Source organism: Plecotus auritus (assembly GCF_963455305.1).
Source record: "Plecotus auritus genome assembly, chromosome: 5".
Classification (NCBI taxonomy): Eukaryota; Metazoa; Chordata; class Mammalia; order Chiroptera; family Vespertilionidae; genus Plecotus; species Plecotus auritus.
The window spans coordinates 1523031-1666903 of NC_137776.1; the positions used below are offsets into that span (position 1 = coordinate 1523031).

Sequence of the window (143873 nt, forward strand, 5' to 3'; positions counted from 1 at the left end):
CAGGGGAGGTCTCAGTAGAATACCCATCAGCTCCCAGGGGAGCCCTTTCCGTCGTGGTCTCCACGGATTGGCCGGCACCGGGGCAGGGGTCCCTGGTCAGTGCAGCTGGTCCTGAGGCAGCCACGGGTCACCCGTCTGGTTTTGCTGCCTTTCTGGGCCTGGAGCTGAAATGCAGCCTCCGTCTCGCCCCGATGTGATCTCCAGGGAGGAGAGGGCAGGGGTCCAACCCGCATGGCCCCCGCCATGTGCTCGGGGAGGACGGGCACCCTGGGCCGAGGTCCTGGCTGTCCCCGCTCTGCCCCTCCCGGCCTGGGGCTTCCGCCTGGTGACCGTCTGCACCTGCCCCTCATCCCTGCTCTGCTCCTGTCTGTCTCACCGCCTGTACCGCCAGGAAACACTTTTTGGTGCGTTTGAGTGCTTTTCTGTAGTTTGCCAATACAGGACAAACCAGTTTAACTCGTCTTCTACTCCTCCGACACACACCTTCAGTTCGCTGTGACTGGTCTTTGGAAATCGTTACAACGACGTCCATTTTAATGGATAAGCATTCCCTTTATCTATTAAAACCTTTCGGACACACCAGGCAGTGCCCCGGACACCGAGAGAATATCCATCAGCTCCCAGGGGAGCCCTTTCCGTCGTGGTCTCCACGGATTGGTCGGCGCCGGGGCAGGGGTCCCTGGTCAGTGCAGCTGGTCCTGAGGCAGCCAGGGGTCACCCGTCTGGTTTTGCTGCCTTTCTGGGCCTGGAGCTGAAATGCAGCCTCGGACTCGCCTCGATGTGATCTCCCGGGAGGAAAAGGTTGGGTGGGGGCCTCTAAACCGCATGACCAGGGACGTGCTCGGAGGAAAGGTCACCCTGGGGCGAGGGCCTCGCTTTCCCAGCTGTGCTCCTGCGGGGCCCCGGGCTCTCTGCCCCGGGACCGTCTGGCCCTGCCCCTGCCCCTTGTCCTTGCTCTGCTCACGGCTGTCTCACTGCCTATAACAGAAGGTTTGCTTTGGTTTTTTAACAAAAAACGATTTGAAGACTGTCTGACGTAGGCAATACCTTATGTTACCAGCCGTGGGCAAACTATGGCCCGCGGGCCGGATCCGGCCCGTTCAGCTGTTCTATCCGGCCCGCGGAGCCGAAAGAGCGGAGGGTTCTCTTGCTCTCCCCTCCGCTCCTTTACTTTGAATTTATATTAGTTCACACAAACACTCCATCCATGCTTTTGTTCCGGCCCTCCGGTCCAGTTTAAGAACCCATGGTGGCCCTCGAGTCAAAAAGTTTGCCCACCCACCCCTGATAACCTCTGTGGCCATCCCTGGTTGCAAAAGCGTTTCAGTACGTACCGCTATGTTTATGTTCCTGTTGATTCATTTACCCTCTAACCACGGGAGCACATGCGGAATGGCAAGTGAGTGGCCCTTGAACGTGGTGTTTGTAACGCTGTCGGGCGGTCCCCCCGCGTTTCCCCGTCCAGGGTCTGTGATCCGGTGAATGCTCCTCGTCAGGCTCGTCCGGCTGAGCGCTGGCCCCTCCGCTGTGCCCAGGAGTGACCGTGGGCCAGTGAGCGAAAGCTCCGAGCATGCAGCCCCTTCCTCTGCAGAATGGAGACGCACCCCGGGGAAAGGTGCTGGGAGGTTAAAGGAATACTCAGAACACGTAGCGTCCCGTCGGGCGCTAGGGTGTCACTAAGCAAGTGGGTTCGCTTCCCCTGATTCGCTTCCTCTCGGTGCAAACCCTCACTCACCATCTCGTGGGCCTCAGCCCTGTTGATGGTCTTCCATCGCCGTTCCTCTCCTACCCAGTCAGACGGGCGACCTGCGCAGGGCAAACCTGGGTGGCACAAAACACACCGTGTCCTGGTAGAACCTTCCAATGGGCGTTCACGGCCTCTCCGCTGTGACTGTTCTCACGCCTTCTGACCATCTGCTTTCCTTTAAACGTTCGCTCACTGCCCTTCTCTTGTGTGACTTCAGCTATCATCTCTCCACGCTGGGGCTTGACATTTTAGTCCTCCGAGTCTGCTTCTCTCACTGTTTTCATAATTAAAACCTTGCAAAACACCCCAGCTCTCCGGAGACAGTTTGAATTTAATTGGTTCCCTTCTATCTATCCTGGTAGGATAATTTCTGGGGGGAACTTTGCTTACATCATGCAGTGTTCTTGCAAGTAAATGCTCCTTGGTTTTCGGTGGAAATCCTGCCCCTCACTGTAGATTCTCTTACTCTCCAACCTCCAAGTTCATGGCTGAGGACCTCAGTCCTTAGATCCTTCCTTATCCACATGGCTGTTCTTTTTCTCTACCTCAGCACACACCCCATTTCTCCTTCAAATCCCGTTAAAAGTGGAATAATTTCTTTAAATTAATCTTTATTGTGGAGATTATTACAGAGGTCCCCCGCTTTCCTCCCATAGCTCCCCTCCACCTGGTTCCCACCCCACCGCTGGCCCTCGCCACCCTATTGGCTGTGTCCATAGGCAATGCATCCATGCATATAAAATCTTTGTCTAATCTCTCCCCACACCTTCACCCCCCATTTCCTCTGAGAATCGTCAGTCCGCTCCCTTTCCATGCCCCTGATTCTGTTCCATTCACCAGTTTATTCTGTTCATCAGATTTCTTATTCGTTTGATTTGTAGATTCAGTTGCTGATACACACGTATTTGTTGCCACTTTGTCGTTCATATTTTTTATCTGTACCTTTTTCGTCTTCTTCCTCTTCTTAAAGAACACCTTTCAGCAGGGGAATAATTCTTAAGTTCATTTAATTATTCATTTTGAATAGTAAGAATATAAATATTATTTTAATTTATATTATTGAATATTAATAATACTGTTTTAAAAACCGAGCCATATAAAACCCAACAATTTTTTTATTCCTTCCTATCTAGTAAATTCTAACGTGAGGCATAATCATTATAACATCATTTTACCGTGTCTTAGAAACTGTTATCAAGTTTAAATGTGCATAGACATACTTATAATCATGTAAGCGCCATTGTTTTTAAGCAAAAAGAGGCTGTTATTTTAATACACATGAAAAGCCGCATATACAGAAGGAAACATGTGTGTTTGCTTAATTTCCTGGGCAAACAGTGGCTGGGAAAGTATCAGATGATCCGTGACTCCTTTAAAAGCGGGAGTGATTCCAACGTGATGAAACAAGAAAGGGCGTGGGGAGTGGGCAGTGGGGAGTGGGCAGTGGGCAGTGGGCAGTGGGCAGTGGGGAGTGGGGAGTGGGGAGTGGAGAGTGGGCAGTGGGGAGTGGGGAGTGGGGAGTGGGGAGTGGGGAGTGGGGAGTGGGCAGGGGGCAGGGGGCAGGGGGCAGTGGGGAGTGGGCAGTGGGCAGTGGGCAGGGGGCAGGGGGCAGTGGGCAGTGGGGCGGGAAGGGCAGGTGTCAGAACCTTACTTGTGTGGCCTTCCTGTGTTCGCTCATCTTGGTGAAAGCTGCTGTGCCAGGTCCGTACCTGGGAGAGCTGGGCTGGCCGAACCAGCTGCTCCAGGAAAGCCGTTGGGATGTTGTCCTCCAGCCAACATCAGGAAGGGACTTAGTGCGGAGAGCGGACGCTGGTTGCTAAGGAAACGCTCAAGCCTGAGCAGGGAGGCGCGTGTGCTGGGTTCCAACTGCTCGCACAGGCGGTGTCTGTGGGTTCTCATTCCCTTTAACCCGACCAGCACGTTCTAATCCTGGTGAAAAGTTAGGTCTCGATGACATGGGTACATCTGAATTTTAATCTCAGGGTCTTTGTTTCTGAAACATTGTATTGATCGATGTATAATATCTAACAGCAAAGGAGATATATATATATAATTTTAAGTAATTTTCCCCGGTAGTAAACTTAGTGATGATATAGAATGCCAACTACAATTCCAGGCTTCCTTAAAGCAGGGCTCAGTGTCGAGTGCACACGGGCAAACTGAACCCAGTCTTGGTTGAGATGCTTTTGACAGCAGTGGCTCTACCAGCAGGTTCCCACAGGGAGCTAACGCTAGGGCAGCTGCATGATCCAGTGCTGATGCTTACTCCCTCCTTTATCTCTTCTAAGTACTAAGAAGGAATAGGCAGCACCATATTTGAAAGTTAGTTATTTTCAAAATATCCTATACTAGAGGCCAGGTGCATGAAATTCATGCATGGGGGGGTGTGTCCCTCAGCCCAGCCTGCACCCTCTCCAATCTGGGACCCCTTTCACAATCCAGGACTGCTGGCTCCCAATGCTCGCCTGCCTACCTTCCTGATTGCCCCTAACCGCTTCTGCCTGCCAGACTGATCACCCCCTAACCACTCCCCTGCCAGCCTGATTGATTCCTAACTGCTCCCCTGTCAGCCTGTTTGCCCCTAACTGCCCTCCCCTGCAGGCCTGGTCACCCCTAACTGCCCTTCCCTGCAGGCTTGATCACCCCCAGCTGCCCTCCTCTGTTGGCCTGGTCACCCCTAACTGCCCTCCCCTGCGGGCTTGATCGCCCCCAACTGCCCTCCCTTGCAGGCCTGGTCACCCCTAACTGCCCTCCCCTGCAGGCTTGATCGCCCCCAACTGCCCTCCCTTGCAGGCCTGGTCCCTCCCAACTGCCCTCCCCTGCTGGCCATCTTGTGGTGGCCATCTTGTGTCCACATGGGGGCAGGATCTTTGACCACATGGGGGCAGCCATCTTGTGTGTTGGAGTGATGGTCCATCTGCATATTACTCTTTGATTAGATAGGATAGAGGCCTGGTGCACGGGTGGGGGCCAGCTGGTTTGCCCTGAAGGGTGTCCTGGATCAGGGTGGGGGTTCCCTTGTGGTGTGGGGCGGCCTGGGTAAGGGGCCTGTGGTGGTTTGCAGGCTGCCCCAATCCCCTCAGCAACCCAAGCGGAGGCCCTGGTATCTGGGGTTTATTTATCTTCTACAATTGAAACTTTGTAGCCTTGAGCAGAGCCAAGCTTCCTGCTTGCTCCGTGGCCACCGCCATTTTTGTTGGGATTTATTTATCTTCTATAATTGAAACTTTGTAGCCTTGAGTGGAGGCCTGGGCCTGCCAGGGTGTGCAGAAAGCTTGGCTTCCTCCATTGCCGGGGAAACCCAAGCCTCCTGCTCGCTCTGTGGCTGCAGCCATCTTGGTTGGGTTAATTTGCATACTCGCTCCTGATTGGCTGGTGGGTGTGGCTTGTGGGTGTAGCGGAGTGACAGTTAATTGGCATACTGCTCTTTCATTAGATAGGATAGTGTGCTGGTTTCTCTTTTCATATAAACGTTAATGTGTGTATTGTAGGGATTCTCAGGATACGCTTTGGGAATTACAGTGCTTTGCAGGTCTCCGGCGAAGAGTGAGCCAGCAGTAGCAGACTGCGATGCCGCTCAGACAGGGCACTGACGGCGACGGAGAAGCCGATTGGATCGCAGCAGCTCCGGGAACGTCAGTGCTCCGAATGCAGCCCTGCCACCGGCCAGGAGCAGCGCAGACAGTGAGAACCCTGCAGCGTCTTTCCTGAAATGTCATCACCGAAGCTCTAGGTTTTATTCTCCAAGAGAGGCCCCGCCATGCTTCCTTAGGGGTACTTATGCTTTAAAACACAATTATAACATAACTTGCGGTTTTCAAGCCAAATCATATTTTAAAATCACACACGAATGGACTGTAACTGGTGGACTTCGCACGAGCAGGTGGCCTCCTTGCCGAGGAGCCAAAGAGACAGGTCAAAGTCGCTAAGTGACGGGGCTCGGGTAGAAGGGACAGGACCGGGGTTCGCACGCTCCCCTTTCTGACTCGGAGCCCCGAGCAGCTCAGCGTTCTGTTATGACCCAGCCCTTCTTCACAACGTCTCCTCACTGGTTCTCCCGCTCCCGGTCGTGCCTTTCCTTCCAGTTTTCATCGCCACACACGGTCATTCTTTCCTCTTGGGTTGTTTGCTCCCCAGTTCAGTTACCTGGGAGGCCTCCGCGTACCGGTTCACAAAGGGATCCCGTGCTGGAAAGCCCCTCTAGCCGATCCGTGACTGTAAAAAAGATATGTTTTTATTGACTTCAGAGAGGAAGGGAGAGGGAACGCGAGAGAGAAACATCCAGGATGGGAGAGAATCACGGATCGGCTGCCTCCTGCACGCCCCAACCTGGGGATCGAGCCCGCAACCTGGACATGTGCCCTGACCGGGAATCCAACCGTGACCTCCTGGTTCCTACGTCGATGCTCAACCACGGAGCCGCGTGGTATCGATGACTTTTCTTAAGATTTTATTCATCTAACACAGGGGTGGGCAAACTTTTTGACTCGAGGGCCACCATGGGTTCTTAAACTGGACCGGAGGGCCGGAACAAAAGCATGGATGGAGTGTTTGTGTGAACTAATATAAATTCAAAGTAAAGGAGCGGAGGGGAGAGCAAGAGAACCCTCCGCTCTTTCGGCTCCGCGGGCCGGATAGAACAGCCGAACGGGCCGGATCCGGCCCGCGGGCCGTAGTTTGCCCACGGCTGAACAGTTCAACTATTTTTCTGACAGACACGCTGAGTTCTCTCCTCACCGAAAGCAATCTCTCTAAATAATGGATCCCGTAGATTGGGAAACATGAAATGATAATCTGGCCCTGGGTTGTACTGTCAGTTTCAGAGCTTCCTTATCTGTTTCTTTTCACATGAAAGAGAACAGGATCCAAGCAATTCCATGACTGGCTGTTATCTTCACTACTTAGCTCACGCTCCCCTGCACTCCAGAAGATTCCAGAGATAACAGTCCTCACTGAGCTGCTGCTTCTTGGAAGGAGAATAAATCCTGGAATGTCTTGGAGATCTGGAACGCTAATGAAAGCCTTCATCTATTTTCACTTAAAAAAGGGAAACTAAGAAATCATTTTCTTCCATAGTTCAGCATCTGTGCTTGAATTCTCCTCCCTGTTGCTTTTATTTATCTGCCAGTAAAAAAAAAAATAATGTTTCACAGAGAAATGACCCGGCCTTCTCCTTGGAGAAATCTAAGTGGTGTCTTCCGTGGGATCCTCGGATCTAAGTGCCTGTGGTCAAGCCTGGCAGGGTGCCTTCAGCCTGACTTACTAACCCCGCTTGGTGGCCGATTTTCCCACGTATTTAGAGATGTGGCTCCTCGCTGAGCCGGCAGCTGCCTCCTTCCTGCGAATGTGTGCGTGGACACATCTCTTTTGGCCGAACGCACACCGTGCTGGTCTCCCATACTTTTCCTCCCCCTGACTCCCCGCGTGCGCAAACATCACCTCTTCTTTTAATACATAAGCTAAGTTTGAATGGAAGGGTTGTGTAGGCAAAGACCCTGTGTACACTGGGTCCAGGAGAAGGGGGCGGTGCTAGAATTCAGGCCTGGGCCTCCATTTCTAGAACAGTGTATAGAGAATACCGTGGGTACCGTCTTTTCTCTTTTTAAAATTCATCTTTATTGTTGAAAGTGTTACAGATGGCCCCCTTCCTTCTTCCCTCATTGACGCCCTCTACCCTTTTCCCGCTCCCACCCCAGGCCTTCACCCCGAAATTGTCTGTGTCCATGGGTGATGCATAGATGCACACAAGTTCTTTGGTTAATCCAGGGGTCCTCAAACTTTTTAAACAGGGGGCCAGTTCACTGTCCCTCAGACCGTGGGAGGGCCAGACTATAGCTTAAAAAAAAAAAACTATGAACAAATTTCTATGCGCACTGCGGGCCCGGGACGCGTCGGCTGCTAAGCAGGACAGGCAGCGGCCCCCGGCGGGCCGGATCCATGTCCTCGGCGGGCCGCATGTGGCCCGCGGGCCGTCGTTTGAGGACCCCTGGCCCCGCCCCTGCCTTCCCTCTGAGGTTCGACAGTCTGTCCGATGCTTCTATGTCTCTGGATCTATTTTGTTGTTTAGTTATTTTTGTTCATAAGATGCCACATATGAGCGAGATCACGGGATACGTGTCTTTCTCTGCCCGGCTTATTTCACTTAGCATGATGCTCTCCAGGCCCCTCCCTGCTGCCTCACATGGTGAGAGGTCCTTCTTTTTCACTGCTGCGTAGTTCCCCCTGGTGTAGATGTCCCGCAGCTTTTTATCCACTCGTCCGCCGATGGGCACCATCTCTTTTCCTTTCAACTCTGGCCTGTGCACCTGTCCCTGTCTGCTGGGAAGGGCTGCTAAGTGTATAACCGAATCCATTACCACGTACAGACAGACCTCAGGAGCGACTGTTAATGAAAAGCCCCCATTCGCAGGGAGAGGCTATGAAACACGAGCGTTTATCCCCGTACAGCCTTTTCGTGGTACTTTGGCCTGAGAAGAAGCAGACATGCTCCGAGAAGATGGAAGTCCCCAGAGACTGCGCGTCGGATGTGGAGCAAGACAGACGACCAATTTAAATGCAAAACCAGCCTTCAGCATTTAAATCAATTACAGACATACAGATGCCTTCCATGTTCATCAGTCCACATCAAATTTACATAATCAGATTACCATTTCTATCTTTCCCCGCTGGTGTGGCTCAGTAATTGAGCATCAACCTGTGAATGCGGAGGTCACAGTTGGATTCCTGGTCAGGGCACATGCCTGGATTTCGGGCTCCATCCCCAGTGTGGGGTGTGCAGGAGGCAGCCGGTCCATGATTCTCTCTCATCAGTGATGTTTCTATCTCTCTACCTCTCTCTTCCTCTCTGAGACCAATAATATATATATATATATATATATATATATATATATATATATATATATATATATATATATATTTTTTTTTTTTTTTAAATATATTTTATTGATTTTTTACAGAGAGGAAGGGAGAGGGATAGAGAATTAGAAACATCGATGAGAGAGAAACATCGATCAGCCACCTCCTGCACGCCTCCTACTGGGGATGTGCCCGCAACCCAGGTACATGCCCTTGACCGGAATCGAACCTGGGACCTTTCAGTCCACAGGCCGACGCTCTATCCACTGAGCCAAACCGGTTTCGGCAAAATATATATTTTTAAAAAATGTCTGTCTTGAATGGGTTTCTGAAAGTGACCTGGGTGGGAATAGGAGGGACAGAGCGAGTTCTCTGTCGTCACACTGGACATGCATCCCTCCGAAGCGAGACTCCCCATGCCTGGTAGCCTTAGGGACATGGTGAGTGTTGAGGGATGAAAATATTACAACTGGACTGTGTACTCTGGCGTGGTTCTGGAACAGCGTCCTGACTTTTTGCAGATTTCATCCCTTAGTCCAGGGAAGCAGGCGTTCCTCTTTGATAACGGGGCTGTGCTTCCTATTGATTTGTATTGTTATCGTTATGAGGGGAGACGAGTGGTTTGAGGTATAAATCTCCATCCAGTGGGTTTGCCACCTGAGCCTTTCTTTTCAGCGATAACGGTCTGAAGTCCCTCTGAAGGGTGACCTGCTAGCCTCCGTGCGGGATGCTGAGACAAGGCCAGGCGTTGAGCCACCCAGGCTTGCTGCAAGCTGTGCTACGGTCGTCCACAGCGTGTAGTCCCTGGACCAGTCGCCTCCGAACCACCTGGGAACTTTGTCCAAATGCCAGTTCTCTGGTTTCCCCCACCAGGCTGGCCGGGAGCCCTGGGGACGGGCCTGGGGTCAGGGTCTTCGCGGGCTGGCCCGGGGATGCGGGTGCGGATGGCTTTGAGAGCCTTCGCTCATCTCATCCACCTCGTTCCCCATCTCTGACCCCTGTGGCCGTGCGGTGAAGCCTGCGGATCTTCTGTGCGAACAACATTCTCAACATCCAAGATGAAATCCACAGATCGCCAAGGAAGCAGGCAGTATTTAATTTCCGTTATCCAAATATTAAACACACACACACACACACACACACACACTTGTGATGCAGTAACACAAGGGCTTCTTTATTAACCCACTTACCTAACGAGATCCAGGGGGGAGTCTACGAACCGTCACCGTTATAAAATGTTGGTGATCAAGGAAGTTCCCCCCAGATCTGCGCCACCAGCACAGCGCTCTGTGACTGCGACTGTGGTTCACGTCGGTGACAGGTTCCGGATGTTACTGACGCTGCTGTGGCTTATGCCTACGTTCCCCGTCCACGGAGACCTTGCATTTCCCCAGCAGCGAGAGACACTAAAACGATGAGTTTTCTTTGCGTCTGAATTCATGCCTCCCTTGGATTCTCCCCGCCGGCCCCTGGGGGGAAGGAAGCCTGACCAGACGGTGAAGTCGGCGCCCCCGAAAGATGCTTCTCTTGTCCTCGGATAAATGCGATGCACTGTGACAGGACCTCGGAGGCCGGGTAGGAGTCAGACGCATTCTGGAGCCACAGGATAACTCAGGGGTGGGCAAACTTATTGACTCGAGGGCCACCATGGGTTCTTAAACTGGACCGGAGGGCCGGAACAAAAGCATGGATGGAGTGTTTGTGTGAACTAATATAAATTCAAAGGAAAGGAGCGGAGGGGAGAGCAAGAGAACCGGATAGAACAGTCGGATCTGGCCCGCGGGCCGTAGTTTGCCCATGGCTGGGATAACTGGTTCTCCGCAGAGCACCGCGCCTCGCCCCAGGGACAGGGAGGGGGCCGACCTGGTCGTCTACTGGAAATGAGCAGCGGGCCTGGCGCTCCTGCTCCATCACCAGCCTTCGGAGCCACCACAGTGTGGGGTCCTCAAACTGTTTAAACAGGGGGCCAGGTCACTGTCCCTCAGACCGTGGGAGGGCCGGACTATAGTTAAAAAAAAAAAAAAACTATGAACAAATTCCTGTGCGCACTGCGGGCCCGGGACGCGTCGGCTGCTAAGCAGGACAGGCAGCGGCCCCCGGCGGGCCGGATCCATGTCCTCAGCGGGCCGCCTGTGGCCCGCGGGCCGCAGTTTGAGGACCCCTGCACCACACCGTGACCTTGGGTGAGCGTGCTTTGCAGAGCTGGCCGCCACTTGAGCCCGTCACTGACGCTCCGAACGCTCCAGATCCTCGGAGAAGCGAAGGTTTGTGAGGGTTCTCTCCCGTCATCGCGGCCAGCCCCCGGAGAAACGGCTCCGCAGGGATCAGGTGAACGAGTGGACGGCACGGAGCACAGCGCGGGGCCGTGACTCCAGGCACGTCCCGGTTCCTGGCCTGCGTCCTGCCGGGCTGCGGAGGCAGGGAACCCCGGGACCTGGCCTGGCCGCCACGGCGATGCCGAGTGGCGATCGGATTGAATGAAGAGAACAGTGCAGACAGGGAAAAGGGTGCTTTCCATTTCAGCCGCCGAGGGCGAAGGACTGGACGGGAAATGATCAGCGTGGGAAAGGATGGGTTTACCGTCGTCATCATGGGACAGGAGGGGCCGTGGATGGCCCCGAACGGGAGGCGTCCCTGTTGCGTGGATGGGACCCTGGGAACAGGAACCGTGGCCCACGCGTTGTTTGGAAACCGCGTCCCTGCCTTCCCGCGCCTCCTCTCTGACTTCCCGCCCCAAACTCTGCTGACCGCGGCCAGGCAAGGCCTCCCCGGGCTTTCTCCTCCGGTGTGTCCTCCGATCCGGTCTCGCTGCCAGGGACCGTTTGCTCCTGTTTCTGCCACCACCACTGGCCTCGATGTCCAGTCCTACCTTGTATCATTTGGGAAGTGTGACACGGACACCCGTTTCCAAAGGCTCCATTTTAGGGAACCGGGTGATGGTGCATCTGCCCTCCTGCTTCAAGTGCATGCACGTGCGCATGGATGAGGGGAGGGGACAGCTTTTTACCGAGCCACTCCAGGTGCCACGCGCGCGCTCCTCCCGCAGAGGAAGAAGGAGAGCCCAGACAGGGAGGTGACACCACCTGGGCAGGTGGGACTCAGGGCGACAGAGGCTGCAGGGACCAGGGAGGACCCGGGGGCAGCTCGGGGGGGGGGGGGGGGCGCGATCACCGCAGAAGGGGAGGAGCAGCAGGAAGCAACCAGCGGACTTGGGGGGCAGTGAGACCCCCGTAAGGAACTAGTTACGAACGACAGGGCAGGCGCACGGGCGCGGCCCACGTTGTAGGCTTTGCCTGCAGGTCCACTGGGGCCCCACCGCACTGCTGACAGGGCTCAGGGGAGCGGGACCCCGGAAACCCCGAAAGAGCCTGAGAAAGAGCAAGAGGCCGAGGTGAGAGAAAACGGTGAGGGACAGATCGAAGTGGCAGAGGCATTCAGGCAGCACTTACGGTTATACGGTGGGAATGTGCGGGTGGGAATGTGCGGGTTTTCGGGAGGCCAGGGAAGTGCCTTCTGCCTGGGGTCTGAGGAGCGGGTCGGTAGGGATTGGGAAGCAGAAGAGTCGTTTTATCACTTCCCTGCAAAGGGGAGCGAGGGTTCGCCTGGTGCTTAATGCAAGGAGGTTGTCGCGGGGCATGGCTGGGAATCCATGGATCTAGTAAGTCCTGAAACCACGTGCAAACCTCACACCAAGCGCGTCCCACGCACAGGCGGACACGGGCCAGATAACAAGGTTTAAGTTTACACGGGCCGCAAAAAAACACACACAAAAGCTTCAATTTTCACAGAAACGTGGGTTTATTTCGATAGAGACAGGTGGCTGCAAAGGGCTGAACTAAATGAGTCACCGTTAACGTAAACTAATAGAACCTTTTTACTAAAAATTAATATTTTTTTTTCTTGAACATTCACTTACCAGACGCTGAATAACTGCACAAATGAATGGGTGTAAGGCACATAAACCTATTTTCCTGGGTCTCCGGAAGCGAAATATTTCCCGTTGCACGCACCAAGCGAGTCAGTGCGGGACTAGCCATGTGGCCGTCGGCTGCTAGAATATTCGCTGCTGGTGTTCGCAGAGGGACATGTGCGCCTGTGCGTGAGGGACATGAAATGAATGCAACACGATTGTAGTCATCAGTCATTAGCGAGCATTGTAGTTCGTTATTAATTATGTGTAACAGGATGTTGTAAAAATCATCAGCCCTAGCCGGTGTGGCTCAGTGGATAGAGCGTTGGCCTGCGGACTGAAGGTCCCGGGTTCGATTCCGGTCAAGGGCATGTACCTTGGTTGTGGGCACATCCCCAGTGGGAGGTGTGCAGGAGGCAGCTGATCGATGTCTCTCTCTCATCGATGTCTCTAACTCTCTATCCCTCTCTCTTCCTCTCTGTAAAAAATCAATAAAACATATTTAAAAAAAAATCATGAAATTTTTATAAAAACGTCTCTTGCACACCGTTCTATTGGCTGGGCCGCAAAAAATATTCATTGTGGGCTACATGCGGCCCGCGGGCTACGCGTGTGACATGCGTGTCTTACATGCTTATAGTTGTAACTTGAAGAGACAAAGAAGTGGCATCTCCATTCCTCTCCCAGTAAAAATTAAGATCCCCCCCCCCCGCCCCAGACCTCTGTGCTCCACAGGGGGTAGCTTCCAGGCATTTCCCCGTGAAACACAGGGAGCGCACCGCCATGCCACCCACCGTGGCGCGCTAGGGGTCCACGTCCACACCCGGGGTTCCAGGAGGGGCGCGTTTTCAAAGAAGAGAAGGGGAGGCGGGAAAGAGTTCACGATGCTCTGGGGGATCATCTCCTTTCTCCCCGCTTCCTGCTACCATTTCCACTCGCTTTACAGCAAAACACGTCACAAGAGGGGTTGACCCCTCGCCCCCCTCCCCCAATGATGGGGGCCCTTCAGTGTCCGCCAGGGCGCATCCCCATGCTCCTCGCTCAGAGCCCGCGTGCTTACTGACTCCATTCCCCGTACGCGGGCGAGAACCTGCACCCCTGGCTTCACATGGTTAGCCTGTTGCTTTCTTTCTTTTTTTTTTTTTTAAATATATTTTATTGATTTATTACAGAGAGGAAGGGAGAGGGAGAGAGAGTCAGAAACATTGATGAGAGAGAAACATCGATCAGCTGCCTCCTGCACACTCCCCACCGGGGATGTGCCCGCAACCAAGGTCCATGCCCTTGACCGGAATCGAACCCGGGACCCTTGAGTCCGCAGGCCGACGCTCTACCCACTGAGCCACACCGGTCAGGGCCGCTCCTGTTGCTTTCACTTTCACATCCGTGTTGGAGAAACGGGTGTCTTTGTGGTGGCCCTCCTCTGTGAGGACAAGGTGTGTCTTCCGTGGTGTGTCCTGTGCTGTGGCTGCTGGCGCTTAAAGGCGTTGGCTGCCTTTCTCGCTGTGTTTGTTCCTGTGCATGGCACCTTCCCTGGGTGCCCCGGCGGTGTGCCCCGTCCCCACAGCCTCTGACGGGTGCTGGCGTGGGCCTTGCCCGTGGCTGTGCTTCCGAGGTCTCCTGTGTGCAGAGCAGCGCTCCAGGCGTGTCCGTCCTGCTCCGGGGGTCTGCTCCTCTCCCCTCCTCCCCGCACGGTGCGCCCCGCCGGTCTGGTTGGATGTAAACAGCAGTGGTGTGGGGAGCACGCACATCTTGGCCGGGAGTCTGGGGACAAGGCTTCCATCGTTTTCCTCCTGACATGCGCTGCCTTTGGGGCCGAGGTGTCTTGTATGATGTCTGTAAAGTGTCTGTGAAATCCTTCTGTATTTTTATTTTGGGGAAATTCAATACGTAGTTTAATTTTGTCAGATGCGTCCTCACTGGCGTTGGAGAGGACTATTGGATGTTTAAAATGAATGCATAGTCGACATACACATTTGCACTGGTTTCAGGTGTAGTGATTTGACATGTAAAGATCTCACAACGTGATCCTACGGTAAGTCTAGCCACCCCCTGCCGCTCTAAATGGTTATTCGACACTAACTACACCCCCTGTGCTGCACACGGCACTCCCGGGACTTATTTGTAACCGGAAGGTTTTACCACCGGTTCCTTTCCACCTTCTCACCCTCCCCTCACCCCCCTGCCTCTGGCAGCCATCACTTCTTTTTCCGTATCTATGTATTTTTTTCTCCATCATGCCATCAATATGATGTATGCAGTTAACAGATTTCCTAAATATCGATTTATTCTTGCATTCCTGAAACACATTGTCTTGGTTACAAAAATATCTTTTAATACGCATTGAATTCTGTTTGCTAGTATTTTACTATAGATTTTTTATCTAGCAACTAGAGGCCCGGTGCATGAATTCATGCACGGGTGGGAAGGGCCAGCCGGGGGGAGGGGCCACGGGCAGTTGGCGGGCCAGCCCCACCCCCTGGTGGAACTCCCGGTCGAACTCCCAGTCGAGGGGACAATTTGCATATTAGCCTTTTATTATATAGGATATTCCCAAGATATTAATTGTACTTTTTTAATGCAATATTTGATCGTGGACGTGACATTCTTACTTCATAACAATACGTTGCGGGGCTGGCTTTTCTAAAGACGTTGATTTACCTATTGCTTCTTTTCTGATGTTTTTGTTCCCCTGATACTTGTTGAGGAGGCGAAGGCGCTGCCACGTGTGTGTGTTGTCCAGCTGTCCTTGGGGCCCTCCAGCTCCTGCTGTTTGCTCAGAGCAGCTCGGACATTCACGCGGCCCTGCTGTCCTTGGGACTCGCACCCGTTAGCATGACGCGCCCTCTTTCTCCCCGGATACCTTCTCAGAAAGCCTACACTCCTCCTGCTGGCGTTCGCATCAGCGCCGTTGCCTTTCCAGTTGTTTCTCTGGACTTGCCTGGTATTTTCAGAGTCTCTGAATCACGTGTATGTATGTTTATGGTTGATAGTATTACAGATGTCTTCCATTTCCCCTCCCGCCCCTTCTCCCAGGCCCTCCCCCTCCCCCCCCCCAGGCCTTCACCACCCTATGGCCCGTGTCCCTGGGATACGCATATGAGTACATAAGAGCCTTGGTTCATCTCTTCTCGTGAATCATGTGTTTAGGTTTGTATTTTGCCGACCTCAAAAAGAGGGCTGTACTTGGCATCGAGTTTGAAAATCTGTTAATATGGAAGTGAAGTCCTCTGCTTATATGGACCAGATGTGTTACATTTAATTCTGCCAAGTCATTTTTTTTTTTTTTTTTACTGTTGTTCAAAAGAAGTATTTTACGGTCCTCCATTTCTCTGGAACCCTCTCGAGTCAGGATTTTGTTTCAGCAGCTCCGCGGCCACTGCCTCTGTTGATGTCACGAGTGACACCCATGTGGCCCAGAACGATGGCTGTCTCAGCTTCGTTTGGCTGCAGCCGCGGCAGCATGTGACAGGGGACGCCATCTGCTCGGAAACGTTTCTCTTCCACTGGCTCCTGAGATGACACTCGCGTCTTGGTCTCCTTCCACCACTGGACGTGCCGCCTCGCCCTCCTGCTCAGCTTCTCGGCCCCATCCCGCCAGAGCCGAGGCCCCGAGTCCTTCTCTCCCGGTCCCCTTTCTCTTCCTGGGCGGACCCCCCCAGTTCTGATGCTGCCGATGCTCTCAGTGGATTGACCATGCTCATGGCCACACCTGCCTCCTGGCCTTCAGGCCCGTGGACAGAGCGGTCCCTCCCACACCTCTGCGTGGATACCTGCTAGAATCCCAATCTTGCCTGGCCGGTGTGGCTCAGTAGTTGAACACTGACCTATGAACCAGGAGGTCATGGTTCAATTCCTGGTCAGGGCACAGCCCCCGATTGTGGGCTCGATCCCCAGTGGGGGTGTGTGTGTGTGTAGGAGGCAGCCAGTCAATGATTCCCTCTCATCATTGACGTTTCTCTCTCTCTCTCCCTCTCCCTTCCTCGCTGAAATCAATGAAAATATATTTAAAAAAAAGAATCCAAGTCTCCTGTGACTAACACTGATCTTTTGATTTCTCTACCTATTGTGTCCCGTCTCATTCCTTCCCGTTAATAAACAGTGAATGTGACTCCATTCTTCTCAGTGCGTGAGGAAACAGAACAGCAAAATAAAATAAAATTGAAACCATCCCCGACTCTTACATGTAGAGCCGATCAGAGAGCCCATCCTGTTGGCTCCGGCTCCATGCACATCCAGAACCCTTTGCCTTCCCACGACCTTGGCTAGCTGCTATTTTAAGCCACCGACATCATCTCTTGCTCAGACCATTGCCATGGCCACCGAAAAGTCCCCTGGTCCCACCCTGGTCACCCTGTTTCCACGCGGCAGAGCTTTGCCACCATAGAGTGGATTCTCCACGTCAGTCAGGGTGAACCTTTACAAACACTCGCCAGACGTCAGACCATCTCCTCCTCCTGCCCAAACCCTCCTGTCCCCCCAGAGGACACAGTGAAACCCCCGCCCTGTGGCTTTCCAGGCCCTGGGTGTGTGGTAACTGTGACTCTCTGGTCTCACCCCTTTCTGCCCCTCCTTGCCTGCACCCCACCACCTTCCTGAGGTTCCTCAAACAGTACTGCCTCGGAACCCGTGTCCTCACTGGCCGCGGTGCCTGAATGCCTCCCATCCCAAATAACCTCACCGTTTGCCAGGCTGGTGTGGCTTGGTGGTTGAGCATTGACCTGTGAACCAGGAGCTCACGGTTCGATTCATGGTCAGGGCACATGCTCGGGTGGCGGGCTCGATTCCCAGGGTGGAGCGTGCAGGAGGCAGCTGATCCATGATTCTCTCTCATCATGGATGTTTCTCTCTCTCTCTCTCTCCCTTCCTCTCTGAGATCCATAAAATTATATTTAAAAAAGTAGCTACAGGGAAGTCCCTGGGTAAAGCAGGGAGGACAGGAGAAAGAGAGCTGCTTTGCGTGTTGCGTGTTGCACGCAAATGCTATCATCACGCACATGTGGGAGAGAGAGATAATATTCATTTTACAGCATTTTAAAAACAGTTGTCCTAACACATTCTCTCCCTTTCCATCTACGTTCGGCCTTTACCTCTCCCCCACCCGTTTTTTCGTTCTCTCCACTTACATTCCATGAGTAAAATGGTGAACGACTTTAACATGGTTAAAGAGGTGGAAAGTGTCACTTCGCATGCAGCCCCAGGTGACCTTGGTTTTGCGCTCTTTGGGGAAATTCTACAGCCGTGTGAGCGATAGGAACAGGTCACGTCACGTGAACATTTCCTCCCACGAACAGGCAGGCCCCTTCCAGCCGGGAAACGAGCCGGTGCTCGCCCGTGGCCAGAGCTCGGTCCCTCCCGCTGCAGGCGTTCCAGAAGTTCTGTCTGCCGCAGCGTGCACGGCGTTTTCATTCTCCTCTGAGTGGTAGTGACGTATCACCGGTTCCCTCCTTCAGGGTGAATTAAGCAAAATATGGGATGTGTTTTCCTTTTATATTTGTGTGAGTCACAAATATGCCCTCTTTAAAAAAGCATTTTAACAATATTATTTTCCTTTCTGCTTTTCAATACGAAATGACACAATCGATATATATATAAAAGGCTAATATGCAAAGTGTCCCCCTTGGGAGTTCGACCGTGAGACCGTGAGTTCGATCACTCGCTATGAAGTGCGCTGACCACCAGGGGGTGGCGTGGAACAGGGCGGGTGACCAGTGGCAGCAATAGGGCGCTGAGGGAACGAGGGAAGGAGGAGGCAGGGAGCGGGGATGTGGGGGGAACCTGATCAGCCCTGATCACCGGCCAGGCCTAGGGTCCCTACCTATGCATGAATTTTGTGCCCTGGGCCTCTAGTATCCTATATAATAAAAGCCTAATATGCAAATCGACCTAACAGCAGAACGACCGGTCGGCAGGGGGCAGGGCCGGTGAGCGGGCAGCACCAGGCCAGCCAAGGCGGATGCCAGCAGGCAGAGGGAGGGGATGGTGATTGGGGGTGGCAGCGACTGGTGGTGGCAGAGGGGTGATGGGGGGGCGGACATCTCTCGAGGGCTGCTGGTCTGCAAGAGGGCGCAGGCCAGGCTGAGGCCCACCCCCCCCAAATGCGTGAATTTTCATGGACCAGGCCTCTAGTAATATAATGAAGAAATACAAATCCTTGCACATTTTCCTCTTTATGGGCATCCTTTTTTTTCTGTCTAGAAAGGAATTTGCATACATTGTAGTTTATTTGAAATTTTCTTACCAAAAAACCAAATTCATAACTTCTAAAAATAGAATTTGTGCAGTGATTTATAGGTTTAATGAAGACTTCAAAGAGGGTAATAGCGTTATAGTGAGGGATTTTAAGAAGTATTTCACTGATTGCTGTAAAGAATTATGTTTATAAGTTAGATTTTTCAGTACCACAGTAAACATGAGTGAAACTCATCTTTAACTCATAACTTTAATATTTTCATACAATCAAAATAGAGAGATATACATTAAGTAGGCATAACATGAGTTGTTTTAATTGATCAAATATCTTGGGTAAGTTTTACAGATCAAAGAAATGATGGTTTCTATTAGCAGACTAAAACCAAGAGAAAATTAAAATAAGTTCACATTTTAAAAAATTACTAAGCAATAAATACAGCACTACAGCTACCACTAAATTACAGAATGGATATTTTATGAATAAATGCACTAGAAAAGAGCTTTAGAAAAGAAATGACAGGCTAGACTTTTCAAAGAATTACAATGTGACTTTCACAAGCACTTGCAGAAAAATAGCAGTGTACATTTTAAAAGTTAGAGATTCCCAAAATTATTTTTTTTAGACACCAAAAAAAGTTTACTCTTAAAAATATCAATTATACCTTTTCTTTATGAGTAAGATACAAAGGTGATCTTAATTAGCCATTCAGCTTTAGAGAAGTCTAATATTTAAAAATATTATCCCTAAAAAAATACAGGTACAAAATTAACACGGATTAATTGAAAACTGTACAATAGATAAAGCCTGTACCTACAGGAAGTCCGATCTAAAATTAATAAGAGCACAACAAAAAATACCTGAAAATTGTAGAATAATTCAGTATAATACTAGCTGATAAGGTGACATTTTCTACTGTCATTTGTGGTTGAGACTGAACTGTTTGTCTAGAATGCTGACGTATGCAAACAGGGTCAGCGGAGGGTCTGGATCTGCCTTTGAATTTTAAGTAGCGAAAAGTGAGTTAATGCGGAGGGATTTCCGTGTAATTGAGGCAGCAGAGTGTCCAGCACAGCCCGAGTTCCTTTTCTAAGAGCTTGCTGTGAGGTCCACCAATCTGAACTAACTCAATACAATCTGAACATATACAGATGGGCACCTTATGAATGCGTCGGCCAGACCATTTAATATGTTCATTCTTACTACTTAGATAGTTATTCTGGAGCATTTCCAATGATTTCTGAGCTCACCATCTATTGACATAGAAAGCGTCACATGATCAGCTAGCATTACCTTAAACACCCTCGGAAGACGAAGTCACCAGTTTAATCCTTGTTCCGTGACTGACCCACTGTAGACATACACGAGGTAGTGATGTCTCCTCCCTCAAACTGACTTTCACTGATGGATGCTTTTTGTCTGTCGGCCGTTTCAGTAAAAAAGAGCATTAGAGAAACGGAATCGCACTTAAACGCCCCTTTAACTCATTAGCCACACTTCCCTCCATCTCAGTGTAACTATTCCTTAAACACCTGCCAGCAATTCCTCCTGATGCTGTATTCAAATCTTTCACCGACTTGTGTCATCTATTGTAGCTCTCTTAAAATATTAATATGTTGATATACATTGTATTCCTATATTTTTAAAATAGCTTGGATCAATTCAAAAGCCATACACCTTCACATAGGATAAGTCAGGGAATTAATATTTTAGTGGGCTTAAACCCACAAGAGTAGTGAACCGGCATGTATTACAGTAGGAGTTGCTTATATTTTCTGGATTAGAATGCAAGTTCATTGTCAACACAAAAAGAGAAATGTCAACCATACCTACTGTGGTATGAGACACCAAGTCAATATGTTCAAGAAAACAAGGGTCTTGAGTTTGTTTTTAATAAATATCTTCCATCTTATCAATATTTCTGCTGTCAAACTTCTGATGCTGGTATCTGGTTGTCTTTAATACATTCAGCAAATGTAAAATTCCAGACTCTATCTTATTACAAAATCAGCCCAGACACAGTATCAGATATGAAGATGCATACATCGCGACGTTACGGATTTGTGTTGAGGCTGTAACATAGAATAACCGAGTATTTACAAGCTCATCGTTCACAACATGTTTTTTTATAAACTTCCAAGGAGATAAGAAACCCTTCACTGATCTTCTTGATGTAAAACACTTGCTAATTTGTCTACACAGTAGAGACGGAAGGGGAAGTCTTTGTTTACAGATACAGGGAAACCGCCCCCCATCCTGTGGTTAGATAGGGAAGGAGCAGGGCAGCAACTTAGCTGATGAGCGTTTTGTGGTGTCACCCAAGACGTCTCCCTAATGACCCCAAGTAGGGCTGCATGTCACACCTACTATTTACTTAGCACGTCTCGAACACGGGATGACACGGGTGGGACGGGTGTAGCTGCACATGGGGACGCGGCAGGAATTCCGCTTTCTTGGGAAGAAGAAGGTCAGCCAACGGGAACAATAAGCTCTCCGTGTCCAATGGAAAGGGCAGACGCCAACAAGGGTAGAATTCTCTCCGGACAAGAAATCATCAGCGTCCCCCAGGAAGAGGGGAGTGCAGTGTTTACACAACCAGTGGAAGGCGGTTTCCCTCCAGGGCTGCGGCCTTACCCAGGTCTCTCTGGGCGGCAGAAGTAGACTGTGCCCACCGCGTAGATGCAGCTGCCGCTCCGTCCTCTGGGAGGGCAGGCAGGGTGCGGACTGGCCGGCTCCAGCCCCGGCTCTGGGAGCCATCTCTTCCCAACCCCACGGTCAGTGACGTCAGGCTGGCGGCTTGACATCAGCGCAGTGGGACTGTCACACCACAGACGCCGCAGACGCTCCAGATCAGGGCTCCCGCACCCCATAAAGCCAGCTGCTAAACACGGATCAACAAGTGACCGGAGCCTGGCCGGCGTGGCTCAGGGGTTGAGCACTAACCCATGGACCAGGAGGTCAGGGTTCAATTCCCGGTCAGGGCACAGGCCTGGGTTGTGGGCTCCATCCCCAGTGTGGGGCCTGCAGGAGGCAGCTGATCCAGGATTCTCTCTCATCACTGATGTTTCTGTCTCTCTCTCTCTGCCTTCCTAACTGAAATTAATTATATATACATTAAAAAACAAAACAAAGGCCAAATACTGAATTCATAGGAGGGTTCTTTGTGGCAATCGAGAAATTCACGTAATATCGAAGTCTTCTGGTTCTGAAGTCATGGATCTAAGTCCGTGAGCTGAGTGGCACCCTGTGGTTGAACAGTCCCGCCCCTATTGTAAAATATAGTCATTTAGCTTCTCCGGCTTTAAGACAACGCTCTCCATGTCCTGGATGCTCTTCCCATTTGAGTGCTCGCTGGAGAAGTCGTGACTGTACGCCGTCGCGTCACTGATGGTGGACACCGTGTAGGACGCGCTGCGGAGGGCGTCCGAGTGCGCAAAGCTGCTTCCAAACTGGATTTTATATTGATTCCAGTTTCTCCTGAGAATTGCTTGAACCTGTCAATCAAGAGGAAACAGAAAGAACAGGAGCAGTCCATTTTTTGAAATGAAGATATCGTGTAACATCATAAGTCATATAGAAAGGCTTTAAAAAAGGCATTAATATTAGTGAATAGTATTACCTTCTTCCTTTCTTTTTAAAAAATTACCTTTATTGTTGAAAGAATTACAGACGTTCCATCTTTGTTCCCCACTGACCCCCTCCGCCTCCCACCCGCCCTTCTCCCAGGCCCTCACTACCACACCACTGCCTGTGTCCATGCGTCATGCAGAGAGGCATACAAGTTATTGGATAATCTCTCTCCACCCACACACCCAGCCCCACTTTTTAAATCTAATTAAAAAAATTAAACGGAGTGAACCATCTTTGTGTTAGGGGATCATTACTCTTACTCTGTACTTGCCGTTTCCATTGATATTTTCCTTCCCATGCCTTAATTTTGAAGCTTCCCTAATGACTATGAACGCATTGTTGTAAAACAAATAGTCAATACAGATGCCATTACAGACTTGTGTGTGCAGCTTTGGAGTTTATAACAATGTCTTTAGAAACAGAATGAGATGACGAGTGAGAGTATAAATGAGGGACGAGAGATAAAAGAAAAAGAAATACGAGTACAGGGAATATAAATCATCATCATCATCATCATCATCATCATCTCCAGCAGCAGCACAACCTTGTACTGAGTGATTAGCGTACACCAGGGGTTGCACTACATTCTGGGGGTGGAAAGAGAGCAGGGCTTCTGTCCTCACGGAGCTCACTCCCTGGAGGGAAAAAGTCCCGAACAGATCATTACAGACGAGATGAGTGTTGAGAAGAACTAGACAGGCAATACCACGGTGACTGTGGTGTTAACTGAGCATACGACTGGTTGATTTCCTTCAGACTGGGTCCGAGGGCCCAGGACTCCCCTCCCACTGGACACCAGGTGTCTGAGGAGAGAGGAGACTGGCTTGGGGGCCATCTGTTTCTCGTTCTAAGTCTCTCAGCCACATTCCAGTGACCTGATCTGTGTCTTTTCAAAGCATGCACAGCTTTAAACAGTCTTCCTTGCCCAGCCTGGTGTGGCTCAGGGGTTGAGCATCGACCTACAAACCAGGAGGTCACGGCTTGATTCCCAGTCAGGGCACATGCCCGGGTTGCGGGCTCCATCCCCAGCGTGGGGTGTGCAGGAGGCAGACGATCCATGATTCTCTCTCATCACGGGTGTTTCCATCTCTCCCTCCCTCTCTTTTCCTCTCTGATATATATATTCTTCCTCAAGCTCCCCTACTCCTTGACCCCCTTTGAATACTTCCTCAAAGAGAGTCTGAGCATCTGATTCTCATGCTAATTCAAGCCCCCTCAGTGAGTTTGTTTCGAAGGGATGGACTGACTGGAGACGGTCACTGTACAGTTTCTGAGTGGAAGGAAGTAGAATGCAACTGAGTATGAACTATTCTACTAAATGTCACCGGGAAACGGGCAGGAAGTCACACCTTAGCTGAGAACGCAGTTCTTAGAGTCTTCAGAGGAAAGCTTACACTCCAAAAGCCGAAATGGTTTTTGAACTATCTGACTGTTTGCTCTCGAACTGCCTTGATTAAGATCAGCACCCTGGCTCCTGTCATCACACACACGCACACACACGCCCCGTGGACGTTAGCAATGAGCTTGATTAACCCTATAGGCCTTGAAGGCTTCTGTTTGTGCATATTATCCTCCATGAAGACGTGATGCTTTTCATTTGCTTCCTTTACTACAATTTCACACCCGTTCAACAGGACATTGAAGTGGCCACTTTTAATTAGAAAAATTTAATAGGGAAAGATAACAAGGAAAATTGCCACTGGATGGGGAGACAGCCTGATGTTATTAAAGATATTAAAACGTTTTCCATGGTTTCACGTGAGTGTTATATAAATGGCAAGGCCAACTGTTTAGAATATTCTATTACAACCCTGCATACCCCTTAGCAGCTGATAAGGAACCAAGGCTGTTACTCAACCCAAACCAATGAAAAGAAGTTTAATAGAGCTGCATAAAAAATCCTACCCAGTTCTCATTACAGAATTTGGGTCCTGTTGTTCTCAACACGATTTTGTTGACTTTGTAAAAATAACTACTCTCAAGTGTTGTAGCTGTTCACCGGCCGGGGCCCTGCTGTGACTGGAGTTCCTGGTTTATGCAAACGGTGTGCATTTTTGTCCGCGTGGACGGGAGATGGGATGAGAGGATGTGGCCCGAGCACTTGTCAGGCCTCCGTCATTTCACCAGTGAGAAATGCAAATAGACGTTTTGCCTGACACATGGGATCCATCGCATGTGGGAGTAAAACAAAAGCAGAGATGCTGAGCTAAAGCAAGCGATTCGACCTAACGTGGAACGCAAGAGGGAAACGGATGCTTTGAGGAAGATTGTAAGAAGCAGACATCGTTGGAGCCACGCACCACGGATCTGGCAGCTGCGTTTCCGTGTTGTGAGAGTGAGAAAGACGGAGAGAGGGACAATAAGGGCGGAGGATGGTATTTCTCAAGACGAGAATGAATCAGGCACAGCAGGGGTTACGTCTTCAGAGGCCAAGAGCCGGGGACAGCTGTTGCACATGGGGAGGAACTGAAAGATTTGGCAACGACTTGGCTCACGGGTTTTGTAAGATTGAAACTTCTCGCTGCCAAAGTGTTCTCAGGGTGAGGGCGTGGCGGCGGATGAAAGCCGCGTCCCGTTTGCTCACAGACAGAGTGTGACCCAGTGCTGGCCACGAGAGCAGACAGTCCCTGGGCACCTGTCCCTAAGTTAAAGGGCCCATTTGAGATTTCACTCCAATAGGGTTAATGTTTCCCTTTTTGAAAATATTTTTGAAAATGAGTGACTTGACAAACCTAAGAAGGAATCTAGCATGTACTGAGTACGCACCACGGTGCTAAAAGCTTACATCCCTCGCTTCCCTCAGTCCTCGTGAGACGGGTGTGAGGTGCTTGCTTTATTTCCTGTAGGGTTAGGGTATTGGCCAAGGCACCCATCCAGAGCCCAGTGGCATCTTGGGGTTTAAATGCATTGCCACCATCCGTGCTTTTATCCCATGCTGCCTCCTATCACCCAATATTTTACTAGTGACTATGTTTTGTACATTTTCAGTTTTCCCTTTACAAAAATCACACGTGTTTCTGCCGATGCAGAGGTATGTCTTCATACTTAACACGTTCTTTGCCTGTCGTCCGCATCCCTCTCACCTATGTTTAACGATGAAGTCCCACGTAGGCAGCAAACAGCATCGTCTAACTCAGCTTCTACAACATTACGTTTATCGTGGTACATACAATTGCTACTTGGAATTTTATTATAAAAAATGATTTATCGCCGAAACCGGTTTGGCTCAGTGGATAGAGCGTCGGCCTGCGGACTGAGGGGTCCCAGGTTCGATTCCGGTCAAGGGCATGTACCTTGGTTGTGGGCACATCCCCAGTGGGAGGTGTGCAGGAGGCAGCTGATCGATGTTTCTCTCTCATCGATGTTTCTAACTCTCTGTCCCTCTCCCTTCCTCTCTGTAAAATATCAATAAAATATATTTTAAAAAAATGATTTATCTATTTTCCTTGATTGCGTGTCCTGTCTCTACTTCTCACCGACTTTAGCAAACAGTCACCTGGCCCTCTAGAGAGAACCCTGGCAGTACCACTGAGCGATACTAACTGTAGTCTACTGTCGGACAGTTCTGCATCCCATCATGAGTAAGTCACTATAGGAAGCAAATACCTCTGTCCACAAATTAAAACATCTGTCCGCTTGAATTTAAAAAAAAACCAAACTTGAAGTTTCACTCTTTGCTAAGAGAAAAAAGAAGTAAAACAGGAAGCCAAAGAAAGCGATATCTAACTGTTTCTAAAGATGCACACGATGGCCAGCGTTGACTCGTCTGGAGGGACCGGTCCTCTAAGGTCATGCTAACTGCTTCCATGTGTCCTCCGCCCGAAGCTCCGCGATGAGCTCACCGTTACCGAGCGTCCCCGGCTCGCTCAGCGGCCGCCTGGAGTTCTGAACTTGGGAGAATGTGCCAGAAGCCTCCAGCAGGTTAAAATCCGTCCCGTGGATCAGGAACACACAGAGCCGAACCGGTGGCGCTCGAAGGACGGCGCACCCATGCGCGTGAGACACCGAGCACCGCCGGGGGCCAGAATGCGCCCCCCCCCCCGCCCCCCCCGCCAGGACGGCCCTGGGCGGACACACGGAAACGTCCAGGACGACGCTGCTGTGTTTCCAACCCGACGCTGGGCCCCCCCGGCCTGCCCCACGGCGGCTCCTCCCTATATACCCGCGGGTCTCCTGTTTGAAGATGCTCTTGTCGCTACCATAAAGCCGCTGCCAAACAACACGTGGTGGACCAGGCAATGAAAAACAAACAAACCAAAGCCAGGGAAAAGCGGAGAAGAACACGAGCCAGCTCCCCTTCCTGTGCGGGCTGTGCGGGCCTGCGGGGCTAGGGCGGGCCAGCGGCCGCAGTGCACAGGGTCACCCCAAAGGCGGGCCCCAGACCCGGGAAATAAGAGCCCCCGACCGAGTAGCTCAGCGTGAGGCTGACTGTGTCCCCGGCCTTGACCTCCCAAGCGACCCGAGCTCGGGAAAGGAGAGTTGCCGCCTGAGCAGAGACGCGACGGTCCTCTGTCCCCGGGAACAGTATGTGGAATAGCTGTTCCTGGGGGTCACCGTCCTGTCTCACGGGCTTTCCTTGGTTTGTTCTTTTTAGAGAAAAAAAACCAAAAATGCTGCTCCTATGAACCCACCAAAGGAATACCATCAACCACCATACCTCTCCGTTGAAGAAGCAGAAGATTGTCGAGACCAAAAGACCCTGTGGAAGGAAAACAGAATCATCTGATTCTGAGCGGAGCAGAGATGGCCCGTCGTGTAACCGCGCGCGGCCTGGGTGGGCGGAGGTGACACCTGTGCAGGGTCAGCACCGCGCCCTCCAGGTGCCCCCCGCCAGGGCGCGCCCCCTGGGAACCCGCTCACTGCTCAGATGGCCGCACCTCTGCGCCCCCCTCAACACCCCCTTATCCCCCGCTGCCCCCCACCCCCCATCCCCCCCCCCCCCGCCGCCCCCGCCGCCCGGCAGGTCACCCACCTGGTAGTGCATGAGGATGTTCATGACGTAGTCGTACACCTCCTCCACGGGCCTGCCCTCGGGGCGCCACGGGAGCAGCACGAACTGGATGCCCAGCAGCGGCACGAGGATGAGCGTGGCCCGCACGGCTTTCATGTAGAGGTGGGACTCGGCCTGGTGCGTGACCTTCAGCTTCGTGATGAGAACACGCACGATGTTCAGCAGGAAGAAGAGGTTCACCTGGGGGAGGAGGGGACGCGCGTGGCAGCCCCTCGCCTGGAGAGGGCCGCACGCAGCAGCAGCGCCCAGACTGACACGCCAGGACACACGTCCTCTGTGATTTCAAAACCGAACCCGAAGTTTTGTTTTCAGTCAATCTTTATTGTTGGAAGTATTACGTAATCCCCACTTCCCCCAAGCCCTCTCCAGTCCCGCCCCCCCCCAGGCCCTCACCACCTCCATCTCTGTCCGTGTCTCCGCACATGAGTCCTTTGGTTGATCTCTCCCCCCGACCACCACCCTCCCCTGCCGTCCCTCTGAGGCTGGACGGTCTGATCGGTGCTTCTCTGTCTCTGGGTCTATTTTTATTCATCGGTTTATGTTGTTCATTCGATTCCACAAATGAGTGAGATCACGCGATACTTATCTTTCTCCGACTGGCTTACTTCGCTTAGCACAATGGTCAGCAAACTGCAGCTCACAAGCCACATGCGGCTCTTTGGCCCCTGGAGTGTGGCCCTTCCACAAAATACCACGGCCTGGGCGCGTCTATGTTGAAGAAGTGGCGTTAGAAGAAGTTGACGTTTAAAACATGTGGCTCTCCGAAGACATTTCCATCGTTGTCCTGTTGGTATTTGGCTCTGTTGACCAATGAGTTTGCCGACCGCTGGCTTAGCATAATGCTCTCCAGGTCCCTCCATGCTGTTGCAAATGGTAGGCGTTCCTTCCTTTTTACCGCAGCGCAGTATTCCGTGGTGGAGATGTGCCACAGGTTTTTACTCCACTCATCTGCTGACGGGCACTTGGGCTGTTTCCAGATCTTAGCGATGGTGAATTGCGCCGCTATGCACATAGGGGTGCATATGTCCTTTTGGATGGGGGTTTCTGGATTCTTGGGATCTATTCCTAGAAGTGGGATCACCAAAATCCAACACCCTCTTTTTGACAACAACTCTCAGCCAAGTGGGAATCAAGGGCTCGCACTTGAAGTTTTGTCACGTGCTAGGGAAGGCGGTGAAGTTTGGTCACGTGCTAGGGAAGGCGGTGAAGTGTTGTCACGTGCTAAGGAAGGCGGTGAAGTTTGGTCACGTGCTAGGGAAGGCGGTGAAGTTTGGTCACGTGCTAGGGAAGGCGGTGAAGTTTGGTCACGTGCTAGGGAAGGCGGTGAACTACACCGTGAGCAGCGGAGAGCGTCTCCCATCGTTTCTGAGAGCACGTGGTCCCGATGTTGACGCTGGGCGGGAGAAGCGGATGAGGGCTCTTTGGCGTTGCACTGGCAGAGTACTTCCAGTGTCGAGGAACAGGACAAGCTTTGTATTTCCGGAAGGTTCATTTATTAATGTAACGGGTACGTCGGCTTTAAAGGACGTGGGTCTGAGAGCAGTAAAACGATGGCAGCGTCATCGCGGAGCACACTCCGCTGAGGGATAGCGGAGTGTTTTCTCAGCTCCTTTTCTTGGGCAATTCTTTTTTTCCAAGTTTTATTTTGGTTCAAAGACTGAAGCTTTTAAGTAGTCTCAGCTCAGACAATGGGAAGGTTTATTTTTAACAAGTTCTAATTTTCACGTGTCTCTCCTGTATCAGGGTCCGGGGGTCCCTATCAGGTACTTTGCAAATAGAATTGCACCTAATAACCATTTTCATCTTTTTGGTCGATCCTTTCTTTTTTTTTTAATTTTTATTTCTTTGTAATAATCCTCACACTCCTCCAAAATAGAACTGACATCCTTTTTATCCTTAGACTAGACTGAATCCCACATTTGAACTAGGTGACATTCCATCTACGTCATCCTAGAGATTTAAAAAAAATTGGCATCCACAGGGCCTTCTGTTATGTGAATCACTTTCTGTAATTACCTATGTACTGTGTGCTAATAATTTTCCCCAAGAGAAAACGTTTTCGTTGGAAGGGAGACGTCAAACTTGAAAAGTATCGTGTGGCTAACCACGTTTCCCAGAAAACAGACAGTTCGGCGGACATACGCCCCGCCCCCTGGATGTCACTTCCCCTCTCCTTTCCCAGCCAAGTCACAGCTCCCCTGTGGTCTGTGTTCTCTGCCCCCTCCCGCCTCCAGGGGCTGCGGCCCTGAACTCCAGGGAGCCGGACTCCGTGCATCTCCCGCAGCCTTCTCAGCGGGCCTCCGGGGTGCTGACCCCTCCACCCGCACCCGCTCAGCACTTGCACCCGCTCAGCACGAGGCATGTGACAGCGGAAGGCAGAAAGGAAACCTGTGGCAGCTGAAATCTTATTGATCAACAACCAGACACACACTCACACTCACACACACACACTCTCTCTTTCTCTCTCTCTCTCTCACACACACACACACACACTCACACCCCCTCATAGACACAGACCACACTTGGTCCTCAGCAGAGGGAAAGGGGGTTGGGGAGACAGAGGGGTGTAGGGGGTGTAGATGGCGATGGACAGACATGACTTGGGTGGCAAGCGTACCGGACGCTCTATAGACACGGATTACAGACCTGTGCTCTTGGAACCTATATGATTCTTTTAACCCCATGGTCGGCAAACTGCGGCTCGCGAGCCACATCGGCTCTTTGGCCCCTTGAGTGTGGCTCTTCCACAAAATACCACGGCCTGGGCGAGTCTATGTTGAAGAAGTGGCGTTAGAAGAAGTTTACGTTTAAAAAATGTGTCTCTCCAAAGAAATGTCAATCGTTGTCCTGTTGGTATTTGGCTCTGTGGACGAATGAGTTTGCCGACCGCTGGATTAACCAAAGCCACTCCAATGAATGCAGCTGTAAAAGGCTGTGTACAGACACGTGACCTCATCAACAATAGAGAGAGCCCCTCCCTGGACCTTGCACTTGACCTGCACGTGTGCGGGCGCTGGAGCCTGAATGAAAGCAGAGCGGCTGGTCCCGGAGAAAGACGGCTCCGCACTGGTCCCGGGCCCAGAAGAGCAGCGAGTTCTGTGCACAGGGCATGGCTTCCTCCCTTTTCACCGAGCTGCTCGGTTCCTGGCGGCGCCCTCCGCTCCTCCCTCTGCAGGGGCAGCGGCTCTCGGGGCGGGGTGCCCCCCTGCTCCCCAGCCTGGCCCTGAATCGCATATGACCTGGCCGCAGGCCGGTCCCGGCGCGGCCCCCCCCCCTTCCCCGCCCCCCGCGCTCCTCAGCACAGGTCAGAGCCTCAGGTAGACATCCAGCCCACGCCAGGGAACTTTCTGAGGCGTTCCTGTGAGGTTTTATGATGTTCCGGGGCGGTGCTCATGGCTTGTGGCAGCATCTCCTTTAGGGCGACCACAGCCGTGAGGATCTTGTTCTCCTCGGAGCACAGACATGCAGAGCCGCACACAGACATGCAGAGCCGCACACAGACATGCAGAGCCGCACACACAGACATGCAGAGCCGCACACACACAGACATGCAGAGCCGCACACACACACAGAGATGCAGAGCCGCACACACACAGACATGCAGAGCCGCACACACACAGAGATGCAGAGCCGCACACACACACAGACATGCAGAGCCGCACACACACAGACATGCAGAGCCGCACACACACACAGAGATGCAGAGCCGCACACACACAGACATGCAGAGCCGCACACACACACAGACATGCAGAGCCGCACACACACACAGAGATGCAGAGCCGCACACACACAGACATGCAGAGCCGCACACACACAGAGATGCAGAGCCGCACACACACACACACACAGAGATGCAGAGCCGCACACACACACAGAGATACAGAGCCGCACACACACACAGAGATACAGAGCCGCACACACACACACACACAGACATGCAGAGCCGCACACACACACACACACAGAGATGCAGAGCCGCACACACACAGACATGCAGAGCCGCACACACACAGACATGCAGAGCCGCACACACACAGAGATGCAGAGCCGCACACACACACACACACAGAGATGCAGAGCCGCACACACACACAGAGATACAGAGCCGCACACACACACACACACAGACATGCAGAGCCGCACACACACACACACACAGAGATGCAGAGCCGCACACACACACAGAGATACAGAGCCGCACACACACACACACACAGACATGCAGAGCCGCACACACACAGAGATGCAGAGCCGCACACACACAGACATGCAGAGCCGCACACACACAGAGATGCAGAGCCGCACACACACACAGAGATACAGAGCCGCACACACACACACACACAGACATGCAGAGCCGCACACACACACACACACAGAGATGCAGAGCCGCACACACACACAGAGATACAGAGCCGCACACACACACACACACAGACATGCAGAGCCGCACACACACAGAGATGCAGAGCCGCACACACACAGACATGCAGAGCCGCACACACACAGAGATGCAGAGCCGCACACACACACAGAGATACAGAGCCGCACACACACACACACACAGACATGCAGAGCCGCACACACACAGAGATGCAGAGCCGCACACACACAGAGATGCAGAGCCGCACACACACAGACATGCAGAGCCGCACACACACAGAGATGCAGAGCCGCACACACACAGAGATGCAGAGCCGCACACACACAGAGATGCAGAGCCGCACACACACAGAGATGCAGAGCCGCACACACACAGAGATGCAGAGCCGCACACACAGAGATGCAGAGCCGCACACACACACAGACATGCAGAGCCGCACACACACAGACATGCAGAGCCGCACACACACAGAGATGCAGAGCCGCACACACAGAGATGCAGAGCCGCACACACAGACATGCAGAGCCGCACACAGACATGCAGAGCCGCACCATCGGCCCTGCGAGGTCCCAGCGGCGGCAGCGCCAGGCTGTGACACGGGCTCTTTGAGTACAAAGAGCGCACGGCTAGGCCGTCTCAGGCTACAGCTCAACACGGCGTGTCATACGTGTCCCCCGTATGTGCACGGAGCAAGAAAAGGGAAAACTCCGGCCTCTGAGACGCTCACTGCAGATGAGAGTCTTCTCTTCACCGGGCCGTGTCCTCCTCCCCACACGGCCATGCGGGGTTCCTGTCTCCGTCCCCACCCAGCGCCCACCCTCTGTCCCTGTCTCCCCGTCCCCACCCAGCGCCCACCCTCTGTCCCTGTCTCCCCATCCCCACCCAGTGCCCATCCTCTGTCCCTGTCTCCCCATCCCCACCCAGCGCCCACCCTCTGTCCCTGTCTCCCCGTCCCCACCCAGCGCCCACCCTCTGTCCCTGTCTCCCCATCCCCACCCAGTGCCCATCCTCTGTCCCTGTCTCCCCATCCCCACCCAGCGCCCACCCTCTGTCCCTGTCTCCCCGTCCCCACCCAGCGCCCACCCTCTGTCCCTGTCTCCCCATCCCCACCCAGCGCCCACCCTCTGTCCCTGTCTCTCCATCCCCACCCAGTGCCCACCCTCTGTCCCTGTCTCCCCATCCCCACCCAGTGCCCACCCTCTGTCCCTGTCTCTCCATCCCCACCCAGCGCCCACCCTCTGTCCCTGTCTCTCTGTCCCCATCCATTGCCCAGCTCTGTCCCTGTCTGTGCGCTCTGAGCCCGGGGCTGGGCGACTCTTGAGGCCTGGCCATCCCCCCGCTTCTACCCTCTGCCATTTGCTGCACTGGCCAGCGGGAGGGACAGGAGATCAGAGCGGGGTGGGGGTGGGGGGGATATGTGAGCATCTCTCCCCTTTTCTTCCCCACCCCCACCGAGGCTGTGGCTGGCAGCACCGGCCCCTCTGCCTGTGGCCCAGCTCCTCCACTCCTCACACCCAGCACCTGTGGGCCCCCTGCTTCTTGCCGTGATAACGGCTTCCCACTGGGTCCCCAGGGCCTCCCCCCACCATGAATGAGCGCCTTCCCTGTCCTGCCACCGCTGACACAGCAGCACCCCTCCCCCCGGCTCGCATTGGCCCCGGCGGGGGGGGGGGGGGACCTGCAGGTGCCCTGGGCCGCTGGCCAGGAGGCTACAGCGCGGACAGCGTGAGACGGGGGCATCGGTACCCACCAGCAGGGCGGCGCAGATGGGGCCGTGGATGATGTAGAGCAGGTGCGTGTCGGAGCTGATCCAGCACCTGCGGGCGGACAGGGAGGGGGTTGAAGGTTTTGCTTCCCTCCGGCCCGTCCCGTCCCCGTCCCGTCCCGTCCCGAGAGGAACCAGGAAGGGCGCAGGCTTACTTGTCGTTGTAATACAGGCTTCTGCCCACGGCGTGCGTGCAGGCGGGGATCAGCGGGAACCCTGTCAGCGACAAAGGAAACAGACCTATGGGCGGCCTCTCAGAGGGACGCCCGCGTGTGTCAGGACATGCGGCTCCGGGGGGCGCCGGAGCACCATCACGGCCCCGCACGTTCGCGGGGTAAATGTGATCTGTGGCCAGGCAGGGAGCGGGGGGCCCTGCCAGCTACTTCGGGTTCTCAGCGTGGGGTGAGCTACTTCCCAGCACGGGCCATTGGGGTCCGTGGGCCCCGCGCCTAACGCAGAGAAGGCCGTCCCCGCGTCTCCGTGAGAAGGAGAGGCGGGCCGCGGGCAGGGCTTGCACGCGGGGCCGGTCGGACGGACGGACTAACTGCACAAGGAAAAGAGAAGGAGGAGAGAGACACCGCACCTGCCACAGGTGTGGCGCGGTGTGAGCCTCTGGAGCAGATCTTCCAAGAAACGTTTGAAAAGGTGACCTGAATGCGCCAAAGCCGCGTGTGCGCCTGCCAGGGGTGGGCAAACTTTCTGACTCGAGGGCCACCATGGGTTCTTAAACTGGACCGGAGGGCCGGAACAAAAGCATGGATGGAGTGTTTGTGTGAACGAATATAAATTCAAAGTAAAGGAGCGGAGGGGAGAGCAAGAGAACCAGATAGAACAGCCGGATCCGGCCCGCGGGCCATAGTTTGCCCACGGCTGGCCTACACAGTGGCGTCCATCTGTCTGTTGTCTGACTGGACACGCAGGGAGGGGAACAGACGAGTAGAGAGATTGGTAGGTAGGTAGGTAGGTAGGTAGGTGGGGAGAGAACGTGCGATTTCAGTTATGTTTCTGGAAACTAGTCCCGTGGAACGTATTGTCAGCCTTTCGTGTTTCGCATTATTCCTGTTATCCTTCTTAAACGCTGGAAATGTAGCATTGTCCGCTTTGTGAATGACACTGTGCCAGGGGATTGTGTGGGGAAAAAGAGATGTTTTGCATGCTCGTATTCAGTAACGGACCCCTATACTCTTAGGTAAAATGACAATATTGTTGTTTCTTACGTAAACATTTAAAAAATGGAAGGTCAAGCTGGCGAAGCGCAGCGTTCTTATTTTGCACACGGGGAGAAAGGAGAGTCGGAGAAGTACAAACACTCGGTCCCGATTCCTTATCCTAATTCTGTTGTTTTAGTCACCACGGAGTCAGCCAAGATCCACACGGCATGTTAACTAGGAAGAAAAGCAGGGCCTTCGCGATAGGCCCGGGCCTGCCGCAAACAGTGAGCCAGTGCTGTTTCTCTCAAATATCTAACCTCACAGCCTCAGCACAGGCTCATCACCTGGACCTACTTAAAACGGAGAATAGCAAGGATGTTCGGATTACAAAGGAGCTACACCAGCCGTGGGCAAACTACGGCCCGCGGGCCGGATCCGGCCCGTTCGGCCCGTTTGGCTGTTCTATCCGGCCCGCGGAGCCGAAAGAGTGGAGGATTCTCTTGCTCTCCCCTTCGCTCCTTTACTTTGAATTTATATTCGTTCACACAAACACTCCATCCATGCTTTTGTTCCGGCCCTCCGGTCCAGTTTAAGAACCCATGGTGGCCCTCGAGTCAAATAGTTTGCCCACCCCCGATACACCCTCGAACGCCAGCGTGTCAAACTCAAAGGCTCACACGGGCCAAATACACGAGGCCTGAGGCCCGCGGGCCGTGAGTTTGACACGCTGGCTCTAAAGGACGTGTGAGGAAGGCGAGCGGGCAGCCAGCTGTGTGCGGGGCCTTACCCCAGCCGAGGAAATGGTACCACAGGAGGCGCTGTTTCTCGGCGAACACGGCCACCACGATGAGCGTGTGCAGGTACACGCCTTCGCAGAGCATCCAGAAGTAGTTGCAGCCCATCAGGTAGAGGTGCAGGAACTGGGACACCTTGCAGCCCACCTGGGGGGGAACAGAGCGCCGGGGCGGGTTGGCTGTGAGCTCACGGGGCCCGTCCCGCTGAGCTCGGTCACTCAGGAAGGACCAGGGGACCCTCCCTTTCTCTACCCAAATCGCACACGTAGACCACCCAGGTCTGCAAAGCGCCTGCCTTCATTCTCACCTAACGGCACCTCTGGAGGGGTTTTAGCCGTGACCCCAACGAGGCGCAATGGTGAACTGGCACGGAAGGTGCGCGTTCCGAATCTCCTGCATTTAGTGGGCGTGTGTTTGGGCCTGAACGGGCAGTCGGACATCCTCTCACAATGCAGGACTGCTGGCTCCCAACCGCTCGCCTGCCTGCCTGCCTTCCTGATTGCCCCTAACCGCTTCTGCCTGCCAGCCTGATCACCCCCTAACCACTCCCCTGCCAGCCTGATTGCCCCTAACTGCCCTCCCCTGCCAGCCTGATTGATGCCTAACTGCTCCCCTGCTAGCCTGTTTGCCCCTAACTGCCCTCCCCTGCAGGCATGGTCACCCCTAACTGACCTCCCCTGTAGGCCTGGTCCCCTCAACTGCTCTCCCCTGCAGGCCTGGCCCCCCCCAACTGCCCTCCCCTGTAGGCCTGGTCCCCCCAACTGCTCTCCCCTGCAGGCCTGGGTCCCCCCCAACTGCCCTTCCCTACAGGCCTGGTCGCCCCCAACTGCCCTCTCCTGTAGGCCTGGTCCCCCCAACTGCTCTCCCCTGCAGGCCTGGGTCCCCCCCAACTGCCCTTCCCTACAGGCCTGGTTGCCCCCAACTGCCCTCCTCTGCTGGCCTGGTCACCCCTAACTGCTCTCCCCTGCTGGCCTGATCACCCACAACTGCCCTCCCTTGCAGGCCTGGTCCCTCCTAACTGCCCTCCCCTCCTGGCCTGATCGCCCACAACTGCCCTCCCTTGCAGGCCTGGTCCCTCCCAACTGCCCTCCCCTGCTGGCCATCTTGTGGTGGCCATCTTGTGTCCACATGGGGGCAGCAATCTTGTGTGTTGGAGTGATGGTCCACCTGCATATTACTCTTCTATTAGCTAGGATAGCTTCAAGCGTGCTTCAGAAACATATCTGAGCATTGGTGAAAATGAAAACGGGCAAAAGAACTTCCAAGAACACGCTCACACACGTCCATGCAGGTCGCAATCTGCGTGTGAAACACGAGTCCTGGCACCGGACGCCAGGCCCGAATCCCTTGCTCCGCAGCCGGAACGGGACTCCGAGCTCCGAGCTCCGAGAAACCCAGTCCGACCAGGCAGGCCGCGGGCTGGGAGTCACGTGCCCCGTGTCCGTCCTGTCTCCTCACCCCGGCTCTACAGTGGAACATACACAGAACTCAGTCCCGGGTGCACTGGGCAAGCGACGCAGGGGCCTGAGGATTTTGGAAATTACCCGGAAAACACACACGAGCAGTGTTTATGGACCCCTGAGTGAAAGTCTCCCCTCGCCCCCCATTTCAGTAACTAGATAACTTAATCTCTAAAAACCCCCACTTGCTAAATACAGATATGCACAGCCCTCCAAAACGCCACATCCAACTGTAGTAGAGATATTTGTAAACATGGTGAAAAATACGATTTTAAAAACGTGAATTTTTTTTATTTATGCAGATATTTTAACTTAAATATGGCTTACCTAGATATACAGCTTACAAAAAAAAACAACGTATATATCGGGCCGAAACCGGTTTGGCTCAGTGGATAGAGCGTTGGCCTGCGGACTGGAAGGTCCCGGGTTCGATTTCGGTCAAGGGCATGTACCTTGGTTGCGGGCACATCCCCAGTGGGAGGTGTGCAGGAGGCAGCTGATCGATGTTTCTCTCTCATCGATGTTTCTAACTCTCTATCCCTCTCCCTTCCTCTCTGTAAAATATCAATAAAATATATTAAAAAAAAACAAACACGTATATATCGGTATAAGTAAATTTCAGCGAACGTTTTAAAACCACGGCTTTATGTTCGACAGCCTCTGCTGCGGTTGTGTTCTCTCGGTACCCGCCCTACCAACGCTGCTTCCGAAGGAACTATGAGGAAACATCTCATAAACATCTCAGCAGTCCTGGCTGGCACGGGAGGACTTGGTAAGGCCCTTTAAAAGCTTTATGACGATGAAGTTTAACGTTGTATAGGGGATGTAGAATTTATTCTCCCCTGTTTTTGTTAACTTTTGAAGTCAGCTGGATACCAAAAATAGAATTTAAATGTTCCATTTTCAAGCACTGTTTTTTTTTTTTTCCAACGACACGGTGAGGTGACTGGTGTTTTAATTCTTTTGAGCAAAGGCTATATAGTCAGGACTCGAGCCATAAGTTGGGGAGAAGGTATGTGTAACATTGATACATAATTAAAGCAAAAAAAAAGGATTCTTCCTTTTAATATTGGATCCTTTTAACTTGAGGCATGTTGCGATACGGAGGGTGTCCCGAAAAGTGTATACACACACTTTGAATAATGAAAGGCAGAGTTTATTAAAACACATTTCATTTTCAAAATTGAACGATCGGCTGTTAAAGCATATACACGTTTTTTGGGCCCCCCTGCGCTTACCTTTCTATATGCTCTCTCTATGTCAGACCTGACAATACACGACACACACGTGCACTTAATTACATGCCCAGCAGTTGTATCAGGACCTCCCCCTGGCATTACCGCCCCCCCCCCCCCCGCCAACCTTTCGAAGCCGAGGACACCCTCGCTTTACTCACAGGGTCTGTGGCCACTAAGGCCTGGTTGTTGGCCACGGCCGTGAGGTGGATGATGGTGATGACAGAGTTACACACGAAGGAGAAGAACAGGTTTTTGTGCAACGTAACCCTCTGGCAGCTTAGGCTCCTAGAAGGCAAGAGAAAAGAGAGCATGACGGCATCACCAAGTGCTCCCACGTTGTTAATGCATCATCATTCAACGAAGACACGTTCGCCGTACGTAACCGAGACACATTCGCCGTACGTAACCGCTGCTCCAAGCACCCCCCCCCCACCAGGATTCACTCCTGATGAAATCTAACGAGGGGGCGGCTGGTAATGCCTTAAAACACAGAGACGGACGCATCGCTTCAGGAGCAGGAGACGGACAGAGGGGCCGGAAATGAGTCCATCCAGGCCATGGCATAAACTTTGGTTAACCTTGCAAGACGGTTCGTATTTTAATTCAGAAACCGAGGTTCTCAGGAACATCGATAAAAAGTGCAGCTAATTAGCCCGGCTGGCGTGGCTCCGTGGCTGAGCATCAACCCACGAACCAGGAGGTCAGGGTTCGATTCCCGGTCAGGGCACAGGCCTGGGCTGTGGGCTCCATCCCCAGTGTGGCGTGTGCAGGAGGCAGCCGATCCATGATTCTCTCTCATCACGGATGTTTCCATCTCTCTCCTTCCCCCTTCTCTCTGAAATCAATTAAAACAAGGGAAAAAAAAGTGCAGCTAATTAATTTTGAAAACTTAGGATTTGTGTGTCAGATTCCCGTACAGATCAGGGTCTTTTTATCTCCCCGCCCCCCCAAGAGGTTGTTCTGTCCCCCTCTGTGTGGTGCTGGGGGGGCGGTGAGTATGCAGGCCAAGCATGACAGCTAGCATTGTATTGAGAACAGTGAATGGACAAAAATAGAGACTTAGCAGCCGACGAGGTCTGTTCAGCTTTACCGAGTTTTCTCATTGGTCCAACCATAGTGAAGACATTAGGATCTTCCCACCTTTCCCTGGAGGGCCTCAGGTATAAAACACAGTCACAGGACTGGCTGTGGGGGATGCCTAGAGAAATGGGGTTCAGGAGAAGCTGTCCTGAAGGGCAGGTTGAGTTCACATCCACTCGCCCAGACGCCCAGACGTGACTGACCGCATACCTACGCGCAGGGCCAACGCCAGCCCCGCCTCCGAGCTGAACTCTTCTGGGGAGGCTTATTGTGGGTGAAGTTTTAAAATAAAGGAAAGGAATTTCTGAGACTAAAAACGTCCCATTAACACACACACACACACACACACACACACACACACGTAGGAAGACATGGGAATCGTGAAGGCTTATTGTGGGTAAAGTTTTAAAATAAAAGAATTTCTGAGACTAAGAACGTCCTATTAACACACACACACACACACACACACATGTAGGAAGACATGGGAATCGTGAAGGCTTATTGTGGGTCATGGGAATCGTGAAGGCTTATTGTGGGTAAAGTTTTAAACTAAAGGAAAGGAATTTCTGAGACTAAGAACGTCCTATTAACACACACACACACACACACACACACACACGTAGGAAGACATGGGAATCGTGAAGGCTTATTGTGGGTAAAGTTTTAAACTAAAGGAAAGGAATTTCTGAGACTAAAACCGTCCTATTAACACACACACACACACACACACACACACACACACACACACACGTAGGAAGACATGAAAATCCTGTCCTCGCAGGGACTCAAAAGCTGCATCTGTGTGTTTACAAACGTATGCAAATAGCACGTCCCCAGTGTTCCAGCTGGGAGGGGTGACAGGGTTACGAGCTTTGAAGGCGGCGGCGCCGGCTGTCTTGTCTGACATCCCTTCCAGCCGGCGGTCTGCGATGTCATACGTAGCTCCAGCGTTTTAAAGGGTCTGGCGTGAATCCGGCCCAATCCATCTGCAGGGCGTTTACTGCGGGCCTGGCCGAGGTGGGAGATCGGGGGGCTTCCGGGAGCCCCCGCGAGCCAGGTGGCCCTGGTGGACAGGTGCGTGTGAGGCTGTCACACACCCGCGCCACCAGGCCCGGTGGGACCAGGAACGCAGAAGCGGCCGAGCGCTGCGGGTGTTTTGGTCCGGGTGTCTCCCACGGGACCCACGGCAGGGCGTGAGGACAGAGGGGGCGGGCAGGGGAACGCCACAGAGGGGAGATGAGACTTCCTAGCCCAGGGGTGGGCAAACTTTTTGACTCAAGGGCCACCATGGGTTCTTAAACTGGACCGGAGGGCCGGAACAAAAGCATGGATGGAGTGTTTGTGTGAACGAATATAAATTCAAAGTAAAGGAGCGGAGGGGAGAGCAAGAGAACCGGATAGAACAGCCGGATCCGGCCCGCGGGCCGTAGTTTGCCTACGGCTGTCCTAGAGAGAAGAACCTCTCAGTTTTTGACCAAGAGCGGCAGAGTTCCCCAATCATTGCGGCAGGGCACCGGGCAAAGGCGGTTCTTCCATCAAAGCGCCACGACGCGGACACGCGAGCTCTGTGCTCCGAGGGAGGGGGTTAACGGGCGTGAGAAGAACCCCCTTCGCGTCGTTTCTATGACGTGTGGTTTGTTTCTTGTGACTTATCATTCTTCTGTGTGAGTATTATGAACGATAAAATATGTTTACTTGGTCTTGTTTTTAAATGCCTGCCCTGAGCTCACCCGAGGTCTGTGGAGTACCGACAACTGTTTAGGGGAAAACTGCTTAGCCATGACAATCTGTACTTGTTTAGTAACAGAATTGAAAGAACTCAGCTACTACCAGGGGAAAAACACTGGCATGTTTTCCTTAACTGGGCTGTTTTCCTCTTTTCTGCTGGAGATATATATATACTAGGGGCCCGGTGCACAAAATTCGTGCACTGGGGGGGTCCCTCAGCCCAGCCTGCCCGCTCTCACAGACTGGGAGCCCTCAGGGGAAGTCCTACTGACGGCTTAGGTCCCCTTCCCACGGGGAGCGGGCCTAAACCGCAGTCTGTCCTCCCTCTGCGGGAGGCGACCGGGCTGATCAGGGGAAGGCACCAGCCCCATCACCCCACTGCCACAGCCACTGCCAGTCGCCACAGCCACCAAGGTGTTTTTATCAAAACCGACTCCAGTCCCTTCACCATGAAAAAATGACAACTTTCTTTAGACGTTTTCAAGATGTGTCTTTCATAGGCTATGATCTTCTTTCTTTCTTTCTTTCTTTCTTTCTTTCTTTCTTTCTTTCTTTCCTCCTTCCTTCCTTCCTTCCTTCCTTCCCTCCCCCCTCCCTCCCTCCCTCCCTCCCTTTTCCTTCCTTCCTTCCTTCCTTCCTTCCTTCCTTCCTTCCCTCCCCCCTCCCTCCCTCCCTCCCTCCCTCCCTTTTCCTTCCTTCCTTCTTCCTTCCTTCCTTCCTTCCTTCCTTCCTTCCTTCCTTCCTTCCCTCCCCCCTCCCTCCCTCCCTCCCTTTTCCTTCCTTCCTTCCTTCCTTCCTTCCTTCCTTCCTTCCTTCCTTCCTTCCTTCCCCCGAGGATATGTTTCCATTGATTTTTACAGAGTGTGGAAGAGAGAGAGAGGGAGAGACAGAGAGAAACATCAGTGTGAGAGGGACACTTTGATTGGTTGCCTCCTGCATGAGCCCTGACCTGGGCCCCAGCCAGGGAGGAGCCTGCAACCTAGGTACATGCCCTTGATCAGAATCAAACCCAGACCCTGCGGTCCACAGGCCGAGGCTCTATCCACTGAGCCAAACCGGCTAGGGCAGGATATGACATTTCTTAGCCCTCCAGCAGCGGACCTTGGTTTTTTCCTCCAGGAGTGAGGTGGAAAAACCCTAGATCACCTTTTAGGATTCTTATTACCCAAGTTACCAACCCAGAACACTGCGAGTGGCAGCATACAGGAAGCTTAGCCAATGAGCGGTCAGAAAAGGTGTTTCCTCTGCAGCTCACGTGCAGAGGCAGGACTGCTGGCACGCCGAGGCTGCCCCCCCTCCCCCGGTCTCAGGCCTTGCTCAAGCCTCCGATGCAGCTTGGGCAGGGCCCCTGGCTCTGATCAAACCTCTGCCACAGCTTGGGCAGGGCCCCCCACTCCCCCGGCTCCGCTACAGCCCTGCTCAAGCCTCTGCTGTCCCACTCCCGGCCACTCGGCGCCAAGGCCCGTAGGCTAGGAGTGGCCAGGGGTATTCTGGGACCCAGGCAGCTCAGGGCCTAGGCACAGGCCTACAGGCTCAGAGCGGCCTGAGTCTCAAGGATGTTCCTAGGACCCAGGCCCCTGGGCGCCTTCCTATGCAAATTAACCCGCCATCTTTGTTGGGTTAATTTGCATACTCACTCCTGATTGCCTGGTGGGTGTCGTGGAGGTACGGTCAATTTGCATCTTTCTCTTTTATTAGTGTAGATATATAAATCCTGGTCCATTGGTTAAGACCTACATATATAAACAGCAAAATTTCATAGTTTTCACATTATGACAAAAGACTGAGAGGGTTTGCTCAGACAGCAAATCAGAACCACTTGGGACAGTGAGCCAGAAGGGAGGGGAACACACTTCAGGGCTTTCAGAGCCAGCGATCCGGGATAGAGGCCGAAAGGCGGGCCGGGGACACAGACGGAACGGCGTGTGTAGCGTAACCGCCAGTGTTTATAGCCCCCACTGGGAAGGCTGAGGGTAGGAGAGTGAGACCCTGCCTGTGGCCGGCTGGCTGGCTTACTTTCCTGGATGCACGGCCAGCTCTCTCTCGGAGAGTCTGTTTCTCGGCCTCCCAGGCCCCTTCTCTCCTGTGGCTCCGCTCCCGCCTCCGTGCAGCTCAGCAGGAAGGGCTTAGAAAGGGGCTGCTGCTGGGGGAGGGTCTGTGGCGGGGAGGAAAAGGGGACCGGGGAGAGGCCAATGGGGAAAAAGCAGACATAGGTAATATTTTCAACAATAAAGAATTTTTTTTTTAAATGAGCTGTGGCCGCCGCGCCTCCCCCAAAGCTGTGGTTACTGTGCGCACGGCCCCCAGGAGGGCTGTCACCCTCCTCGGTGACAAAGAGAGTTTCCCCACACAAGCAAGGCCACGTGACGGCAAAACCCGAACACGATGGACTAACAGCCTGTCTTCACGGGTCATTTAATACCAAAACCAAGCGAATACTGAAGAGCTCTCGGGAAATCAGTGTATTCTGTGTGGTGTTTTTTTTTTTTTAACACAGAATTATCCCAGTAATAGAGTCAACCTCAATAATGCGCCCTCTCTAAACTCCAGCCACGTATCGGCTTTCGGAACCCTGTGCTTGCAATGAGCTGTTTTTGTGATGAGCTGGACCACGGCCAAGCCATTCCCTTCGTGGCGGTGGTGTGCGAGGGCGCGCCCAGCCGCACGGGGGGCCTGTGGCTGGCTGTGGCCGTGGCCGTGGCCGTGACTGTGGCCGTGGCTTCTTCCCTCTCTCCCTCCGGGTTCTGTGTGACTCACATGCCCACAGACGCTCTCTGACGCGTGTTTCCCACCAATGTCTCGCGGTAAAACGCCTCCGATCTTCCCAGGAATGCATACTGTTTTCTTCTAAGCATATTCGTTACCACATGTAAGTACATTCGTACCAATAAAATCAACTTGTAAAGGCAAACCAAAGCACGCGTGTGGAAAACACACTGGCTTGTTTTAATGAAGCCCTAAAAACATTCCAGATTTTTCCACGTGTTAATAGACAACCAATTTCACCTACTCTGAATTTTTTAAATGTGCTTCTTCTACTCAAAATATTTCTTTAAAAAATTGTTTTATAGGCTTAGAGAATATTTTACAAAAAAAACCTCTCTCCTTTGTCTAAATCAGGGGTCCTCAAACTTTTTAAACAGGGGGCCAGTTCACTGTCCCTCAGACGGTTGGAGGGCCGGACTATAGTTTAAAAAAAAAACTATGAACAAATTCCTATGCGCACTGCGGGCCCGGGACGCGTCGGCTGCTAAGCAGGACAGGCAGCGGCCCCCGGCGGGCCGGATCGATGTCCTCGGCGGGCCGCCTGTGGCCCGCGGGCCGTCGTTTGAGGACGCCTCCTATAAATGTTACAATCTCCCTCTCTATCCTCGCGGAACCCACAGAATAAAAAAATGTAGTTTGTGGGTCTGTATTGTTCTCATTTCATGTTCTCTCCACATAATTATTTTAGAAATTATTTCAATATGCAAGTTTGACAGGCAGAGTTACAGAGGCAGTTGGTGTAAATGTGTCAACAAAGCCATTACACGCATGTGTGATGTCTGTAATTCCGTGCCAATGAGAAGCAGGTGCGTGAGTTGGTTCATGCGGCTCAGAAGGGCTTTGAAAGCTGACCTGAGCGTGAGCCTGGACTGTGCCACCAGGTATGACTTGCACAAGTTCCTCACAAACCCCAGTCCTCAGAGTCCCCCTCTGTCACAAGGCGGTCACATAGCACTCCCAGGACGGGCCGGAAGGTTGCGTGCGGTGAGTCGTGCATAGCGTCCTCTCCCACACGTGGTGAACACTCAGTCTTCTCTAACATAGCTACCACGTGGCTGCTTTCGATTAGCTTCTCTGGTCTTCTTTTCCCCACAAGCAATAAAAGAGCATCAAAGCTCACCTCAGTGATACAAAACCACCCGTTTCAGTCAGACCACGAAACCATGAATCGCCATCTATAATAATAAAAGCGTGAAATGCTAATTAGGCCGGACAGCCAAACGACCTTCCGGACATCATTCTGGACGTCCTTCCAGATGAAGCCACGGCAGCGGGGGCCGAGGCAGAAGTGGTTAGGGGCGATCAGGCAGGCAAGCAGAGTGGCTAGGGGCAATCAGACAGGCAGAGTGGTTAGGGGCGATGAGGCAGGCAGGCAGAGTGGTTAGAGGCAGGCAGACAGGCGAGTGGTTAGGAGCCAGCGGTTCCAGGTTGTGAGAGGGACGTCCAACTGATGGTTTAGGCCTGATCCGGGCCTAAACCGTCAGTCGGACATCCCCTGAGGGGTCCCGGATTGTGAGAAGGTGCAGGCCGGGCTGAGGGAACCGCCCCATGCACAAATTTGGTGCACCGGGCCTCTAGTTTAGTTATAAAACACTAGTGGAAAACCAGATTGCAAAATATATTACGACTTCAAGGAGAAAGAAGAAGTCGTATTATTTATGTTTTGTGTTTGAAATGACAAAGTTTTAATCCATTTATATGAGTTCTTAGTTTTTATACCAAACCATGGATCCTTAGGTATCTTAAATGATTTGTTGTTTTATTCCCAGGAAAATGTAGTTATGCTTAAGTAGCATTTATGTTTCAACTGCTCAAGCAAAATAGATAAAATATACTTAAGAAAAAAATATCAACAGAAATATATGATCTTTAGTAATGTTACAGCTTTTAATAAAAATTTACTGTTTAAAATGAGTCCAAATTTGTTAATTCCTTTGCTTTATATCTCCATTCCTGGGACTCTTCGCTATTAACCAATAATAGCAATTACATTATAGCAGAACTGGGTCTTGTTGGTGTAAATCCATTACTTCTTTGTTTTTTCAATAGATTTTTAGAGAGAGAGGAAGGGAGAGGGAAAGAGAAAGAGAAAGACCGACGTGAGAGGGGAAAAAGTATATCCGTCAGCTGCTTCCTGCCCGCAACCTGGGCATGTGCCCTGACCCGGAATCGAACCAGCAACCTGTGGGTGCCTGGGACGATGCCCAGCCAACGGAGCCGCACCGGCCGGAGCGACCCATGGCTTCGTGCACCGCTCTGCCATCGCGCGCGTCTGATATCTAATGTGGAAAGGCAGCGCTTTCCTTACGCGATCACCATGGGCCCATTTAAAAAGCTTTCCAACCGAGACTTGCGTAACGAGTAGGAATATTTCAGCCCTCCCCAGGCCCTGTTAGAAGGAGATGGATTTTTCAGCACATTGATTAACATTCATAAATTTGGAAAAAGACCTAATAAGTATAACCTGATAAAATAACACGTGGAAAAATATGGCTAATTAAGTAATATCCAAATGTTAAGCGGAGGAAACCCTGTAACAGAATAGGACCTCTCTTAGGACCGGCGCACAGCGCACTTCACGGAAGGAAAGGGACCCAGGGGCCTGGGCAGGCCTGGGAGTGTCGTTCAGGGACCACGGTGACCACCTCTGAACTCAGCCCATCCAACCTCAACGGCGCCAGTTTGCCAGATTAAAAAAAACCCACAAACTTGTGAAAGTTCTGATTTGCCAAAACAGGGCCATCACGGCGTAATCTATAGAGTAAGACTCTGTTCTCTAGGTTTCGATGCAGAATTTCTTTAAATAGTCAGCTTTGCTTAAAATGGATTTAGAGATTGAATCGTGAACCATTTTAGGAGAAAAAGCATGCCTTAAAGAAGAAAACTATAATTGATCTAATTCAAGAGATAAATGAAGGCACTGGAAGTGAGGACAAAGTGCACAATATTGACTGACTATATTCAGATAAGATCTAAGAAAAAAAGGGGAGAATTTGGGTCACTTGTCCTGAAAAAAATTAGATAAGCATTGAAGGGTTATTTTACTACGTTAAGAGAACTTGGGCCTCCTAATTGGATACAGGTTTGTTTTTTTTTTTTGTTTTTTTGCTAAGTTTCATTTAGGAACTCTTCTAGACCAGCTAGAAATGATATCATTGTCGATATCGTTGTAAATACGCAACTTGGCTTTTGAATTGTTTGGTATCCGAGCCTGAATGTCAGCAAAAGGAAGATGGTGAATAACAGAACGGCTCTCCTCACACGGCTCGGATGTTGCACACGCCCTCCCATGTGCAAGGAGACGGAGCCCTTGCCTGGGCTGAAAGAAAGAGCAAGACGGGCTATGCCAGGGGTGGGCAAACTTTTTGACTCGAGGGCCACAGTGGGTTCTTAAACTGGACCGGAGGGCCGGAACAAAAGCATGGATGGAGTGTTTGTGTGAACTAATATAAATTCAAAGTAAAGGAGCGGAGGGGAGAGCAAGAGAACCCTCCGCTCTTTCGGCTCCGCGGGCCGGATAGAACAGCCGAACGGGCCGGATCTGGCCCGTGGTTTGTAGTTTGCCCACGGCTGGGCTATGCTCTCAGATTTTAAGCAGCGATTAAAGTGTAATTTATAACTAATTCCGGTAAAGTTTATTGGTTCTCTCTCTCTCTCTCTCTCTCTCTCTCTCTTTTTTTTTTTTTAACCAAAGAGTTCTGTTTTGCTCTTCCAAGGATCATTATGAGCTGGAGTCACTGTCTCTCAGGACTTGGCAAGCCCCGAAGTTCTGTCTTTCTGGTCCCCTCCCTTTCGTTTCATCTCCGTCCGCCTCTCCCTGTAATTGGCTGTAATCGAAAACTGAAGTGTATCTGGTAACGAGGGCTTCATGTTCTTCTGTTTCTAATTTAAAGCGTGGATGAGGAGTACGCGTTCCTTCCTCTAAAGGAAACAAGCCGTACCCTACACCAACTCGGTGTGTGGCTCCTGGTTTTTATGAGGATGGGTCCATGACCCCTCCACTAACACATGGGGGGGGGGGAGGGTTACCTGTACCAAAGGCTAGGCCAGCACGACGCAGCACGAGGAATTGGGTTCGGAGCAGAAAGGAGCTCGTGACGGATTCTCTTTCTAATACACAGTGATGTTATGTAAGCCACCAGTTCCTCTAGGAACCAGTTGGAAGAAAACGAAGATCTTCATTGCTCTTGACATAGGAACACGCTTCAGGAACCACCCGCGTTAGCCCTTCCCTCGGTGGCCCAGGTCTTCCTTTAACCTCGCTGCGGCCTCTCACACTGTGCCACACAGATGCTTCCGCGGGTTAGAATTTTAAGGAGTCCCAGGGATGATGGAGACAGACAGACCGGACAAACGCGAGGGACTTGCCCAAGGTCGCGAGAAGTCATGGGAAAGTCAGTCGTACAAATAAGCTTCCCAGTCCATTCATGCCTTCATTTCTCAAATTAAGATTTATGAAAATACTTATTAAAAACTCATTAAAATTCATTGCCTGCTATGTGCAAAGCCCTGCGCTCAGCCATAGGGTGCACAAAGAAGCTAAGCCGAGGTCACTCGTGCTCCTACAACGTGAACGTTGGGACATTCTTTGCATTGCTTCCCATTTTAGTGGGTGGCTGTTTGTAGTCGATAGTGGCTTTGGCTGTTTGAGTGGACAGTTCTGGGAAGTATACATTAGAAGTGTCTTAAAATCAAAGACTATGAATTCTTTTAACATGATTCAAGGACTGAATAAGCTGTATGGAATCTTGTGGGCATAAAAATAGTTTTATTATTTTTGACTAGCTTACTTTCTGATATAAATATACCACTAAATTGGTTTATAACATTTTTTGTTCATTATTTAATCACCAGAGGCCCAGCGCATGAAATCGTGCGCGGGTAGGGTCCCTAGGCCTAGCCTGAGATCAAGGCCATCTTCCGCCCATTCGCCAGTCCCCAGTCCCGCCCCGCCGCTGCCACCGATTGATTGGAGCCTGTGGACCGGGGGGAGGGACCAAGAGGTCTGCCTTCTGCCCGCTCACCAGTCCCCAGTCCCACCCCGCCACCACCCACGGGGTTCCCCATGGCTCCCTGTTTGCCATACTGTGATTGGAGCCTACAGGCCGGGGGGAGGGACCAAGAGGTCTGCCTTCCGCCTGCTCACCAGTCCCCAGTCCCGCCCCACCACTGCCACCGATTGATTGGAGCCTGTGGGCCGGGGGGAGGGACCAAGAGGTCTGCCTTCCGCCTGCTCACCCAGTCCCACCCCACCACCACCCACGGGGTTCCCCATAGTTCCCTGTTTGCCATACTGTGATTGGAGCCTGCGGGCCGTGGGACGGGGGGAGGGAAAGGAGGAGGGACTGAGAGGTGGTCAATGCACCTTATAGCGACTGGTCGAGCAGTCATTCTGGTCATTCTGGTCACTGGGCTTTTATTACGTACGATTTTTACACATGAACAGTGTAACAACTTCTTTATCAATGTGGCTCCTCTGGAACTAGCAATGTGTTCTTCGTTTTTAAAGAGCCTCTTGGCATGCTATGCCTATCAGGGCTAAATATTTCTACAGAAACCTTCTAAGGAACTGACAAGAAGGAGCGATAACTATGCCAGTCATAGACAGTGTTTTCCAAACTGGACCCTTTGCTTCACGCTGCATGTGTATCTCAGTCCTTCTCCACATCTACGAATCGTGTCTGCATTGAAAGGTGTGAACACGAGGCTGAAGAAACGACAGGATGGTTGCACGCTGGGCAGCAGGTGACGGGTGAGAGAGGTGTTTCTGTCTGGCTGTGTTCTTAACCTCCCTCCTGTAACGAAGCGTGTCCAGACACATAAAAATGTACCTAATGCTTGGCTGGGGTCTTCCCCGAAGTGGGTTTCTCGTGTTTCACCTAAAGCCCAAGAATGTGCGATAGGAAAGAAACATTCATTGGTAGCTTTGCTTCTTTTCGTTCAAATTCTCCATTTTTAAAAGACAGTGAAAGTCCAATCAAACGATGAAGCCACACGGAGAGGGTGGGGATCGGGAGGAACCCACAGAGCTCAGGGAACCACTGAGAACCCGCGTAAAACCAGGCATCCGAGTCCAGAACCTCCTCCTCTCTCACGGTCTGCACCCCGCAGCGTCTGCCTGTGGGACGTCTCCCCCTCCTTCAACACTTGCTTCCGTGAGATCCTCACCTCTGGGGTCTTCTGATTCTGGGGATCAGCGTGAGTTCTCTCCCCACTCCACTCCCCATCCCCGTTTTCCCAGAGCTCTCTGGAACTCGGCAGTAACTTTTTTTAACCTTGTATAACTATCACATAGGAGCGATGTTAGGTGACGACACAGTGTAATCTGTGTGCCCACTTGATGGCTATCGTCGAGTGATAAACTCATGGTCCAGTTTGTCCTACCGGGCATTGACAGATTCCTATATGCCAGCTACCATCTGAGTGGTCTTTGCTCCGTATTTTAAACAGTATTATGACCATTTGTGAAGAGACTGACGCTCCCTAAAAATCGGCACCAGGATGAGCCCACGCTATCAGCTAAATGGTGAAGGCAAGACTAGAGTGTATTCCACATTGGATATCACTGCACCGCATATCCATTAAAATGGGGTGGCGCCTGAAATGGAGTCCACTCCTGTTATGCTAACTCGCCATTATAGGGTTGTTGTTGTTGTTGTTTTTTTTAGTTCACTATAGTGAATGAACAGTTAGTTGCCCATTCGGGATGAACTTTAAGTATAAGCAATGCAAGCACTTGAACACTTTAATTTTAATTTTATACATCGGCAAGACACTCCTTTGCTTTAATTCAGTTCTGCCTCTGTAGCATGCTAGCCATCTTTTTTATTTTTAAGCATGGAATTTAGCACAGATACAGCTACTTACTGCATAGAGCACTCCTCATTTTTTTTTTTTTTAGAAACTGCTCTTTGAAAAAATAGGCCTATTAACATGTGAAACATGAGAAAACTATTTGGGGGAGAGATGGAATTTCTAGCCTCCCTTTTAAAATGAGATATGAATCTGCAGGTTGTATCATAACGATGGCAGCGAGGAAAATGCAGTGACATAAGCTCCTCACTCTTCACATAGAATTCTGTAATTATTGGTGGTGACCAAAATGATGAAAACCATGTTACTGCATATATATATATATACACACACATATATATATATATATATATATATATACACACACACACATATATATATACATACATATATATATACACACACATATATATGTATATATATACACACACACGTGTACACACACACACACATATATATATATATGTTTGGGAATTTACTTTCCTATTAATAAAAAAAAAATCACTTGTTGTATCAAGGAACTGGAGCTGAGTCTCCCTCCCCCCAAAATAACTGTTATTTCAAGTAAAATTCAATGTATAATTTAATCATTTCAATAATGATCCCCTACATAAAAAAATAAACCACAGTACATTGATATAGTTATTTTTAATCATATATACTAAGTGCTATTGCTATCATTCACACAAAACATCAGTTCCCATCATGTACCACGTACCCTGACATTGAAATTGACCAATAAGCTGAGAATTCAACTAAGACGGCCTTTAATACATGGCAGTCTCCAAGGCAGCTGGGAACCGTCACATGTGGCTTCCTTCTTACATTGCTGCTAATTTTGTAGAGTTGGGATTTAAGATAAAGTCGGTATATTATATCCCAAGTTATTTCAAGCATCCAATGTGAAACATTATGAATCATCTACATTTCACCTATTTTACCAGCACATAACATATCAGCTACAGGGCACAGCATTCCCCAAAGACAACTGGTAAGTTTAACCCCATGTCACATGGACTTACTTGAAATAAAAGAATATGCCAAGTGAGATGAGCAGCGAAGCAATGGACAGTCCATGTCCGATTATGGCCAGGTAGAACAGGTTCAGCGCCGTCTGTAATTTACAATAAAAAAAAAAAGTAAGGCTTGTGTAATTTATAATAAAAAAAAGGTAAGGCTTATGTCCGTACCACAGCCCTACATGTGCAGAAGATCCAATTCAACGGAACGCACTATATGTTCACTAACATGTGATCTTACGGCCTTCTCATGTAGCCTGCAAACCAATACATGCCTGAACACATCTGGAATGAGGGATATTGATGCAATTTATCCAGTGACATCAACACTTATCACTAGTATGCCCTTCTTCGGTAAGAATTAGACGTCCCATATTAAGTATACGCAGGAATACTGTCATTGGTCTTGGTCACAGGGGTCCTCAAACTTTTTAAACAGGGGGCCAGGTCACGGTCCCTCAGACCGTGGGAGGGCCGGACTATAGTTTAAAAAAAAAAACTATGAACAAATTCCTATGCGCACTGTGGGCCCGGGACGCGTCGGCTGCTGAGCAGGACAGGCAGCGGCACCCAGCGGGCCGGATAAATGTCCTCAGCGGGCCGCCTGTGGCCCGCGGGCCGTAGTTTGAGGACGCCTGGTAGGTCGTGTGCCAGGTGAAGCCAGCATGTTCCGTCTTGGCGGACAGGGACAGGGTCCGCCCTCTCTCCTAGCGCCTGAAACCAGCTGCCGTTCGGTGCTTTCCGTTTTGTTCTCCGCGTGGAGGCGTGCTTGCCCCCCTGGGCTCTGCTTCTCGGACAAGCCCGAGGCGGAGACGGATCTCCGTAACGTAGGGTCTGCACACTCCCCTTCTCACTTCCTCCGGGTTTGGACATTTTCTCTTTGGTGATTTGTCCGTAGGCCATGTATGTGTAACGCACCGTTTTGTTGTGCATTTTTAAAAGTTTCTTCCAACTCTTCTCTGCATCGGCAGGGAAGAGATGGTTCATGATTAGCAAGCCAGCTGCGGGCCCCGAGGGCTGTCCTACACGTCGGTTCTCTCCTGGGGTCTCCCTTGGGGTAAGATCGTCCTTGGGAAGGCCTGGAGGTGGGCTCACGGTCCCCCCGCTTGTTCCACGGAGGCAGACAGAGGTCAGGGCTCGCTGAAGGCCACCCAGCCGGTAGGTGCCGAGACGGAAGGCGACGAGCAGGACTCGGTGTCCATCCCTGGGACAAACTGCCCTCCCCCACCCCCCAGGCACACACCTGCAGACGAGGCGCCACCGAGGCTCGATGCTCAGGCCGAGGCGCGGCGGGCACCCCAGCCGCCCGCAGACGGCTCCCTCCCTCGGAGCCCCGGCAGCTCGGCGGGCGTTACCCCTGCAGGCTCCCTCCCACCGCCCCCCGCCCCGCGCCCGCCGACCCCCCGGGGCCCCGGCCACGTACCTGCACGCGCTCGTGCGTGTTGGTGTTGCACCGGGTGTAGTTGGTCCACGTTCGGTTGCTTGCTGGGTGCCTGAACCAGTGTCCGTCCCGGTCACAGATCTTTGTGACCTTTTCTTTAAAACGAAAAAGGAGAAAAGTGGAGCGATCCAGGACCCCAGGGCTTAGGGACGGGGTGTCCAGGGGAGGCCATGCCCGGGGGCCGCCGTTACCTGAGGGGTCGAAGTCTTGGAAGTAATCCGGGCAGTGCTGCACCGACTCGGTGCCCGCCGCTACGTAGTTCCAGCACAGCCACCCGTCCCACGTCCTGTTGCAGTGCGTGCCTGTGGGCGGGGGGAAGGCGGGAGGGACCGACTCCAGCAGCTGTCCCTGCGGACAGCCTTTTAAAAACAGACATGCAGCCCAAACCGGTGTGGCTCAGTGGCTAGAGCGTCGGCCTGCGGACTGAAGGGTCCCGGGTTCGATTCCGGTCAAGGGCATGGACCTTGGTTGCGGGCACATCCCCAGTGAGGGGTGTGCAGGAGGCAGCTGATCGATGTCTCTCTCTCATCGATGTTTCTAGCTCTCTATCCCTCCCTTTGCCTCTCTGTAAAAAATCAATAAGATATATTTAAAAAAAAGAAAAAAAACTATGTGGACTTTCATCCTTGAAAACATTGTTTAAAAAAAATAAAATAAAAATAGACATGCATTTATGGATGTCAGAGAGGAAGGGCGAAGGAGAGAGAGAGACACATCCATGATGAGAGAGAATCGTGGATCGGCTGCCTCCTGCATGTCCCCCCACTGGGGATCGAGCTGGCAACCTGGGCATGAGCCCTTGACCGTGAATCAAACCTTGGACCCATCAGTCCACAGGCCGACGCTCTATCCACTGAGCCACAATGGCCAGGGCCATCCATAGTCTTGATGGTGGGTCCCCACGGACGGGGGATACAGGCTGTCTACTGATGGAGACTCCCGTACCCCCTGAGCCACGCACGGCCTGAGCGAGGCCTCGTTGGGTGACTTTGTAATTGTGCCCCAGCACAGAGTGTGCTCACACAAACCCAGGGGCCCAGGCCGGCTGCACCCCGAGGCCACATGGTGCCCCTGGCACACCTGCCAGTCATCGCTGACCGGGATGTCCTCGTGGGTGCATGAGCGTGCAGGGATCACTGCATCGTCATGATGAGAATAACTGGTTTCCAAAGTAAAATGAAACGTGTCTGAATTTGGATAACAGTTTAATGCCTGATCATTCAACCCCTGGTGACCTAATATCAGATCAGTTGTCATTGTCTGACTTACTTTAAAGATATTTTTAACTGAATAAATATCTTCTGATAAGAATGTTCAAGCAGCCCTGACTGGTGTGGCTCAGTGGCTAGAGCGTCGGCCTGTAGAGCGTCGGCCTGCAGACTCAAGGGTCCCAGGTTCGATTCCGGTCAAGGGCATGTACCTTGGTTGCGGGCACATCCCCAGTAGGGAGTGTGCAGGAGGCAGCTGATCGATGTTTCTCTCTCATCGATGTTTCTAACTCTCTATCCCTCTCCCTTCCTCTCTGTAAAAAATCAATAAAATATATTAAAAAAAAGAATGTTCAAGCAGATGTACCCAAGTTCTTCTCCAAAGATAAACAAATTACGTTGTTCAGTTATATATTAAAATTTTAAAAGTTGACCAATGTGAAAAAAACACACATTTTTCTCTTTCTCACATGCAAGTACATCTTGACAGTTACAAATATTAATAACAACTTACTTTTAACACTTTATTTACATAAATATATAAATATAAATAATATATAAATATATCAAATATTTCAAAACATTTTAAGATCTTTGTTTCCATTGATAGTTTAAAAATCTAGGAATAGCTAAAGTCTTTGTCTTTTGCTTTGCTGTATTGTGAGTTTTGCATTTTATATTTGAAGAAAACCATGTCGTTAAGGCTGCCAGATAAAATACAGGTACTATTTTCTATTATTATTATTATTATTATTATTATTATTATTATTATTATTATTTTGCTAAGTCTGGCCACTCTACTGGTGTTCCTCATCTTTACATCTTCAGAATTGGGGCCAATAAAGGCATTTAGGAGACTCTCAATAAAGCCTCAGACATATCTGAGGACTACGAATGGGAGCAAAAGCGCTTCTACTTCATTAACCTTGCTACCAAATGTACTGTTCAACGTATAAGTCATGGAAAAAAAATTGTTCGTCATTTTATTATGCAAACTCCTATCAAGCAGCTCGTTAAAAACACCATTACATACACTGAAGATCAACGGTCACTTATTTAATTCAAAACACATACTTAATTTGATACTTCAAATATCTTTATACCATAAAAATTGTTACTAACAATATCCCTGTTGCACATATTCTTATTAAGAATTTTGTAGGAGAGAGAAATTATGCCATAAAGCGTTCTTCCTAAATAAATAATAATGAAAACTGTTCATATGCCAGAAAAATTAGCAACTAACCTATTTTTTTCTTTTTCTTTTTTTAAAAACATATTTTATTGATTTTTTACAGAGAGGAAGGGAGAAAGATAAGAGAGATGGAAACATCGATGAGAGAGAAGCATCGATCAGCTGCCTCCTGCACACCTCCCACTGGGGATGTGCCCGCAACCAAGGTACATGCCCTTGACTGGAATCGAACCCGGGACCCTTCAGTCCCCAGGCCGACGCTCTATCCACTGAGCAACACAGGCTAGGGCACAACTAACCCGTTTTTAATTAGGGACCTAAGACAGCCATGTGATGGGACGGGGTGGTTTTCTCTTAGAAACACATACATCCGTGCATTCCAAGGGAAACGGTCCTGTTTACCTTCGGCGTGCTGAATGGGGTCTTGCATAATCTTCTGGTAGCATTCGTACTGAGCCGTCATGATTTTATTTCTGGTCACACTGAGCTTCCTTTGCTGGTCATAGCTCCGTTCTGGTTCTGCTACGACAGGAACCTAAGGGATGAAGAAGAAAACGTCAGGATGGTGCAAATGTCTACCGCAGGCCGTGGGTTCCCGCGGGAAACAGCCAGGGCAGAGCTTGGTCAACTGACTAGGCGGGTGAGTCCCTGCGAGGTCGCACTTGCCAGTCTCCACAGCGACCATCTCCCGTGTCCGGTCCTAGTTCAAGTGACGAACACGGTGTGCCGAGGGCAGAGTGGTCTCCGCCTGGCCGTCCAGTCCTGCGCGCTTGACCCCGGGACGCGCTGTGGGGTGCAGACGGGGCCGCACGCACAGCCTGGCCCTGCTCACCTGCTCTGAGCGCAGGCAGAGAGTCCGCCCCAGCCGAGCCTCTGCTTTCTTCCTGTATTTTTATTTTTATTTTTATTTTTTTATTTTTTATTTTTTTTTACGGAGACCACCTGGCACCCAGACCACGGAGGGGCACCTACAGCCCCGGCAATACTCGGGATTGCCGTCGATTTTCTCATTCTGTTTTGATCATCGAAATCACGACAAGCTCATTTGTGATGTTGGTTAAATAGGGCTTTTATTCTGTGCACATCAAGGAAGGTTTTATTTTATTTTTTTTAAAATATATATTATTGATTTTTTACAGAGAGGAAGGAAGAGGGATAGAGAGTTAGAAACATCGATGAGAGAGAAACATCGATCAGCTGCCTCCTGCACACCCCCCTCTGGAAATGTGCCTGCAACCAAGGTACATGCCCTTGACTGGAATCGAACCCGGGACCCTTCAGTCCGCAGGCTGACGCTCCATCCACTGAGCCAAACCGGTTTTGGCAAAGGAAGGTTTTAGAGAGGGTCTGTATTTAGGTTCTTCCAGTGCAGTGGGGCCATGTCAAGCCTCACTTCCATTGTAATGTTTACATGACTTTTCCTCCCTGTGTTGTCATGTAAAATCGGTAGAAACCTCTCTTCAACCTTATTTCTTTTTTCTAAAATACGGATTTTTAAATTTTTATGGTTGATAGTATTACAGATGTCTCCAGACCCCCCACCCCCTTTCTCCCCCTCCGCCCAGCCCCTAGGACCCCCCCCCCCCCCCGCCCAGGTCTGCACCCCCCTACGGCCCCTGTCCATGAGCCCTGCATATCTTACCTAATAAAAGAGAAACATGCAAATTAACCATCACTCTGTTACGCCCGCAGCCAATCAGCGTGAGCATGCAAATTAACCCAACAAAGATGGAGGTTAATTTGCATATGCAGGGGTGGAGCGGAGTGAAGCCTGCTATGAGGGGAAGGGGGTGCGGAGGGAGCTACTGGAGGGGTGCTCCAGACAGAAGCGAGGAGGTGCCGGCTCCCGGAGAGCCCAGGAGCGAGGAGGTGCCGGCTCCCGGGCAGCCCAGGAGCGGAGACTTGCCGGCTCTGGGTGGTCCAGGAGCGGGGAGGTGCCGGCTCCCGGGCGGCTGGGAATGAAGCCAGGGGAAGGAAGGCCTATTCTTGCACGAATATCGTGCACCGGGCCTCCAGGAAGTATATAAATTCTTTGGTTTATCCCTCCTCGTCCCCCCACCCCCACATCGAGGCATGTCCGCTGTTCCACGCCTCCCGGCCTCGGGTCCCGTTTCGTCAGCCAGTTTGTTTTGTGCATCGGATTCCACACGGAAGGGACCTCGTGCGATGTTGTCTCTCTCAGACGGGCCGCCTGAATCTCCGCTTTTGCGCTCTTGCGTGGACCGCGTTCCATAACCGGTTGTTCTTCTCCTCTTCTGTCCCCTGGTTGTTGCTGTTTCTGTTTTCTCGCAGGAAGCTGAGTTCGGGGAGGGCTGAACCGTCACCCTCCCTGGGTGGGGCGCCACCCGCCTCTCCGCCGATGGCCCCCACGGAACAGGCATGCTCCGGCCTCCGACGCGTCCCGATTTCCTAGTCAACACGCAGGCGGCCGGCCTGCTGCGCGAGTACAAGTGGAAACACACTACAACATCGAGAAAAGGCGTGGTTTTCCTCCCGCTCCCGGGACGTTTACAGAGTGGCATAGAGTCAGCATCATTTTTATCCTTACTTAGAAGCTCCGTCCTATCTGCTCTGGCTCAGGGGATGGAGAGCTGGCCTGCGGACTCCAGGGTCCTGGGTTCGATTCCGGTCCAGGGCCCATGTCTGGGTTGCAGGCTCGATCCCCAGTAGGGGGCGCGCAGGAGGCAGCCGATCCACGATTCTCTTTCCTCACGGATGTCTCTCTCTCTCTCTCTCCCTCTCCCTTCCTCTCCGAAATGAATAACAATATATTAAAAAAATAAATAAAAGCTCAGGCTTGCACACACTGTCTGAGAAACGGTCACAGTTCCTTAACTCACGATGATCCGGTTGGTAATCCGTGACGGACGTCTCTGCCAGACCAGCGCCGGCGTGGGCAGCTCAGGGCCACGCTCGGGGGGGTGAGGGGGGGCGGGCAGCTGGGCTGACGGGTCCCGGCTCCTGAGTCCTGGCCCGTTTCCCGCGCGGGCCTCGAGCAGGGCAGGGACCCGCGGCGTTCCCAGCGCTCACGCCGACAGGAATGCAGCCTCGCTCTCCTTCAGGTTCGCTTTCTGTGTTTTTCTGGAGTTTCTTTGTTTGCCTCTTGGTGGGGTTTGTTTGGACACCCACAGGCCAAGTATTTGCTGGCACAGAACCGGAGGAGATCATGTCCCGCAGCTCCTCATCCGGAGAATGAGCCCGGGGCCCCGTCACGGTTTGAACGGGGGACACGCCGGGCCAGGCCGGGGTGGGACCTGCCACTGGCCACGGGCATGTCTGCCTCCACCGGGATCTTTGCAGGGAAATCTGATGACTACGGCCAGGGTCAATGTGCGACAGAGAGGAACAAGCGAAACATTGCTGTAAAGAAGCAGGACATTTGCCCTGGCCGGTGTGGCTCAGTGGATAGGGCACTGGCCTGCAGAACTGAAGGTTCCTGGGTTCGATCAGGGCACAGGCCCGGGTTGTGGGCTCGATCTCCAGTGGGGGCCGTGCAGGAGGCAGCCGGTCCATGATTCTCTCTCATCATGGATGTTTCTATCTCTCTCCCACTCCCTTCCTCTCTGACATCATTAAAAATACTAGAGGCCCGGTGCACGAAATTCGTGCACGGGGGTATGTGTCCCTCAGCCCAGCCTGCACCCTCTCAAATCTGAAAATGGGCAGTCGGACATCCCTCTCACAATCCAGGACGGCTGGCTCCCAACTGCTCACCTGCCTGCCTTCCTGATTGCCCCTAACTGCTTCTGCCTGCCAGCCTGATCACCCCCTAACCACTCCCCTGCCAGCCTGATTGCCCCTAACTGGTCCCCTGCCAGCCTGTTTGCCCCTAACTGCCTTCCCCTGCAGGCCTGGTCACCCCTAACTGCCCTCCCCTGCTGGCCTGGTGACCCCTAACTGCCCTCCCCTGCAGACCTGAGTCCCCCCCAACTGCTCTCCCCTGCAGGCCTGAGTCCACCCCAACTGCCCTTCCCTACAGACCCAGTCACCCCCAACTTCCCTCCTCTGCCGGCTGGGTCACCCCAACTGCCCTCCCCTGCAGGCTTGATTGTCCACAACTGCCCTCCCTTGCTGGCCGTCTTGTGGTGGCCATCTTGTGTCCACATGGGGGCAGGATCTTTGACCACATGGGGGCAGCCATCTTGTGTGTTGGAGTGATGGTCAATCTGCATATTACTCTTTTATTAGATAGGATAGAGGCCTGGTGCACGGTGGGGGCCAGCTGGTTTGCCCTGAAGGGTGTCCCGGATCAGGGTGGGGGTTCCCTTGGGGCGTGGGGCAGCCTGGGCGAGGGGCCTGTGGTGGTTTGTAGGCCGGCCACGCCCCCTGGCGACCCAAGCGGAGGCCCTGGTATCTGGGGTTTATTTATCTTCTACAATTGAAACTTTGTAGCCTGGAGCAGAGCCAAGCCTTCTGCTTGCTCCGAGGTGGCAGCCATTTTTGGGGGGATTTATGTATTTTCTATCATTGAAACTTTGTAGCCTTGAGTGGAGGCCTGGGCCGGCAAGGGCAGGCGGAAAGCTTGGCTTCCTCCATTGCCAGGGAAACCCAAGCCTCCCTCCTGCTCTCTGTGGCCGTAGCCATCTTGGTTGGGTTTATTTGCATACTCGCTCCTGATTGGCTGGTGGGCGTGGCTTGTGGGTGTAGCAGAGTGATGGTTAATTTGCATATTACTCTTTTATTAGATAGGATATTTTTTGAAAAAGAAACATAACATGAACTGTGTGGGGCCTGTGACGGTCCAGGGAGCAGCTGCTTTTTCGTCCTCCCTGGCCCACCCTCCGGTCCCAGCCCAGCATCCCCTGCGGAGATGGCAGGGGCGACGTGCACACACTCGTGGACACTCGTGGCCTGCCCCACGCCGGGCAGCCGGGCCTGCCCCGACATGGCACGATGCTGATCTGAATGACAGGATGAGGAAATGCATTCGAAATCCAGCCCACGATTCCGAATGGGGTTTTAATCGATGTCAGCCAATCAGGTGGCAGAACGGGAGAACGGCCAGCAGGTTCGGATCTGCTGGCCTCCGACTCCTCAGACCCGGCTGAAACAGTGACCTACTAGGCACTGCTGTGCCGTGAGCCATCCTGCTTTTGTTTTCAAACGGATCGGTACTTCCCTCCGGGGTCTCGTGTAGCTGTGTCCACGTAATTGTCTCACTGACATTCCCCCACCCAACGGCGCCGCCACCCCGTCGTCCCCGCTCTGGGACAAAAAGCCTCAAAGCTCACACGGACAGGAAGTGCATCTTTGCTGTGCTGACCGGGTATAAACACGTGCTTGGTTTGTGCATCAAATAACAGCATGTCATGTTGTGGAGATTCATCTTTATCAGCTGTAGATGTATCGGAAGTTAGAAAAGCAATCGTCATAGGTAGGCAGAGGAATCAGAAAAAAGTATGCTTACCATGAGCAAAGGCAGGAGATACAGGACATACAGCACACGCCTCTTCTCCATCATGAAGGCCCAAATAAAATATGTATACAATACAAATCAAACTGCAACAGAAAATGAAAAAAATAGAATTCATCAATATTTATGAAATCAATAGACGTGGTTCTCAACAGAGAATTTCTTTCAAATGACACAGTAACTTTGCTTTCAGGATTTGAGTAATAGTCTTAGGTATTACACAGTTAAGAACATTATGGCTTAAAATACTGATGAGCTTAATTAAATACATTTCAATTTAACTTAATTAGTATTACAAACAGGAGAGCTTCTTGCATATACATTTTTAGTAATTAGAAAACACTTTTTTTTTCTTTTCCTTTACCGAAATTGGGATAAAATAATTAAAGTATCAAAGTAAAGAGTTTTACAAAACATAAAAGCACCACTTTTGATGGCATATTTACTATAAAACTTACCTTTATTTCCTATAAGTGTTAATCTCTTTTTTAATTTTCTGAGTTTTCCATACATTAAAGGGACAAATTGCTCTTGGGCCAATTTCTTGAGAATCAATGTTCATATTTCATTAAAATGGCCGTATACTTTTATAGAAATGGCCTTATACTTTTATAGAAATTATTCTTCACTGAAGGACTCAGTTATGTGTGTTTTTTTATTTTATTTTATTTTATTTTATTTTATTTTATTTTATTTTATTAAGGTATTATATGTGTACATATCTTACCATTGCCCCCCCACCCCATTCCCTATGTGTGTTTTTTTTAAACCAGGGAATAAACTATTCCCTAAGCCATCTACATTATTAAGATTCGGTTGCAGAGGATAGACAATACCAAGCAAAAGCATTTCTGTTTAGTGTTTCTAACCGTGGATAGAATCCTGAACAAATGAACCACGGCCCCTGAACCACCACCCTGAGCGAACAGCATGCTGGGAAAGTGTGTGACCCTCACTCCGTGTAAGGCGCCGAGAATCCCCCCCTGACAGTTTCCTCTGGGGTGCAAACTACCCTGGTGTCACCATAACATACGGCGACACACGTGTGCAACGTGTTTCTCAAAGGAGATAAAACATCTCCAGTTGATAGATGTCTTCCAGGGAAGGACAGCCTGAGATTTCGCTTTGTTAGGGAAGCTGTCACGCTTTGTATGATGGGGGGAGGGTGAGAATGCGAACTCTGGCAACCTGGCCCACGTGTCCTGTGTATCGTTTTCTTTTTTTTCCTTTTTTAATATATTTTATTGATTTTTTACAGGGAGGAAGGGAGAGGGACAGAGAGTTAGAAACATCGATGAGAGAGAAACATCCATCAGCTGCCTCCTGCACACCTTCCACTGGGGATGTGCCCGCCACCAAGGTACATGCCCCTGACCGGAATCGAACCTGGGACCCTTCAGTCTGCAGGCCGACGCTCTATCCACTGAGCCACACCGGTCAGGGCCTGTGTATCGTTTCCATCATCGGGCGCCATGAACGAGCAAACAGAATCTGTGCCCGGCTCCCGTCCCCAAGGACTCACCTGGAAGCCGTTTATTCGGGAAACTGTAGCTCTCCTGTCGCTGAACTGGGGCTGTATGATCAGCTGACCTTGAGAAAAACATGGCCAAAACAATAAGAAACGGTGTATTCATTTTAGACCTTAAAAACCATGCATGTTGTAACAGAAGGAAAATATTAATCACGTTTTTACAATTCAGTAACGAATGAGCTGATATCTTAGTTTTGATGCCATTTTCATGAGAAAAATCTAATTTTCTAATACGTACATGCACAGTTTGTCTCCAGACTCAAATCACATTTTCTCTTGGATCGTGTTCAACATTGTCTTGAAGAACTTCTTAAATGCTGGGGTCATGACCTAGAATATTGAGTGATATAGTAATTAATATCGTTTTAATGGACCAAAATTATTCCCATGATAAATTGAAATTTTCAAAACAAAGACCACTATGAAAATGATATTTTTATTAAACTATTCCAATTTTTAAAAGTCCCTTTTGCTTACATTATATCGGTGATTTGTCACACATATATGTTATTTTTCCATCAGACAGAGAAACATCAATTTTCATTTATCCAGGATACCTGAGATACTGAAAAAGCTAACTGAATGTTTTATCCAAGTTAACTTCAAAGAACTCGAATAGATAAAAAGATTTTAAAATTAAACCCGAGTTTAATGTTCCTTTGAATAACTTTCTTTGTCTAATCTTCTTTTGGGATGTGGTGTTAGCTTTGTGTATCTCTCTTTCCCTTGCTGGTATGGTTTCTCAGAGCCAGAAGCCATTTCTTTAAAAAAAAAAATAGTTTTATTGATTTCAGAGAGGAAGGGAGAGAGAAAGAAATAGAAACATCCATGATGAGAGAGAAACATTGAGTGGCTGCCTCTTCACGCTCCACATTGGGGATCGAGCCCACAACCCAGGCAGGTGCCCTGACTAGGAATCGAACCGTGACCTCCTGGTTCATAGGTGGACGCTCAACCCCTGAGCCACGCCGGCTGGCCGCCAGAAGCCATTTCTGATGGACCTTCATATACTTTGTGACTGGCAGGTGCCTCACATTTGTAGTATAAACGAGTGAAAAAATGAACTGTGAAAGCACTTTAGGGTTTTAAACGTAGAAACAAGAACACTAATCATAACCGCTGACGGTCATTTATTTCGCTCGCGCTTTGAGGAAGGCCTTACAGAAGGCTTTACCTGGTGTTGGAGTCTGAACTGACAATAAAAAGGAGGGGGGGCGGGGTTCTTACATCGGCATGTTTAGTGTCTTACACAACAAAGTCCCCAAACTACTCAGATTTCCAGCTCTGTGGTTGGTTGGATATTGAACAAACTGCAGTTTACTATACCAACTTGAAACCCTAACCATGAAGCCAAAATTAAAACCGTATCTCATAGTGTTCTGTAGCGAACGCATATAATACCAAGATATACAAATACAAATGAAATGGATATCATTCTATTTGGAAATCAGATGGGGTTTTATGAACAACTAGAGGCCCGGTGCATGAAATTTGTGCATGGGGGGGGGGGGTGTCCCTCAGCCCAGCCTGCACCCTCTCCAATCTGGGACCCCTCGAGGGATGTCTGACTGCCCGTTTAAGCCCGATCCCCTAAATGGGCAGTCGGACATCCCTCTCACAATCCAGGACTGCTGGCTCCCAACTGCTCACCTGCCTGCCTTCCTGATTGCCCCTAACTGCTTCTGCCTGCCAGCCTGATCACCCCCTAACCCAGGGGTGGGCAAACTTTTTGACTCGAGGGCCACAATGGGTTCTTAAACTGGACCGGAGGGCCGGAAAAAAAGCATGGATGCAGTGTTTGTGTGAACTAATATAAATTCAAAGTAAAGGAGCGGAGGGGAGAGCAAGAGAACCCTCCACTCTTTCGGCTCCACGGGCTGGACAGAACAGCCGGACGGGCCGGATCCGGCCCGCGGGCCGTAGTTTGCCCACGGCTGCCCTAACCACTCCCCTGCTAGCCTGGTTGATGCCTAACTGCCCTCCCTTGCAGGCCTGGTCCCCCCCAACTGCCCTCCCCTGCTGGCCTGATCGCCCACAACTGCCCTCCCCTGCAGGCCTGGTCCCTCCCAACTGCCCTCCCCTGCTGGCCATCTTGTGGTGACCATCTTGTGTCCACATGGGGGCAGGATCTTTGACCACATGGGGCAGCCATCTTGTGTGTTGGAGTGATGGTCAATCTGCATATTACTCTTTTATTAGATAGCATTCTTTGATGACTTACACATGAAGTGTTAAATTACCTTTAATAATTGAAGGGAAAAGTGCTTCAAAAACCTGTGTGGAGTTTTTCCTGAACCCAACATGTCTGAGAGATATTTCACCAACACCTGCAGGTACTTGGTTGCTTATCTAGTGGGCTTCGCGACCCAAGTCCCCAAAGGCACCCCAGTGAGATGTCCTTTGGTGTGACTACATCATTCCGGCACCGATATTTTAAGAGGACTTCATTCAACTCTCAAAATATTTATCCTTGCAAGTAACTTCACTTTCATAGCTGTCCTTCCCCAGTCCCGGCGAGCTGGGACGTGGGCCACGGAAAACAAGGGTGTGCTCTGCACTGAGTCAACGTGTAGCACCCCCCATCAAGGGCAGGTCTGTGGGCCCCGGGTTTCTCAAGGGGCAGCAGCACGTGTGGGGGGCAGTCTTCCAGGCACATGGCGAGCACCTGCCCATTGTACCTGGGGGACCCATTCACTTGAATCGTCTGCTCTACTGAGGGCCAATCCAATTTCCTCTCCAGTGGATGCTTGGCGGTGAGACGTGGTTATGGTGGAACTAAACTAATTCCCTTTCACCAGGAGTTCTCTAGATCAACAACAGATGCATCGTGCAGGTGACGCCACGCAGACACATCTGAAGGTCCGTTTACACGGAGTCCCGCATGGTCGATGTAATGGCATGGTTGCTATCAGGAGATGTATGCTTAATTGTATTCCTAGCTCTCGGTTCTTTGCATACTGTCTCTAACATGTTCATTCAGCAAGCGGTTCTTTTTATTTTTATTATTATTTTTAAAATATAATTTTATTGATTTCTGAGAGGAAGGGAGAGGGAGAGAGAGATAGACACATCCATGATGAGAGAGAATCATGGATCGTCTGCCTCCCGCACACCCCACCCTGGAGATGGAGCCCACAACCCGGGCATGTGCCCCGACCGGGAATCGAACAGTGACCCCCTGGTTCCCAGGTGGACGCTCCGCCACCAGCTAGGCCAGCACGTGGTCCTTCCTCCAGTATCTACCTTATCCTAAAGTTACCCTTCCTGCAATGCATCGGGTAGTAACTGTCCAAAGCTGTTAAGCGAATCACTGTGAACCTCTTTCAGGCCTTGTGAACTTGGTTGCTGACCACTCGGTGGCATACTGCCTGGTGAGATGCCGTGGCTCTTACTCAGTGCCGAGGAGACACGGAGGATTGAGCTGGAGGCGGTCAAGCTAACGACTAGCCCTCCGTGGGTTTCTTTTCGAGCGCTTAGGTTTGCTGGGGGGGAAGAGCCCCTGGTCAGAGCTGAGCACACGCATTTGAAACCCTTCAGCGGCTTTGTCGTCCCAGCGGCCCGAGCAGCAGTGACGGGCGCTTTCTCTTTCTGACCGCCAGCGTCGTGCTTCCCATCAGCACTATTTCATGTTCACGTCGCAGAATCAAGCCAGCGGGGAGATTCGGGGCTACTATGAGAAACAAAGTACTGTCTTCCCTGTACGCATGGAATGAAACATAGCTCATTTCTGAACAGACTGATCCTCTTTCCCAAAGAACCGCCAGTAGAAAGTAAAAATGATTTATTTCATCACAGGAAGAAGCTGGAGAAATAAAGACTGCCTTAAGATCTCAGATAACATCCGAGTCCTCTCGGGTCTTTATGGGATGTTAATCTGGTTTCATTTTTTTTTTTTTTTTAAATCGCGATAGAGCTCACCGTAAGACACGTTTCACAGATCTCACTGCTGAGATCATAAATTCTAACCCATCTTCTTGACTTATTCCCATGTGAAAGAGTGTTTTATTCTACATAAAAATTATAAATAGAAGTGACCATCCTGATTTGTCAAACACCGATATATAAACCCTATAAATGCATACGTGCCTTGCCAGCCTGCTTCTTCTTCCCCCCAATTTTGATTATTCTTGTGTATACCATTCATTTTCTCTTCTTTGTAATAAGTCTTATTTTCAGTTGAACTGCCTAACCCTAATACTAAAAGTGCATGTTCAATCCAAGATTAAGGGGGCAAAAAAATACAACTTTCATCTTCCACGCCTCCATTTCCAAAATATCTTCGATTTTTGTAGGCCTGAAGCCATGTCATGTTCTCCATTTACTTATCCAGTCTCTAGAAAGCTGGCTAACAAGCATTCCCCATGGATGACTAATTTGCCATCGAGCATCCTGACCCGGCGTGGGAGCAGAGCCAGGCCATTTGCGATCTAGCGCGCGCCTTCGCGGACGGTATGTGACACACCAGCCCTTCTCCTGAACCCAAAGCAGGACTCGGCCCTGGTCTCCCCCGTCACTCCCCACCTGCCCGCCAAACGGACCCTCCTCTGCCGCGTGGCAGAGACTGGGCCGCTGCGAACCACGCCAAGTGAGCCATCCTCAGGGCCTCCTCCCCTCTCCTCGCTGCTGCTTGCTTTTTGCTTTTTTGGCAAGATCGAAGTCTTAGTTGACGACAGCTGACAGGTGTGAGATGGTATCGCATTGTCGTTTTGATTTGCATCTCTCGGATAATTAGTGACTTTGAGCATGTTTTCATGTGTCTCTGGGCCTTCGAGAAAAAGGAACCCTCGTGCACTGCTGGTGGGAATGCAGACTGGGGCAGCCACTGTGGAGACCAGTATGGAGTTTCCTCAAAAAAACTGAAAATGGAACTCTCATTTGACCCAGTGATCCCACTCCTTGGAATATATCCTAAGAAACTAGAAACACCAATCAGAAAGGACATATGCACCCCTATGTTCATAGCAGCACAATTCACCATAGCTAAGATTTGGAAACAGCCTAGGTGCCCGCCAGCAGATGACTGGATCAGAAAACTATGGTACATCTACACAATGGAATACTATGCTGCCATAAAAAAGAAGGAATTATTACCATTTGTAGGCACCTGGATGGAATTGGAGAACATTATGCTGAGTGAAATAAGCCAGTCAATGAAAGAAAAATACCACATGATCTCACTCATTTGGGGATAATGAAAAACATTATAAACTGATGAACAAAAAGATAGTTACAGAGGCAGTAAAGCATCAAACAGACTGTCAAATCACAGCGGTAAGGTTAGGGAGAGGTGGGGGAAATAAGAGATCAACGGAAGGACTTGTATGCATGCATAGAAGAGTAACCAATGGATGCAAAACATTGGGGGGTGAGGGCATGTATGGGAGTGGGGTGGGGGGCAATGGTAAGATATGTACACATATAATACCTTAATAAAAATTAAAAAAAGAACTACAGTAAGAAAAAAAAAAAAAGATCGAAGTCTTAGGATTATTCTTGCAAAGTCTGTCTTTCCTCCCAGCAGAACCCGCTTAGAAAGAGATGCCCGTGTCGATGTTCGTTTCCCGCCCCCCGCACGGCCCGGTGTCCCTCACCCTTTCAGGGGGTGACGCGGTGGGAAACGCAATGGAAGAGGCTTCCTTTGCCGAAGGCTCTGCTGCTGTGAGGCCTCAGGCTCCGCATCCCGGGGACACTGTCGCTTGGAGCATGGGTTACGTGTTAGGCTCCGGAGTGAACAGGTGCCCAGCCGCTGATGTAGCCGAAACCAGTGTCCCTCAGAGTGGGAGTCCCTGCTCCCCTCGCTCAGCGTCAGCACCAGCACGTCCTGAGCAAGTGGGGCGCCACCCCGGACCCCGATCCCTGAGCCAAAACCTCTGGGAGAAGAGCGGGAACGCCAGGGAAGCTCTAGGCCAGCCGTGGGCAAACTACGGCCCGCGGGCCGGATCCGGCTGTTCTATCCGGTTCTCTTGCTCTCCCCTCCGCTCCTTTACTTTGAATTTATATGAGTTCACACAAACACTCCATCCATGCTTTTGTTCCGGCCCTCCGGTCCAGTTTAAGAACCCATGGTGGCCCTCGAGTCAAAAAGTTTGCCCACCCCTGGTCTAGGCCCACGTGTGACCTCTGGGAAATGCAGTGCAAAGACGTCACCTTCCCCGGCCGCCCTGACCCGGGCCCACGTCCGCGGTCCCCAGGGTCTGGCCAATGGAACAGAACTCTGCAGCGCATCAAGGAGAGCGCTGGGCAACCTTCCAGGCCAGTGGGTGCCCAAGAAGTGCCAGGCGACGGATTGGCCCGTGGTGGAGCGGGCGATGCAGGAGCAGGACACGCACCCCCCCTGCCCCCCGCGTGGCCCCTGCCCGCAGAGAGGGCGCACAGCAGGGCCTGTGGAGCAACTTGCTTACAGAATGGACTCAGCCAAGCGGGAGGAAGCTCGTGGCCTGGATGCCGCCCCCAGGAATTCAGATTCCGCTCCCCTGGACGGCCCGGGGGGAGGCCCAGGAGATGAAGGCGGCCTCACGCTGGCAGCCGCGGGGAGTGGGGATCCCACTCTCCAGCCACGGGGAGCTGAGTTCTGCCAGCGCCCCGAGTGAGCCCGGCAGCGGCTCCCCTCCCAGGACCTCCAGAGAGCGCCAGCTGGCCGGCACCGCAGGGGTGGCCGTGGCCTTGAACGCAAGACCAGCTCCCGGACTCTGAGCCATGGAGCCGGGAGGGGGCGTCGTGTGCTGTGAGCGATGACATTCGTGGGGATTGGTTACAGCTGGCCTGGAACACGGACACGAATCCTTACCCACGAGGAACCACGTTCCCATCAAACCTAAGTGCTCCGTTCTGCTTCCACCTGGGCAGCCACTCCCTGCAGCACACGCTCCCCAGCACACGCTCCCCCAGCACATGCTCCCCCAGCACACGCCCCCCCCCAGCACACGCTCCCCCAGCACACGCCCCCCCCCAGCACACGCTCCCCCAGCACACGCTCCCCCAGCACATGCTCCCCCAGCACACGCCCCCCCCCAGCACACGCTCCCCCAGCACACGCTCCCCCAGCACACGCTCCCCCAGCACACGCTCCTGCAGCACACGCTCCTGCACAACATGCTCCCCGCAGCACACGCTCCCCCAGCACACGCTCCCCCAGCACACGCTCCCGCAGCACACGCTCCCCCAGCACACGTAAGCACACCCGCTGGCAGGATTTCCTTCCCGCCTCCCCAACCTGCTGTGTGATTTTGGCAAAATGAACACAACTCTTCGCTGCTTGGTTGACCCAACTAGGGAACAAGTAGAGAACTTGACCTTTTTCATTTTATTTTTTAAATTTATCTCTATTGTTGAATGTATTATAGATGCCCCCTTTGTTTTTTTGTTTGTTTGTTTGTTTGTTTTTCCCCATTGACCCCCTCCAACCGCACCCACCCCTCCCAGGCCTTCGCCACGCTATTGTCTGTGTCCATGGCTGTGCATATATGCACATATGTCCCCAGTGAATCTGTCCCCACCGCCCCTTGCCTCTGAGATTCATGGGTCTGAACGTGATCTTTAACCCGTTTCCTCTGCACGCCTGTGAGAAGACGGATGCCGGAGTCAGACACAGAGCGTCACACTCCAGCTGTGGCAACACCTGAACTCATTAAACCTGTACCCTGGCCTGAAAGGGGGCGAGCGGCTCAATCAATATTGCCTAGAATTTGTATCACTCACCTTGGCAGATTGTTCTGCATTAAATTACCTGAGAGATGTAAGAAGCTCATTTCATCACTAGAGGCCCGTGCGCGTGAAATCGTGCACAAGTAGCTCGCTTCCGCCTGCTTCGGCTGGCCGCCCTGCCCACTGCTGCTAGCAGCTCGCGCCCTGCCCCGCCCCGCCCGCCGCGAGAGCCGCTGCTTGTTTGGTCGTGACGGCGTTACAGCGGTAGGGCCACTGGCTTTTTATAGATATAGGCAGATACCTGGAAATCATTAGCTACTGCTATGGTCTTTATTCATCCAGGATTCTAGGATTCACAGCAACGATACGCTCAACAGAATGAACCAAGGAAGTCCAACATACGTGGCCAAGGTCATACAAGATGCTTAGGGCTGACCCCAAGCTAAGAACTCAGGTTCTCTGACCCTGAATCTGGGGCGCTTTGCCGCTATACCATATTGACTCAGAGGACTGAGTCATTTATTTAGATAATGAAGGCTTGAAAAGTAGTACAGAATAGATTTCTATGGTGCTTATTCACTTATTTTGACTAACCATCCTATTTTCACATTTCATTTGTCTTTCATGTAACAAACGTATTTATATATTTTCCTCACACAGCTTCCTCTATTAATTCCTGCTCTTAGTAATGTTCAATTTGATGTATATATGTATGTGTGTATGTATGTATGTATGTATCTGTCTTCCATTAGTAAATGGCTTGGCAACTCAAACTTGCCATTCTGGTAAGGTACCCGAAAAGTCAATATGTACACTCTCATGTTCGAGCGCTTCACAATGAATTCTAACTTAAGAAACACACCCAGAAATTCAATTAGTCTTGAGCATCTACTTCTACCGAGTTATGTAGGGAGCTAGAAGAGACTCTGTGTGAAGGTTCCTTACTCAACAAGAACAGTTGTTACGTTGGAGGGGATGCTGTGTTTAGGGGCTTCGTTCACCATTTTAAACACAGCCCACAGGAGCCATTCATGAGATTCTAGGGAGGTGGTGTCCCCAACATCAGAGACGAGAAGTTAGTCCTGGGCCTGTCACCGCTCTGCCCAGGAGTCTGAACACATTGCCTTCCCTGGTGTCTCTTTTGTAAAACAAGGCGGGAGGAGAACTCTAAGCCTCGGGTAGAGGTTCTAAACTTATACAAAAAGGAAGAAATGGTGCGTAGAGGGACGGTTTTGTTCAGAGATTCCCAAACCCGAAAGAGCCCTGGAGCCAGCCCGTTCCTGATGCTGTTTGTTCTGGCTCCAGGAGGCCTTCCCAGCGTGCCCCCTCTGGGCTTCGGGGGGGAAAAAGGCATCCAGGCCAGAAAAACCCGTATCTGGATCCCACCTCTTCCTCTCCCGCCTCTTCTTAGAGCTATTCTCACTTCGGAAAGGCCCTCTGGGGGAAGTCTCTCTCTCTCTCTCTCTCCTCCACGGCGGAACCTGCCGTTAGGGAAGTAAGCACGCGTCTTCACCTGCCCGTGCAGGCGTCTGGGAATGGAATCCGATCCGTTCCTCCGGGCCAAGCCAGCTCATCACCATCGTCACCCAGAGGACCCTGGTGCGCCTGGTTTGGGAAGCTCACCATTGGGATTTGGGCCATGCTGGCTTTTCATCTCTTTTGCATGTAACAATTTAAAAATTATAGAGTCCCAGAGATTACAGGACATGTTCAAAAATGATTCAACAAACACCTAAACCCAGTGAGGTAATCAATAAAATAGGTTATTCCATTTCATTCATCAAAATTCTACGAATGACCCAGTATATAAAAGTACATGTGATAGTCAATTTTAAAAGGTCAATTTAAAACTCTCATTAATACTTGCACAAAGTGTTTTATTTTTGAAGAGACACCTGAATTCAACGATCACTATTAAATCGCAGATGCTAAGAAAATACATCATCACTACTGACTAATGGTACAGTTTTCCTTTTTTCCAGAGATATAGTGAAATAAATAAATGGCACCCAACTGACATTTAATAGCATAACCGAGGGACAATGTGTGATATCAATTCCAAGCAGGGGCAGTGTTTGTACTGGTTACACATAGGAGTTAGACTTCCTGGTTTTTAAAAGCAGCTCAGCCTCCTACTTACAAGTTAATCTCTGTAAAAAAAATAGTTTTGTCCATTGCAAAGCAGTGTCTAAGCCAGAAGGCTAGATGAAGTCATGTACATGCGCTTCTTGACCTCAGTAAATGTTAGCTATTATTATTATATCACCTTAAAATATTTAGAACTATAGACAAGCTTACGCATGTTTTAAGTTATTTGCCTCATTTTCAATAGCATTGTAAGTAAAATTAACCTTACATTTCAAGGTAGAGGTCATACACATCTTGAGTTTTTTTTTATTCTGCAGAAATAATAATTGTTTTTATTGTCATTTAAGTTAGTTATGAAAATGTCAAGCAAAGCAAATGATAACAAGTGTCTTTCCAAATATGATGTCAATCGAGTTAGTATCACAGTGTCTTAGGGCTGAGCTAATATAAACAAAAGCTCTAGCACATTGCTTGCATAAATTATAACCCAACAGTCACCAACAACAATCACACGCTAATCCAATTAAAATCAAGGTATGAAACCTTTCAAACTTGACTTTAATTCTGGGTTGACTTTTAGCCTTCCTAACAATGGGCGGGAAACAACAAAAAGAATATATGGACTCTGTGCTTGCTGGCTTATCTAATGAACATTCCAGGTTGAATAGCTGAATAACCATTAAAGAGAGATAATATTGTGATTAAATTTGGGACTTGACTTTACACTCTGAAGTACTTACGGAAATAATTTCCCCATTGTGGGCATAATTAACCATTTTCCGGTAATTTTGGTCGCCCTCTTTATATGTGAGAGGGGCACGTGGCCAAATCTCAGCCCAATTAGCAAAAGGTGGGAGGGAGCCTGAGGGGGGAGGAGAGAAAAAAAAAAGCTTTGTAGCTAATGGAGATCTAATGTGGAAAGTGTCGCTTGCTCAGAGCACAGAAACAAAAGGTCATCTTTCCAGCTCTTTGGACTCGGAGCTCGACGCCTATTTCCTCTCCATCAAGTCAGGAGTCAAGTTCTCTGTGCAAATACGTTTTCTCCCTCAGACAACAAGGTCAGAAAAGACACCATTCTGCTGGAACTTTGAAATACATAACGTGGTGGTGGTCCATCATCCAAGTGATGGTATTTTCATGATTTAGAGCTTTCAATCTTTCTCAAAAATTTTATACAGCCCCCCCCCCCCCCCCCCCCCCGGCAAAGCTCGCATTCGGGAAGCACGGGAACGCGCAATACCGCCGATCCAACGCAACCCATCTCTCCCACCAAATGGACCGCCCTTTCCAAGAGGCAGTCTGTTCTCTCTGGTTCAAGGGAGGCTGCCCTGGGTACTGAGGTCGGAGGTGACTGGCACCCGGTCAGACAAGCAGGGTCCTCCCGTCTGGGTTGGCGTTGGCATGGACACGTGGTCCAGGCGACGGCCTCAGAATACTCCCTGGGGCATTTCTGTCCGGGTATCAGCGGAAATTTTCTGCCGAAACTGGTTTGGCTCAGTGGATAGAGCATCGACCTGCGGACTGAAGGGTCCCGGGTTCGATTCCGGTCAAGGGCATGTACCTTGGTTGCGGGCACATCCCCAGTGGGAGGTGTGCAGGAGGCAGCTGATCGATGTTTCTCTTTCATCGATGTTTCTAACTCTCTATCCCTCTCCCTTCCTCTCTGTAAAATATCAATAAAATATATATAAAAAAAAAAAGAAATTTTCTGAGGACTGGGCCACCCCTGTATCCTTTCTGCCACATGGAGGACACCTAGTCTTTTAAAAATATATATTTTTATTGATTACAGAGAGGAAGGGAGAGGGAGAGAGAGAGAAACATCCACGAGGAGAGGGGATCATGGATCGGCGGCCTCCTGCACGCCCCACCCTGGGGATCCAGCCCGCCCCCCGGGCCTGTGCCCTGGCCGGGAATCAAACCGTGACCTCCTGGTTCCTAGGTGGACGCTCAACCCCTGAGCCTCACCATCCGGGCAGGAGGGCACTTATTTTTTAAAGAAATGAAGCCAAGCAGAGGCCACCAGCTCAGAGCTGGGAATGCATATCTAAGGGGAGATTTTTTTCTGAGTAGAACACCCCGTTTTTTCTCTCTCTCCTGTGTCAAAAGGCGACTAGCGTTCACGTTGAAAAGCGAAACAGGTGGACCCAACACTTGCTGGCTTAGAGCATCCACGGATGGGAACGCGGCCTGCGTCCACGATTGGATGGATCAGCTCCTACCCAGGAACAACAAAGGGCACAGGAATTCCTCTTCAGTAAAGTTTACACATCCGGGGCAGGCTTGATTCGTAAGGAAAAGCACGTTTTCACTGACATTTCATTTCGCAGCCCACTTTTTAATTCAGACTGAAAAATATTACTTTTCCTTTGAGAAGTAAATGTTAGTGTATAAAAAAAAAAATAACCATTATGGATAGTTGAGGCAAAAGATATGGTGATACAGAAAATTTCCCTCGGGCTTAAATAGGGTCTCTTTCCTTTCCGGACAGGGATTTTTTTTTTTTTCTTCATTTTTACAGTCTTTCATTTTATTTTATTTTTTTATAGAAGTGGAAAATTGACAATTTATATACAAAAAGTAAATATTTTTATTCTACTTGTGACTTATTTTGGTTGTGTTATTATAAACAATAACAACAAAAAACAACAGGGGAATATTATCAAGAAAGTGAAGTCACTGAACTTTAGTTTATTCCTGAAAATGTACCAGGGTTAAAAATCTTACATCCCAACTCCTTCCCTTGTGTGGGGTTACTACTCGATAAAGGGAAACGAAGGAGGGACGGAGAGGAGAAAGTGACGAAGGCGGGAAGGAAGGAGGGAGGGAGGGAAGAAGGAAGAAAAGAAAATCCGACGGGTGTGTCTCAGGTTTTAAATGCCACACTTCATATAAAATGAGCTCTATTTTCCACTATTTTTTAAAAGAAGCAAGCAGAATATCGATGGTACTGAAATTTGTTTCTTTACAGGGGGCTTCTATGTTTACAGCCTTAAACAGGATTCCATCTTAGTATTTCATTAGATTTACTATTGACTCACTGAAGCATATTATTTAAAACCAAGTACATCCCAAGAGCTGGACCCAGAAAGGCCAGCTTCCTGCTGTCAGAGAGGCGAGCCCCGGGGGAGCGGGGGGGGGGGGGGGGGCGGGGGGGGCTGGAACAGGAACGGGACCGCGTTCTGGGTGGTCAGGCCACGCGCACAGTGTCCCATCGTCCAGGTACAGGGGTGGGCAAACTTTCTGACTCGAGGGCCACCATGGGTTCTTAACCTGGACCGGAGGGCCGGAACAAAAGCATGGATGGAGTGTTTGTGTGAACTAATATAAATTCAAAGTAAAGGAGCGGAGGGGAGAGCAAGAGAACCGGATAGAACAGCCGGATCCGGCCCGCGGGCCGTCGTTTGCCCACGGCTGGTCCAGGTAGGACGGTGAGCCTTCAAGCTGCTCTCCTCCCGTCCCCTCCAAACGTGGCTCCTGTCCCCTTCTTTCCTGCTGGGACCTGTCGGGATTGGGGCTGAGGAGTAGACTTTGCCGAGCCCCCGGGCCTGGGCGCTGGGACCCGCGGCCACAGGGCCACCCGCCCCGGGGAGGCGGCCGCCGGGCCAGCAGAGCTATTATCAACGCGATGTATGTTTTTTCCTGTTTCACAAACATGTTCCCCAAAGGCTTCTAAAATAGCTTTCTTTCCTGCTAAAGCGTGGGCCAAGCACTTTTGCTGCCCCAGCCCCCACGGGCCGGGAAGTGATGGAGGCGAAGGCGAGGCAGAGGCCGCCCCCGCCCCCCCCCCCCGCTCCCCCGGGGGACCAGCAGCCCCGCAGGGTCCCCCCAAACCGCCGGTCCTCAGCGCTCCGGAAGAAATCCTTACGTTGTAAAGCTGCGCGTGTTTTGATGGAGCTCTTGCTATTTTATAAAAATCGTTTGTGGGAAAGTGTGCTTTAAAAACGTGGGAACGCGTTCTATAAAGGGTGAGGATGCACGGAACATTCAGTTAACATTTTTCTGGTAAATAATTTATGAAGGAAAGCTTAGGAAGATTCTGCCCCTGCGTGCTAGGCGGTGCCAGTTGGTAAGAAAAGAAAAGAAAAGAAAAGAAAGAAAAAGGAAGAAAAGGGAGAAAAAAGAAGAGGGGGACCTGATGTTGCTTGTTCACACCTTTGGTCTTTTGCACCAAGGTCTGCTTGTCATACTGTGGTTGGTACTTAGACCAAGAGACCAGGAGGTGTGTGGACAAAGGTGGGATTTGGTCCCCTTTTGCAGCGTGTGTGTGTGTGTACATGCATGTACATGTGTGCACATGGGCTTATAGGTGTGAGAGAGACAAATGGAAGACAGAAGGCAGGTTTTCCTGACTGATTTCCTATTCAGGGGAGGAGAATTGGAGTCAACATTAAACGTCAGACGGAAGAAGAGCAGAATCTGGGGAAAAGAGACGGTGCTGTCCGCTCGTGCTGACCGTGCTTCCCCAGGGGCCCGGCTGCTGTCTCTTCAGGACTCCCCTGGGGTCCGAGCATCCTCAGGGGACCTGCTCCGAGCTCTGAGGCCCGAGTCCTCCCTGGACGCTAGGCCTGCAGCCCAGACAGGCCGAGTCCCTGGACGTGCTGGATCTCTGCTCTGCCTTCTGCACTGGGTGTGGGTGCCCTGGGGCCTCACTCATCTCTCGGTGTCCGGGGCACTCCTGGTGTGTCCGAAAGGTTTTAATAGATAAAGGGAATGATTATCCATTAAAATGGACGTCGTTGTAATGCTTTCCAAAGACCAGTCACAGCGAAATGAAGGTGTGTGTCGGAGGAGTAGAAGACGAGTTAAAGTGGTTTGTCCTGTATTGGTAAACTACACAAAAGCACTTAAACGCACCAAAAAGTGTTTCCTGGCGGTACAGGCGGTGAGACAGACAGGAGCAGAGCAGGGACGAGGGGCAGGTGCAGACGGTCACCAGGTGGAAGCCCCAGGCCGGGAGGGGCCGAGCGGGGACAGCCAGGACCTCACCCCAGGGTGCCCTTCCTCCCCGAGCACATGGCGGGGGTCATGCGGGTGGGACCCCTGCCCTCTCCTCCCTGGAGATCACATCGGGGCGAGACGGAGGCTGCATTTCAGCTCCAGGCCCAGAAAGGCAGCAAAACCAGACGGGTGACCCGTGGCTGCCTCAGGACCAGCTGCACTGACCAGGGACCCCTGCCCTGGCTCCGACCAATCCGTGGAGACCACGACGGAAAGGGGACCCCTGGGAGCTGATGGGTATTCTACTGAGACCTCCCCTGAGAGCGCCCCCAGGACTCCCCCCTGCAAGAGAGAGAGGAATCCGCTCAGCATGAGGCCTTAACCGGTGTGGCTCAGTGGATAGAGCGTCAGCCTGCGGACTGAAGGGTCCCGGGTTCGATTCCAGTCAAGGGCATGTACCTTGGTTGCGGGCACATCCCTGGTAGGGGGTGTGCAGGAGGCAGCTGATCGATGTTTCTCTCTCACCGATGTTTCTAACTCTCTCCCTCTCCCTTCCTCTCTGTAAAAAAAATCAATAAAATATATTAAAAAAAAAAAATTCGCTCGGCATGAAGGACCAGTGAGCGCCCCCCAGGACAGCACACCCGCACCATCCCCCCTTCCCTGAGGGGCCCCAGGAGACCTGCAACCAGGGGAGCAGTGGGCAGTGACAGCTCGTCCAGGCTCCCCCCGACCTGCCTCCGGGGCCCCCTTTGCCCCGACCCCCCGTGAGCCAGAGCAGCCAGCCCGCTCTCCGGCTGCCTCTATGTCCTTGTTTCGCTGTCCTGAGCGTGTTTGCTGCAGCCAACGCCTTCTCGCTACTTCCCTACACTTCATCTCTTGACTGAGATCTTTCCTTCCGGAAGATAAGATCTGAGGTTTCGTCGTCTCCCCGGTAACACTAATACTTTTGCAGAAAACTTAAGAGATGGGTGGGTGATGCTATGGCAACTGAAATGGGAAAGTTGTGAACATTTTCAAATAGGCTGTTTTTTTTTTTTAATTCTTCTAGAGTCCACAGTCAGCATTTTATTGTTGCCCGCTCATGTTAGATATCTGTGCTGACGTTGACTTCTACGTTCTAAGAGAAAGAAAAAAAAGTCCAAATTTAAAAATAAAATACGGAGGAGTCTTTGGGCATCCAGTGAGGACCGAGGCCCACGAAGACAGAGGTGAGAACTGTTGGACATGAAAGCTTTCTTTAGCCATCGGCGTGTACGTAGCTAAAATGCTGCATATTTTAAAAATGCCAGTGTCCTGAGGTTGAAGATGAATAACCCCAGGCTTTTAATGGGACTGAACCTGGGACCAGAGGACCCTCCCGCCGGACCCGCGTGCACCCTCTGCGTCTTTCCGGACCGTCCCGCCCTACGCTGCCCTCACTCAGTGCGTTTCACGGAATCCGAGCACATCCGAGCAAAACCACTGAACATCGTGGTCTCCGTTTTTCGTCTTATCCCCTCTTCCGCCAGGCTCTACCCAGTGTGTAATGCACACTTTTCCCGGGAATGCAGAATTGGCTTTTTCCCAAAATGAAGTGGCGATTACACGGTCACGAGAGCACCAGCGAGGCAGCTCAGAGCGCCTGACGTGTCCGCGGTCACTTGGGAGACATGCCCGCGTCTTATTTTTCTGCCCTTGCTCGGCCCCCAGCTTTCTCCCAGGCCTGGGCGCGGCTGGAGGTCTCTGTAGAGGGGTGTGTTCCGTGGGGGTGCCTTTAATGGAGCGTTCTCCTCCGAACAGTGATGGATAACAGCTCTGAAGGCCTGGGAAGGGACTGCTGGCACAGCACAGCCTTCGCCCTCCAGTAGCTTTTCAAACTCCTTTGGATTTAAGGAGGCAGCCCCCGGGGAGTGGGAGGGGGTTGGGAGTTCCTCTGCACCAACGAGGGGACTGTCCTGTGATCTAAGCAAATGTGGGGGGCGGGGCGGGGGGGGAGGGAAAGGGGAGGGAGAGGCAGATGGGGCAGAAGAGGGGGAGAGAGATGGAGAGAAAGAGAGCTGCGGGGGGTAGAGAGAGAGAGAGAGAGAGAGAGAGAGAGGATATTCCATAGTCCATATAGGGGCGGCAACATGAGAAAAACAAGCATGACCATCAATGGGCATCATATTTACATCTCAGAATTGCACATTTCAAAGAGACTGACGCGTGTATTGTCTCCCTTGCCATCAGAGGTTATTGCAAGTGACTGTCGCTAGCTGCCACGCGGGGGATCGCGACCTCGGCCTCACGGCCTCCCCGCCTCTAAATGATCCATCACACGTTTTACAGGCGGTGACACTGCGTCTGCCCCTCCCGCGTGAGGAGAGCGAGAGGCCGTCATGGGACCAGCATGTCATGTGCGACGCGTACTCATATTCCAGAGGGACAGGAGGAGGTTCCGGGCAGACCGAGGGTCCAGCAAAGAAAGCGACTGCCCTCAGCCGCACGGCAGACGCTCCTCGGCGCGGCGGTCCTCGGTCTGCCCTGGCGATGTCATTCCTAGTCATCCTGTGACTGGCGTGCTGACAGCACCAGGACCGATGTAAAAACCGGGATTTATGGCTCAGCAAACCTTTAAAAAGCCAGAGGGCAACCTGGCGGAGCTGTGTGCACGTCTGTATCTTGGGAGAACTGAGCAGTGTTCTTCTTCCTGGGGTTCGTCCCTGGTTGAGGCTGACTTAGACTGATACCACCTATACATCTATGTAATGTAGGCAGTTACTGTATCCCTCTTACCTGGATACCCATATAAAGTGGGAATAACCCTATATAATGAAAGGGTAATACGCAAATCGACCAATCGGCGGAACAACTGGTGGCTATGATGTGCACTGACCGCCCGTGCAGTCCCCTATCGCTCGATGGTGAATGGGGAACTGGGGGTGGGTGGCGGTGGGGGGTGGGGCCGGCTGCGGGCAGCCGGGGAAGATGGCCCTGATCGCAGGCCAGGCCCAGGGACCGTACCCGTGCACGAATTTTGTGCGCCGGGCCTCTAGTTACATCGTATTTAGGGCTGATGTAGTACACGGTAAATTAGTAGGTCCCATTAGCAAGCGCTCATATGGGCCAGGTATGAGATGATGCGAGTTTCTTATGGAGACGAATATCACTGATTGTCACCCGGCCGGAGGAATGGGAAGCACTGTACGTGGGGGCCTCAGCACAGCAAATAGTTTGTATATGTGACAATTTTACTTGTGGAGGAGAGGCCTCTTTTTTTTTTTTTTTTACCAAGTTTGATTAGGGTGTGACCATGGGAAAGCCGTCCAACTAGTTTCCCAAAAGAGTCAGTTAGCATTTTTGTGCAAGGAAGGCTCTGAATTCTTCAATGCTTGTCGACAATGACTCGTCCTTGAACAGAAAAGTGACTGTGAAGAATGACGTCCCAAACGGAGAACCACATTCTAACCCACCGCTCACCGGGTCCCGGGGCAGCGGCCGTCGCCATGGGCTCAATTACAACCCACTTTGTGTGAAGAGAGACCACGATGATCAGGGGCTAACCCAGCCGTGGGCAAACTACGGCCCGCGGGCCGGATCCGGCTGTTCTATCCGGTTCTCTTGCTCTCTCCTCCGCTCCTTGACTTTGAATGTATATTAGTTCACACAAACACTCCATCCATGCTTTTGTTCCAGCCCTCCGGTCCAGTTGAAGAACCCATGGTGGCCCTCGAGTCAAAAAGTTTGCCCACCCCTGGGCTAACCCCATGGAGACTGAGCACACAGCCTTTCGTTTATCGGAACAGAGTAAATCACGCCTAAACTCAGCGTACGGTGTGGATCTTGGCTCACGAGGGCATCCGACTGGCAGCCTGTGCAGTCCGTGCCTTCTGCTGCCTGTGTGCCCACGGCCCGTGGGATGCCCGGGTGAAGGCAGACCCCTGGAAACACCGGCGTTTGAGACAGGTTTTCCCGGGACCGTGGGGAGGTACCCGCTCATGTCGAGCTGGACTCAGAAAGCGGTGCCCACCCAGCACACAGGGAGTCCACACACTTTTATGAATAGACTAGAGGCCCGGTGCATGAAGATTCGTGCAAGAATGGGCCTTCTCTACCCTGGCTGCCGGCACTGCCTTCGCTCCGGCCGGAGCCGCCTTTTTGCTCTGGCCCGGAGCCACCTTTCTGCCTTCCCACTCTACCCAGAGGCCCAGAGTGGCCGGGGTGGTGTGGAACGCCTGCGTCATCGCCCCGCCTCCAGCTGCTTAGTGCCTGCATATGCAAATTAACCCGCCATCTTGGTTGGGTTAATTTGCATACCCACTCCTGATTGGCTGGTGGGCGTCGCGAAGGCACGGTCAGTTTGCATCTTACTCTTTCATTAGTGTAGATGCAAAACTCAAATGTGTGAAGTCGCTTAATGGTCCAACAAATAATTTGTGTGGAATGTAGTCATGGTAATGAAAAATCCCAAGGTTCAACTGAAAACAAACAAACGAACCCTAGAATCCAAACTAAGTTTGTTATTAAATTTAGGAGCTACAACCATTTACCTAAGTTTCAAACCAGTGCTGGAAATGATGACCCACTTTGTGAAAAGTGTCCATCAGTTTTGGGGGAAAACTTTGTATCTTGAGCTTCAATTCTAGTTGGATTGAGATTTAAATGGGAAAATGGGCCTATTAAATTATTAGAAAGCTACAAGTTAATATTTTTTACTATCTTGGCGTCAGAAAGACTACCCAGTAAGGTTGTCAAACTTCAGTGATACCTTGAAATCCTTCTGGCTGTCAAAATTCAGTTTAGCCAGAAATATTGTCCTTATTTCCTTTCCCCGCCTCTGACCCCTTTGCCAGGCCCCAGAGCCGGTGGGGTGATTGCACAAACACAGCAAGGCGAAAAACTCCAAGCTGGAGGAACCGAGGGATTGCGAACCTCTCTGCCTGTTACCAGGGCCTTCGGTGAGGTTTCATCCCTGCCTCCCATCCTCACGGAGGGCAGGGGTGGTCCCAGGTGCAGAACCCGAGAGCTTGGAGGGGCCTGGGGAGCCTTAGTCTCGGCTGCTCATCTTGCAGACCTAGAGGGCAGCCTCGGGAGCGGGCGGTGACTCCCCCGCACCCCACACGCGCCTTGAGGGTAGAGGAGCTGAGACGGGGGGCCCCCTTCCCTGGGCCTCATTCCTGTGCCCCGTTCAGACGGCGAAGGCAGCCCTGCCTGGCAGGTCTTGGTCCCCCAGAACCTTTCAGCCTTCTTGCTGGGGTTGGTCGCACACAGGTCCGCCTTAAAGCTGCATCTCAGAAACGCAGTTTTTAAATCTCTAAATGGGCAACTGGCTTCTCACCAAAAATGGGCATGTTATTAATTTTACATATTTTAAGAGCTACCTATTAATTTTTCACATTTTAAGAAGTACATCTTACCAACAGCCTGAACGTCAAAGATCAATCTACAACAATCAAGCAGTTTAAAGCTGCATCTCTTCTTTGTAAGCCACGTCCCATGTTTCTCTTTCAAACTGGTCATATACATCGGAATCTGTCAGCTGGAAAGACCCTTTGAAAGTACCGTGTGACCCTCCGAATGTCCGCACGCGAAGGCCGGGCCCTGGCGCTGTCCTCCTTCAGGAGAGGGAGCCCCACATCCCGGCCGGGCTGGCGGGGTGCAGCGGAGAGCCCGGCTGTCAGAGGGGAGCGCTGGAGGGTCCCCTCGCCCTGAGCCGGAGTCACAGCGGCTGAGATGGGCAGAGGCAGCTGCCACGGGAGAGGGCGGGACCAGGATGCGGCCCCCAGGGCTCGAGGGCGGGGAATTGGCACGCAATGATTCGGGGATTTACAAATCAGAAGTGACGTCCCTCGGCCCTGCACGTACGATGCTCTGGTTGAGCAGCCCGTGACGCTCAGGACCGCGATGCAACTGCTAACACTCAGGGGCCTGAGAACAGCAGGCCAGGGGCGCGCTCGGCTTCTGCGGGAAAGGGAGCCGTGGGGCATGCTCCCGATGGCACAGACAATGTCTCCGCAGGCCTGGCCACAGCACCAGCGAGACAGAAACAGGAGGCGCCTCTCCCGGCACCCTCAGCTTTTTGGAGGCACCGATGTCCCTGAGGCTTGTGGTGAATGCCCAGGATGAAATGAAGCTGCTTGGCCAGGGAGTTCTGAAACTATCCCTCAGCGACTGCAGTCTTCCGAAGCCCTCACCCCTACCTCCCTGCTCCCTCATTGTGACACCCTCTAATGTCAATGAAGGGAACGTTCGCAGCCAGTAATGGAACTACAGCAGCGACGGTGCGGATCAGAAAACCAAGAACTCTTCGGAAGAAAGGAACTTAGCCTTGTGAGCTTGTGAAGGAAACACAATTCGGTTCCTATAGATGGACAGAAGCATGCACACACGGTTACAGTTATACCGTTAGCCACAGGCGTTACATGTGTGCGTACAGACATATCTCTGCGTGTGATACTGATGGCTGATATTGCCACGTTACTAACATGACTGAAGCTGATGGGACCTGTTGAAGGTAACGTAACCCTCCTGGGCCAACGGAGCAAGCACAGGAGGTCTTAACCCCGGCCCAGGGTCCCAAGGAGATGGCAGGAAGATGGAGAGAGGTCTGTGCGGCCTTCCTTAGGGGTATTTTGTCCGGTGGACGTTCAGAGTTTTCCTTTCGTCAGAAGCTACTGGAAGCGGTTGTATGGAATTCTGTGAACTCCTCCTCACCATGGTTCACGTGTCCCTGTTGTCCCTGACTCCACCGGGAGCCCAACACGTCACGTGCATCGGGCCATGAATATTTTCTGTGACGCACGCGCTACCCGAGCGCGGGGCCCTCCAAGGACTTGACGGGGGGCAGCACGCGTGGTGGGCGTGTCATCGCCGGGCCCCGGAGGAACACGCCCGTGGACCTGGCGAGCACGGTGCCAGTGAGGAGCGGGCGTTACAGGACTCACGGTTACCTATCTGTGACAATCCTGGGCAGGTGTGTCTTCACGGCTGCGTTTCCGTGGGGCGCTGGGAGGAGGGGTCAGGCACTTTTAGGGTGCCACCTTGCTAGCCTGGAGCCAGCAAGACTTGGTTCTTGGAACCTTATTCCCTAAGAGCGAGGATGGCGCGGGGCTGGGCCGTGGAAGAGGATCCCCGTCGCCCCAGGGCTCAGCGCGAGGAGGGGGCGGGTGCCAGGAGGAAGGCTGTCCGGGGAGGAAGCCTGACGTGGTCCATGACCCGAAGGAGGAAATGACCTGATGGGGGGGTCCGTGGGGTGGAAGGTGAAGACCCGATCAAAGAGGCCACACCGTGTCAGCGCTGAGACACTTTCCTTAAACCCAGAGGGTCGCAGAGCCTTCGGGACTGCAGGCGTGTTTCATGTATGTCTTTTCGGACTCGAATGAATGGGGAGAAGGTGCCGCAGGGGTGATGTAGTTCCCCTCGCTGTGTATTTGCACAGGGTTTGGGCCTGCAGAGCTTCAACCATGTCAAACCGGCATCTGCGAAGCTTTGACCTTCGCCAGCGTGTGCTGGGATGTGAGATGCTGTCATTGAACGGCCCTCTCACCACCTGCTGCTGCTTCTAACAATCTCCGTGCTATTGCCAAGCTTTTCTAGGAGGTCAGCAGAGATCTTTAAGTGGAAACCAATCGCATCAAGAAAGCTGGCATGAAAAGCAATCTCCGCAATCAAATATTTTTAATATAAATTAAAAATATTTTAATTATACATTTTCACACAACTTCTCGCATTTTAGTAATTTCTTATATATCATTACCAACTGTCTAGTGCAGGGGTGGGCAAACTTTTTGACTCGAGGGCCACCATGGGTTCTTAAACTGGACCGGAGGGCCGGAACAAAAGCATGGATGGAGTGTTTGTGTGAACTAATATAAATTCAAAGTAAAGGAGCGGAGGGGAGAGCAAGAAAACCGGATAGAACAGCCGGATCCGGCCCGCGGGCCATAGTTTGCCCACGGCTGGTCTAGTGTATGCTACAAGTGGGATCAGAATCTGGTCACATGAGAGAGATGTGCATTTTTACATCAACAAACACTCTGCGCTATACTTAGCATCTGGATTTTCTGCAAGCTATTTTGAAAAATAAAAATAAAGTCCCTTGTCAGTCTCGGGCTTTAGGTTCAAAGTCGGAATTTGCTCTGTGTGTTTTCCCAACTTGCTGGGAAATGCCGCTAGGAGCAGAAATAACATGATGTGTCACTGGCTTGTTTTTTCTGCATAGTTCTGGAGATTTCATGAGCCACTGCAGCTGAAAACGCGACCAAATGATCGTTCGACCCTTTTGGTGATTGGGAGTAACGAGGGGAACGGATGCCACTGGTTGCTCCTGGCTACCTGACAATGTGCTGGCGAGCTCGTTGTGGGTCCCTGAAATGTGTGGCCCATGTTAATGAGAGACTGGATGTGTCTCATGGCCCGGCTCCCACTCTCCCCAGAAAAAGAGCCGTCTCCATGGCACCAGAAACAGGCTACCCCCAGAAGAGAGGGCGCAAACACTGCCAAGGGTTGCAGGGGTGGGCAAACTTTTTGACTCGAGGGCCACCGTGGGTTCTTAAACTGGACCGGAGGGCCGGAACAAAAGCATGGATGGAGTGTTTGTGTGAACGAATATAAATTCAAAGTAAAGGAGCGGAGGGGAGAGCAAGAGAACCCTCCGCTCTTTCGGCTCCGCGGGCCGGATAGAACAGCCGAACGGGCTGGATCCGGCCCGCAGGCCGTAGTTTGCCCACGGCTGGGTTAGGGAGACTGAGAGAGGCACAGAGAACAAGCTACAAAACAGACTCATTCTGTTTAAGGAGCCCCGCTGGCCGAAGCGATCTCACAATGAAATCGAAATCAAGCGAAACGTGAAAACGCAGAAAGGAAATACGGCAAATTAGGGGCACAGCCGAGCCTCCTCGCGGCTGCCAGGGCGAAGCACAGCCCTTGGGCTCAACTGCAAAGCGTAGGTGCAGGCTAAGCAGAAGGAGAGACCAGAACCGGGAGCGAACGCGTCCCTTAAACGGGGCGAGTGGGTGTAAGGACGGCCCAGCCAGCCGTGGGCAAACGACGGCCCGCGGGCCGGATTCGGCTGTTCTATCCGGTTCTCTTGCTCTCCCCTCCGCTCCTTTACTTTGAATTTATATTAGTTCACACAAACACTCCATCCATGCTTTTGTTCCGGCCCTCCGGTCCAGTTTAAGAACCCATGGTGGCCCTCGAGTCAAAAAGTTTGCCCACCCCTGGCTAGGTTCATGCGTCCTAACAGTGTAATCTTTGTTCCTTGTCTTCAATTTTGCTGTGAAACTAACAGTTCTATTATTTATGTATTTATTTATCAACCCTCACCCAAGGATATTTTTCCATTGATTTTTGGGGAGAGTGGAAGAGAGAGGGAAAGGCAGAGAGAAACATCGATGTGAGAGAAACACATAGATGGGTTGCCTCCTGTCCAGGCTGGGAAGGAAGCCTGCAGCCGAGGTAGGTGCCCTTGACAGGAATCGAACCTGGGACCCTTTGGTCTGAAGACCGAGGCTCTATCCTCTGAGCCAAACCTGCTAGGGCTGTACTTCACTGTTCTAAAAAGTAGTCTATACAAAAAGCGAAAGGAATTATTCATTTTCGTCCTCTGAGTTTCTGAAGGGGATTTTGATGTGTGTTCGGTGGGTTTTTTGAATAAGGGGAAATGGAAAGTTAGGGATATGATTCCAGGCGTTTTTACTCTGTGTCACTGTTCATGATGAGAAATGCTATTCGGGCCTTCCCCGTTCTAAAAGCAACAAAACGTAGTCTCTCCATTCCCTGGATCACCTCACCAAAGGGACATAGTTCTTCTCCCAAACAGTTATAAGCAAAAAAAAAAAAAAAAGTGGCTTACCCGTAATTATACAAACTCAAGTCACTGCTACCCAATGAGAAACAAACGTTTCAGAGCAAGGTTTTAATTCATTTTACATACGAATGTGCTGTGACTCATAATCAGGGCAATGCGAATTCAAACCGCAGTGAGCTACAACATACACCCACCAGCCCGGAAAACATTTTAAAAGTTTAACCATAATTCAAGATATCGGAGAGGACGTTGTGCAGTGGAAACCTCACACACTGTGGCTGGGAGTACAAACTGGCCTGAGAACGTGGACTGTCTCGGACCCTGAAATCCCACAGGCAAGTATATTCCCGACAGACACCCAGACCCTGGAGGTACGGTACATATCGTTCCGCTGGGTAAAAGCAGCCTGGAGGGAGCAATCCGAGCGGTGGCTCAGCGTCTCTCAGTGGGAGAAGGAATACACACCCTGGGCCACATCCTGCCATGAGACTCCGTGATCCCACGTCTAGAAATAGATCCGAGAACCCAGAAACCCCCATCAGAAAGGACATATGCACCCCTATGTGCACAGCGGCACAATTCACCATCGCTAAGATCTGGAAACAGCCTAAGTGCCCATCAGCAGATGAGTGGATTAGAAAACTGTGGTACATCTACACCATGGAATACTGCGCTGCGGTAAAAAGGAAGGAACGCCTACCATTTGCAACAACATGGATGGACCTGGAGAGCATTATGCTAAGCGAAATAAGCCAGTCGGAGAAAGATAAATATCACACGATCTCACTCATTTGTGGATTATAATGAACAACATAAACTGATGAACAAAAATAGACCCAGAGACATGGAGACATCGATCAGACCATCCAACCTCAGAGGGAAGGCAGGGGAGGGTGGAGGGGGGGAGAGATCAACCAAAGGACTCAGGTGCGTATGTGAGGAGCCCATGGACAGAGATGGAGGTGGTGAGGGCTTGGGTGGGGGGAGTGGGATTGGAGAGGCTTATGTGATACTTTCAACAATAAAGATTTATTTAAAACAACAACAACCATGGTGCAAACAAAGAACCACAGCCCCGCACGTTAACAGGGGGCCCTCCCAGCGGAGGGCGGAAGGAGGGAAGCAAGTCTCTGAAGACCTTTCAGAATGATCCCACTGCCTCCGCCGTAAACAGAAACACAGCAAAACCCAATTGCTTGGCGCTCACCTACGTGCGGCGAAGCTTAGAGGAAAGCAGGGCCGCTTCGCGCAAGTTTAGGACGAGACTTCATCCCTGGGACGTCCCTGTGCGACCAGGAAGGGGCCTGGGGGAGCCGCTGGGGACCCGGGACAAGGCATTCGTGTGCGGAAGTTGTATATTCATGTGCAACCTCTCTGTCTGAGATTTAAAACCTTCTACAGCTTTTGTAGAGCCGATGACGAGTAGGATTCCTTACTCTGGAATGATCTATTGGTTGCGGGTTGATGGATCAAAGTATCAAAATGCAACGTCCTTGGGGTGGGTCAGCGTGGTTGGGTGGGGGACGGAGCTGCCTGACTTGGGGTGGGTCAGCGTGGTGGGGTGGGGGACAGAGCTGCCTGACTTGGGGTGGGTCAGCGTGGTTGGGTGGGGGACGGAGCTGCCTGACTTGGGGTGGGTCAGCGTGATTGGGTGGGGGACGGAGCTGCCTGACTTGGGGTGGGTCAGCGTGGTTGGGTGGGGGTCGGAGCTGCCTGACTTGGGGTGGGTGAGCGTGGTTGGGTGGGGGACGGAGCTGCCTGACTTGGGGTGGGTCAGCGTGGTTGGGTGGGGGACGGAGCTGCCTGACTTGGGGTGGGTCAGCGTGGTTGGGTGGGGGACGGAGCTGCCTGACTTGGGGTGGGTCAGCGTGGTTGGGTGGGGGACGGAGCTGCCTGACTTGGGGTGGGTCAGCGTGGTTGGGTGGGGGACGGAGCTGCCTGACTTGGGGTGGGTGAGCGTGGTTGGGTGGGGGACGGAGCTGCCTGACTTGGGGTGGGTCAGCGTGGTTGGGTGGGGGACGGAGCTGCCTGACTTGGGGTGGGTGAGCGTGGTTGGGTGGGGGACGGAGCTGCCTGACTTGGGGTGGGTCAGCGTGGTTGGGTGGGGGACGGAGCTGCCTGACTTGGGGTGGGTCAGCGTGGTTGGGTGGGGGACGGAGCTGCCTGACTTGGGGTGGGTCAGCGTGGTTGGGTGGGGGACGGAGCTGCCTGACTTGGGGTGGGTCAGCGTGGTTGGGTGGGGGATGGAGCTGCCTGACTCAGCACCAATCCAGGTTGAATGTTTCCTTCCTTTTGTCAGAATGTTGCCAACATCAGACCTCTCTTAAGGTCTCACAGTGAGGCCGGCCGGTGTGGCTCAGTGGTGGAGCATCGACCTATAGGCCAGGAGGTCATAGTTTGATTCCCGGTCAGGGCACAGGCCCGGATTGCGGGCTCCATCCCCAGCGTGGGGCGTGCAGGAGGCAGCTGATCCATGATTCTCTCTCCTCATGGATGTTTCTACCTCTCTCTCTCTCTCCCCCTTTCCCTTCTCTCTGAAATCAATAAAAATATATTTTAAAAACAATTTCACAGTTAAATCGCAGTCATGGGCACAATACAAACCCTACGTTTTGCCAGTCTGATTCAGGTGTGTGAATCCTATTGGGCTTTAGGCTGCTTTGCTGTTTACACAGAGGAAATTGTGGACACTAACGGTGAACACCCAGGAACAAGGTGTGTGTGTGTGTGTGTGTGTGTGTGTCCCCGCGAACGAGCAAAGAGCTGGTCGAGCCGTGCTCCGTATTTTGAGGAAGGTCCTAAGACGTAAGTCAGGGTGATCCCGACATGGAACGTGTGCTCCCAGATCATAAAAGTAAGGATTGTCAAAGCGAGCGTTGGAGGAGGAGGTGATACAGGTCTTGCTACGTATGGGCCGTTCGGGGTGGCGGTGTGCGTATTATTTCAGTATTTAAGCATGTGCCTTGTTCACTCTTTTATTTTGTTATAAATTTGAACCTCATCGTGTTATTATGTGTTATTCTGACAATATCCAGAGTTTAGTAAAGAGATAGCTATTCAGGGCCCTGGCCCGTTTGGCTCCGTGGATAGAGCAGCCGTGGGCAAACTAGGGCCCGCGGGCCGGATCCGGCCCGTTCGGCTGTTCTATCCGGCCCAAGGGGCCGAAAGAGCGGGGGGGTTCTCTTGCTCTCCCCTCCGCTCCTTTACTTTGAATTTATATTAGTTCACACAAACACTCCATCCATGCTTTTGTTCCGGCCCTCCGGTCCAGTTTAAGAACCCATGGTGGCCCTCGAGTCAAAACGTTTGCCCACCCCTGGGATAGAGCATGGGCCTGGGGACTGAAGGGTCCTGGGTTCGATTCCGGTCAAGGACACACCCCAGTTGCAGGCTCCTCCCCCACCCAGGCCCTGGTCGGGGCACCTGCCGGAGGCAGCCAACCGATGAGTTTCTCTCACATCGATGTTTCTCTCTGTCTCTCCCTCTCTCTCTAAAAACCAATGATTGGAGAAGATCCTTGGGTGAGGATTAAAAAAGGAAAAAGAAAAAGAGAGCGAGCTTTAGGGACCCCACAGGGATCGTGCAGGCATCCCCTCCCTCTGCGTGCGGGGCTCCCCGATGGTCCCGGGGGTCTGCCATGAGCACAGGGGTTGCATTCTACAAACGGCCCTGCCCCTCTGAGTGCGGGTGACCACGCAGCCCCCTCCGGCTGTCCCTGAGACACGGTCCTAGACGCAGGCCTGCCCGCACACCCAGACCCGGGAACCCTCCCTCTGGAGTCCCCATCCTGACGGCGGGGTCCCAGCCTCAGAGCGAGGCCCACCCGGGGCGGGGGTCGCTTCCCGCCACTCCCCACACGCCTCACCTCTCCTGGGAAGGAAGGAGTCAGCCCAGGCTTAGCACTCAGCCCCTTCCCCAAACACAAGGGCAGATCGAGCCTGTCCTGCCCTGGAGGGGGGGGGGGGGGGGCAGGCTCTCCACGGCGCAACGGAGGCCGGTCAGCCAGCGTTTCCTTTCCCAGCCTCCGGGCCCATCCCGTCTGTCTTGTTGGGCCCACTTATCCCATCACCCGCTCTCTCCTCTCCTCTTTATTCCGCTCCCACCCGCCTCCCTACTTTTTCTCTGGTTTCTTTTCCGTTCACATCCCGCGCCCCCCTTGGGTGTGAGTGCCGCGCGCTGGGTGAGCAGTAATTGCCGAGCGGAGCGACTGCATCCTCAGGGTCCACGTCTGTATTCTCCACGGGAGCGTTCTCCTGACTCTTCTCCGTTTTCCTAACTGGTCCTTCACTCCCTAGTCGTGTGCCATTCGTTTCTCATTTCATCAGCTTCTGGGTGGGTCTCCAGGCCCCGCACCTGGACGTTTACCAAGACGCCGCCACCAGCCCTGTGCTAAGATGAGGCACCCCGGCTTTACCCCGCGGGGGCAGGGGTTAGCAGGGGTGGGCAAACTTTTTGACTCGAGGGCCACCATGGGTTCTTAAACTGGACCGGAGGGCCGGAACAAAAGCATGGATGGAGTGTGTTGTGTGAACTGATATAAATTCAAAGTAAAGGAGCGGAGGGGAGAGCAAGAGAACCGGATAGAACAGCCGGATCAGGCCCGCGGGCTGTAGTTTGCCCACGGCTGGGTTAGGGCGTGCACCGTTTTTAAGTTGTATGTTTAAAACTCAGCAACGGAAAGCTGCGATGCATGTAAATATGGAGAGCACATGAGCTCCTTTCAACACAAACGAGGTCGGGGCCCAGGGAGCAAGAGGAACTGGTTACACCGGACGAGTCCGGGTTGTGTGTGGGCTTCTGGTCAGATTTCAGGCCGTAGGTTAGCTAGGAGTGTCTCCAATGTCCCTACCAACGTCCAGGAATAGTGACAGTTGGCACCATCAGGGTGATCCAGAATATACAGGAGCTGAGGAACTACGAAAATGAATATGAATTTGCCCGCCCACGTGGCTCGGTGGTTGAGCATCGACCTATCAACCAGGAGGTCACGGTTCAGTTCCCAGTGGGTGGGGGGCACAGGCCCAGGTTGCAGGCTCCATCCCTAGTCGGGGGCGTGCAGGAGGCAGACGATCCATGATTCTCTCTCACCATTGATGTTTCTCTCTCTCTCCCCCCCTCTCCCTTCCTCTCTGAAATCAATAAAAATACATTTAGAAAATATATCAAACAGATGTATAAATTGTTGGCGATTAAACAGGATGTGTATTCCACCGTATTGCTTTTGTATCGGGTTTGTTTTCTCCCTCTCAGTGTCACTGCTCCGTTTCCCCCCCTTTTCTACGGACGCTTCAGTGCCCTCGTCCAGGAGGCAGTGAGGGGTGGAGTGGGGTGAGCTGGGAGGTGGCAGCTGGCAGGCCTGCCAGTGTCAACACAGCACGCTGCCGGCTCCCGCCACCGGTCGGCCCTCCGGGGAAACGCCCCAGCGTTCTGTGTGCACACACCGCCCCGCCTGCTCATGCGCCCGCCCTGGGAAGGTCGCCCCTGGAATTCGCTGAAACCTGGACACGAGTACATTCATTACCCAGGCACCCTCGCTCATCTGTTGTCCTTCACAAAGGACCGGGGAGGGCTACCTCGTCGGCTGACCCAGAGGAATGAGATGGGAACAGGTTTCGGAGTGCTCTCTCTCTCCGGCCAAGTCGGTGATGCTCGCAGCTCCAGACTCCCAGCCCCAGTGTCCAGCCTCGAAAACCCCACGGCGTCGCCCGCAGGTTTCCGTGGAGACGCGTGTAACAGAACACATCCATTCACGGCATCATTTTTGAAACTTGCATCGAATGTACTGGGGTGGCGTTGGTTGGTTAAATGACACAGGTTTCAGGTGGACGACTCTGATGCATCGTCTGTGTGTGGCGTTGCGCGTTCACCACCCGAATCGAGTCTCCTTCCGTCACTATTTACCCCCCTTCCCCCTCCTGTCCCCCCTCCCCCTTTCCCACTGGTAGTCCCCACACTTGTCTGTGCTGTGAGTTTTGGGTGTGTGTTTGCTTACGCCCCCCACGCTTTTTTCACCTAGACCCCCACCCCCTCTCCGCTAACAGCTGTCGGTCTGTGTTCCGTATCGGTGAGTCTGTTTCCATTTTGTCTGTTTTGCTCATCGGGCTCCCCACATGGGTGGGAGCACAGGCCGCTGGTCTTCCTCTGAGTGGCTTAGCAGAGCACCCTCTGGGTGCCCCCGCTGTCCCAAAGGGTGCGACGTCCTTCTTTTCACAGCGGTGGAGGGGTCCACGGTGGGAGTGGGCCACGGCCTTCTTCTCATCCACTCACCCACGGACAGGCACTCGGGCTGCTTCCAGACCTTAGCCCAGGGGTGGGCAAACGTTTTGACTCGCGGGCCACCATGGGTTCTTAAACTGGACCGGAGGGCCGGAACAAAAGCATGGATGGAGTGTTTGTGTGAACTCATATAAATTCAAAGTAAAGGAGTGGAGGGGAGAGCAAGAGAACCCTCCACTCTCTCGGCTCCGCGGGCCGGATTGAACAGCCGAACGGGCCGGATCCGGCCCGCGGGCCGTAGTTTGCCCACGGCTGGTCTAGGCGCTTAGACAGAGGCTGGCACTTGTGGAGCTCACAGGTGCGTAGTATGACCAGAAAAGGGACAGTCACACAGAAAACATGTCCATTGTCGGAGGAGGTGGGTTGCAAGGTGGATGGATCATGAACAAAAGCTGGGACCGAATAACAGAGCGGAGCGTGAGCACGCCGACCGGGAAGGCCGGCAGGGCTTGGGCAGGGACTGGGACGAGCCCTCGACTGATTCTAACCCTCGCCCGGGTGCTGGGCCGCCTTCCTGCAGATGCGTGCCGCGGGCACCAGAAGTCCTAGCGGCAAAGAAACTTGTCTGGAGGGGAGGACTCAGCGAAAGCAGGGATGCTGGCATCTGGGGTTCAGGAACTCTGGGCCCCAAGTAAAAGGGGGGCCAGTTTTCTCGTCCAGAGGCTAGAAGGCTGGCCGTGGAGTGAGCAGTGGGGACAGGAAGGCATGATAAACTCAGAAAGCCCTTCCGTTAACTTATCCAAATAAACATCCCCGCGTCGTACATCAGTAACGTGAGACGATGCTGGTGATCGATGCTGATGACGGTTTAATTCCACAGAATCAGTCACGTGGGAGTGGATGCACTGCGATCGCTCTCCGGATGGAAAAGCGTAGCCCTTGTATTCACAGAGTTCTCCCTGCAGGACTGCGGCGTGCTGGCCAGCAGGCCTGGGAGGAAAGCGGACACGGGATGTAGGACAGTCCCAGAAGCCTAAACAATCGCGAGGCATTAGGGGCCGAGTGTCGTCCGAGTGTAACAATCTGACTCACGTTAAGCACCGGCTCCTCCAGACCTACCTCAGGGTGAGACTTAGGGAGCCCTCTGAGCACCCTGGGACTGGGGCCCCCGTCTCTGAGTCAAGAGCATACTAGACGTAGTGAGCCCATTCGGGGGGGGGGGGGGGGTTCGCTTCAGGGACTGCGCTGTTACACGTGGTGAACACGCTGGGCGTTCGTGGTGCGTGTGGCCCAGAACAGAGGCCGCTGAGCCTTTAGGCCTGGACGCGCAGACCTGCGTACATTGCGGCGGCGACAGGCGAGGGCTCAGGGAACACGGCCTCAGAGTTCATCTGAAAGGCTGCACCATTAGTGGGTTTTTGGGGGATGTTTGCATGATACAAAAAATCAGATATGGCCCTAACCGGTTTGGCTCAGTGGATAGAGCATCAGCCTGCGGACTGAAGGGCCCCAGGTTCGATTCTGGTCAAGGGCATGTACCTTGGTTGCGGGCACATCCCCAGTGGGGGGCGTGCAGGAGGCAGCTGATCAATGTCTCTCTCTCATCGATGTTTCTAACTTTCTATCCCTCTCTCTTCCTCTCTGTAAAAAGTCAATAAAATATATTTAAAAAAAAAACTCAGAGATGAACTCTGCTAAGTTGTATATGTTTATTTTCTTCTTTTAAAAATATATTTTATTGATATTTTACAGAGAGGAAGGGAGAGGGAGAGAGAGTTAGAAACATCGATGAGAGAGAAACATTGATCAGCTGCCTCCTGCACACCTCCCACTGGGGATGTGCCCGCAACCAAGGTACATGCCCTTGACCGGAATCGAACCCGGGACCCTTCAGTCTGCAGACCGACACTCTATCCACGGAGCCACACCGGTTAGGGCTATATGTTTATTTTCAAGAAAGTAGTCTGGAACCTGGTTCATTAAATAGGCACATATATTAATTTTACGATCGAAAGACTGGGTAAGTCTTGTTAAAGGATTTTTGAGCTGACAGCATGGAACACGGAACAGGAAATCCTTGGGGAAACGTCTAATTGAGGAAGCTCACTATCGCAAAGAATTCGGCCGATGAAAATGTGCATGAGGCGTGGGATCATCACCTGATGGCTCTCAGGCCTGTCGGCTTGTTTTAGATGGTCTTCAGGCTTCCTCACGCCTCATCTGAAGGCCTTTCTGTTCAAAGGAATGAAACCAAACATCCTTCAACGCCTTATTCGTAAGAATATCACTTCACTAACCACCTATTTTGTCCTAAAATTGAACGACTTCTGATACACAGCATGGCATGAACCTCTGATTTAGGTACAAGGAAATCTTTCTGTTAAGTTATGGGAGGTCAAAGTTATATTAGAAACCATTAAAAGAAGGCATTTCAGAGTGTTTTGACCAAAGCAAATACAATTGTGAGCTCAGTGAATCTATCAGATTGTTCTTTTTTTTTTTTTAATATATTTTATTGATTTTTCACAGAGAGGAAGGGAGAGGGATAGAGAGCTAGAAACATCGATGAGAGAGAAATATCGATCAGCTGCCTCCTGCACACCTCCCACTGGGGACGTGCCCGCAACCAAGGTACATGCCCTTGTCCGGAATCGAACCCGGGACCCTTCAGTCCGCAGGCCGACGCTCTATCCACTGAGCCACACCGGTTTTGGCATAAGGCGCTGTCTTGATGGAGGTGGAGCTGATGCATCTCACCCACCCCTGACGCCCGGCCCGGCCTGTGCTCCACGCGCGCTCGCTACGCTGAGGGTCACGCTGTTCCAGCCGGCGCCCCCCTCAAGCATCACGGTGTAGTCATGCGCGCAAAAACACAACCGCTGCCTCACAGGACTAAGTCCCGGTGCGAACAGGGCAGTGCCCACATACTGCGACCAGAGCACATTTCAATGTGGTGAAAGGAAGAGGCGTGCCGAAAGGTCTCACGTTTGTCACGCACGAGAAGACGTGCCACTCTGGAGCCCCTGAGACCAGAAGCAGCTCGTGCTATGGCTGGGGGAAGGTGAGGGCTGGCAGGTGTGGGGGAGGGGACTGCGTAGGAGGGGGTGCAGAAAGGGAGATGGCAAAGTACCCCCTGCAGAGTCTCTCCGTGGGCAGGGAGGCCTAGAGCTCTGCAGGGTCGCCTGTGGGTTGATGACAGTCATGCTACGGCCATGTCTGTTTTTTTGACAAGTATCCGCGGGGCTGAACCTACATACAGACAGTTGACCTCACCCTAAAAGAATACAGTCATGGGGATTAGTGAGCACAGTGTATTATAAAAGTGAGTCTGAGAACTCCTAATGGACCCACCGAAAGGGAAGAGCCCGTGAAAGTCATGAGATTATATGCAGAAGGCGAGTCCCTCTGAATGCGAAATAGTTCTCATTTTTCTGGAGAGTTTATAGTTTTCTTTAAAAAAATTTTTTTTAATTGATGTCAGAGAGGAAGGGAGAGAGAGAGAGAGAGAGAGAGGAAGAAACACCCATGATGAGAGAGAATCATGGATCGGCTGCCTCCTGCACGCCCCCCACTGGGGACCCAGCCTGCAACCTGGGCGTGTGCCCTTGACCGGGAATGGAACCTGGGACCTTTCAGTCCACAGGCCGATGCTCAACCACGGAGCCACCCCGGCTCGGGCTGGCTTTCCATTTCACGTGCGTCCTCTGACAGCCTGAGTGAGTCCAGGAAAAAGAGGCGCTGCAAACGCGAGACTGGCCTTGACCCCCATGGCAACGGCGCAGCTCCTGCTTGTGGGTTAGCAGCGTCTCTGAACCCCGCGCAGAGAAAGATGGGGAACGAAGCCAGAGACCTCCAACACCATCCTTTCAAGACATTCGCCACAGTCATTCTCTTTCCAAAACCCGTTAGCTCTGCAAGCTGCGTTCGAAGGCTCCGGGTATGAAATAAGGTTTGCTTAGGGAACCCACATCTTGATCATTTAAGAATTATTTTGCTCATTTTTCTACACAGTTCCAAGACAACCCTTCCAAATGAAGCTGCTGTCGAACGTTAACCACGTGGGTGACGACGGAAGGGAGTTACTGTTATAATGGTTCCAGACTGTCTGTTAGAAATACAGGACACTGTAGCCCTAACTGGTTTGGCTCAGTGGATAGAGCGTCCGCCTGCGGACTGAAGGGTCCCAGGTTCGATTCCGGTCAAGGGCATGTACCTTGGTTGCGGGCACGTCCCCAGTGGGGAGTGTGCAGGAGGCAGCTGATCGATGTTTCTCTCTCATCGATGTTTCTAGCTTTCTATCCCTCTCTCTTCCTCTCTGTAAAAAAATCAATAAAATATATAAAAAAAAAAAGAAATACAGGACACTGGGGCTGCCTGGGGTCTCATGCATTTTTACGTGTTACCAAAGGGTTTTTCCACATTAACATTTTTGTCTTAATATTACTTTGAATTTCTTACTGACATTTCTGTTATGCATGAAAAAATAATGGTCAAAGCACTCGAAGGAGAATGTAAAGGGTCTCATAAACCGGCTGGGTGTTGACTCCCTCTGAACCTCACTGTGTTCTGGGCGTCACCAGTGAGACAAACACATGTAGGTCGGTCATTCTTGAACATGAGTTTAAAGCGACAGACCCACTTTTAATTTCTTTTATTTCACTGTTTTTTGTTTTTTTTTTTCCAAAATGAGTGGCTTTGACATATTGTAAACATTTACCTATTTTAACTAATATAAGTAACATGTTTGCATGTGCTAGGTGTACTTTTAAAAAAGTATATCTTTGCAATAACCAACGTATGTTTCTTGAAGATAACTGGATGTTACAGGCTAGAAAAATACCTATATTTTTTTTTTTATCTAGAAAAATAAGTTAATTTTTTTTGGTTGAAAGCATACACTGATGCTCCGATATTCTCTTATCATTAAAAAAAAAAAAAAGCAAACACTAGAATAGAATAACGTGAATTTTTATTTCTAACTTTCAAACGTTTGAAATGTTTATTTCTAACATTATTTTCTCAAAATAGTTCGTCCTTGCCTTAGGACTCTCAATATTCATTGCCTAGTGTTTTACAACAGTATTTTTTTTTTAAAAAATAAAGATGATAAAATCCATGCTATTAATACCATTACAAAAATTTAATTAAATTATGCAGGGAAATTATGGGGTTTGGGTTAGCAATTTAAAAAATATTAGAGAAGTTGGGGAGTTCTGAACTTGATATGAACATAATACCTCTTTCTAAGATAATAATCTAAATAAAAATAATGCTATTTTAACTTTGTTACTCAGCCATGGCACTGGGTTAGGCATTTAATATGTTTTTCCATTTCCTCTCCTAATTATCAAATGGCTATTTACAAGGTCACAGTCCAAAAACACTTTTTTCCATCCTACCCCTGTGTCAGGGAACTCAGCACAATTAATAATAGAAAGCAGGCAGGAAGCCAGCCACAATGCTTTTAAAGAGTCACCAGCGTAAGGCTACCTTGAAGTTGACATTATTCAGAGAAATTCGGGGGGGAAGTAGGTGTAAAATTACCAGGGAGACACTCAGTCTGAGAAACCATCCACTGAGCTGTAGGCCGCCGGCCCTGGGCCGGTTCTGAGAGAGTTCGGCCAGGACTTGCCCACGGAAGGCCTTTGCAGAGTGTGGTCCATTCAGGTAAGAAATGCACGTCAATGCTGCCAGCCAATACCTGATCGAACCCAGTCTGAGGCCATTCTCCCTTAGCCAGGAGCTGGGGCCCCCCTGTCCCAGCAGCTCCCTGGGCTGGGGGCCCCCCTGTCCCAGCAGCTTCCTGGGCTGGGGCTCCCTGTCCCTGCAGCTCCCTGGCCTGGGGCCCCCTATCCCTGCAGATCCGGGGGCTGGGGCCCCCCTGTCCCAGCAGCTCCCTGGGCTGGGGCCCCCCTGTCCCAGCAGCTCCTAGGCTCGGGCCCCCCTGTCCCAGCAGCTCCTAGGCTCGGGGCCCCCTGTCCCAGCAGCTCCTAGGCTCGGGGCCCCCTGTCCCAGCAGCTCCTAGGCTCGGGGCCCCCTGTCCCAGCAGCTCCCTGGGCTGGGGCCCCCCTGTCCCAGCAGGTCTCTGGGCTAAGGCCCCCCTGTCCCAGCAGCTCCCTGGGCTGGGGCGCCCCTGTCCCAGCAGCTCCCTGGGCCGGGGCGCCCCAGCAGCTCCCTGGGCCGGGGCACCCTGTCCCAGCAGCTCCCTGGGCTGGGGCCCCCCTGTCCCGGCAGCTCCCTGGGCCGGGGCACCCCTGTCCCAGCAGCTCCCTGGGCTGGGGCCCCCCTGTCCCTGCAGCTCCCCAGCGGCCCTGGTGTCCCGCCAGGACAGCCTTCGCAGCTGGAGAGGCACCAGCAGAGGCTCCATCCCTGTTTCCTGCGTCCTGTCCAGGGAACCCTTCCTTTAGGGCGCGGACCCTACTTTTTATTTTTATATCTATGTATATAAAATTGATCTCAGAGAGGAAGGGAGAGGGAGAGAGAGAGAGACACACCAATGATGCCAGAGAATCATGGATCCGCTGCCTCCTGCACACCCCGCGCTGGGGATGGAGCCTGCAACCCAGGCCTGTGTGTGCCCTGACCGGGAATGGAACCTGGGACCCCCCAGTCCGCAGGCCGACGCTCTACCCACTGAGCCACACCACCAGGGCCACGGCCTCTCCTTTCCTGTTTCATGGCCGGATGCGCTCCCTGGGGGAACCTGGTTCCTCTCTCCACCCGCAGCCTCTCGCCCACACCCTCCCCTCCAAGGCCGGAGGGGCAGCCAGCCCCACGGGGCAAGCCGGGCGCCGGGCTCCGGGCTCCGGGGGCAGAGCCGCCACGGAGCTCCGCGTCCCCCGCGCAGCTGTGCTTCCCCGCGGCCGCCCACCCGCGACCCCGCCGCGGGCGCAGGTCGGGGCAGCGCGAGGGATGGAGACGCCGCGACAGGAGCAACGCACCCGCAGGAGCAGCAGCGGCGAGAGCGCCGAGCAGGCAGAGCGCGAACCCCACGCGGGGCGGTGCTCCCCGAAACCCCGCTGCGCCCGCCGCGCCCGCCGCGGAGTGAACGCGAGGCCCCGGGGGGACTCGCGCGCCCCTTGTCCCCCGCGGCGCCGGGCGTGGAGAGGCGCGTCCGGGTGGGGGTGCCCCGCGGTCACGGCCGCCCCGCGCGGAGAGCCGCCTCCCCGACGGGCTGAGACGGGACCCATCGCTCGGGGGTCGGACTCCCGAGTTCGTTCCTAGACGGTCCGGCCCCGCACAGGCGGCTCGCGGCGGCGGATCGAGCGCCTGCGGGTCGCACGCGCGGCGTCTCCTCCCGGAGATGCAGGAGGCGATGTCGGGGCGCCGGCCCCCGTGCCCCCGCTCTGGGAGGACCCGCCGAGCCGAGGACCAGGAGCAGCGCATGGACGGAGGAGGCGCTGACTTACCGGCGCGGCAGCTCCTGGAGAAGCGCTGGGCGGGCTGGCTGTCCGAGCCGCTGCCGCCGAGGGTCCCGGAGCCCGCCCGGCCCTGCGGGGAGGCGGCGGCGAGGCAGAGCCCGGCTCTGAGCTGCGGGGCTCCGGTCACCCCGTCCCAGCCCAGCAGGGGAGGCGGGGCTTCCTGTGACATCAGCGCCCCGCCCGCTCAGGGTTCGCTTACTCCTCCTCCAGGGGCGCCCCCAGGCGGCGCCGGCTCCCCCCACCCGCACCCAGGCAAGAAGCAGCCTGACCCAGGGGGTCCCAGCCACGGCCGCCTGGGCAGCACCCACATGGTGGGCTTCACCCCCCTGAGCTCTGCTCCAGCGGGCCCAGCAGCTGCCTGCCGCTGGTTGCAAGGGAGTCGAGCTAATGTTCTGTTCAAAGATGTCAGGAGCTGGGGCGGGCGTGTGTGTGCGTGTGTGCATGTGTGTGCGTGCATGTGCATGTGTGTGCGTGCGCGCGTGCTCGTGTGTGCGCACGTGTGTGCATGTGTGTGCGTGTTCGTGTGTGTGGGTGCGTGTGCATGTGTGCGCACATGTGTGCGGGTGTGCGTGTGTGTGCGTGTGTGTGTGTGAATTATACTTCCCCGTGTCCCCGAGGAAATTCCCCATCTTCCCGGGAATGAACACGGGGAGTGGTGACTGCACGCGTGTTCATGCACTCTGTCTTCCGCCACTCCTGCTGTGGAGCTCTGGAGTCAGAGCCAGGCCTTGACCAGTTTCCCAGGACGAAAGGGAGGAACTTCATGCTGCAGGTTTCCTAAACGTGTTTTTGCTGTGCTATGACACTAGTGTGTGCTATGACACTAGTGTGTGCTATGACACTAGTATGTGCTATGACACTAGCATGTGTTATGACAATAGTATGTGCTATGACACTAGCATGTGTTATGACAATAGTATGTGCTATGACACTAGCATGTGTTATGACAATAGTATGTGCTATGACACTAGTATGTGTTATGACACTAGTATGTGTTATGACACTAGTATGCATGTGTCTTTCATCAACAAAACCATCGTGAGCCAAGGAAGATAAGTTTATTGCGAACGTGTGTAATGGCTTGTTGGGACTGACTGGGGAGGCAGGCTGTGAGACAGACATGACTTTGGATAACGTGGTACGTGTGTGAAGGTACGGCAGCAGTGATCATTCCTGAAACCTAGGCAGCACTACACATCCCTTAATGTATCTGAGCGCCGACGTCCTCATCTGTGAACTAAAAATGATGATCAGGTCATACCTGACGTCCCTTACGTCTCCAAGCCTTTCCATCAAGTTATGTAACATTTAGAAATACACAGGCTATTGTGATGTTCATTCTGTCCTTCGTAAACGTGGGATCAGCGGCGCTGAGACACTGGCACGTGACTGCCACTCTGGAACAAAACGGGATGCTGAGCAGTCCTTGCAGACAATCCAAGGCGGTCACGGCTAGCAACGGGAAGGGGTTCTTGTCCCTGAAGCTCCATGCTCCTCACATTTTTATTGGCTGGACCCTGGGAGAAACTTAGCGCACAATCTCTGACCTGAAGATCAATAGAATCAAGGCCAATGAAAACACATTCATGTAAAAAATAGGATGCACACTAACCTCTATCCATGACGATTCTGTGGTTGTGGGAAACGGAGTTACACCTGGTTTGTCCCTGGGGGACTGAACACTGTCTCCCCAGGTTGCGTGTAGGAGGCCGGTGAGATGTTGCTTCACGTTGAGCTAACTCCTCCGGCCCCGAGGAGGAATTCCGAGATGCAGATCTTAAATCTGAATCTCCCAGCCCATGTCTCTCACCCCCAGGCGTGATCCAATATGCGAAAGAGACATCTGACCCCCTAGGAAGAGATCAACATGTAGCTTTGAATTTAAATCATGAAAAATTAAAACTCTTTACGTTTGCAAAAACATGGATATTTCCCCCCCAAAGATTAGTTGATTTTATTTGTCCAACACTAGTAAAATCTAGTGAACGGGAAAGAAATCTATGCTATAAACTTAGGCCATAAGACTCTTAGATCTGAAATGAATGCTCTGCTATCTAGTTGGGAGTGGTTATGGGATTTTCTATGATTACAACCAAAGGGCCGATTTTTCACCCTAATGGCGCACATGCTTTCTCACCTCGAGGGAAACCATAACGTGGTTTTAAAATATTTACCATGGATACGAATCGGAAAAGAGCAGAAAACGTTAAATTTGAAACGAGTCATATTACAACACGCCCCTATATGGATAAATAAAACTATTTTATTAGCCTACGTATAGAACTTACTTTCACATTGTAACATGCGTTTCCCCGAGAGAGGCCAACAACATAGCATAAACAATTGCCTGAAAAGCTGCCTCTTCTGTTCCTGGATTCCTACGAGCTGATGGGATTGGGTCTTCGAGGAGTTCCAGGGGTGGGCAAACTTTTTGACTCAAGGGCCACCATGGGTTCTTAAACTGGACCGGAGGGCCGGAACAAAAGCATGGATGGAGTGTTTGTGTGAACTAATATAAATTCAAAGTAAAGGAGCGGAGGGGAGAGCCAGAGAACCGGAGAGAACAGCCGGATCCGGAGTAGAGCATGGCCGAATTCGAACTCCATACTTAGCTTCAGCAGATGGAAAAGCTCGCTTAACCGAGGGCGCAGAGTGACCGTCAGGGCCAACGCTCCCAGTGAGGCGACCAGCCGCCCGCTTGCGAGGCGCCCCGTTCAGAGAGCCGGGCTCACAGCGTCCCGCTTTGGACAAAGCCTCACACACGGTCCCCCCGCCATCCTCACCAGCCGGCCCGCCAGGGGTGCGCACACACGGAGGACGCGTGAGCCATGTACTCGGGAATCTCACTCTCCGCCCCAGGAAGGGGACACCGTTTTCCCATCCCCCGGCTGGGGTTCCCTGGCCGGGCTGGGGTCCCCGGCACCCTGCACGTGTGCGTCTTGTGAATTTACCCTGAAGGCTCCTCCTTGGCTGATATCAGCCTTGGCTGGGACATGAGGGACGTGTTTAACGTGGTGCTGATGCCATTGGCCTAAGCAGCACCTGCTTAAATGCCCGGGTCTTGGATTTGCTTGAAAATGTAGCTCATACCGACTCCAAAGATGCCACGTGAGTCTGAATGTCTCCCCCGTACAGACTACTTTGTTCAGCTGTGTAACTTGTAAAATGACCAGCAATTTTGATTTTTCGCTTCAATGATGCATGCACGTTTCACATCCACCTGTGGTGTACGGTGGAGGCTTTTGAACGGGAGGAGCGTGGGACTGTATGTGACGCACACACGAAGGCCTGACCCAATGCATCTGCCTAAGAACCCGGAACCCCTTCCCCAGAGGGCCGGTCCCTTCCGTCAGCTGCGAGCCAAGGTGGGGATCTCTAGTCTCAGCCTGCCACCTAGTGTCAAGGGCTCTCCATTCACAGATCGTCCCTCCCCCGAAACAGGATGCAATTCCTTCTCCTTTTTCGTACGGAAAGATCCCAGCACCAGGAAGGTTCCCCAGAGAGCCTTCTTCTGCTCACGATCACTAGAGTTTATCTGCAGGTGTAGATGGCAGACGGTACAATTAAAGCGTCCGTTCACACACGGTGGGAAACGTAAGTGTCTCATAAAATATTTAGGTGCAGCCGAAACCGGTTTGGCTCAGTGGCTAGAGCGTCGGCCTGCGGACTGAAGGGTCCCGGGTTCGATTCCGGTCAAGGGCATGTACCTTGGTTGCGGGCACATCCTCAGTGGGAGTGTGCAGGAGGCAGCTGATCGATGTTTCTCTCTCATCGATGTTTCTAGCTCTCTATCCCTCTCCCTTCCTCTCTGTAAAATATCAATAAAATATATTAAAAAAATATTTAGGTGCAAAAGCAAACAATCTCTAAGTAAATGCTGAAACATAATTAGGAATTGCAAAATAAAGCGACATCCCGTCTTTAGGCCTTCGACATGTACGTGAATCTTGGAAGTGATCTAAATCTAGACAGTTCTGGGCTGACGGGGGCCGGATCCTACGTATCCGGTTGGAAATACCCATCAGACGTAGGAAGCTCAGGGTGGAGTGAAAGGTGTCTCTCACCTGAGAAAGGGGGCCCTCCCTGTCTCCAAACGTGAAGAGTATTTGTTCTATCTGCTAGGCCAGTGGTCGGCAAACTCATTAGCCAACGGAGCCAAATATCAACAGGACAACGATGGAAATTTCTTTGGAGAGCCACATTTTTTAAACTTAAACTTCTTCTAACGCCACTTCTTCAACATAGACTCGCCCAGGCCGTGGTATTTTGTGGAAGAGCCACACTCAAGGGGCCAAAGAGCCGCAGTTTGCCGACCACGGTGCTAGGAGACTCAGCCCATCGGCTATAACCCTGCCCTAACCCAATACCGCTGACAGCTGCGGGCGTCTGTGGCTGTTAATGACTCTAATTACGGAGCTCTCTCTCTCTCTCTCTAAGCATCTGCACCCTCAGAAAGCAGAGCGCATACGCCACAGCCACCCGTGGCGCCCAGGATGGATCGTGTGCCGTGTGCCGGGAGCTGGGCCGGTCCGGGGACACGGGGTTTGGGGATAAGGACTTGGTCCCTGCTCCCGGGGAACTGGCTGTGCACCCCGGGGGGCTTAGAGAACTGGCTGTGCACCCCGGGGGGCTTAGAGAACAGGCTGTGCACCCCGGGGGGCTTAGAGAACAGGCTGTGCACCCCGGGGGGCTTAGAGAACTGGCTGTGCACCCCGGGGGGCTTAGAGAACAGGCTGTGCACCCCGGGGGGCTTAGAGAACTGGCTGTGCACCCCGGGGGGCTTAGAGAACTGGCTGTGCACCCCGGGGGGCTTAGAGAACTGGCTGTGCACCCCGGGGGGCTTAGAGAACTGGCTGTGCACCCCGGGGGGCTTAGAGAACTGGCTGTGCACCCCGGGGGGCTTAGAGAACTGGCTGTGCACCCCGGGGGGCTTAGAGAACAGGCTGTGCACCCCGGGGGGCTTAGAGAACAGGCTGTGCACCCCGGGGGGCTTAGAGAACTGGCTGTGCACCCCGGGGGGCTTAGAGAACAGGCTGTGCACCCCGGGGGGCTTAGAGAACTGGCTGTGCACCCCGGGGGGCTTAGAGAACTGGCTGTGCACCCCGGGGGGCTTAGAGAACAGGCTGTGCGGCTCTCCCGCTCGGCTGCTCAGATGGCTGAGAAGTGACGCGGTCAGGACTGGGACAGATGAGGACAGAGTGGGTGGGGGCTGGAGGGAGACCTCCTGGGGCAGAAAAGCACTTTCTCGGCAGGTGACTTTGTTCTGGGACCCGAGGGTGACAGGTGCGGCCTGGGTTAGAAGACGTCCTGGCTAGCAGGCTGCCAGAGCGGAGCTGAGGGGCCCAGGTGCCCATGGCGATTGAGGGAGCGGGCTCCAGCCTTTCCTTTCGGGAACAGCATCGGGGGAAATGAGACGGGCCTGGGACTCAGCATAGAATGAGGTGAGCGGCCACGTGACCGTCTCAGGGGGAACCGGGGGTTGGACGAGTGGCTCGGGGTGGGCCCCGCAGGGTGAACTGCAGGTCAGAGCAGCGCCTTGTCCGGCAGCGGTGGGGACGCGGTTTCCAGGGAGAGAAACCCGCCAGCTGAGGGCCGTCGGGGGCAGGATGCACCCTGGGAGCTGGGCGCTTCCCCTCCCAGCAGCTGAGACGCGAGTGCCCCAGCTCAGTGCAGAGCAGGGGCCGGGCGTCCGCGTGTCCTGTACCAGGAGGACGACAGGGCGCACACACACCTGCTCACAGGTGGCACCGAGAGGGCGGCCGAGCACGGAGGCCAGGAAGCAGAGGGCGTCGCGAGGGCAGCCATCCGGCCGCGGTGCAGGGCCGCAGACACGGTAAGAACGTCTGTTTTTGCCCGGCCGGCCGGCGTGGTTGAGCGTCAACCTGTGTGCGGAGGTCACGGTTGGATTCCAGGTCAGGGGCACAGGCCTGGGCTGCCGGCTCCATCCCCAGTGTGGGGCCTGCAGGAGGCAGCTGATCCAGGTTTCTCTCTCTTCAGTGATGTTTCTCTCTCTCCTTCTCCCTTCCTCTCTGAAGTCAGTACAAATGCCTATGTTTTTCAAAAAGAAACGGTGTTTTATTCTCTGTGCAATGGCTATGCCGCCCAGATCAAGTGGTGTGCTTTGTCCGTGTGTGGCTGGATGTGGCTGGGAGGGGGTGGGGGTGAGGGCTGGGGAGAGGAGTTGAGCACGGGAACTATTTGTTTAGCAAAGTTATTTTAGTCGACGTGAATGACCACACTGCTGACACTATAAGGGGAGTCTCTCTCTCTCTCTCTCTCTTTCTCTCTCTGAATTAATTGTAAGGAAACAAACAAACAAACAAACAAAAACAAATTCAGTTTGAGGTTGTGTTCATTAGTTTGAGTACTTACCTCTATCTAGGGGTGCTCCCTGGGTTTCAGTTCTGTTTTAGGGGACGTTGAGGAAGAAAAATAACCTTTTGGATGATGAGCGTTTTTCCAGAAGTATGCTGTTTTCCATGCTTTCTCTAACTCCGTGAGGATTTCCTTTCAGCGTTGCAGATGGGGGACTGAATCTCAGTAAGTTTATTCAACTGGAAATGGGTGCAAAGGGAACGTGAAACCCAAGTTGTTTGGTCTGTAAACCTGTCTCCTTCTTTATAACATTATTTGCAAGATGTTTAATCTGGCAAACTGCTTCAGAGGTTCCCGGAGGAAGTTGTATGGACTGTAAGGCACAGAACAGGGGTCACTGGGGCTCCGGTTAGACACTCCCACGCGGAGAAAAGGAAGACGTTGGAGAAGACAGCACCGTCCACACCACCACTAGCTTGGCTGTGTTTCTACTCGGATATATCTGTGTTCTGATCTCCGTTGGGTCATACATTTCCAATATGATCCATATACACGGAGTGGCCAGAGTATTATGATCTCTGAACGCATAATGATCTGGCCACTCAGTGTAGATCCTATATAATAAAAGGCTAATATGAAAATTGTCCCCTCGACCAGGAGTTTGACCAGCAGGCAGGCTGGCCAACCACCCATGTCCCCTCCCCCTGGCCAGGCTGGCCGAACCCCACCCATACACGAATTCATGCACTGGGCCTCTAATACATACACACACACACACACACACACACACACACACACGCTGAGTGGCCAGATTATTATGTGTTCAGAGATCATAGTAATCTGGCCACTCAGTGTATAAATGATAGTGTAATTTTCCGAATGTTTAGAAAGATGACACAAGGAATAATGACCATTTTTAATATCTAATTTCTAAGCAACATAAGATATTTAAATATTTTCAAATGAATTGGAAAAATGAACATAGTTTTATTAGAGAAACCGAAAGAACATTCACTGATTTTTACCCTTTTGTACCCGTGTTAAAGTTTCCACATTAAAAATATTATTAGCACCTCTTAGGCAACCATCTCAAAATCAAATAAAAAAACCCAAATTATTAAATGTATATAACTTTTTACATTTTCCTCAGTTAATCTTGTCAACAGTAAAACCACTTCATCTCTATGCTCTTCATTCTTCATTTTACAAAATTGTTACTTGAGCAGAACAAAATTTACCAAGCAGTTCCTACCTCAGCTTTTAATTGCCTGAATAATTGGTACAGCCCCAAGAGACTTTGTTCTAAGATCTTCAAATGTTAAATACTCAGCGACTTGTGATGCCGGCGGCTACTGTCTGATTGGCCACTTCAGACGCAGCGGGCGCTATGCCAGTTCTCTCCGTGTGGGCCTCCCGAACCCCCACAATCACCTCACCCAGAGGAGGGGACGAGGGACATGGAGGCTCACTGAGCTCCAATGCACGTTCTTCATTTGTTGTATTTGGTTTGGTGCGTTATTGTTTTCTTGCACAATTCTCAACAACCCTTCAGTGTGTGTCTGGCAGCTTACCGACCGCCAGCAGAGACAAGAACAGCAGTGAGATGTGCCAGATTTCAGATTTTCCCCATCATTAAATGATCCAGAGAGCATTGCCTCCATGCGTGTGCGTAGCTTGTGCAGGAGACAAAAGGAATGTGCGGAGTTCGGTGACCATATTCCTGCCGTACACCCAGCTTTGCAGCTGCGAGGGCGTTCTCGCTGAACAGGGCCGGACAGTCGGAGTGAAAGCGGTCATTGTTTCTTTCTTCATCCCTGCGATCGCAGAGCCGTTTCTCGGCCGGATGCCCCGTGTAGGTGGCTCCCAGCTGTTCCCGCTGGGAAACTCTGGAAATTTCCCCAGGGCGCTTTGAAAAGTGTGTGGAACATTCTGGAGGGTGGGACTACGGGGAACAGGAAGGAGGCAGGTTACTGGACGGTCACACGTTCTTGCTTTCTGTTCCCAACGCTTGGGAAGAGGAAGGAAGTGGCCACTTCCTCTGCTTTAACGCGCCAGCACCTGCGGCTGAGAGGGGCGAGTTCCCTGGCTGGTTATTCGCTCTGTGCGCACACAGGTCCCACGCGGGGAGTTCCCTGGCTGGTTATTCGCTCCGTGCACACACAGGTCCCACGCGGGGAGTTCCCTGGCTGGTTATTCGCTCCGTGCACACACAGGTCCCACGCGGGGAGTTCCGTGGCTGGTTATTCGCTCTGTGCACATGCAGGTCCCACGCGGGGAGTTCCGTGGCTGGTTATTCGCTCTGTGCACTCGCAGGTCCCACATGGCGAGTTCCGTGGCTGGTTATTCGCTCCGTGCACACACAGGTCCCACGCGGGGAGTTCCCTGGCTGGTTATTCGCTCCGTGCACACGCAGGTCCCACGCGGGGAGTTCCGTGGCTGGTTATTCGCTCTGTGCACATGCAGGTCCCACGCGGGGAGTTCCGTGGCTGGTTATTCGCTCTGTGCACTCGCAGGTCCCACATGGCGAGTTCCGTGGCTGGTTATTCGCTCCGTGCACACACAGGTCCCACGCGGGGAGTTCCCTGGCTGGTTATTCGCTCCGTGCGCACGCAGGTCCCACGCGGCGAGGGGCCCAGGGATGTTACCCCGTGGCGCGTGAGCAGTCGGTGATGCTGATGAGAATGGATTCATTCGGGTATTTCGGATTTGCTTACCACTTACTAGAGAACAAATTGTGGATTGAAAGGAAAGGTTTTGGTACTAGGAATACATTTTTCTTCACTACATTTTGCCAGCTCTTTAAAGAATGATTTTAGAAGAGATGAGCCTGGCCCGTGTGGCTCAGTGGTTGAGCATTGACCTAGGAACCAGGAGGTTACATGTTCCATTTCTGGTCAAGGGCACGTGCCCAGGTTGAGGGCTCCATCCCCGGTGTGGGGTCTGCAGGAGGCAGCCGATCGATGAAACTCCCTCACCATGGATGTTTCTATCTCTCTCTCCCTTCCTCTCTGAAATCAATAAAAATATATTTTAAAAATAAATAAATACTAAAAAGAGATCACTTTCAAAAGTGTTTCAAAACTTCCCATGAGCTCTAAGGGCCTGGAGCAGCCGTGGGCAAACTACGGCCCGCGGGCCGGATCCGGCTGTTCTATCCGGTTCTCTTGCTCTCCCCTCCGCTCCTTTACTTTGAATTTATATCAGTTCACACAAACACTCCATCCATGCTTTTGTTCCGGCCCTCCGGTCCAGTTTAAGAACCCATGGTGGCCCTCGAGTCAAAAAGTTTGCCCACCCCTGGCCTGGAGTCAGTGTCAAGCAGAACAGATATATCACTTTCTTGGTGTTTGGGGATCAGTCCGGCACCGACAAAGGACTCGGGTGTGTCAGCTTCCCGATGGCAAGGGACAGCGTCACCACAGGCCCGCTCGAAGGAAGGCAGCGGCCATGGAAAAATGACCACGTTCCGCGGGTTTTCTCATCTCAGAACACTTGTTACACGTTTTGGCGTATCGGATATTGGTGTTGGGTGCCTTCACCTGGAGAGCACTCAATATTTTACATTTATTTTGTTTATTCTTTTAGCAAAGCGCTACAGGAATGTACTTGAAAGACCAATGAGCACTAAAGGCTTTTAACAAGCAAACAGCTGTTCTTCCTCTCCTCGACTTCCGCAGCCAGCTTTATTCTGGCCTCCTCTTATTCCTGCCACGGATGTGTGCAAGTCCACCTGTACTTCTCCTTCTGTGTGTGTGGCTTCTTCCCCCTTCTTCCCTGTCCTTTACGTAATTTTCTCTGCCTCACTAGCATGTGAAATGCTGTGGGTGTGTTCAAAGACAGTGAGGCCTGGTGTGTTTTTTTTTTTTTTAATTAAATCTTTATTTTTATTTTTTACAAATATATTTTTTATTGATTTCGGAGAGAAAGAGAGAGGGAGAGGGAGAGAGAGAGAAACATCAATGATGAGAGAATCATTGATCAGCTGCCTCCAGTCAGGCGAGACGTTATTACTGTTTTAAGAGCAGTTACAGGTTCACAGTAAAATTGAGGGGGAAGGAGATGGAAATCACAGTGAAATGCTTCCTCTAAACTATTTTAGTCGACGTCATATCCTATTTCCACGGAATGCTCTCCTTTTTCCGTTTTCTTTAATCTTCGTTTGGGTGTTCTTCTGAAGAAAGCTACAAAAGGAAAAGAAATGAATGCACGATGAAATGGCTGATGGTGTTACTTTCTCTAAAATTTCCTCAAATTATTTCATTTTAATTTTTAATTTTATGATTGACAGTATTACAGATGTCTCCCACTTTCCCCCTCTGTCCCGCCCCCCCGCCCCAGGTCTTCACCGCACTATTATTTGTGACCAGGGACGATGCTTAGAAGTACGTAAATTTTTTGGTTTATGTCTCCTCATCAAATGATATTTGAATGTTTAAAACTAAAAAGAAAAGTTTGATTCATGTAGGAGTCTTTAATTTGTATATATCTTTGTCCAGAGCAACCTAGTGCTAAGGATGGCACTTTGCATCTATAAGAGTTAGCCAAATGGATAAGCACATTGTTGCTCTTTATTATTTATTTTCAGACAGGAATACATGATCATTTTATTAAAAATGTGAACATATGGCTGTGTATGGTTGGTGGAATATGGATGCTTTTCTTTATATATTAATGCTATTCTATAAACATGCATAATTTTTCTATTCAGAAAAGTAATATTTAATTTTGTGCATTATCAGAAGCCATACATATATTTGCTACAATCCTTTAAAATGAAATTTTAGTATGTAAATATTAAGAGAATAAAATGGTTTTTAAAAATTAATTGTTTTGCCCTGACCGGTTTAGCTCAGTGGATAGAGTGTCGGCTTGCAGACTCAAGGGTCCCAGGTTCAATTCCGGTCAAGGGCACGTACCTTGGTTGCGGGCACATCCCCAGTGGGAGGTGTGCAGGAGGCGGCTGATCGATGTTTCTCTCTCATCGATGTTTCTAACTCTCTATCCCTCTCCCTTCCTCTCTATAAAAAAAATCAATAAAATATATTTTAAAAAAATTAATCGTTTTTCTGTGAAGATGCATGAAGAGGAATGGCAGCTAACAGATCGGCAATATTCTCTCAATGTCCTTGCAAAGGGACGCATATTAGCTAAATCGTAAAGCCTTGTTTCCCACAGTAAGTGGGGCTGATTTCACGGCCTTTTCGGAGGGTGGGAGTCGTTCAGACGCCCATACCGGCGTTGCTCGTGGGGCCAGGGGAAGTGCCTACCTTTCTTACAGGCCTGAGACAGGCTCCCTCGTGGGCCAGGGGAAGTGCCTACCTTTCTTACAGGCCTTGAGACAGGCTCGCTCCGAGACGAAGTTGTTCTCGTCGCCCCCGCAGCCGCTGTAGCTGAATGTGAGGCAGGTCCCGGCCGCGGAGTCGTAGTAGAACCTGGTCACGTTGGCCGAACACTGGCCTCTGTCCGCCCCGGTCAGACACCAGGAGGGGGTGCTGAAGTCTGAGAACAGGAAGAGGACAGCCTGTCATGACATGACCGTTCATCAGAGGCGTTCACGTGGCTGTGTTTTTTTAAAAACACATTTTTATTGACTTCAGAGAGGAAGGCAGAGGGAGAGAGAGAGAGAAACATCAATGACGAGAGAGGATCCTGGATCGGCTGCCTCCTGGGGATGGAGCCTGCGACCTGGGCATCTGCCCTTGACGGGAATCGAACCCGGGAGCCTTCAGTTGGCAGGCTGACACTCTGGCCCAGGGGTGGGCAAACTTTTTGACTCGAGGGCCACCATGGGTTCTTAAACTGGACCGGAGGGCCGGAACAAAAGCATGGATGGCGTGTTTGTGTGAACTAATATGAATTCAAAGTAAAGGAGCGGAGGGGAGAGCAAGAGAACCCTCCGCTCTTTCGGCTCCGCGGGCCGGATAGAACAGCCGAACGGGCCGGATCCGGCCCGCGGGCCGTAGTTTGCCCACGGCTGCTCTGGCCACTGAGCTAAACCAGCTAGGGCTGGCTTTCTATGTATTTCAGGTCCTATGCACTTAAATGCTCAAGTTATATCCTAACGTCCATTACGTAATACATGTGAGAAATACTTCCACCTAATGAGGGTGTTGGGGTGATGCCGGGTCCTTCCTGGGAACGTAAGGGCTGCGGGCGGGGTCTGTGTCTGCTGGGATGGAGCTGCTGTTCCACGCAGCGAGTCTGTCCAGCAGGGAGCGTGCACCTTCCTTCGTTAAGCAGGCAGGAGCGCACACTGGGCGGGAGCCGACACCCGTGGGGGGTTAATGGGGGGGGGACAGGCGTGGGGAGTGTGTGCCGTGGAGTGTTCTGTGTGTTCTGGGTGGTTTTGCTGAGTGGGAAATGCAAAGGCAGGCGGCCAGGGTGTTGAAAGGTCACAGGGGACAGACTATCGGGAACCTTGTCTAGACAGGAAAGCCTCCACGTATTGAAGAAGAAGAAAGAGAGGGTAGGTGTTTATTGGGTTGGGTTTCTTTGTCCGGACCAGTGGTTTATAAAACAGGCGATACCTGGCTCCTTAGTGAGGGGCTCTGAGCTCTTTTCTCTTATCCCAGTAGTCAGCAAACTCATCAATCCACAGAGCCAAATATCAACAGGACAACGATTGACATTTCTTTGGAGAGCCACATTTTTTAAACGTAAACTTCCTCTAATGCCACTTCTTCAACATAGACTCGCCCAGGCCGTGGTATTTTGTGGAAGAGCCACACTCAGGGGGCCAAAGAGCCGCATGTGGCTCGCGAGCCGCAGTTTGCCGACCACTGTCTTAGATGGTCAGATCAAACAATGACACCAACAGCCAACGACAGTAGCCGTCCGGTGTGAATGCCCCGTCTCGAACCATAAATATACAGGTCATATAATAGGGTCACATCTCATTGGTCACATCACAGGATAAGGGTGTGTCTGATGGCTTAATTCTTGGGTACCAGAAATCCTTATAAAGAAGTTCAGGCACCTGACTTTTTAAAAAGTCACTTTGGAAAAAGAAAAAAAAAGAAAGAAAAAAAAGTCACTTTGGAGCAAAAAGGGTAGGTGATTACTATTCTTATTATTTTTGGTAAATCAAGCAAAATTATACCCATTTTTTTTTTTTTTTGTCAGATGGGCAGAAAATACAGTTTTCGGCGTGCCCAGGATTTTAGGGATTAGTTGACCCGTGCATGCGATGAACACGGCTGAACACCGCTTGCCTAGGTGTGGCCTGACCAGGGTTTGGAGCCCAACCACCTCCATCGGGGGTCTTCCACATTAAGCCACAAGGACAGGCGCCACGTAAGCCATTCCACGTGAGACGTGTGCGTGCCGCTCATCTATGCTAATACATCTATACTAATAAAAGCGTGATATGCTAATTAGACCGGACGTCCTTCCGGACGACCTTCCCGACGACGCCAGGGTTGCGGGGGCGAGGCAGAGGAGGCGGCCGCCTGGGCGGCGAGGGCCGAGAGCCCCTTCACGAATTTCGTGCGCTGGGCCTCTCGTTTTAAGATAATTCCGTCTTCTCGTGCATTCGAAGAAACTTTCCTTCATGTCATGTCTGCAAAACTGAAAACCTTGTAAGATTGTAGTAAAAGGTGGAAAGCGATGTTTTTTTAGTTCCTGGGTCAGCTGTTCAGGAAGAAGGAGATTTTAAGAAGCAGAGGAGCTAGAGGGGGCCGGGAGGCCGGGGAGTACGCAGGTCAGGCATGCCGGGTTGTTGGGGGCACTTGGCCAGCGCCAGGCGCCTGCGGGACAGAGACATGATCACTTGGCCACTCATCACGGCTCTCCTGCGCGTGGCCTTCCTCGCCCGCTGCTGAGGGAAGATGGGACTGTGCGTTCTGCTGGGGACCAGCAGCATCCAGGCAGACGGCCCGAGTGTGCGATGGGAGAGGAACCGTGTTTGGAAAAGACAGAAACGTTCAGTTTTGACGTCGGGGGAGGACCAGTCCTGTGGTTCCGCCTTCCCATCCCGTTTGTCCAGGCGTCCGACTTCGCCTGTGAGAGGGGTCTCATGAGCATCGTCTCCCTCCAGGACCACACACCACCGTCCTCATCACCCCTCCCCCAGCCTCGGGACCACTCCGGGCCCGGAGGAGGTGCACAGCGCCGGCTGAACAGAACTGAAGTAAAGAAGTAGAATTCTCTACCGCAGGTTATAAGGCGAAGTCGGAAACACGGGTTTGCAAGTCCTCTAATTAGAAATGTTTCAAAGACACAAAACATGTATGATTATGCTATAATTTTATAAGTGCTTTATGTTATTTGAGACAATAATAATCGAAGTACTTAAACGAAGATACTTCCGATCAAGGTCATGGGCATGAGCCGTATTAAAAATTATCACTAATAAAATGTGTATAAAGAATAGCTCTGATTATTTTACTTATTTCCTGCTATAAACCTCCGTTGACACTGGGTAATTGTTATCATAGGAAACCTCAAGCCCTAGCTGGTTTGGCTCAGTGGATAGAGCATCGGCCTGAGGACTGAAGGGCACGTGACCAGGTTGCCAGCTCGATCCCCAGGAGGGGGCGTGCAGGAGGCAGCCAATCAATGATTCTCTCCCATCATTGATGTTTCTATCTCTTCCCCTCTTCCTTCGTCTCTGAAATCAATAATATATATATATATATATATATATATATATATATATATATTAAAAAAAGAAAACCTGAAATATTGATGCTGTGTGTAAACAGTGGGTTAAAAATTTTATATATGTCCTCACAACCTTATAACACTTTTAAGAGATATTACTCCCCACGTGTAACAAATGAGGAAGCTGAGGCTGAGTCGTGCGATTTTTTTCCAGGCCGCAGAGAAAGTTGGCAGATAGCAGAACTAGCCTCTCCCCCCACATCTTTCTGCCCATCAAGCCAACACTCTTAACCACTCAGATGTGTCATCTGAAACCTAACTAGAAAATGAAAATAACCGAGCGAAGATCTTTCACTAATTAAGTTGTCACACTTCCCCTCTCTATGCGATCCCCAAATCTTTGGGGTTCAGAGTGTCTCAGATGCTGCTGCCCTCAGTCACAGACAGGGAGCTGGCATGCATCAAGTCTGAGCAGGAGAGAGAGAGCTAATCCAAACGGATCATCGGAAGAGGGGCTGCTGACAAGTCGGGGGACAGTGCGGAGCCAAACAGTACTCGGAGAGCTCAGACCCTGGGAGGCAAGGGGCATTGGGGCGTCAGGCTGGCGGGGGGCTGATCCTAGAACAGCCGTGGGCAAACTATGGCCCGCGGGCCAGATCCGGCCCGTTGGGCTGTTCTATCTGGCCCGCAGAGCCGAAAGAGCGGAGGGTTCTCTTGCTCTCCCCTCCGCTCCTTCACCAGCAGCAGTGTTAACATGGCAACGTCGGGAAACACGGCCGCAGCTCCTTCTTCTGAGTGGGCGGATTTATATCCCCATTCAGTAGAAGGAACAACCTCTCAGTCTCCCAGAGGCTCCTTGGAATGCCCGCGGACGGTCCCCCGACATCACCCTGGGAATGCGGAGACACGTTATCGTGGTGATGGAGGGAGACACACCCCTGGAGAGCACAGTATCAGAGCATTGCTAAAAAGGAGACCAACAACACTGTTCCCACTGAAGTGGATGTTTTAAAGACCAAAAACCTTTCAACCCAGTCTACATTGCCATCTACATCTACGTCCCTGGCATAATTTGGAAGTTGCACTAAAGAAAATGTTTAATTTACTGTTTACACATTTTGTTCTTTTCTATTTGTTTTAGTTTTAAATTATTTTATTCTATTTAAGTTTAATTTGAAAGGCTTTTGTACCTTTCCTTTGTTAGGCAATTTTATTTTGCCTTTGCCATCTTCAATATAAGGTATGTTATTGTGCTATGATTCCTCCATTTTTTGAAGTTTCAAATTATAATAATTAGTGTTTACATTCTTCTTGTTAAAATGTTTGAAATGAATAAAACTATTGAAATAAAAAAAAAAGACAGTACCCTTTTATGCAATGATGTTTACTTTGAATTTATATTAGTTCACACAAACACTCCATCCATGCTTTTGTTCCGGCCCTCCGGTCCAGTTTAAGAACCCATGGTGGCCCTCGACTCAAAAAGTTTGCCCACCCCTGCCCTAGAATAACAGGCCGGACTTCCTGGCCTTTATGCATTATGTGGTCACACCGGACTGGCCAGGCAGAGCCACTGAAGGCATCAAGATGTGAGAAAACCAGGAACCTCCTGCCACTGTGTCCCTAGAAGAGACAGAGTTGGGGTTTTTCTATCAGCACCCATTTTATAGCAGTGCTCCCCGAATCCACTCCTGCAAGGACTGTCCGGTATTCAAGAAGGAAAAGGTCAGGCATTGAATTCCACACAGCGCCAAGCATCCCAGGATTTTCTAACCCGTTCCTCCGCCATCCTCACTTGTCCGATACAGTCAATCCCAAATTCATATTTCAATAGGGGGTTTATTTTATTTTAAATATATTTTTATTGATCTCAGAGAGGAAGGGAGAGGGAGAAAGAGATAGAAACATCAATGATGAGAGAGAATAATTGATCGGCTGCCTCCTGCACACCCCCTCCTGGAGATTGAGCCCGCAACTCGGGCATGTGGCCTTGACCAGAATCGAACCTGGGACCCTTCAGTCCACAGGCCGATGCTCTATCCACTGAGCCAAACCGGTAAGGCAAGAGGGAGTTTATTTTAGCAAAGAACAGGTGCCATCCAATGAGTCTTATTAATCTACGAGAGGCCCAGTGCACGAATTCGTGCACGGGTGGGGTCCCTCTGAATGCCCGCAGGGATCAGGCCAAAACCCACAGTCCAACGCCACCTGCAGCTCCCACCTGCCGCTCCCGCTCATCCTGGCCCCACTGTGCCCGCCGCAGGCTCACGCCCAATCAGTCCCGATCGGGAGAGGCTCGTGCTGCCACAACAGCATCGCCAGCCATGAGCCCTGCGTCTGGCGCCCTCCCAAGGGGAGTGGCCTGCGGGATCAGGCTGAAACCGGCTCTCTGACATCCCCTGAGGGGTCCTGGATTGCAAGAGGGTGCAGGCCAGGCTGAGGGATCCCCCGAGTGCACGATCTGGCCGGGGAGGGACCATGGGAGGGCTCCAGGGCATGTCCGGCCCATCTCACTCAGTCCTAGTTAGCCAGACCCCAGCCGCAAGCTAACCTACCAGTCAGAGCATCTGCCCCCTGGTGGTCAGTGCACGCCATAGTGAGTGGTTGAGCAGCCTTAGCATACCATTAGCATATTACCCTTGGATTGGTTGTTGGGTTGTTCCGCCGTTCGGCCTATTTGCATATTACCCTGTTATTAGATAGGATCAGTGTTTAGTTTGTGTTTTGTTCATTGTTGGATACGTGTTGATGTGTGGTTGTATGATAGTCACAGGCATAAAAAGTGCATTCTGCTCTCTTCCTCGTTCATGTAAAATGAGTGTCATTCAAAACAGCTTGGTCTACCAATGGGAAGCCTGTGGTTTTTCTCTTGTAAAGGGATCTGCATGGTGGTTAAGTTTTAGAAACACTTCCCTGGAGAACTCTTGTGACGGGGCGAACCAGTCACCTGTTACAAAGCAGGCCGGCCCGGAAGACAGGGATCGGCCGGAGGCAGGGGCGGGGGACTGTGCGTGGATGGCGGTCCTGGTGCGAGGAAGGCTCTTTCTGTGTCTCCCCGCTCTGCCAGGAAGGAGCATGGGACGCAGCCTCACGCGAGGTCTTGTCTGTTTGGGAGCCATCTGGTCAGAGCGCGGCTGTGAGGCTCGGCTGCCACGCGGCAGGGGGAGGCTCTGCGGGAGTTTCTACGCTTCTGGGTCTGAGACACGTTATGAAACACAGGCTGCCTCTGGGGGGCGCTAGTGGGGGTGCTGAGTGGGCTTTGCAGAGGGAGAAACAGTTCTGGTGGGTAATGTGGCAGCAGCTTACCGTCTATGGCAGGGGTGGGCAAACTTTTTGACTCGAGGGCCACAATGGGTTCTTAAACTGGACCGGAGGGCCGGAACAAAAGCATGGATGGAGTGTTTGTGTGAACTAATATAAATTCAAAGTAAAGGAGCGGAGGGGAGAGCAAGAGAACCGGATAGAACAGCCGGATCCAGCCCGCAGGCCATAGTTTGCCCACGGCTGGTCTATGGGGACAAAGGGGTACGGTTGTGCACGGGAAACAGTTTATTCTCGTGTTATTTGTTTATTATTGTATTATTTATTATTATTAATCTATTTTTCCCACCCTGCATATGTTATGTTAGTACCCTATATAATAAAGAGCTAATATGCTAATTAGACTGGACAGTGGAACGACCTTCTGGAATGACCTTCCGGAATGACCAGTGGGTGGGGGAAGGGGCCGCGGGGCTGTGAGGCAGCGGGGCCTCGAGGGCCAAGGCAGCAGCTGGGGCTGTGAGGGCCGAGCTCCTTGCACGAATTTTGTGCCTCAGGCCTCTAGTATTAATATCCTATCTAATAAAGAGGGAATATGCAAATTGACCATCACTCCGTCACAAAGATGGCTGCACCCACAGCTGAGGCCAAGTTCCCATAAGGAGCCTTAACGAGCAATCAGCAGGGACCTGAGGCTATGCCCTCCCCCACCCTCGTGGGGCTTGACAGGGGACCTCAGGCCATGCCCCCCTCCTGGCAGGGCTTGACAGAGGACCTCAAGGTGCACTTCCGTCCTGGCGGTGGGCTAGGGGACGTCAGGCTGCTTCCCCTGCCCCAGCGCCAAGCCGGGGGAACCTCAGGCCACACCCCCCACCAGGTGGGGCTTGACAGGGGACTTCAGGTCGTGCCCCCCAACCCAGCACCAGGCTGGGGGACCTCAGACTGCACCCCCTGCCCAGCGGGGCTTGATGGAGTACCTCAGGCCGTGCCCCCCACCCAGCAGAGCTTGATGGGGGACCTCAAGGTGCACTCCCAGTGCTGGGTTGGGGGAACTCAGGCCACCCCCCGCCCAGCAGGGCTTGATGGGGGACCTGAGGCTGTGCTTCCCTGCCAGTGGGGCTTGACGGGGGACCTGATGCTAAGCCCCCCTCCCAGTGCTGGGCCGGGGGACCTGAGGCTGTGCCCCCGCTGCCTGGCAGGGCTTGATGGGGGAACCTCAGGCCATGCCCCCCACACAGCAGGGCTTGATACGGGATCTCAGGCTGTGTCCCCCACCTGGTGGGGCTTGATGGGGGACCTCAAGGCATGCACCCCGCCCTGGTCTGGGCTGGGGGACCTCAGGCCATGCCCCCCGTCCTGGTTCCAGGCCAGGGGACCTGAGGCTATACCCCCTGCTAGGCAGGGCTTGACAAGGGTCGACTGGCTGGGTCTGGATCTAGCCCAATGGGGGGGGGGGGAGGGCGGCCGGGTCTGGATCTCACGCGATTTTGAGGTGAATGTGGGTGGGTGGGGACTTGACTCTGGGTCCTGTGGTGCGCCCCAGACTCTGACAGGAGGAAGGTTTTCATATACATTTTACTAATTTTCTTTCATCTCTGACACTTCTATTATAGAGAAAGGGCAAATAGCAATATTAAATTATTTCCTCTAATTAATCCCCTTTTAATGTGCACGGATTTCATGCACTGGGCCACTAGTATTAACATATTAACATATTAATACAGTAATTGTAATAATTATATCAGTTATGTTAAGTATATCAATTATATGAATTGTATTGTATTTATTATATTTCATTTCATGTTCTCTCTGAGTCCCATATGATCTCTGTGACTACCCACCCACCCATCCCTATCTTTCCATCTCGTGCCCGTGGCACCTGGATTTCTGAGCCGTGTGAAGTCTATTGCTTTTTTTTTTTGTATATCGTGTCCCAACATGTTGAAAGACTGTTAGGATAAAACTTATTTACACATCCAATTGCAAAGCCACTTTACTGTCAGGACATACATGTTTACAATAGATAAATCACATCTTGAAGCATCTCCTTTCGTTCCCATGAATGTTCCGTGTGGGTTACATGCATGTTGAGGTCCACACACACAGGACTGGAGTCTACACAAACAGGCCAGGCCGGGCAGGGAGGCAGGAGGGGTGTCACTGGACAGAGCTCAGAGCTGAGTGACTGACAGGAAACAGAAGTGACCAAGCTTACCACTCCTCTTCCGGGAAAACTGGAAAAGTGGAGTCTGAAAAGGTGGTGTAAACTTTTTAAAGCACCGTCCATGTACATCCCACTTCTGTTGTTGACATGACATTTTCTAGCAGAAATTAAAAAAAAAAAAAAAATTCTTACCCCAAACTCTGGCATTCTCCTCGGCAGTGCGGCGTCTGGAGGAGACGGGGCGCTGGGTGCTGTCATCTGCGGGAGAAAGTGCAGCCGGTTAGCACGCGAGACGCAGCCACAGCTCATGCTCACAGCAAAGCCACGCCAGCAGGTGTGTTAGGAACAGTACACGCCAGGAGGCGCAGCCACAGGCTCTGTTAAATCAGGTGCAGCGGGCTTTACACACGTGTATGCGCACAGGTGAACTAAGATGACGTCTCCAGGAGCAATTCTGTGGTTCTCAGTAAAAAAAGCACGAGCGTCCCTGTTTGTCCCTCCTTTAAGACATGTCCCGGGCACATAAAACGGGTCGGTTGTCAAGGTGGGAGGTGGCAAAGAGGTCGCTGTCCTCAGATGGTTGTGAACATAGGCGTTTGGAGACCTGCGCTCGCCCCTCAGCGATAACGCAGATTCCTTGGGGAAGAGCAGGGAGGCACAGCCTCAGGTCCCCCGTCAAGCCCTGCTGGGCGGGGGGTGGCCTGAGTTCCCCCAACCCAGCACTGGGAGTGCACCTTGAGGTCCCCCATCAAGCTCTGCTGGGTGGGGGGCACGGCCTGAGGTACTCCATCAAGCCCCGCTGGGCGGGGGGTGCAGTCTGAGGTCCCCCAGCCTGGTGCTGGGTTGGGGGGCGCGACCTGAAGTCCCCTGTCAAGCCCCACCTGGTGGGGGGTGTGGCCTGAGGTTCCCCCTGGCTTGGCGCTGGGGCAGGGGAAGCAGCCTGACGTCCCCTAGCCCAGCACCAGGACGGAAGTGCACCTTGAGGTCCTCTGTCAAGCCCTGCCAGGAGGGGGGCATGGCCTGAGGTCCCCTGTCAGTGATGGAGCGTGAACAGGCGGTGTTCATCTGGGGAAGCCGTGTTCCCTTGAAGTCAGGTGGGTTACCTCTCTGTGCTTTAATACGTTTCTTTCACTGACTCATTCCTATCAGATTCAGTGAAGACGAACGCATGCCGTTGCTATGGGAACGCACACACTGGGTGCCCTGGTCCTTAGGATGCCTCGTGTTCTAAAGAAGGAACACCTACCGTTTGCAACAGCATGGAGGGACCTGGAGAGCATTGTGCTAAGCGAAATAAGCCAGGCAGAGAAAGATAAATGTCACATGACCTCACTCATTTGTGGATTATAATGAACAACATAAACTGATGAACAAAAACAGATCCAGAGACAGGGAAGCATCCATCAGACCATCAAACCTCAGAGGGAAGGCAGGGGAGGGTGGGGGGCAAGGGGGAGAGATCAACCAAAGGACTTGTATGCATGCATATAAGCCTAACCAATGGACACAGACACCAGGGGGGTGAGGGCATGAGCGGGGAGAATGGGTGAGGGGGGAGAAGGACACATACGTAACACCTTAATCAATAAAGAAATAAAAAAATGTTTTAAAAGCTTTCAGCCTCAGAGGAAGCGCAGGAAGGGAGAGGAGCACGCACCTGGGGCCTCGCAGGCCCGCTGGCACTCGGCCTCCGTCTGGAAGTTGTTGCGGTTCCCGCCGCAGCCCCCGAACACGAACCGCTCACAGCGCCGGGCACGGTGGTTGTAGAAGAAGCGCGTGAAGGCGGCACGGCACAGCCCCACCTCCGCCTCCAGCGAGCAGAAGCCTGGCTGCCCTGAGGGTCGGACGCACGCAGGTCAGAGAGCAGCTCTCCCGGAGCCGGCTCCCTATGCAGTTACATGCACACCTAGCCGTGTGCTGCAGTCGTGTAAGGAGCGAACAGGGAGAGTGAACGACCAGAGGTGGCGATGTCACACCACACAGCCTTCCCGTGGCCTGGGACACCTGCTGCGATGGGTGGACTCGGGCAGGTGCGGGTCGATCGCACGTGGCCGCCACCAGGAGTCCACATCCTAAGTTTCCTGCCGTCATTGGCGGGGCCTTCACTGCCAACTGGCTCATGATTTGACAGAACAAGATCCTGGGCTCTTTTACCCTCGGTTGGGAAGTATACAATATCATAGCAAAACGTGGTTTACTTATTTTTCTTAAGTTTCCTAGAGGCCCAATGCACAAATATTTGTGCAAGAATGAGCCTTCCTTCCCCGGCTGCCGGCACCACCTTTGCTCCGGCCGGAGCCACCTTTCCACCTTCCCATGCTGCCTAGAGGCTGGGGTGGTGCAGAATGCCTGGTCATTGCCATGGCGACATGGCTGCTAGGCACCTGCATATGCAAATTAACCCACCATCTTTGTTGGGTTAATTTGCATATCCACTGCTGATTGGCTGGTGGGCATCGTGAAGGTACGGTCAATTTGCATCTTACTCTTTTATTGGTGTAGATGTGTAGATTTCCACATTTAGGAAAGTCTATAAATAGTTCATACGTTTTAGGCGTGAGGTCTCATTAGGGGAAAAGTGTCAATGTGTTGCTGCACTGAGAAATTTCAGTCGCCCAGCTGGTGTGGCTCAGTGGCTTCCACAAGCCACACAGTTCTCACTCTTCCATTCTGTTTGAGACTGCGTATTTGGCAATTGTCTCAACTAAGCTTTCTTTAAAAAAAAAATTCATGCCCACAGTCCTCAGATAGGTAAAGTGGTATTCCTATTCAATCTGTATACAAATACTAAATAATATTGACAGAAGCTATTAAGTATTGTTAAACATCTCTCCTTCTTCTTAATGATTGTTGACAACTCAAAGACATACATCCAGGGAGGGTCACATTGACTAACATTTGCTAACGCCGCACAACACTGAGATAATCCAGAGACAAACTGAGATCTAAGGTACGGGGGCAATACCGAAGCCACTCTTTGGGAGACGTGGAATGCCATGTGTGTGGCCCGTGTTGTAATTCATCTGATACTAAATATCACGCGCATTAGGATGAGAGCAAATACAATCTGAGGCCTTCCCTACCACTATGCCTGTTATTTCTAACTTTTCGTTGTATCTACTAAAAACACTATTTCAGCCCTGGCTGGTTTGGCTCAGTGGATAGAGCGTCGGCCTGCGGTCTGAAGGGTCCCGGGTTTGATTCCAGTCAGGGCACAGGCCTGGGATGTGGGCTCCATCCCCAGTAGGGGGCGTGCAGGAGACAGCCAATCGATGATTCTCCCTCATCATTGGTGTTTCTATCTCTGTCTCCCTCTCCCTTCCTCTCTGAATTCAATAAAAATATATTTAAAAAGAAAGAAAACCCTATTTCAAAGATCACATAGATTTATCATGAACCCCATGTCAGAGAAACCTAAGAATTGAATGCATAAATGAATTGTACTAGTAAGTAAATTATACTAAGTGATTATACTGATTATACTCATTCTACTAATAAGCACACAAAGGAATGTTCACCGTTTATCCCGGTCTGTGCCTCCGTGTCATCTGAAAGAAAAAAACAATAAATGTCTATCAGTTATCACAGTTGATGAAAGAGTGCTGTGAGTTCCCACTTAACGAACCAGGACGATGTGTTCATTACCATTAAAAGTATTCTCATGAAGAATGTCAACACATTTCTCTTGATGTTCTCTAAGCAGTAAATTATTTTCAATTATTGTAACCATGACGCCATCTCATTTTATCATAATAATGTCTCTAAATCTATGTTCAAAGGTCGAACACATTTACAAAAGTAAGAATGCACGGCGAACTACTCAAAATGTTGATGATTCAAATAGTTATGGGCTACAACTTGCTTCTTTTGAGAAGTTTCTATGTTTCTTCTCCTTTCCTTGTTAATACAGAGATTAAATTTTGAATATTTACTCAATCTTACGTGCCTTGCAGAAACATGTTTATATTGCCCTGACTTCGAGTTGCTGTTATTTTAAGATGTTGGGTGTGACTGTAGTTCTGAGGGACATTGGGTCTGCAGTTCTCGTTCTGGAATTGCCTCTGTCTGGTGTGAGAGTAAGGAATTGTCATGCTGGCGTCCTATCATGAATTGGAAAGGGTTCCCTCCTTATTGATTTTCTGAAAGTCTGTGTTGGATGGTGTTGGCTCCCTTAAATGTTTTCCAGGATTTACCCGTCAGGTCCTCCAGCCCTGCAGTATCCTCGGTTGGAAGTTTTTTATTCACAAATTTAATTTGTTTGCTAGAGGGAGCGCTATTCAGGCGTTCTATTCAACAGCAACGCTCAGTTCCCCGGGAGTCAGCCTCTCTCTGCCGAGTCCCCAGGGCGATGGGGTGATCTGAGCAGCTCTGGTTAGTTTTGTTTAGTAGATGTGTTCATTAAGGATAATCTACCTGAAGAGTGATGCCAATTGCTATGGAGTGGGTCATGTTTGCCTTTCAAGGATCTGCTGTGGTTTCCCTCAAGTTGTTAAATGTTAGTAAGATTCCTTTATTATCGTTTTAATCTTTGTAGATCCATATCTATGCTTTTTCCTGATATTGGTCATTTCTTCTTATTTATTGAGGTTTATTTCTATATGTATTTTTTATTTTTAAAATTTTTTTTTAAATATATTTTATTGATATTTTACAGAGAGGAAGGGAGAGGGATAGAGAGCTAGAAACATCGATGAGAGAGAAACATCGATCAGCCGCCTCCTGCACACCCCCCACTGGGGATGTGCCTGCAACCACAGTACATGCCCTTGACCGGAATCGAACCTGGGACCCTTGAGTCCGCAGGCCGACGCTCTATCCACTGAGCCAAACCGGTTTCGGCTATTTTTTAAATTTTTTATAAAATGTATTGGGATCACGTTGGTCAACATGAACATAGAAGTTTCAAGTGTGGATTTCTATGTTATAAGATCTTTATCATTTCTCTCTCTCTCTCTCTCTCTCTCTCTCTCTCTCTCTCTCTCCCTCTCTCAGCTCTCATATCTACTTGGAACTTGATTACTAGTATTGATTTAAAAGATACATCATGACCGGCCAGAGTGTCTCAGCGGCTAAGCGTCAACCTATGAACCAGGAGGTCATGGTTCGATTCCCAATCAGGGCACATGCCTGGGTGGCGGGCTCAATCCCCAGTGTGGGGCGAGTAGGAGGCAGCTTATCCATGATTTTCTCTCACCATGGATGTTTCTATCTCTCTTTCCCTCTCCATTTCTCTCTGAAATTAATAAAAACTATATTTTAAAAAAGGAAATAGCTAACTGAAATTGAAGAATTCTCTGATTCTCCTGTTTCTGACAGTGCGTTCTTGGAAACTTCTGAAGTTGTGTGACTGAGGCCTGGACTTAGCCAGTGAGGATTACTGTGCTGTTTTGATTCATTGTCCTGCGTTCTTTCTCTCGTGAATGTTTCTGTCCTATTGTCTACATTTGCTCATCATGCTTAGGGGGTAGTGAGTGTGTGGTCGACCTTCTCTCACCCCTTCCCTATTTACACCTGGGTCTTTATTTTTAAAACTAGAGGCCCGGTGCACGAAATTTGTACATGAATTGTTGGAGGGTGGAGGTCGCTCAGCCCAACCTGCACCCTCTCGCAATCCAGGACCCCTCAGGGGATGTTCAACTGCTGGTTTAGGCAGTCGGACATCCCTCTCACAATCTGGGACTGCTGGCTCCTAACCACTGGCCTGCCTGCCTGCCTGCCTGATTGCCCCAAACCACTCACCTGCCTTCTTGATCGCCCCTAAATACTCACCTGCCTGCCTGATTGCTCCTAACCACATGCCTGCCTGCCTGCTTGATCGCCCCTAACCACCTCTGCCTGCCTGCCTGATCATCCCTACTGCTCACCTGCCTGCTTGATCGCCCCTAACCGCCTCTGCCTTGGCCCCCGCCGCAGTGGCTTCATCCAGAAGGACATCCGGAAGGTCTTTTGGCTGTCCGGTCTAATTAGCATATTACGCTTTTATTATTATAACTATCTTTTCCTTGGTTCGTTCTGGATTGTTCGGTATTAAGTGTAACAGAGGGCTGGCCATTGGAGTGACTGCCCCGTTGCATCGTGCTGTCAGGATCGCGAAGGGTCCGTGTAAATCGGTAGCTGTTTGTTTTCTGCTTTCCATCTGTTCTTCGTTCTGTGCCCCTCTTTCCTCCTTGGCAAAGTCTAAGTCCACGTGACTCATCACGTCTGTCCTGCAGCTCAGAGCCGCTGAGCGACACTCACTTCCCTGCGGATGTAAACCCTGTTCTGCAAACTAGAAGGCGTTTCTCCCGTCTCACTCTGAAGGTCAGACCATCCGTGGGCTTTCTCAGTTTACGGTGACGGATCTGAAGCGGCGGGAGGCACGCTGGCGACGTGAAGAGGAGAGGGAGAGCCCTTGAGAGGATAAAATGGTGGGCACTTATTTGCGGCTAAAACCATCAAATCTCTGATGAGATGGAAACGCCGCGAAGGCGTGTCCCCTCCTGGGGCAGCCCCCGTGAGGCACCGCGCCCGGCACTCGTCCAGGCTTCCGAAGCGGTTCCCGTGGCCTTCGCAGCCCCCGTACCCGAAGGCCGGGCCCTGGCCAGTGTGCACATTGAAGATGAACCTGGGGAGCGAGGCCCTGCGGGGCCCGTGTCTGCTCAGAGCGCACAGCTGGCCGGCGGGGGCCACCGCGGGGGACACAGGACCTGCAGGGCCTGTGTCTGCTCGGAGCGCGCACAGCTGGCCGGCGGGGGACACCGTGGGGGACACAGGACCTGCAGGGCCCCTGTCTGCTCGGAGCGAGCACAGCTGGCCGGCGGGGGACACAGGACCTGCAGGGCCCCTGTCTGCTCGGAGCGAGCACAGCTGGCCGGCGGGGGACACAGGACCTGCAGGACCCATGTCTGCTTGGAGCGTGCACAGCTGGCCGGCGGGGGACATAGGACCTGCAGGACCCATGTCTGCTTGGAGCGCACACAGCTGGCTGGCGGGGGACACAGGACCTGCAGGGCCCGGGTCTGCTCGGAGCGCACTCAGCTGGCCGGCGGGGGACACAGGACCTGCAGGGCCCGGGTCTGCTCGGAGCGCGCACAGCTGGTTAGTGGGGGACATAGGACCTGCAGGGCCCGTGTCTGCTTGGAGCGCACACAGCTGGCTGGCGGGGGACACAGGACCTGCAGGGCCCGGGTCTGCTCGGAGCGCACACAGCTGGCCGGCGGGGGACACAGGACCTGCAGGACCCATGTCTGCTTGGAGCGCGCACAGCTGGTTAGTGGGGGACATAGGACCTGCAGGGCCCGGGTCTGCTCGGAGCGCACACAGCTGGCCAGCGGGGGACACAGGACCTGCAGGGCCCGGGTCTGCTCGGAGCGCACACAGCTGGCCAGCGGGGGACACAGGACCTGCAGGGCCCCTGTCCGCTAGGAGCGCGCACAGCTGGCCGGCGGGGGACACAGGACCTGCAGGGCCCGGGTCTGCTCAGAGCGCACACAGCTGGCCAGCGGGGGACACAAGACCTGCAGGGCCCGGGTCTGCTCAGAGCGCACACAGCTGGCCGGCGGGGGACACAGGACCTGCAGGGCCCGGGTCTGCTCAGAGCGCACACAGCTGGCCGGCGGGGGACACAAGACCTGCAGGGCCCGGGTCTGCTCGGAGCGCACACAGCTGGCCGGCGGGGGACACAGGACCTGCAGGGAGAGCGGCCGCTGTCACACGGGACCCCCGCACGGTCCTCCCGGCCGGGCTTCCTCTTCAGCGGCCCCGACCTTCAGAAAAAGAACAATAACCAGGCCGCTCGGAGACACTATGAGCCGTCTTCACCGCTGTCAGAGCTACAGCTCATCAGCTCACCCAGCGAGAGGCTTTCTCACTACGAAACTGCCATTAGCTACTCAACCAACACTAACTAACAGTTAGTACCAATTCGTAATCGATTAACCAACATTGTTAACGGCTGGTTACTAATTATTAACTCTAAGTAACTAATAACCAACGATGAAAGGAAAATGTAGAATAGTTTTTCTAGACCAGTGGTCGGCAAACTCATTCGTCAACAGAGCCAAATACCAACAGTACAATGATTGAAAATTCTTTTGAGAGCCAAATGTTTTAAACGTAAACGTCTTCTAACGCCACTTCTTCAAAATAGACTCGCCCAGGCCGTGGTAGTTTGTGGAAGAGCCACACTCAGGGGCCAAAGAGCCGCATGTGGCTCGCGAGCCGCAGTTTGCCGACCACGGTTCTAGACTCTTGTCATCCCTCGCACCTGTACCAATGGGCTGGTGGAACTGAGTCATAATTGTAAGGTGATGTGTTGGCCTTATGCATAAGCAGAGACCTCTTTAAATTCAGCCATTTAAAAAATATATTTCCCATTACCATTTACCCCCTCTATACCCACATACAGAAAACCCAATAACATTTTTAAATTTGATTTTTATCAAGTTTAATAATATTAGCAGAAGCCTACTTTTAAGTAAGTGGCAGTTGTTTACAGAATCTACAAGTAAGACAGAGTGAAAACTGGAATTGGTGCAAAATGACTTAACAATTGGCCCTGTAGGGGCAGCCGTGTTCTGTGAAATTGGAACTGATAACTAAATATGTTCAAAAAAGTGTCTTAATGCACCACACATAATTTACTTTGAAAAGAGAAACATGGATGCATGCCACTTTAATATTTTTACATAAAACATTTTAAAAACATGGTATAAAAGATAAGTTTGTACACGTATGATCATGTGGAAGGAAAATCAATTTTAGATTTCCTGTAGTTTCAAAACTGAATTTTTGAAAGAGAAAAGATGCATATCATAAAAGTTGAATTAGATAATTTTATCAACTCTCTCCTACCCTTCACGTTTTTGTCCTAATAATCAGTTGAATTAATGTCAAGTATTAGTCATATTAAAGTAATGTTAAAACTCTTCATAACAAGATAACTGAGATGTTATTTTTAATTTTCTATATAAGTCATAAAGTGATACGTAGGCCTTGCAATCCTGGAGTGGGTAAAATGTGGCTTTCTAGACATAAATGGGCATTGTGCTGTTTGATTCATTCGACACCTTGGATGGCCATGTGGATTTTATCTCCACCACCAAGGCAGCTTTTAATTTTTAAAAATCGGAGTATCATTTACAAAATACTACATCAACCTTTTGACTAATTTGACTATTCTCGTCCACTAAAAGAAATCGAACCAACGGAAATTATAGAACGGTAAACTTCCAGGCTTAAAGTTTAATAAGGTAGATACCACGTACCAGATTTATAATAACACATAGATCTTTATCTACAAAAGACAGCCCCGGACCTAAGTTGCCATATATATGCACAAAAACGTTTTCTCATAAACCAACAACTGATGAGATTGGTTCTCATCGGTGATCCCTCCAGCTTTTTCTCGTAATCCATTTCATAGTCCTTGTGATGCCAATTCTTTTACATTTCTGTATTAAGGATCTACCTACTATCCCAAGTTCAACCTGCTATTTGGCAGCTGTGCCACCAGGTGGCGGCAGTGCCCACAGAAATGGAAGAGGACAGCCTATTGTAGTAGTTCTACTAGGATTAACAGCTAAATGTTTGCTGAGGAATTACTGCGCCCCCGACAGTTTGTAGCTGTATCATTTAATTACCACAACAAACATGACGTAGGCACTGTGACCTCCATGTTACAATTTACAATGGAAACTGCAGAAGTGAATTGCTCACTCCACGCCCTGAGGGATGACTTGGGAATTGTCCCCCGTGTGGCCTTACAGCCAGTGTCTCCCATGTTCTTAGCGAGCAGGTGACATGGTCAGAGATCCGTGCCACGGAGAGGCATAAACTGGCACTTAGGAAAGCGTACAGGCTTGATTACATAATTTCCACTCAATAATTTTTCTTTCTAAGATTCATTTTATAGAAGCAAAAGAAAAGCTTTCAATGATGAAAGTAGGTGACATATTGACACCAATTTCCTAAGGAAAACACTAGGACTAACTTTCATTGACTACATTTTATGAATGATTAGCTAATTGTTCATCTCTCCGTTCCCATCTTGATGTATTTTTCCTTTGTGAATCCCGGATTTTGTGCAGTGACCTGCGACCCATACTTGGGCTCAGCGACCCTGGGGTGGGGGTGGGGGGGGCATCCCGCTCAAGGGGGATGGGAGTCAGTCCTGTTTTCATTGCAGACTTGGGAGGAGCCATCTGTATGTATTACTGATTTCACAGAGGAAGGGAGAGGGAGAGAGATGGAAACATCAGTGATGAGAGAGAATCATGGATCGGCTGCCTCGTGCACGCCCCACACTGGGGATGGAGCCTGAAACCCGGGCCTGTGTCCTGACCAGAATCGAACCGAGGACCCTTCAATCTGCAGGCCGACGCTCTATCCACTGAGCCACACCAGCCAGGACGGGATCAGCCTCTTTGAAAGTCAATCATCTTGTGTTGAGCGTGTGTCAGAAACATGCTTCCTTGGCAGGCATGTGGGAGTTGGTGTATGGGGTGGCAGCAGCCCCCTCTCTCATGGGGGGACTCAGAGAAATAGTCAGAAAGTTGGGGTGCTGAGCAAATGTGTACGAGCTACTTGAGCTTGTCTGCAGGGCCAGGAAACTCTCCTGAGACGTGAAGGTGAGACTTGAAGGAAGTGTGGGCAGTGACAAGGACTGACTAAGGCAGGGGTGGGCAAACTTTTTGACTCGAGGGCCACCGTGGGTTCTTAAACTGGACCGGAGGGCCGGAACAAAAGCATGGATGGAGTGTTTGTGTGAACTAATATAAATTCAAAGTAAAGGAGCGGAGGGGAGAGCACGAGAACCCTCCGCTCTTTCGGCTCCGCGGGCCGGATAGAACAGCCGAACGGGCCGGATCCGGCCCTCGGGCCGTAGTTTGCCCACGGCTGGACTAAGGCCATGAAACTGGAAGGCATCCAGGGCAATGCCATGGGGGTCGAACGTGATGCAGCCAGACCGTGCGCATGTGGGCCGTCGCTGTCCCGATTTCTTGTTCTCTGCCTCACTGTGTGAGGATCATAGCCTCAGCCTGCCCGCCCCGCTCCATGGTGTTGGAGGGAAGGCCTGTGATAACATCTGGGGACGGGTGTCCCTGGCTGTGGGAACCCTCACTGGCCTGGAATTTGTTGGGAGCCCAGAGCCTGAGTAAGTTTCTTACTGAGGATTGGCTGCTGCTTCACGCCCCGACGGAAAGCTGGCATTTCTCACAGAGGAGGAACGCGGACACGCTCTCTCCAGCCAGGCATGTCTTTGCCTGGGAGAACAAAGGCCCGGCTGGTGGTTTACATCATTGCTGTGGGCCCGGAGTTGGGAGCTGACAGAGCGCAGGCCATTCTGCACAGCCGTGTGGCCAGCCCCACGGGCAAGCAGGCCTGCCCGACTCTCCACCTGGTGAAGGTGACCCTCCACCCCGCCCCCGCATGCCCTGCCCATCCTCCCTCCCCGGCAAGGGACGTTCTTAGAGCTCATCACTGCTGTGTGGATCTTATCATCTTTGTGTTTCTGAGAAGTTTTTCTATTTCATCCTCCCGGCAAGTTGGATTGATGGGAAATAGTTGACTAATGACTTGGGAGAGAAGCAAGTTTTCCTATAACACGACAGGCCATTATTTTAATTAAATGGTGTAATTCTGTAAAATGACTTCGGCCTAAAGTGATAAATGGTACCTCCCAAATGGAATTGGTTCGGATACGGGATCGTGTCTAATTAAAAGATTAATTAAAAACAAAACAGCGGGGACTGGAAAAGACCACAGCCAGGCCGCTAACGGGTCTTCAAGTCCCGCTCGGTGCCCAGCAGGGGGCGCGCAGGAGGCAGCCAACCGCGTTTCCTCCTCCCTCTCTCCCTTCTCTCTGAAATCTAGAAAAATACATTTTTCAAAAGTTTGAAAAGCAAAGCGAAACAAAGAAAGAAGCACCCACCAAGGTCCTGCTCAGTGGGAACTGCACGTCACGGTTCGATGACAACCGGGGGCGGGGGCGGGGGCCGTGCAGGTTACCTGTGCCGTCCACGTCCGCCTCGTCCTCCCTCTCAGCAGCAGCGTCCAGGGGGCGGAAGGCACCGCTGAGCAGCAGACACATGAAAGCCAGGAGGAGCGGTTCCTTCCTCATTGCGCGCCACGTCTGCAACACAGGCCAGGACCTGGTGAGCCACGTCTGTAACATGGGCCGGACCTGGTGAGCCACGTCTGTAACATGGGCCGGACCTGGTGAGCCACGTCTGTAACATGGGCCGGACCTGGTGAGCCAGGTCTGTAACATGGCCCAGACCAGGTGAGCCACGTCTGTAACATGGGCCAGGGCCTGGTGAGCCACGTCTGTAACATGGGCCCGGACTTGGTGAGCCAAGTTTGTAACACAGGCCCAGACCTGGTGAGCCACGTCTGTAACACAGGCCCGGACTTGGTGAACCACGTCTGTAACACGGGCCCGGACTTGGTGAACCACGTCTGTAACGTGGGCCCGGACTTGGTGAGCCACGTCTGTAACATGGGCCCGGACTTGGTGAGCCACGTCTGTAACATGGGCCCGGACTTGGTGAGCCACGTCTGTAACATGGCCCAGACCTGGTGAGCCACGTCTGTAACATGGGCCCGGACTTGGTGAGCCACGTCTGTAACATGGGCCCGGACTTGGTGAGCCACGTCTGTGACATGGGCCAGGGCCTGGTGAGCCACGTCTGTAACATGGCCCAGACCTGGTGAGCCACGTCTGTAACATGGGCCCGGACTTGGTGAGCCACGTCTGTAACATGGGCCCGGACTTGGTGAGCCACGTCTGTGACATGGGCCAGGGCCTGGTGAGCCATGTCTGTAACATGGGCCAGGGCCTGGTGAGCCATGTCTGTAACATGGGCCCGGACTTGGTGAGCCATGTCTGTAACATGGGCCCGGACCTGGTGAGCCACGTCTGTAACATGGGCCCGGACTTGGTGAGCCACGTCTGTGACATGGGCCAGGGCCTGGTGAGCCATGTCTGTAACATGGGCCGGGGCCTGGTGAACTGCGGGCTAGAGCGGGACGAGCAGGAACCACAGGCCTCCTCCTGACGACTTGCCTCTAACGGGTCTCCTCGTCATCTCTGTCCACACATGCCGGCCTCACACATCCAGGGAACACGGAGAATCACATTCAAGAGCCTGGGTCACAGTGCAGCCTCGGAGATGCCAGTTACATGGCGCTGCTGGGAGGCCTGGTGCTTGCTGTCAGCCAGCTCAGCGGGCAGGAAGGCGACTGGCGAGCACAGGTCCACGGCCGAGCACAACCAAGGGTTCCAGGCGAACTCTGCACCCGCAAGAGCACGCGCCACGGAGCTGACAGACGGTATTAACTTACGAAACAGGACACCCGCTCCTCCCCCACAGACCTGTCTTCACAGGCCGTCCGTCCGTCCGTTCGCCCCTCGCCCCACAGCTCTGCTCTCTCCGTCAGGGAGACGCGTACGTGACTGCTCCTTGAGTTTCTCCATGGATGCGACTTTCAGGCCCCGAGCCGTCTTTCCCTTTGCTCTGGCTCTTTTTTTAAAGAAACACATTTTCTAAAGGTTCACCTTTAAAATGCATTTCTGTTTTCAAACCGGTTCCCTGACCCGGCCTCCCATGAAACAGCGATCAGAGCTGCCTGCTGGGAGGGGAGGGACCCCCCTACGCTCCACAGGGAGGAAGGAGAGACCCCCTGATGCCCCACAGGCAGGGAGGAGAGAGACCCCCTGATGGCCCACAGGCGGGGGGGGAGAGACCCCCTGATGCCCCACAGGCAGGGAGGAGAGAGACCCCCTGATGGCCCACAGGCAGGGAGGAGAGAGACCCCCTGATGGCCCACAGACAGGGGGGGGAGAGAGACCCCCTGATGCCCCACAGACAGGGGGGGGAGAGACCCCCTGATGCCCCACAGACGGGGGGGGGGGAGAGACCCCCTGATGCCCCACAGGCAGGGAGGAGAGAGACCCCCTGATGGCCCACAGGCGGGGGGGGGAGAGAGACCCCCTGATGCCCCACAGGCAGGGGGGGGGGAGAGACCCCCTGATGCCCCACAGGCAGGGAGGAGAGAGACCCCCTGAGGCTCACAGGCAGGGAGGAGAGAGACCCCCTGAGGCTCACAGGCAGGGAGGAGAGAGACCCCCTGAGGCTCACAGGCAGGGAGGAGAGAGACCCCCTGATGCCCCACAGGCAGGGGGGGGGAGAGACCCCCTGATGCCCCACAGGCAGGGAGGAGAGAGACCCCCTGATGCCCCACAGGCAGGGGGGGGGGAGAGACCCCCTGATGCCCCACAGGCAGGGAGGAGAGAGACCCCCTGATGCCCCACAGACAGGGGGGGGGAGAGAGACCCCCTGATGCCCCACAGGCGGGGGGGGAGAGAGACCCCCTGATGCCCCACAGGCGGGGGGGGAGAGAGACCCCCTGATGCCCCACAGGCGGGGGGGGAGAGAGACCCCCTGATGCCCCACAGGCGGGGGGGGAGAGAGACCCCCTGATGCCCCACAGGCAGGGAGGAGAGAGACCCCCTGTGCCCCACAGACAGGGGGGGGGGAGAGACCCCCTGATGCCCCACAGGCGGGGGGGGAGAGAGACCCCCTGATGCCCCACAGGCGGGGGGGGAGAGAGACCCCCTGAGGCTCACAGGCAGGGAGGAGAGAGACCCCCTGATGCCCCACAGGCAGGGAGGAGAGAGACCCCCTGATGCCCCACAGGCAGGGAGGAGAGAGACCCCCTGATGCCCCACAGGCAGGGAGGAGAGAGACCCCCTGATGCCCCACAGGCAGGGAGGAGAGAGACCCCCTGATGCCCCACAGGCAGGGAGGAGAGAGACCCCCTGATGCCCCACAGGCAGGGAGGAGAGAGACCCCCTGATGCCCCACAGGCAGGGAGGAGAGAGACCCCCTGATGCCCCACAGGCAGGGAGGAGAGAGACCCCCTGATGCCCCACAGGCAGGGAGGAGAGAGACCCCCTGATGCCCCACAGGCAGGGAGGAGAGAGACCCCCTGATGCCCCACAGGCAGGGAGGAGAGAGACCCCCTGATGCCCCACAGGCAGGGAGGAGAGAGACCCCCTGAGGCTCACAGGCAGGGAGGAGAGAGACCCCCTGAGGCTCACAGGCAGGGAGGAGAGAGACCCCCTGATGCCCCACAGGCATGGGGGAGAGAGACCCCCTGAGGCTCACAGGCAGGGAGGAGAGAGACCCCCTGAGGCTCACAGGCATGGGGGAGAGACCCCCTGATGCCCCACAGGCAGGGAGGAGAGACCCCCTGAGGCTCACAGACAGGGAGGAGAGAGACCCCCTGAGCCCCACAGGCATGGGGGAGAGAGACCCCCTGAGGCTCACAGGCGGGGGGGGGGATGAGAGAGACCTCCTGAGGCTCACAGGCAGGGAGGAGAGAGACCCCCTGAGCCCCACAGGCAGGGAGGAGAGACCCCCTGAGGCTCACAGACAGGGAGGAGAGAGACCTCCTGAGGCTCACAGGCAGGGAGGAGAGAGACCCCCTGAGGCTCACAGGCAGGGAGGAGAGAGACCCTGATGCTTCACAGGCGGAAGCGGCGGGCGGGGGGGGGGGAGAGACCCTCCCTGCGAGCCTGCAAACGCAGGGACCGTGCCCCGAAAGCGCACGTCAGGGCACCTCGTGTGCGTCCACAGCCCCTGCAGCTGGGCTCACAGCGCGAAGGCGGGGCCACGTGGGAAGTAGTAGGCTCGTACATGGCATCGTGCTGGAAGCTTCCTTACATCGCCGATGCGGGTATAAGCGACTTTCCCGCAGCCCTCTGGAAATGTTGAGGCATCTGCTTTGTAGTCAGGAGCAGGATTCTGTGCTTTCCAAGTCACGGCAGACACCACTCGAGTCCACCAGCATACATGTATGTGTATGTGTGCCTGCCTGCGTAGTTCTTGAAGAGCCTGTGAGCGGAACTTCCCACCTCTGTCTTGTTTCTGAAAAGTGGGGTTCAGGGCGCTGCGTGCCGGGTGCCCTGAGCGTCCAGCCCGTCCTGCGCTGAGTGGGAGCGGCGGCGGGTTCTGGCGGGTTCTGGCCTGAGCAGAGGGGCTTGGGCGCCTGCTGGGGACAGGATGAGAATGTGGGACCTGAATCCCCCAACTTCGTTTCTTTGAAAATGGAGGCCTTCAGGATTGTCCAATCTTAGCAGTTTAATTTTTTAATTTCCCGATTGTTTTTGAAGAATAGTGTATTGATTTTGAGAGAGAGAGGGAGAGAGAGAAACACCGATGCGAGAGAGCAGCATGGACGGGCTGCCTCCTGCACAACCCCCACTGGGGATGGAGCCCACAACCGGGGGGTGCCCTGCCTGGGAATCCAACTGGCAGCCTCCTGGCGCTCAGGACAACACCCAACCAGCTGGGCCACACCGGCCAGGGCAGCCTTAGCAGTTTTAGACTTTCCTGGTTGTAAGAATCAGAAGCCAGCTCGGACAGTTTAGGTCCAAAGGTCATAAGCTCAGGTTGGAAGCTGGAACTCAGCAACGCCTCGAGTCAGGCCCCCCCCCACCACCACCGAGCCCTCAGGGCTGCTGTGCTCCGTAGACAGTCACCGGGGCCATGCCCGTGCTTGGCGGGTTCCGGGTCGGCGTTGGGGTCTTGCATCACGTCCTGGGGATCTGCTGGAGATATGCTGACTTGGAACCACTGCTGAGTGTACAATAGGTGACAGGTCGGCCTCCGTCAGTTTAAAGGCATCACTGGACTATTTCCCTTACTGTGTGACTACACGGTCCTGCTTGAAGACTTATTTACCACATGTTCTTCCTACAGAATTATAAGTTTTGCTATTTTACCTGCTTTCCATATGATTGGTGTTTTATTGCTCAGACAGCTCTAGCCTCTCTTCCAAAAGGACTTGGAAATGTTTTCATTGTGTGTCCCGTCTTCTAAAGCTTGTAACCGTTCAGTGACCCGTCTCTCAGAATTTATTTAGACCTTCCTCGTGGAGAAGCCGCTTCATGAAGCCATGGCCAGGCCAGCCCCGGCGATCCATCAGCGGCTGGCACCGTGACAATACGGGGTCCTAATTAGTCAGCCCCGGTGGGTGCAATCAGGTGTCCTCCAAACATCCCCCTCAAAACCATCTGTTAGGTGTGACTTAGCAAGACACGTGTGGCAGCCAGTCCAGGCTGCTCCTGGCATTTATTCGAATTTACCTGTTATAGAGGACGGGTCTGTTTTCAAGACAATTCACAGATGGAAATTATTAGTATCTTCTTCAAACGTCGAAGTAGAGATAGATGTTCCAGTGTCTGCTTTTTATTTTTTTTAATATATTTTATTGATTTTTTTACAGAGAGGAAGGGAGAGGGATAGAGAGTTAGAAATATCGATGAGAGAGAAACATCGATCATCTGCCTCCTGCATACTCTCCACCGGGGATGTGCCCGCAACCAAGGTACATGCCCTTGACTGGAATTGAACCCGGGACCCTTCAGTCCGCAGGCCGACGCTCCATCCACTGAGCCAAACCGGTCGAGGCAAGTGTCTGCTTTTTAAAACCAAGTATAATTTTTGTACCGTGATCAGTAAGTGGCCATACCGGTTTGGGGGTGGGCATCTCCTTTTGATGTATTGGCTTCCAAGTCTCTTGCTAAGTAAACGTATTTCCAAACTTACATGACAAGGGGCTATGGTCCCACAATATATTTTTGGAACACATCTTGAAAAATAATGTTATAGATTAGAAAAAGTCAGTAGATTTTCTGAACCGGAAAAATATTTAAAAAGTATGATGTGCTTTGTGCTTTTAAAAAAAAGTATGATGTGCTTTATGCTTTAATAAAATCCAGGATAGGCCTGGCTGGTGTAACTCAGTGGTTGAGCATCGACCTATGAACCAGGAGGTCACCTTTGGATTCCCGGTTGGGGCACAGGCCCGGGTTTCAAGCTTGACCCCCAAGGTGGGGTGTGCAGGAGGCAGCTGATCAATGATTTTCTCGTATCATTGCTGTTTCTTTCTTTTTTTTTTTTAAATATATTTTATTGATTTTTCACAGAGAGGAAGGGAGAGGGATAGAGAGCTAGAAACATCGATGAGAGAGAAACATCGATCAGCTGCCTCCTGCACACCCCCCACTGGGGATGTGCCCGCAACCAAGGTACATGCCCTTGGCCGGAATCGAACCCGGGACCCTTCAGTCCACAGGCCGACGCTCTATCCACTGAGCCAAACTGGTTTCGGCGTATCATTGCTGTTTCTATCTCTCTCTCCCTCTCCCTGTCTGAAATCAATAAAAATATATTTAAAAAAAATAGAAATAAATAAAATCCAGGGTATGCGACAAGATGTTGAGAGGGCAACATTATAAGTGGAACTAGCAGCTAGAATGGTTCAGAGGATTGACATTATGAACGAGGGCCTCGGGGGAACCATAGAAAGGGCACCTGTGAGGGACTCCGAGTTACGTATGGATGGAGTGAGGAGCTGAGTATTTACAGGGTTAGGGTAGAGGATTCCGAAGTGAATCGTCATGCTAGTCATGCAACTAGCGAGTGAACACAAGCATTGGTCACTGTGTATGTTGGGGGTGCGCTCCGTTCTGGGCGGACTGCGTTAGCATGATGCGCGCGCCTGTGAAGGGCAGCGAAGGAGACACGGCAGGCGGGAGGCGTTTGGTGGAACATCACCATCAGCATCATCCTGGGGAGGGAAGATCACTTCCCAGGGAAAGGCCAGGGGCCCATTCAGCTCTCCCGAGCTCTCCTTTCCCTCCACTTCCTGTCAGTCTCCCCAAGTTACCCAGCTTCCTGGACGCCTCCCCCCGGTTCCGTGGCTCCATGAAAACGCTGATTCTTGAACAAATCATACTCGTTCCAGATTGCGTACTCCGAGTTGCTGTTCCTGTTGTGGGGGCATCTTCTAGGAGCTATTGGGATGCAGGCTCCCTTCTTTCAGCCACAACCCTGTCAGATCGCCTCTCTTCACAAGATCTTTAAGCGCCTTATTTTTTTTAAAAAAAATCACCACCAATCTCGCTGTTATTCTCTGTTCCAATAACCTGGCTCCCCCTGCAAAGGTTTTAAAATCTTTTCATTATTGAGTTTTAGGAGCTCTTCACATATTAGGAATTCGTTCTTTGCCAAATACACATCATAAAGATTTTTATCTCGGTCTGTGTGGCTTATCTTTCCATTCTCATATAAGTATCTTCTGCTGAGCACAAATTTTTAAATTTTACAGCTTGATTTTTCAATAATGCAATGCCGATGACTAGTCCCATGCACAGAGCTGTGCAAACATCACCCCAATCAATTTTAGAACGCTTGCATTACTCAAAAGGGGAGTTCCCCACAATGTCCCTGTTCCCCCATCCCCAAGGAAACCATTAACCTACTTTCTGTCTCTCTCTATTGCCTAATTACAGACATTTCACGCAAGTAGAAGAATACAGTGTATGCCTTGGACCTTTGGTGTCTGGCTTCTTTATTTAGTAGACTGCTTTCAAGGCGTTTCCATGCCGTAGCCCACTTCTGTTTTATTGCTGAAAAGTTCTGTTGCGTAGACGTACCACAGGCTCTTTATCCATTCACCGGTGTATGAACAGAGGTGCTCTTTCCCCCCGCCCTTCTGGATATTATGAATAAAGCTGCTCTAAACATGTAGGTACACGTCTTCGTGTGCACATGTTTTCATTTCTCTCGGGCCCCTCTACCTACGGGTGGGACTGTTAGATCAGATTGTGACTCTGTTTAACCATCTGAGCAACTGCCGGCCCATTTTTTTCATGTTTCCAATGAGGAATATTGGATAACGATTTCCTTTATCATCTACTGTTGAACTTTTTCTCTGTAGAAGTTTTACTATTCAATCTCTAAACCAGGGGTCCTCAAACTTTTTAAACAGGGGGCCAGTTCCCTGTCCCTCAGACCGTTGGAGGGCCGGACTATAGTTTAAAAAAAAAACTATGAACAAATTCGAGTCGGCTGCTAAGCGGGACAGGCAGCGGCCCCCGGCGGGCCGGATCCATGTCCTCGGCGGGCCGCCTGTGGCCCGCGGGCCGTCGTTTGAGGACGCCTGCAAACAAAACGAGTGCTTTGCCGTGTCTCAGAGAAAGGAATGGTGTGTTGGCTGCTGCTTTACTTGCGGTGTAGCAATGACAGACAAAAACCTGACCATCAGGAAAAGAGAGAAAAAAAAACGCAACCTGAAGAATAATTCCCATTTCCTGCTCAGCAGTGGCTACTGCTGTTCGCTTGGGGTTTATCACTTCTACCCGCTCAGCTGGGCTGAGCCCCGGAGGCCTGTCCGGCCCCTAAAACCTGGAGCCTGATTCTGGCTCTCACCTGCTTGCCTGCTGGGCCGTTTCCCATTCCTCTCCAGTTTGCAGCTCTCTGATCCCAAGGAGAGGGAGCGAGGAAGGAGCTGGAGAGTGAAACTGTGCTGAGAGGGGGAGACCCAGAGGGCTGGGGGGCTCTGACAGTTTCCTACGCGTGCTGTGTTTTTTTTTTTTTTAAATATATTTTATTGATTTTTTACAGAGAGGAAGGGAGAGGGATAGAGAGTTAGAAACATCGATGAGAGAGAAACATCGATCAGCTGCCTCTTGCACACCTCCTACTGGGGATGTGCCGGCAACCAAGGTACATGCCCTTGACCGGAATCGAACCCGGGACCCTTCAGTCCGCAGGCCGAAGCTCTATCCACTGAGCCAAACCGGTTTCGGCATTGAGTTTACTCTTCACCAGTAGCGTCTTCGGCGGGAAACACAAATACTCGTGACGATGAGGGCCTGGGCACAGATTCTTCTTAAAAGCACCTCCTGCTGGACCTCCAGCCCTCGTTCCGGGATGGAGAGTCGCTTCACGTGCGTCATCTAGTGAGAGGTCTGAGAGGCGGCATTTTCACAGGAAACTGCTTTCTGAGTAGACGCGCTGTGGGAGCCACATGTTTGAGCGGTGCCCCCAGAGAGGTCTAAGGTGGCACCAGGCACGCTGGCTGCTATATCGAGTCCTCACCAGGGGGCACAGGCCTCCTTGACCTCTGTCAGCTGCCCCTGGGTCCCCTGTCCCTGGGACACGGCGTCATCACTACACGCGTTATTTTGGCATCAGGATTATTTATCTACTAGAGGCCCGGTGCATGAAATTTGTGCATGGGGCGGGGGGGGGGTGGTGTCCCTCAGCCCAGCCTGCACCCTCTCCAATCTGGGACCCTTCGGGGGATGTCCCTGTGGGATCGGGCCTAAACGGTCAGTCGGACATCCCTCTCACAATCCAGGACTGCTGGCTCCCAACCGCTTGCCTGCCTGCCAGCCTGATAATCCCCTAATCACTCCCCTGCCAGCCTGATCGATGCATAACTGCTCCCCTGCTGGCCAGATCACCCCCAACTGCCCTCCCCTGCCAGCCCAGTCGCTCCTAACTGCCCTCCCCTGCAGTCCTGGTCGCCCCCAACTGCTCTCTCCTGTAGGCCTGGTTGCCCCTAACTGCCCACCCTTGCCAACCTGGTCACCCCCAACTGCCCTCCCCTGCCAACCTGGTCACCCCCAACTGCCCTCCCCTGCCAACCTGGTTACCCCTAACTGCCCACCCCTGCTGGCCTGGTTGCCCTCAACTGCCCTCCCCTGCTGGCCTGGTCACCCCCAACTGCCCTCCCCTGCAGGCCTGGTCCCCCCCAACTGCCCTCCCCTGCCAGCCATCTTGTGGTGGCCAACTTGTGACCACATGGGGGCAGCCATCTTGTGACCACATGAGGGCATGACGGTCAATTTGCATATTACCTCTTAATTATATAGGATGGCACTAAAATTAAAAAACAGCCCCTACACAATTCAATTAAAAAATGGGCAAAGGACCTGAACAGACACTACTTCAAAGCGGACATCCAGATGGCCAACAGACGTATGACAAGATGCTCAACATCACTAATCATCGGAGAGATGCGAACTAAAATCTCACTGAGGTACCACCTCACACCTGTCAGAATGCCACAGTGGGCTTGCCTGGGGGGACAGGGTAAAGACCTGTACAGAGACAGACCAATCGCTGGTCTGTAGAGAGGGGTGAGGTGCAGACATCCACAGAGGGCCAAACACCACTATTGGTTCTTTCAAAATAATTTAAGGATTAAAAATAGATGAGATGGAGCAAATGAGCATGTTCACATTATCTCAACTGTAGGGCAAGACAGCATGGCAAAATAGAACGAGACGGATGGGTATAGGAAGGAGAAAGACGGAACTGGACATCGGTATGGTGCTTTCTGGTTGTTAACTAGAGAACGTTGTAACCATCTGTGAGATTCAAGTTTTTTGTCTCTTAAACGAGGGTACGTGGTATACCCTACTTGTGGCGATGACGCATGACGATAATATGTGTGAGTCACAGAGCAGGTAGAGCTCCACTAAGCAAAACCTAGTGTTCGTGCAGAAAAATATACTTTAATAAGGGAAGGTACGTGATGTCAGTGGATAGTGGGTGCATTTCTGTCTTTTTGTTTCAACTTTCAAAAATGTTGTCTCAGTCATCTTGTTTGTTTGCTTGTGTCATTGTTCCAAATATTAGCCAAAGTACCCTAAACATGAGGAGCCAATAGTGAACGATTCATTCTGTCCTCCCCCAGCGAGAGTCATTCTGCGGTGGCCCAGGTCCTGCTGGGAGACACGGGGAGGGTGATAGTCTAATGCAGCCGTGGGCAAACTACGGCCCGTGGGACGGATCCGGCTGTTCTATCCGGTTCTCTTGCTCTCCCCTCCGCTCCTTTACTTTGAATTTATATTCGTTCACACAAACACTCCATCCATGCTTTTGTTCCGGCCCTCCGGTCCAGTTTAAGAACCCATGGTGGCCCTCGAGTCAAAAAGTTTGCCCACCCCTGGTCTAATGGAACGTATCCTGGTCTGAACGGCGCTGTTGGTGACCACACCTGTATGTTCAGATGGCACCCTGACTTCCCCTGCTCTGAGTCACCCCTAAAGGAACGGGGGTGGGGCAGGGGGGCAGGTGGCTGAGTCACAGCCCTCCGGGAGCCATTCGATGTGGATCTTCAGCCACTTTCTCTCAGACTGTGAACTGTCACCCTCATGAAAAATAACCACTGACCCAGAGGACTTAAGGCTATTGGTGCTACTTCCTTTCCCATTCACCGCATCCAATAAATAGTTCTCTTTTTCTCTTCGCGCCCCTCCCCACCCATGGAATG

General features: G+C 51.9%; 1 protein-coding gene across 1 annotated transcript; it reads right to left on the bottom strand.

The window, feature by feature from the left end:
- Positions 1-18936: 18936 nt before the first annotated feature.
- Positions 18937-100554, bottom strand: CALCRL (calcitonin receptor like receptor). The gene is made up of 15 exons (XM_080668894.1): positions 100403-100554; positions 62571-62662; positions 62324-62391; positions 60796-60887; positions 55791-55923; positions 53177-53287; positions 52968-53080; positions 51548-51639; positions 38297-38423; positions 35434-35587; positions 33651-33711; positions 33481-33547; positions 27305-27523; positions 26990-27031; positions 18937-22196 (listed from the first exon to the last, which is right to left on the bottom strand). The coding sequence occupies exons 4-15, from the start codon at positions 60847-60849 to the stop codon at positions 21969-21971; spliced, it is 1401 nt and encodes a 466-aa protein (XP_080525020.1). The 5' UTR covers positions 60850-60887; positions 62324-62391; positions 62571-62662; positions 100403-100554; the 3' UTR covers positions 18937-21968.
- Positions 100555-143873: the final 43319 nt, after the last annotated feature.

Coding starts and splice junctions, on each gene's coding strand:
- CALCRL (XM_080668894.1), bottom strand. CDS start 60,849: ATGATGGAGAAGAGGCGTGTGCTGTATGTCCTGTATCTCCTGCCTTTG. Junction 33,548..33,650: donor AGCCTGTATTACAACGACAA/GTAAGCCTGCGC, acceptor GTCCGCCCGCAG/GTGCTGGATCAGCTCCGACA. Junction 22,197..26,989: donor TCTGCTTCTTCAACGGAGAG/GTATGGTGGTTG, acceptor CTTGATTGACAG/GTTCAAGCAATTCTCAGGAG.